Source organism: Martes martes (genome assembly GCF_963455335.1).
Source record: "Martes martes genome assembly, chromosome: 8".
Classification (NCBI taxonomy): Eukaryota; Metazoa; Chordata; class Mammalia; order Carnivora; family Mustelidae; genus Martes; species Martes martes.
In genome coordinates, this window is record NC_137895.1 from 96,453,912 (window position 1) to 96,598,090 (window position 144,179).

The 144,179-nt window shown below is 36.9% G+C and overlaps 1 protein-coding gene and 1 pseudogene across 2 annotated transcripts; both read right to left on the reverse strand.

The window, feature by feature from the left end:
* Positions 1-9,741: 9,741 nt before the first annotated feature.
* Positions 9,742-115,045, reverse strand: TAFA2 (TAFA chemokine like family member 2; the record flags this gene model as incomplete). The annotated part of the gene is given in 4 exon segments (XM_080811607.1): positions 9,742-9,762; positions 9,764-9,915; positions 11,018-11,170; positions 114,940-115,045. Coding segments are annotated over 4 exon segments (432 nt in total).
* Positions 72,006-72,443, reverse strand: LOC308348290 (ubiquitin-ribosomal protein eL40 fusion protein-like; annotated as a pseudogene). The gene has a single exon. The product of its transcript is annotated as a ubiquitin-ribosomal protein eL40 fusion protein-like (transcript).
* Positions 115,046-144,179: the final 29,134 nt, after the last annotated feature.

A 144,179-nucleotide genomic window follows, 5' to 3' on the forward strand; every position in this document is an offset into this window, starting at 1 on the left:
GAGCTTGTTAATTCTACTATATTCTTGGTTTATTTTATTTAAAGATTTATTTTAGAGTGAGAGAGAACAAAAGCAAGGGGGGCAGAGGGAGAGAGAATCTGAAGCAGACTCCCTATTGAGCACAGAGCCCCACACAGGGCTTGATCTCAGGACCCTAAGATCACCACCTAAGCCAAAACCAAGAGTCAGAAGCTTAAATGACTGAGCTGCTCAGGCATTCTATTCTTATTTTTTAAATGTCTCTTATACTGCATTTTACTTTAAAGAGATGCACATTGTACAGTATTTTCAATGTGTTACCAATGACACCATCCAACAAGGAGGCAAGTTTTAAGACTGTGAAAGTAAATCATATTCAACTAATGGATTGTGAACTTCTAATATTTCTTACAAATGTCATGCTCAGAAAGAAGTTAAAGTCCACTTTATCTGGTAGGTTCTATGTACTTGTTATATCAATCAATAGCCCTAGGTCCTTGGAACTCTCTCTGCGTTTGCTCAAACTCTGCATTCTGTTAGTTTTCCAGTCGCTCTGCCCACACCTCTTGTTCCTCAGCCCGCACCTTCTTCTACATTACCTGCTAAATGTATTTGATCCTCTTCTCTTTCAACACATTCCTTCTAAGACAGCCTTCTCAATCATTTCCCCATCACCTAGGGGATAACGATTCCCAAACTTCAGTCTTCATCTCTAGGACTGTGTATTAAACTGTCCACTAGATATCTTTATCTCATTGTGTCCTTATCTATTAATATCACCATAAAGGCTAGGCCAAAAGTAGAAGTCTTTGTGAAATTTTCCCTTTTACAGAATTCTTATATTTAATTAATTACCAAACCCTATTGATTCCACTTTCATGGTGTCACTTTCCTATCTTAGTTCAGGCCTGTTTTCTCACATCCTCTCAATTCCTTGCAGTTGACACATGGCAGACAAATAGATTTTCTAAAGTGTGAATCAGACCCTTCTCTCTCAAGGTTCTTCTGTGGTTTATAATTTCTTAGAGAATAACATCCAAATCTTTTAGCATGGCATTTAGAAGACTGTTAAACTCAGTCGGCCATGACTCCCCTCATATACATGTTTACCCTATGAACTGATTTCTGTTCCATGAGCCAAGACAGGCTCTTCTATACCTCCATGCCTTTGTACAAGCTGTTGTTTTGTTACGGTAAAGTGAACTTGCCAACTCTGAATTTCTGCACATCCTTTAAGTCATAAATTGAGAACTTCCACAAATGAGGAATGTACTATTTCCCAAGGCAACCCATTTAACATCACCTACAGCTGACGCCACAGGAGTTGCCCTTAATTGTATTCCTTGTGGCCACAAAGAACAAGTCTAATTTTTTCTTTCATATGATAGATCTTCAAATAATTTAAAACATGTTACTCCTAGTGCTTCTATTCTTTGAGGTAAATATCCACAAAGTTCTTTAGATTGGCCTCTTATTTTTTCCTAGCCCACTAAAAGTTGGCATCAAGAACTTTACTGAGTACCCCAGATGAGGTCTGACCATGAAAGAGTGAAGCTTGACTCTGCCTTTTGTATTACACACACCTCACAACCAACTCTCCATTATTCAGCAGTGGATTGCACAGCAAGGAGGTGGGATTCACTCTCATCATAGAGAGAGCTGGGAATTAGGCCGCAGCTTTGTTTTCCTATACAATCTCAGCACCATTCATAAAGTATTTGGAATTCTGAGTCTGTGGGAAAATTGCCTTTTATTTCTCAGCTATACTTTCATCCTGTAGTCTATAGTAAGAAAATGAAATTGGATCTGAAATCAGTATGAGTTTTAGATTCCATAGAAAATGTATGAAGGGTAGAGGAGAGAAAGAGCCATGAGGGAATGTATACAGAGAAGGTTACTGATAGTTCTTCATAGGGCTGTCACTCACCATAGGAAGAGGAGAAGGCATAGAACCGCCACCAGCTAGGGTTCCTTGAACTTTCCATTATCCTCTCCAAACCATAGGAAGAGGAGAAGACATAGACCCTCCACCAGCTAAGGTTCCTTGAACTCTCCATTATCCTTTTCAAGTCCCATGAGGTACTGTCCCTTTATTAAGGCACTCCAGATGACCAAAAACAGATGATAGTATTGTTGCTCCCAAGAATAGTTACCTCTGAACAAATATCAAGCTCTGCGGGGTTAAAAATAAATCCCTAACATAATTTTAATCCTCAGCCCTCAGATAAAAGAAAGAGATATTGCCTCCCCACTTAATTCCCAGGACATAAGCAAGAGCCTAAAGATGTACCTCATAGTTGCTAATGAAGTTCTGCCATCCCCAAACTAGATTCTATTACAACGTGTGAACATTCACAATTAATTAGAAGATTATAATCACAATATTCATAAAAACGCCTAGAAATAAACACCTGGCTCAAAATCTATGGAGGCACTTAAAGGAACTTCAAAGTACTTGTATGTTGCCCATTTTTCATTTTAATTGTAAAACTATAGGCCAGGTTTTGGAAATATAGCCTTGTTGATATATTTTTTTAAGTCTTCACTTTAATTTCAAATAACTCTCTAAAGAAATACCAAGGGAGACACTCCTGGCCCCATTAAATTATTAAGCAGCTCTTACATTTGAAACACCAGGTTTAAATGTTACTTTTACTAGTGCTACTGCATGAAAACCTAATTTGTTCTACCTACCTACCTATGGACTCATTACGTAGTTGAGAAAAAAAGAACCCTTCCATATTTTAATTCATTTCTGTCCACATCTCTTTAAAAAAATCTTGATGTTATCATAGTAATTATATAGTGCCTTAAATACTTTTCCAAGTGTCCCTACCATTTGAGATTTTTAAATGTTTTCTAATATCAGTGTCACTCAAATCTACCTTTGTTACTACAGTAAAAACTTTTTACCTACTCTTAATAAATATGAAGTTCAAGACATTTTACTGTATTTAATTTTCCATTAAAGGACCTAGACTTGGGGTGCCTGGGTGGCTCAGTGGGTTAGGCCTCTGCCTCGGGCTCAGGTCATGATCTCAGGGTCCTGGGATCGAGCCCTGCATCGGGCTCTCTGCTCACCAGGGCCCCTCTCTCTGTCTGCCTCTCTGGCTACTTGTGATCTCTGTCTGTCAAATAAATAAATAAAATCTTTAAAAAGAAAAAAAAGGACCTAGACTTAGTGGATGTCAATGTAATACATAAGACATACTTTTCCCACGGTTGTCTCCATTTCACCTACTGGAAACTTCATCCTTCTATGTACTCAGTACAAAAATTTAAGTCAGTTGTGATATGCCTCCTCTGACCCTTCCAATTCTAAATTCAACTAGTTGCCCTTGCTCACTCCACTCCAGCCACACCAGCATCATTGCTGTCCCGTGAAGGTGCTATTCCTACAGCAGCTCCCGGGGAGGTCCTTTGTATCTATTCTTCCCTTTATCTGGAAAGCCTGTCCTCTAGGTGGCCATGTGCCTCATCCCCTGACCTCCTGCAAAACCTCAGGCAAATATGCAAGCTCCCTTGCTCAGCACTCTCCATTTCCCTCTGCCTTTCCTTTCTTCTATAGCACCTATCACCATCTACCATACTATCTACTTCACCCACTTATTTTTGTCTCCCTCTGTGTGATAGGTAGCATTCTAGAGACTTCTGTTCCATTACTGAAATAAACACTAATCTCAATACTGCTGTGAAGGGACTTTGCAAAGTCATTAAAGTTGCTCGTTGGCTGACCTTCACATAAGAAGATCACCTGGCCCTCAGAAGCAGAGGAGTAAGGCAGAAGAGAGAGGGTACAAGGGCAGAGAGATCCAAGGCATGGGAAAGACTCCACATGTCATGGCTGGCTTGAAAAGGAATGAGTGTGAACAGGAGAGCAGACATTTTCACGGAGGTGAGAGAGGCTCCTGGATGATAGCTACTAGAGAAACAGAAATCTCACTTCTGTTCTTACAAGGGGTGGAATTCTGTCAACACCCTGAATGAGTTTAGAAGCATATTCTCCCCATACAACCTCCAGCAAGAAACACAGTCCTGCTGTGAAAAGATGAAATACCCCATATTTTCAACCTTGTGAAACCCAGAGTTGAGAGACATGGAGCCGGGCTGGGGCCCAGTCTTACCTACAGAGAATCAATGAATGTTATGGTAAATCCCAGAATTTGCAAAGGCAGCAAGCAAAAACTAATACACACTATGAGGATATATAATCGATGAGAGCATGGATCCCCATCTTGGAGTTTTCTTCATGCTGTGTGGTAGAACCTAGAATAGCACCTCACAACACAACAGACAATAAATACTTGTTGAATGAATAAATGTACACAGTATATTCATTCTTTCCAATGAAATCTATATTTTACAAAATGATAGAATTTTTTTATCCCAAAACATAGAAAAAAATATTAAAAATGTAAGAGGTAAATTGATTTGAAAACGGTGTAATCAGTAGATTTTATCTCTGCAAGCTAGTGGCGGCTGGCTACCACTGCCTAAAGTACTGGTTTTCAAAATGCACATTGTAACACAGAGGCAGGTCATAAAATCAGTTTATGGGGTTGAGATAGGTAAGAAGGAAGAAAATAAAACAAAAAAAATTAGAATTTTAATTTTAGTGAGGGATGTATATGCATCTATGTATGCACATTGGATCACACTATAAGATGTATTTCTTACTGCAAGTACCGTCAAAATAATTGGAAAACAAGGGTCAAAAAGGTCACTGTACTCTGTGCTGTGGACCAGGAGGCAATTTAGGGCCTGACCAGAGGTGAGATGAAGACAAATGAATGGTGAATGTGTCTGTTAAGAAAGGGCTGATCAGGAAAGAACTATACTATCCTGAGTCTGTGATTAAATTTACAAGGCAAGAGAGAGCACTATGGTTAAAGAATTCACACAAACTGCACCATCTTAAGGTGAGGAAATGAACTTTTTCCTCTTGCTCTGTGTTTTTTGTTGTTTGTTTTATTTTGGGCCTTTTTTTTTTTGCCTTGGGGTTGGAATAGTGCCCCTGGACAGTGTTCAGATCCACCCTCCGCCCCATCACAGAACAGTCACTGAGTTTTAGTATAAAATCCAGCAGCAACTGGAAGAGGATGACTTGAGGCTTTAATCAGCAAAGCATCCTAAAATGCTATTTCTTTTCTCCCTTACAGGGAAAGGATTAAAAACCCAAATACTTAATCTATCTTCTAAGATTAGCCAGTTATTAGTGTCATATAAATTTAGCTGGAAAGGAAGTTAAAAATGTCCTTGGCACATGGAACCAAAAAATAAATCCTGGTTAAAGGAACCCAAAATTGAATCTAACTCAATCTCCTCATTTATTTTGCAGATGAGGAGGCTGAGCTAAAGGTTTATACTATCCCCATTATTATAACAATGTTACTCTTATACTTATCCATGATTCCAGTGTTGTCAGTGGACTGCATACGGATAACAAGAATAATGCAACTGTACAGTATTCATTCCCCCACTCTAGGGCATATGCCTGCTTGGCAGGGACCATGCCATACATCTTTGTACTCTCATTAGTGCCTACTGTGGTTTTGGAAATTAAATAAGATAATACCTGCAATACACTTACAGTGCCACGCACATTCTAAGAGCTAAGTAAATGCCTTCATATATGCTTTTGTCGCTTTGATTATAATAAGAGCACTGTTATTACAGGATGTTTATGCATAAGAAATTCTTAATACCTGTTGATTTTCTTTGCATTAGTCACCAAAATGAAATCATATTTTATGCACTTAGACTTGAAGAGACTTTAGAAAAATAGAGTTCTAATCTGCTTGAGGCCCTTTAAGTAAATTAGTAAAGATGAAAGACTTCCAATTAGTTAAAAATTACCCAGAAAATGTCTTAAGTATATGAAAAGTAAAAAGACCTAATCACATCTCTATGTAATTCATAGAGATGAAATTTCTAATGAAAATACAGACTCTTGCATACTCTGAAGGTCATCTTTCTTTGGGGAAGAACCAGACCATTAGTATTTAGAACCCAAAGCCATGGCCACAGGCTGTGAATTCTAAAATCAAAATGTGACTTCCTTTAGGAGATGTTTCACAGAGAAAGAATATCAAAACATTAAAAGAAATGAATCAGAGTCTACTTTTGCTAAGGATCCAACAATGTTATCAAAGTTTTTTTTCCTCAAATCTTACAAGCTCTATAGCACCTTTCCCCCCGGTACTTTCATATTATATAATTAGCATATAATTATGTGCTCTTTCACACTGGAAAGAGTATTCTTTTATTAATGACTCTTTGAAAAGTTCTTTATTATTTATCTTTGAAAGTGAGTTTGAAATCAAAGGGCTTTCATGACTTTAACTTTGGAGTTCTTAAAAGTAATACAATAGGTGGTTACAGAGGTCATAAGCAGTACTAAGTTCCCACCTTTAAGGTAAGAATAAGGTTCAGGAAACAAATGTTGCATCCTTCTTTCCCTCCCGATTAAATGTTTGGGACACTGAAGAACATGAGTGCAAAATACTGATATTCCAGCAAGGGGTCTTTGCCTTTTCTCCCTTGTTGGGAGAAATAGAAAATGGGATCAGAATAATAAGCTTCTTGAATCTGGTACAAAGACAGAAAGGGGATATAATTCACATTTATAGTAGGAAGTACAATGTAAATTCCAAATTAGTCTTAAATGAGGAATTCACCCAGCCCATAATCTGTAGTCAATTCTGGAAAGTACCACCACATCTCTGCTGAGGCTAAGCAAGTCTCATTGCTGTTTTTGGCTGACTGCTCTTTTTCTAACATTCGGCTTACTGGAGCACTCCAGATTGAATATGGGCAATTAAAAGGAAGGGTGTACATTATTGCAAATTTTAATCATTTCTCGAGCCATTTTGCTTGCAGTGATAATCCCACAAGACCAACATATCTTGCATAAGAAACTCAGATGGCTTTTGGCTTCGAGCAGCTCTTTGGTTACTTTGTAACCTATTCATGCTTAACTTCTGGACTTTTCCCATTTGTGACTGGAACCTGCCAAATCAGGGCTGCAGTGGCTGCTCGGCTTCCCACAACCATGGCTAACTTATTTAAGGCTGGCAAAGGAACAATAATGCCAATGAATCGAGTAATGATCAGAATTCTTCTCGATTATTCTGCTGCTATTTGTGTGCGGCAGGAGCTACCTCTATCCAACACTTCCACAGTGCACAAAGTAATACTGGCCAGAGCTATTTCAAAAATTTGTATCTCCTATACTTTTTGTACTATTTCAGTGGAGAAAGCAGAAAAGTAATAACCTGATGACCTTGGAGACTTTGTTTTTTGAGGCCTCAGGGAAATTGCTTATCATTCTGAAACACTCAAAACACTCAAAATTGCTTATCATTTTGCCTAGCCATTTGGAATACCATGATGTCCCTTCAGTTGGAAAGGTCTATATACCTTCCTTCTCACCAGCAATCTTTTACTTGTAAAGAAAACAAGAGATAATAATTTACTTTGTACTCAAGAAACTCTACCTTCGAGGATCACTGGTCTTATATATGATGATTTTTCCTTATTCTAAATGAGAATCACAGACTCCGAGTTGGAAGGAATCTTAAAAGTGATTTAATAAATACCTCTGGTGGGGGGTAGGAAGAGGGTGGTTGGGTTATGGACCTTGGGGAGGGTATGTGCTATGGTGAGTGCTCTGAAATGTGTAAACCTGACCAGTCACAGACCTGTACCCCTGGGGCTAATAATACATTATATGTTAAATAAAATAAAATAAAAAAAAAAACCTTTGGTGGCATGAGCCCTTTCTACATTATCTTCAGGGAGGCCCTTCTTTAAAAGCTCTTCTTCAGGGCAAAAGAGAAATAAAAAGAGGAAGTACAATCTACTTTGTGTGGCCTAACACTTTATAACGAAAACGAACTGGACGAACTAGATGATGGTCTTCCTCACTCACAAGTTCTCAGCCTCTCATCCATCTTGTTTAATTACATGATGAAAACTGCTTAAATGTGAAGCATTGTGGAGACTGAATTTTAAGTTTGGACCCTGAGAATATGGCACAGCAGGGAGGGAAGCAGCACGTCTTACACAATTTACTGTGGGAATTTAGATCACATGGTCTTGACCTTTTCATTTCAATGATCCAGAAAGTTAAAGATAACTTTAAAGGTCTACCTAATATGAATAGAATGATAGGAAGCTTTCCTCACTATTACTTAAGAATAAGTTAAATTATCTAGTTTAAACTACAGGTTAAGAGATTGGGTTCTGGAATGAGACTGCTCGGTTTGAACCCTGGCTTCCTTGTTCATTGGTTGTACGACCTTGGAAAGTCACTAAAGGTTTTGAAACTTTGGTTTACTCATCTGTAAAAAGGAGATAATAATATTATCTTCCTCACTGGGCTGTTAAGAGGATTAAATGAGCTCATTCACATGAAGTACTTTGCTCAGTTTATGGCACATGTTTTAAGAATCCAATAAATGTTAGCTTCCTCATGCCCATTGAAGTAATAAAAAACAGAGTTTAAAGTGCAATTTTTGTTTTTTAATTTGCTTCAGAATCTCAGATCTTCAGTGAATTTTCATGAGTGCTATTTTGGACTAAGAATTTATAGTGTTAGGGAAGGAAATATATTCATGCTATAAATAAGTTATAAGGAAATTTTATATTGCCAAGGATGTTTTTAATAAATCAATATGGTTTATATCATGTGCTAACAGAATAATACAATTATTCTAATTAACTGATCATGCACTCTGTGGGTTTTGGAAAAGTATGTCAGCATTTAGCCAACAAAGAGAGTCATGAATAATAGGATAAAATATAAAGTTATTATTTCTGCTATTAGAAACTTAGTTGCTTTTGTGTATGTCTGAATAGCCAATGCGATCAACATGTTATTCAACAGACTGAATTATATATCTGATAGGATTCAAAAATAATTCTCTTGAATATGTCCAGAGAGGTTTAAAAAAAAAACTGCCATTATGAAACAGTATGGTAGGTTAACCAGTCTCTGGTCTTATGTTACTTTTTATAAAATAAAATCTTATATCATTATTCTGTTCTAGTCCCCAATTATCCAGTTCTAATCAATAGTCTGCTTTCCCCTCAAAGCAAATAGCAAAACAAGAGAGAACTTTCATTTGCTGATTCTACAGAAAATTTAAATGCTGCCTGTCCAGAATATCCACGGAGCTAATTAGGAAATCAAAATTTAAAGCTCACCATTTTCACTTCTCTCCCATGTCCCAGAAGTCAATCATCGCAAGCTGAAATATATCATTGTCTGAAGAGTATTCTTCTCATATTGACCCTGAGATTTAGAAACTCCTCTTCATAACTCAATACAAACTTAACCATTAGAAAACCATTTATTGACCCAGAAATCAGGAAGATCAAAATAATTACTTTCATAAAAATGAAAGCCTCTTAGTTGGGAGATTGTATTGAGTCATGTATAAAATAAATTTTTCCCCCCAGAATATATTCAAATTATTGTCTGTTAGAAAAATAAGGGATTGGGGTCACCTTCTCAACATTTAACATGCATCTTCAGGGGGTTTCTCTTCACTGTCAGTATCTCATGAAGGGGAACACACAACATTAATTCATTAAATAACATGACAGTTGATGGCAATCTATAGAAGATGCTATTCTGAGTAAAATTAAAATGTGCTATGAAAAAATGAATTAGGAAGAAAATGGGAGGGTGTAGTATGGAAAACTATACTCTTCATTGTACAACCATCACTTAACAATGTTACTGCGCATGTCCACACTCTATGAATTCAGAGACATTTTCGCTTTCCCAAGCTAGCTGTCCACTTACCCTAGTTGTTTTCACTTTATTCCCAGAGGAACAGCTCCATCCTTTCCGATCTGGAAGAACTTTACATTCCTCTCCCTCAAGACATGGTTGCATATGGCACCACCATTTCTGTTCCACTATTGAAGCTACAGGAGATTAAAAAAAAAAAAAATCAATGTTTTCTATTTGGGCTAGTTAATTCTCTGGGTGCACATTTAAAGAAGAACAAAGGACACCGATTTTTCCCAACAGTGGTTAAGACTGGGTTTTGAAGCATGCTTCTCTTTTTGTCCACAGGGGCTAAATCCTTCTAGATTTTCTGACTAAAAGAATTTTTATTTTAAATTTTCATTTATTGTGGTAAGAACACTGAACATGAGCTCCAGCCTCTTAACAAATAATATTGTTAATTAGAAGCACATTATTGAAGGATATTTTCATGTGAAAATATCATGTACAGACTTCATGAAAACTAATAGAGTGGGAAGAAACTTATGTAGACATATGCATGCAATGATTTACCTAAATATACAAGAAAATGAACCTACTACCAGTTTAGAATCAATGTTTTAGAGTTAATGTAATACTTCCCACAAGTAAGCTAAAATTAGAATATTAGAGTTAATGTAATTTTTTTTAATTGTGGGCAGTAACCATCATCACAAGGAATGAGCCATGCTAATAGGAATACTTAAATTATTTTTTATGGTAACAGTAATTAAGTAGACCCATACAAAGATGTATGTCCTACTGTAATTAGGTGAACCCTCCAATAAAGAAATTAATATTTTGATGGATCTCCATAAAAATCAATATTTCATGTTAAGTCAACCACAAATTCGCTCATCAGTATGGTGCTTATATTTTTATTCTTAAGAACCACCTGTGGGTTTACATCATAATACTGTTTAAGCCTCTATTTCCTCTTCCCAATTAATTTACACACACACACACACACTCCCTTCACTGGTAAATCAGTATTTGATGGTATCAAAGTAGGAAGCACATGGACTTGTTGGAACCTCCCTAGAATGCCTTTCGTTATAAAACTGCATAAGGTCTTAGACCTCCTTCCAGAGGATTTTAGATTTCAGAATGCTCCTCCCCCTGATTAATAATCTCTCATCAACCACATGATTTATGGTATGATCCCTCAGGATTGACCACAGTCAACAGCATTATAGTGGATTTCCAGGTCTAACCAGTCCCCAGCTATATGACCACCATGAGCAATGGAAGAAGTCGTACCATCCACACAAGACGGAGCTGCTCGCGTGGTGCCTGCCACCTGCCCTGGGAAGCAGGAGCACTTGACTGTCTGTGATCGCTCTTCTATCTTGTTCTTATTACAGCATCTGTGGAGTGCCACCACTTCGCAAGTGCCCGTTTTAACATGATGAGCTGCACAAACAAAAATAAGAGATAAGACAACATTGAGAAAGCTTTGGCTTCCCCCCCCTTTATAATTAGATGTACATTAAATATAGCTCTATAACAGATTCCCCCATGCATGAAACTAGAAATACAATGATGCTGACTCCATAATGCAGATTTGATTTCTTTTCTAAATGTGCAAGGACCATTTCTGTCAGTAAATGCTTGGTGAAGCAGGAACAATTAGTGACCAGATTAGAATGAGCTGTAAGAACAGTCTGAAATATAGAGACAATATGTGGCACCATCAAAAACATACTTATTTGCATATGACTTTTTTGTCCAACATGTTAATCAAAGAAAGGCAAACCCTTTGACAAGGTGCCCTGCAATGGTGCAAAGAGCAGACCTATTCTCAAAGTGGTGGGTTGGGGGAGGGTTAAGGTTATGTTGTTCTTCTAGGGGTAAGCACAGAAGCCAGACAGGGAACCTCTTTTCAGGAAGCAAGGAGTTAAAGGGTGGAACCCATCTCAGTATTCCTCTGCCCAGTTTCCCTGGGAATGAACTAACTGAGAATTCTTGAAATTGCTGCCATTTTCCTAGAAGTCCCAGCCAGTTTCAGCCCCAAAAATCTTTTCTTCCCATCTTGCCACCAATAACCATAGCCAGAATGTGGATGGTTTTATATCTAGCCTGGAGCCCCATCCAATAAGCTGCAAGGCTTCCCCCACCCAGCCCCTTAACCTGGCAGTAAGGCTCCTGAATGGTTGGGTACTTGGGACTTATGGACCTCACTTATCACATTAGGGCAAGGTTCTAGTTTGCCTTCTTTTTCTTTCTTTTTTTGGGGGTGGGGGGTAGCATTTCATCTTTAAAGTATTAACCCTACTTTGGAACAATAAAGCAGAAGTTTTATGTGCTAAAAATAAGTTTAAAATCAAATATCTGTTAAAACACAATCCTTTCAGAAACTTTTAAAAATGTGATATAAAAACCAGATCTGAAATTATTTAATGATACAAACATATCGAGGCCCATTTTGTAGAGATGAATACATCTATATTTATATTAATCTTCCCCTTGGGGATGAGTATTACTGTGCAAACAGGTTAGACATCTTGCTTAGATCTTGTAAGACAGAAAAAATCACACATATTGTCCATTCCTCCATGCAAGACCAAGAAACTTGGGTGTGACATATGGCTTTGACATGGGATCCTTGAAAGAACTGTCAAGAAAGAGATACCATTTCCAATGCCGCAAACATTTTCCTGCCACTGTAGATACAAATGGGGATTTCTCTGTGTTTGATTCAAACACAAGTCTATCTCTGTGAAAGTTAAAAACTTGAAAGTCAGACTCTTGTGCTCTAGAAAATATTTAGCTAAGGATGATTCAGTTTGGTTTAATTTATTGAGTGTTTTGCATTATATTGTAAAAGTCATTATGCTGACTCTTTGTACCATACTTAATCACATTTTAATTGAGTCAATACCACACCTCAGGTATGGTTCTGAGTACTGGGGATTTAACCATGAAAAGGAGGGACACAGAGCCTGCCCTCAGAGAGGTCATATTCCTGTGTAGAAAACAAATTATAAACCCCTGTTAATGATTAAGACAAAACTAGATTTTTAAGCTTCTGGAAGGAACTGCAGTAAAGAGAGAGTAAGCAAACAGGGAAGGAGAGTGTATTTTATGAGTGCCAGAGAGGACCTCTGTGAGGTAATCTGAATGATGACCTGAGAGATGAGAGGGAAGCATCCATTATGAGGATCTAAGAAAGGAAGAGTATTCCAAAGAGAAGGAGCAGCAAATGACAGGGAACTGAAATGGGGAAATGTGTGGTGTGTTCCTAGGACAGCATTGGTCATCCGTGTGGCAACGGCGTGGTTGAACAATTGCGAGGTCTAGGGAACTGTGTTCAGAAATGTGGGAAGGCGGAGTAGGGACTGGTAGGCTATAATAAAGGAACTGGATTTTACTCATGTCACAAGGAAATATTCTGGGTAGATATGATACCTCATTAAATGTTTAGAAATTTGCACAGACTGCCTTTAAAGAATGGGTTGAAGAAGCAATAGCGAGATGAGGAAGACCAGTCGTGAAGAGGCTGCAAGAGCCTAGGGGACAAAGGATGACTGAGGCTATACTAACAACAGCAGAGCTGGGGAGAAGTAGCAGAGTAGGATAGTCCTCTGTAGAGCCGGTTTGACTTGCTATTAGCCTGAACATGAGCTCTGTGGGAAGGAGGAATTGGGGTCACTCCTCAGTTTGTCCTGAGCAATTAGAAGTGGGTGGTTCTGCAAACTGGTGTTTGCCAAAGGGGAGGTGAATGGGGATGGATAAAAAAGGTGAAAAACACGTTGATCATGATGAGCACTGATTAATGGGTAGAACTGTTGAATCATGATATTGTATACCTGAAACTAATATCACATTGTATGTTATTTGTACATGAACTGTGTGTGTGTGTGTGTGTTGGTGGCGGTGGTTCTGGCAGATAGAAAAGACCTGGGAACAGGGAGTTTGGCAAAAGCTGGGTTGGGTTAAAATACCTGTAGTTCTGTGCTGTCAGTGTTAAATTTGAGACTATTAAAAGGCACCCAAGTAGTGATATAAATCGGGCAGCAACATTTATGAAATGGAGCTTAGGGAAGAGACTTCGGGTGCAGATACACACTTAAGAAATTCAGGCTGATAGGTGATCACAGACTGAACCATAGACTGAACCAAATAACCTTGAAAGGTTGCCAAAAGAGAAGAAGAGAAACAGTCCCTTCAAACCTCAGTCTGAAATGGGGAGCCAACAGTAGAGACCAGCAAGGAGCAGCACATGAGGAAATACAAAGAGAACATGGGATGAAAGCATGGAAAACCAAAAAACAAAAAGTTTCAAGAAGGAGGGATCCATCAGCTGTGGGGAGTCCTGCTGAAAGGTTCAATAAACAAAGAGAAGTCCCTATCCATTAAAAAAGTTAGACCACGTACTAATTAAGAGCACAGTCTTTAAAACCAGAGTAGCTGGATTCAAATCTGAACTCCTCCTAACAGCTGTGTGACCTTGGGAAAGTTATTTAGTATCTCTGAGTAGCATTTTTCTTTTCCTTTCTAAAAGGGGGATATTAATAGCACCATCTTGACAGGGTTGGTTTGAGGATGAAAGGAGTTAATAGGCCTCAAGTAGCTAGAGCCCTGCCTGCCTCATAGTAGGCCCTCGGTGTTAGCTATTGTTAGCATTTGATCGCAGTAAAAATCATGTCAGTGGCGTGATGAAAATAAAAGCATGATTAAAGTAAGTTTCTTGGAGAATGGGATGTAAAACTGTGCAATTATACAAATGTCCTCCAAGAAGCTTTTCTGTTAAGGGAAGAAGGAAGCAAGCAATAGCCAGAACGAAGCATGGTGTCAAGGGAATCTGTTTTAATGAATGCCATAACGGCGTGCTTGCTTGCTGGAATGATCTGGTAGAGAAATGCACAATATAGGAAAGAAAATAGGTAATTACAAAAGAATGTTCTTGAGAAGGAAAAAGGAATTGAGATTCAGGGCACTTGGGGGGTTGACAATAAACTGATGTGGAAATAATCCATTTTAACAAGAGTTAAGGTGGGACGTGTAGCTACACAAGCAGGTAGGTGTGAATGGATTAGGTGGTGAGGAGATGAGGCAGTTTCTTATCTGATTTCACCTATTTTTTTCTATGAAATATGAGAGATGACTGAAAAGAGAAAAGCAGATATAAAACAGGTCTCTCAGAAAGAGGCAAAGTAAATTTCCTGGGAAGGAGTAGTAGGATCGCCTGCAGGGAGTTGGCTGGAACACACTAAATAGCACAGGATGGAAAAGGGTGTGGGATTTCAGAGAAGCATGGAGATGAACATCTCTTTGACGATTATTGGGGATACTTGGAATTCTGATAGTGATTTAGGGAAAGAAAGCTGTAGGTCACGAGGTCAGTCCTACTAATCTTTGGAGAGAATCCAGGCTGAAGACGAGATTTCTAGGGCTTCTTGAGATACTGATCTGCTCAGCCCAGCACTTAGGTGAGACAGCTCTGGGGACAGCCTGAGGTGGGGAGTTCTGTTCCCTTTCACGGTATGACAGCACCCGGGAGGACACAGTGACATTCCACTGACCTCTCCCCTGGGAGGAGAGGCACTGTTTCAGCACCCACAAAGGCCATTTCACTACTTGTTATAAGGAGGTTTTATCATACATTGGAAAGGAATGGACAGGTGAAAACTCTGCATCTGGTTTCCCCTTGCCAATGCCAGTATCAAAATTAATTTCTACCTTTCTTGACAAGAAGTATAGAAGAATAAAGCAGTTGTAGTAACCACTGATAAACATTAGTGCTGTTCACCAAATATTTCTGGCTCTCTCCCTTCTGGATACATGGTAATATTGTACTTCTTCACTCCGTTGATCTTCGATGTGGTCACGTGACTTGCTTTGGCCCAGGAAATGAAAGCTAAAGTAACAAAGTCACTTACGAGCAATAGCAAAGGATATCAGTTTGTGTGGCTGCTTAAGAGAGAGTGTGTGATTCACTATATCGACCTGAGTCTTCAAGTGAAGAGACATGAAGTAGAGTTCCCACCAACCATGATGGACCTATGAATGAGAAATAAGCCTTAAGCTGTTATAAACCTCTAAAATTTTGAGGTGGTTTTTGTTACTGTTTCAAAACTTAGCTCACCTGAGGACATAGTAATACTTTCTACTGCTTCCTAGCTTGTTTAGTGGGATATATTTTTCCCAAATGCATTAAGTAGAGGATAAGCCAGTGAAGCATGGTATCTCAAAATATATCATTCTAGCTGGTGTGAGTCAATGCAAAATGAATATTTAAAGAAAATGTTTGGGATGTCTGGGTGGCTCAGTTGGTTAAGCACCTGCCTTGGGCTTGGGTCATGATCCCAGGATCGAGCCCCACAGGGACCCCTTGCTCAGCAGAAAACCTGCTTCTCCCTCTGTTTGCTGCTCCCCCTGCCTGTGCTTTCCCTTTCTCTCTGACAAATAAATAAAATCTTTAAAAAAAAATAAAGGAAAATGTTTTTATTGTTTAAAGAATTGCAAAGAGTCATTCCACAATTGGATAACTACTTTGGCTAAGTTTGGTTTGTGAGGACTCTTGTGAAGGAAGTATGCTCTCTTGTTTGAGGAGAAAGGGGGTAAGAATGATGTCCGTAAGGTATAATGAAGAGGAGGGTAAAGTAGGAGCTGCACGGGGAAAACTGACAGACATGTCCTCCCCCTCAGAGCACATGATACTAAACGTGAACAGATTAATAATGAAGCTGACCAGGAAGAGCAAGCCTGACAGACACAGGCTTTGCTGCCCTGACCTTTCCCTTCATTGAAGAAAGAAAAGAAAATGTATAGGCATACGGGTAGAATTCCTGGTGAAAATGGGACTTAGTTAAAAAAAAAAAAATCTCAGACTCTGTTATTTTTTTTTTTAAGATTTTATTTTATTATTTATTTGACAGAGAGAGAGATCACTAGTAGGCAGAGAGGCAGGCAGAGAGAGAGGGGGAAGCAGGCTCCCTGTTGAGCAGAGAGCCCAATGCGGGGCTTGATCCCAGGACACTGGGATCATGATCTGAGCCAAAGGCAGAGTCTTTAACCCACTGAACCACCCAGGCGCCCCAGCCTCTGTTCTTATTAAAACTGAAGTTGTAAAGCTTTTTTGTGGAGGAACGAGAGAGGGATAATTAACCTTTTTAAAATAGAACAGATGATAGGTAAGTAGATGGATGGGTAATATTATCCTCAAAGAGTTTGAAGGCATGGGTAGGAAGAATATTGACTTCGGTATGTTTTAATATATGCCAAGTGAAACAAGATACCTCAAAACAGAGAGCTGAACCTTCTAGCAGAATTTAGTTCACCTGAGCAAGGCATATGTGTACCTATGTAGAGTGTTCTTACTTGTCTACGTATCTCAACTTCTTAGGATAACCAGATTCTTGTAGATAAAGACTAATTTTTCATGTAAACTGTTCAGCATGTGGTATGTGTTTAATAAATGGTAAACAAGCAATTTAAGAAGGTAAAACTAATTCCTGCGGTTTTCCTTTAAAAGGTTAATGAGACTGTAGGAAATTCCAGCAGTTACTGCAATTCTCTATACAGATTCAGACAGAGCTTATGATAAACTAAACTAATCAAATATTAGGGCTTTCCAAATTAACAGAATAGGTTTCACAGACAGTTAGCATCATATTAAAATGATGCAAGAACCCCTGGAGAAGATTTAAATGAAAAAAGAACAAACAATTTTCTTCATGTCACAATTCCCAAGTCATTAACAAACAAACAAAAACCACCTTTCTTGTCTTCTATTTCGTCGCCTGGATGTGATGCATGAACACCAAGGGTTGCCTCCTACGTTTTTGTGAAAGGACGGGAGAGACGCAGAGGTTTAATTCTTATAAAAATGGGGATACTGAATTTTACCCAGCTCTAATTGTGGCCTTCCAGAATTATTACCCTATGTCTCATTTCAACAATAAGATCATTAGCCTTTGAGTGCCCCCAGAAATGTCGCCTTAAGATACTGCCTCTTAAAACATGTCTCAAGATTTCTGAAAGTTTTCTAAAGTTATTGTGATTGGTATACTCTGCCTGTAAGGCATCTTAGCAAAAACGTTTGTTGTTTTCAACTGCTTTTTCACTGACTGAAAGGAACTTCTACAGAGGGAAAAGTCTGAATTAATTAAGATTTTGTTCATATGCTTACATAGATTTTTAAAAACTATATGCCCACATACATAATTATAATTACATATACCCATGTATATATTTTTTAAAGATTTTATTTATTTATTTGACAGACAGATCACAAGTAGGCAGAGAGGCAGGCAGAGAGAGAAGGGAAGAAGGAGAAAGCAGGCTCCCTGCTGAGCAGAGAGCCCGACGCCATGCGGGGCTCGATCCCAGGATGGTGGGATCATGACCTGAGCTGAAGGCAGCAGCTTTAACCCACTGAGCCACCCAGGTGCCCCATCCATGTATATTTATACATGTGTTACTATGATCATATTTTATTCATCACCTATGAACTACAAATGCATAGGTATGAAAAATTGGTACTTAGTAGAATATTATTTATGCAGATCATTTCACCTTGAGTAGTGGTTACTGGCCTTCGTTAATAACAGCACAAAACTGCATATCACATTCTGTACATATGAATCATTCATTCACTCTAGAAACGATGTATAAGATGATGACAGTTGCTACCATTTATTGAATATTCACTGTATGCCAAGCATATGAAACTGCTTTTAAATTGTATAGCATTACTTAAATATTAATTCTCTTTGTTTTTTACTATTAATGTAATTAGTGAATACACAATGATGGAACATATAAGTTACAAAGACATAGCTGCTAGGGAAAATTTTCTACATTTTCTAAAAGTTCTGATCTCATATTTAAAAAAATCTATAAACATACTTAATTGCGTTGACATGAGATGCATGTAAAAAAATATTTAATTTGACACTTAAACTACAGAAAAGAGTAAATTCAGCATCAAGTTGTGAATTTGTTCCTGCTTGGTTTCCTTTCCATTAGATTTCAGTTCTTATTTGTATTCTGATTTGTCTCATTGATTCTAAAATTTTGTTTGTCTCCGTACACTCCTATTTAATAGTTTTACCCAGCTTGACTAGCTCCCTAGAGAGTCTGCATTACACCTTCTAAGCAGAAATAAAGCATCACCTACATGCACCAATAGACATTTGAAATGCAGGCTAGTTAGTGGAGTTAGGTTGCTGTAAATCACTTTGAATGGAAAAAATGTGCTGAAACAAAAACTTTTTGAGACAGCTAATTTCTCACTTTAATTCATTAGAATGAGAAAATAGGGCACATTTTTAGACTTTCATGCTGAAGCAATCTAATTAAAAGAAATGGTTATTTAAAGAGCTCAATGAAATTTCAAAAGTTCACATAATTTATGAAGTCAAAATGATCAGGGAGGAAATAGCAAAGTGCTGATGACATTTTTACAGAGCCTGTTTTCTAAAACTGCTCCATTTTTATATGAAAAAAATAAAGTCAATGGGGGGGGGAGATTGTCACTAAAGGATAATAACCGTAATAATGAATGGGAAGTCTCTATTAACAAAAGCAAGCTCTCAACCAGACGATGTCCCCCAGTCTGTTTTAAGAGAAAGAGGCAGAACAGAAGATTCACTCGAGAGAATTTTAGACTCATTGCCTCTCAGCTCAATCATGAACGTCTTCTACATCCTCTTCTAAATGAGAACTGGTGTTGAAGAAGGCAAGTCTCACAGAATAGTGGTCTCTTTATAAACTACCAGAACTTCTGCTTGTAATTCCTGTCTCAAAAACAGGAACTGGACAAATCAAATACATCCGTCTGGAAATTTGAACCTAAAGTTACAGAATTGATATGAGGAAAGAGTACGTTGCATTAGAAGTGAGGTGACTCAGGGAAAGTTGGGTCTATATCCCATGGTGATGGGACTCCAAGGAAGCAGACGGAAGAAGGAACTAAGCACAGATACAAAAAGATGTCAGAGGTAAGACAGTAGGGAGTCCCGTAAGCTGCCCTGGTGTTTGCCCTTCCTCAGGGCTTTCTGAAGTTTTCCAGAATTCCTGAAATATTTTATACAGTAGGTTTCAATGAACCTCTTTTTTCATGAGGTAATTCGATGAGATCTCTGTACTTTGACCCCCCAAAATCTGCTGACTGGGGTAGTTCTCCTTTTTTAAATGAAAGTTATTAATTAACAAAAGCTAATTATCTCTGTCACCATTTTTAAGAGCAGGGGACAAGTTTCTACCTTCAAAGTAGGATCGAGGAAATGCACAACCCAACAGTCGCACTTTCTATATTTCCTTCAGTGTGAAAAGTGACATTTCCAGAGATGACCCCAAAGCTATCGCAGATTACTCAGACAGGAAAATCTCCATTGTGCTTTTTAAAATGTTTCTAATGTCAAAGGTTTAAAAGCAGATTTTCTGCTTAATTCCAAATTACATATACAGGAAAAATGTGAAGAATCAGAACATCCCCAGTTCCTATAAACTGTAAGAGTCATGCTGCTCTTTTATGATTAATCAGATTCCTGTAAGTGTCCCTTAAAGGGAGGGCAGTGCAGCCCAAGTGCTTCTTGAGGAAAATCACATGTTGAGTGGAAAAAGCAGTAAAAAGAAAGATGGGGTATTTGGGCTCTCCTGCATAGTTCTCTGAGCCTGAAGAGTGTACTATGGAGTAGGTCATTAAGGTCTCTGGGTATCTTTCCTCCTCTGCAAAATGAAGAAATCAGACTAGTTTTAGCATTAGCATTCCAAGTTCCTTCCAATCCTAAAATTCTGTAAATTTCTGAAATGATTAAGTTGCATTATAAGGGGTACAATACATTAGACCTATCAAAAAAGGAGAGTCAAAGTAAAAGATTTTGAACTGCTTCAAAGTAATGTAAATTAACTTGATTAAGTCACTAAACTTAATGAGAAACAGAGAAGGGAGTTTGTATGAAGTCACAAATCTTAACTACACAGAAATAATATGCACTATAAAGTCAACCTGCATCCTAAAGCTAACCTGCTTTATGTAAAAAACCGTTTAATTAGTGCCAATTCCATGAGAGCGATCAAGTCCAAAAAGTAATAGAGCATAGTGGTTTGGGTGAGGATTCTGATGCCAAATGGTCGAGGCTTAAATCCTAACTCCCAAAGTGAGTGCCTAACTATTCACCAAGCCTCCTTTTTCTTTTCTTCTGGGCATACAACTGGACTACTCTTTCTTGTATGTGACACATAGAAGGTAGGCAGAAGTAAGTTATATTTCTTCAGGACCAGGCCTATGAAAACCTCCTAGTGTGTCAGCCACTCTCCCTCTTCCTCTTTCAGACATCAGTGCCAAAGGTGACCCAGAAGAGCCACCATCAGCCTGGATTCCTGAATAACAATGTCAAAGATCTAGCCTCTGACACTAACTGGCTTCACATGCACAAGAAAGAAGCTATGTTGAGTCAATGAGATTTAGAAAGATATCTGTTACAATAGCAAGTATTAATGAATATGCAATAATATTCCTATTAATGGACCTAGGAAGGAGTCAGGTATAGTCCAGATGCTTCTTAAGGGAATTTATACAGTGAATAAAAAGAGCAGTGCCATGGTCTGAATGTGTATGTTCCCACGAAATTCAAATAAATGTTAAAAACCTAATGCCCAAGGTGATGGTATTAAGAGACAGCACCTCTGAAAGGTGACTATGTTCACTGCTGATACAAAAGAGGTCCCTAAGAGCTTGCTGACCCCTTCTGCAGTGTGAGGATACAACATGAAATCAGCCACTTAAAGGAGGGCCCTCACTGTACCACACTGCCACCCTGACCTTGGACTTCCAGCCTCTGGGACTATGAGAAATACATTTCTCTTGTTGTAAGGCACCCAGTCTCTGGTATTTTATTATAGCAGGCTGAATGGACTAATAAAGAGAGAACAAAAAGATAGCATCTGAAGAAATTATTTCAACTCTCTACACGTCAATTCCCCACCTATAAAATGATAATTATAATATCATCTACCATAAAGGGTTGCGATGAGGATCAACTGAATCAACATTCCCAGCGATGCTTATATTTGATCAAGAATAAATGTTAGGTATAATTAGTATGGAGGCTCTAAGACAACCTTCCTTAGACCCTTGAATCTACTTATGTAATGTAGGGATCTAAGAGACAATCATCAATTTGTAGAAACTTAAAGAATAATAGAGATAAAATCCTACCTTGCCATTTTACATTACAAAGAGGAAATTGATGGTTAGAAAACATCTACAATTTTCACTGATTCCAGATCACACAGCTATAGAGTGGAAGATCCATAATTAGAACTCAGCTCTCTTAATTTCCAAGTTCAATGTCACTTCGATTATCTAACCCCCACATCTTGTTCACCACATTCCTCCCATTCTACCTCCATGTGCCTCCTCAATTTCCATACCCTCCACAACTTCACTTCTGCTGACTTGCCTTAAGCATCTTTAGCATCTTTTCCTTGCACAACCATAAGGGGCCTGAACTGGTATCCCTATTTGCTAGCATGTTCCCTTACACACACATAAACATATGCATTCTACTATAGTAGATCTTCATAGAATTAAGCCCAGGGTATAAACAAGTCCTGGCTCTTCATTTTTTGTAGGATAAATTCATACTCTTGGCAAACCACAAGCATCCTTTCATGGGCCCATTTCTGACATTTCCAGCCTCAATTTCCTAGGCACTCTAGCAGCACACCCCACTAAGATCCTATCTTTAGAATCTGATTATATCCTTGCTTAGGCTACCTGTCACTCTTCAATCCCAGCCCACTGTTTACCTCCAGGAAACATCTACCCCATCTTTCAAATTCAGAACATCACAACACTTACTCCATGAATCTGTTAATCAACGCTCAGGTAGACTGAACCACTCTGTCCTCTGATTAACATTTTCTTACTTATTCTGCAATATCTGTAACAGTTTTCTCTATTTACTTTTTATATCTCTGTTTCCCTCTACTAAATTGTGAGACACAAATTCATGATTATTCATCTCTGAATCCCCAGCTTGAGGCACAGTTTGAGAGCCATAATAGAAAAATCAATATGCTTGATGAATAAATGAATAAATAAATGGTTTACTACAAGGGTTCTCAAAAGAGGGGGAAAAACAGTAAATTTAATCATTTTTCCAAGTCCAGGCTTAGATGAACTTACTAGAAATTGTAAAAACATTTGACCTTGCTATTTTGTGGCTGTGTGTGTTTATGTGCTTAATTTGTTATACAGGAGAGCCAAGTCAGGTTTTAGGAGGAGAGATACAGTCAATGAGCCCTGGATTAGGAAGGTGGAAAGCCTTAGCTTCTATTTATAGTACTGCCATGAACTATTTAATCTTTGGTAAATCAGTTAATCTCCCTAAGTCACAATTTATCATCTACAAAATAAGGAAGTTAGCCATATATGACAGAAGATGTAATATCATGTAGTAAAGAACAAAAGTGTGATGTCAGCTAAAAGTATCTCAGCCAGTAGCATTTGTACATAATAGAAGAAACTTCCAACATAGTCAATGAAAGCTTATTCATCTGAGTAGTAGGACATTGTTCCCTGCCACCAGAAGACCTTGGTTTTAGTCCCAAATTGGTCAGGACAATTCTTCGAAAAACCACTTTACTTATCCTCAACTACAAAATTCGAAGGATCTCTAAGTATTTTTTCCTCTCTAAAAATGTATTCTCTCGTGTGCTACGTACAAATCTAGAGGGATAGAGGGACTAAAGTCATTTAATTTTAGGAGATGATTATCCCCTAAGACAAGGATAACCTTTACTGTTTCCTATATCTAATTTTGCAGATTCATAATTCCATACCCTCCTGTATCCTAAGAGGTTTTCTATATCTGGGGTACTCTTTAAAGCCAGCAAGACACCCACAAACAGAAGAAATCAGTATTGTTCAAGAACGAAAAAAATCTTTGCCTTCCAACAATATCTTTCTCACACATGGAAGATTTGCTTTGTTCCCGGTGATTGACATGAAAAGCAAATTTAGATTATCTTTCCTCTACACTTCAGCAATTTCAATATGGAACATCCAGGTTCTGAGTGTCACTCTAGATCAAAAGGATATAAATCTTCAGTGAAATCATTAAGGAAGACTAGGCGAGACTTTCTTTTTGTTTTTAGAAGATGCTAGTAACTCTTCGAGAAATTACATACCATACTACCCCTTCACTGGATAAGGATTATACGTTGTCCCATCAATTAAGCTTTTTGTTGTTGTTGATAGCTTCTGAAAAATGTCCTCTTAAAAAACAGCTTGAGAATTCATTAATGATGCAAAATATAAATTAGAATAGAGAAGTCACAAAGTATAATGAGAGGATCACTGGTAGATGTGTTGGAATATCCACACCTTCATTTGTGCTCCATTACTAATGAACCAAGAGAGCTTTGCCAACTCATTCACACACTGAAGCTTCGTCTGGTGCTGACTCAGTGCCAGGCATTGCGTTGTCTCCCCAGAATATAAAACCAAAGGAAAAACCCTTCCTGCTTTCGGGGAGCTTAGAAAGCTGTAGAGGAGGGCACCGAGTATGCAAAAAGGAAACAAAGTGATAAAAGAGGCCATGACGAAAAGAGCCACGGAATGTACGTTTTTAAATAAAAAAGTCAGCTCCACCCAGTGAGGGGCATGCAGGAAATAATTTATAAAGAACAGTAAGAAATAATTTGTAAAGAAGATGATGCTTCATGTGCATTTTGCAAGATGCCTGAAAATTGACAAGTGAAGTCAGCAGTATTGGCCTCACTCAGTTTCCTGATCTAGACTCATGTCTCCAAGTTACATGTGGTTTTAAATTTATGTAACTTTATGTACGTCCTTAATAACAGCACAGAAAGGTGTATATTTGTATTTTGTTTCCATAGGTATACATTTAACCATAGCACATATATCACCCCAAACCCGACTGTTTTGTTTACATAGGTGTATATTTAACCATAGGACATACACCATCCAGAACCCTATATTGAAATATTTCTAATATAAAACGTTCTAAAATACTTATCTTGCTTTTGTAAACCGTATCTTCTAAATATCATTTAACTCTTCAAGCTTAATCTTGGCCATGATTATAAGCATCCAGTCCTCAGGTGTGTTGAAGTGTAGCTTTATAAAGATTTGGAGGGAAAAAGCCTCTAAAACATAGTGTGAAATGTAGCACTAAGTGGATACTGACCAAGTGGCATGCCAGGAGTTTATTTTCTTGAAAGGGTCTCTGCTGTTCTTTTATTCTTTTGGTAATTTGGCCTTTTTCTCCTGAGGGTGAAGTGAGCATATACAGCAACATGTCCTCCTGGGCAGCGTACAAGGGCCACCCCCTACCCCAGCAAAACCAATTAATGAATCAGAAGCTAAAGCAGCCCTCTGTGGGAGGCAGCAGAGCCTCTGGTGCTTTCATGGGGAAAACCCAACAGATGCCAGCTTCTACACAGCTGTGACTGACTTTGTGACTGAGCAAATTAACATTCAAGCTTCAGTTTCCTCATCTGCAAACCGAGAATAATAATCCTACTTCACATTATTGTTGGGAAGATTAAATCAGAAAGAGCAGCATGGGTCCAGCATGGAGACAGTGCTCAGTGATACTGGCTGTTCTTACCATCACTGCTATTACTAATCCAGAGACTCCTATCATCCTTGTGAGAACAGTCATCAGGATGAGAGGTACAATAGGTGGCAATGGCTTTAAGCGTAGCTAAGTTAAGGATTTAGTCCTCAGCAAGTTACCTTCTTTTAAGAGTCAGTAGGTAACAGATAGTTGCATAATAGTTGAAAACACAAATTCTAGACTATTAGGATTCAAGTGCAGGCTCTGCTGTTTACTTCCTGCAGAACCTTTGACAAGTTCTGTGATCTCATCTCAGTTTCCTCGTCTGTAGAATACGGCAGAACAATAATGCCTGCCTCACAGCACTGTTTTAAGGATTTAATTAATTAATATACCTAAAACATTGCGACAGCATCTGGCCACTGTAACTATTCTGTAAATGTTTGCTACGGATAAGAAATGACATTTTGCTTAACGATGTTTGGAGAGGTAGGATTGAATGGGACACTGCCATTGGTGGTTAACTTCTTACCTCAGGGGTTACAACATTTTCATGAAGATCCCCCTGAGGAAAAAGACGATGGAGAGAGCTCATTCTCTAGGGTCAGACAGACCCAAACTGGAAAACTGACTTATCGTGCATGGTTTTGCTCAAGTTATTTCACTCCAAAGTCTCAGGTGACTCCAGCATAAAAAAGGACTAGCACTATCTACCTCATGAAACTGTTGTGAGGATGAAATGGGATCCTGAATGTAAAATAGTTACCTGTCTACTGGGCTTGGGGAGATATTTTAAAGGGCTCAACCTTAGGTTTAACTGAATTTGAAGCTCATACCTTGACCACTGCCCTGCGTTGTTTCTAAGGGGCAAGGAAACTATTCAGAAAAATTATCAAACTGTTCTACCAGCAAACCCCATTATAGAACCTCACTACCTCATTACATCCATCCCTCACTGCTGAACTGGTTCTCACCCAGGGCTCTTAGTGAGTGTCCTCCTGATGCTTTGTGAACCTACACTGACACGTGCCACCATCTTCGACCTTGTCTTTCACATCCAACACTGTGCCCACTGAACTCCAGCTTTCATTCTTCCTTCCTTCCTTCTCATGCAGTACTTCAATCATTCATATATTTATCAAACACCTGTGGTATGCTAAACACAGGGAAGTCAAGGTCTCTGCCCTCCTGGAGAAGATAAACATTAAACAAGCCATGATTGTGAACAGTAGTATAGGGAGGGGACTGGTTCAGGACACAGGCTGTGGAATTAGATCAAGCTGGATTTGAGCTCCAGTACTCTTGCTTCTTAGCTGGGAGTAGAACCAATTAGGTAATTGGTCTAAGCTTTAATTCCTACTTTTGGGAAATGTGAATACTAAAGTGCACTTGTAACTAGAAGAATAACCCTCCTGTATCACCATCCATGCCCTATCTGCTCTGGGAATTTGCTGCTGACCAAGAAAGAAAAATAAATGATCTTACCAGTTACCCTTTGCTTACAGAAACTGATGGGAGAGGATAACTGGCTTTAAAATGTGATCAGTTAAAAAGGGGGGGGGGGGGGAAGTCATGTTTTCAAAGCTTTGGCCAATTTTTCTGTAATAAAAGGTCACCACCACATCTCTGTTTATGGAGAACACAATGCAGTGAACCCCACTGGAGAATGAACTGTGCCTCACATCTTAATGTAAGGCTCTGTGTTCACAGTGAACAGGGACCTTTACACATCATGTTGTATTTAAGATAACATTTTTCTTCTTAAATTATGCTTAAAAGGTAGTCAGTCGAACAAGCACATTTTTCCCTTGGAGTAGCGGTGTGCACATGTGGGGGTATGTGTGTATGTGTGTGAGAGACAGACACACACAGAATGAGATAATTTAATCCAACAGCACATCTGAAAGCTAGACTGAATAAGGAGGCACACCTTCACTGCACATTGGCAGAGGACCCTCAGAAGGGATCAGTCCTCAGAGTGACGAAGCTCAAGTGACCATATAATTTATTATCCAAATCAGGACCCCTTTGAAAGTAAGTGGATTTGCTATTAATGATTATGTTGGAATAATAGGTGTTACCTGAAGCTGTCTGGATGCAAACTGGAACATAAAACCTGGAACATAAAATCACTGCCAACGTTCACCCTGAACTGCTCTGCCGAAGCCTGCCCTTGTTAACTATGGCCTTATTCTAGGCTACATACCCAAGCTTTTGAAAATGTGCTGCTGTGCATCTTTATGTCCTATGAACTCTCCCACTGGGGATAAGGGGGAGACTAAAATCCTAGGAGAGACTAAAATCAATTGGTATGGAACAGGTTTTCCTACAGGGACACAGGGGTCTTGCACTCTGAAAAACCAGCCACACACTTTCTCTGAAAAGCCTGTAACGTATCTGCTGGGCTTGATGCTTCCCAGATACAACACAAGTGGTTTCCTCTTACTCTGCATCTCTCAGGTCCCATTTTCCTTTATTTTGTGACTATAGATATTAATCCCCAATATGGCAACATCTCTATTAATGAAGGGAATGCAGCCCAATATTATGTTGATTTGAGACAAAACCTTATGACCAGAGGAATAAATACCATTGTGCTCAAAGGTGTGTTTGAGGACATCAAATACAGAAAGTTACAATATGTCAAATCATTAAATGCAAATGAAAACAATGTCAAGTATCCCAGAACAGAATGTATGTGATTCCAAGCCAGAGGGCATATGGAACAGATGGCAGAGATTAGATTAAAATCAGGAAAGAAGGCACAGAAGGTTCTGAGGTAGGATAAATGCCAACAGGCACACCTCTGCTAGGGCAAGACATGTATCCCAAAGGGAAGAAGCTAATAATGCAGGGATATCAGGTCAACTTCAGTCAAATTCAGTAAGAACCAGACACTTCACGAGGTTCTTCAGTGCGCTAGAGATCTTGGAGGTGGGGTTCGAAAGGGGAAGAGTGTGGAAAGTGATGACCAAGACAGACTTAACGTTCTCCTCAGCTTGACTAAACTTGAGACAGGCTTTGCCCAGACTATATGCCTCTGACCTCCCTTTTCTTATAGCACTTATTTTAGAAAACACAGGATCGTAGATTCTTCTTTCTCTGCCCCTTTGAGTTACAAATCTTCTCCCAGACTCTTGCGGGTTTAACAACCCTAGAATATCTTCCTCAAGGACTCCCCCCTTTGAAATGCAATCATCAAGGAAGATAGAGCCTCTGTCTCCCAGTCTCTCTGAGAGGGTAGGAGCCTAACTTTGATCTTCACCAATGAGCCAACACAGGTAACCACAGGTAATCACACTGACCAATCTCCCCACAATGTCCTCTAATACTTTTCCATTAATTCACCCCAGTGTTTAAAAATCCTCCTGTCTTTAATTTCAGTATTCAGTCTTTCCACCCTTTGCCATAGTCTTGAATAAAGTCTTCCTTGCCTTTTTTACCAAGTGTCCACTGCAATTTTTCTTCTACGGGGCTTAATGTAGAGCATCTGCTAGGACAACTGAAAACATCATAAACTGTAAATTAAATCTGCTTGACTACGACAACAGTGATTTCAGGAGCTCCAAAGGGCCTCCTCCTATCTTACTCCAAAAACAATCTCTTCACCATTCTCAAAGGAAAACAAAATTTTTCTAACAAGGAATCAGCCTCTCCTACAATCCGAGATAAAGGGCTGGTTGAGGTCATGCTTCAATGTGAAGGCATTTTAGTCGTGGTGTAATCAGCCAGTCAACAGGTATAAATGGGTCATTATGAGAGTCTTTCCTGTTTGGATTGAGGAGCAGGAAGCCTGAGAAGAATAGAAAGACAAGGGTGATGGGGGGGGGTGCAGAGGAGGAAAAAAGGCAGAAAAATGAGGGCAAAGACATTTCACAGGATTTACAGCTTTGCCTAGCATCTGCCTCATCTACCTCCAACTGGGTTAGGATAAAAAGAAGTTGGGGTCTGAGGTATTTTTGTCGTGCAGCTGCAAACACAAGCAGCCACACTTAGCTTGATTAATGAAGACGTTCAGGGTTTGTTTTATTAAACGCTTCTGACTTCTTAAAAAGTAGCTTAGATTTTAGAATATCACTGTACTTGAAATCTGACATTATTTTTCTGTTTTTCTTTCTACGGCATGCGTCAAATTAGTATGTGTCTGTGTCTGTGTGCGTATGCACTCATGAACACCTCCTAGCCTCAGGCAAAGCAAGAATTAACAATTCCCCTCCATTCTATATATTGTTATTTTGAAAAAATAAATAAATAAAAAGCCTTCAGTGATACAAATATTAGAAATAAACCACAAATGTGTATTTTCAAGTCTTTAATACAACTTTTAGAAAAATACTGTAACACAATTATATATTGCTACCCCCAAAAAATCTTAGATTATGCTAAATAACCTACAATCAAAAAATAATTGAGCTACAATTAATTAACTACAATTAATTAATTACAATTAAAAGTCAGTAAGACTGGCAATTTTTACTTTTGCATAGGTATAGTTGCTAATAAAAGAAGTAAAAATGGAAATTTGAGATTTCATGCCATTCACCAACCAGTAAAGCTCATAAAATTCTTCTGTGTTTGGATTTTTTTTTTCTCATACCTCTTGAACTGGGGTGGGATATCCCTTAGGAAACAGGGAATTTGAGACCAAGAGAAATTCTGTGTTATACATAGTGGTGTAAATGATTGCTAAAAATGTCTACATTTCCATGTAAATATTTGAGCCCAAAGATATAAGCTTAAATTCTAGGCATAAAAAAAAATAAGCTTGCAAAGATTTCTCCACCCTTTTTTATTTAATCAGGTTTCAAGCTCCTCTGTAATTCAGAAACTCTTTAGAAGAAGTTTTAACTTAAGTTGCCATTGTATGTGGTGCAATATTTATGAGCTTAGATGGAGTAAATGTGTTTATTTCCTATTTATTTAAGATATTTAGCAAAGGCTTGAAACCTGCTTCCCCTAGGAACATTCCAAAGGGTTCTTTCATTTTCTCATAATGAAGAGCACAGCTGACATATGATTTTTTTCTAGGAAGTTTAAGAATTTAATCTTAAATAAGTGAAACCATATGATACTTGACTCTCTCTGTTTGACTTATTTCACTCAGCATAATCTCTTCCAGTCCTGTCCATGTTGCTACAAAAGTTGGGTATTCGTCCTTTCTGATGGAGGCATAATACTCCATAGTGTATATGGACCACATCTTCCACATCTCACTTATTTGTGGAGCATAACAAATAATATAGAGGACAAGGGTAGATGGAGAGGAGAAGGGAGTTGAGGGAAATTGGAAGGGGAGGTGAACCATGAGAGACTATGGACTCTGAAAAACAACCTGAGGGTTTTGAAGGGGCGGGGGGGGGGGAGGTTGGGGGAACCAGGTGGTGGGTATTAGGGAGGGCACGGATTGCATGGAGCACTGGGTGTGGTGAAAAAACAATGAATACTGTTATGCTGAAAATAAATAAAATAAAAAAAAATTTAATCTTAAAGCTTGAGGAAAGCATTAATTTTTGAAGAATTTATGTCAAAATACTTTACATATTTAGTTTTCAATATAATTCTACATCAAGGGGTCAATAGTTGTTTGAAAAATACTTACATAAAATACTCCTTACAGAACATTGACTACCTGATGGACAGCCCCAGGCAAGGCAGTCTGAAGCTCTTGGAGCCCACAAAAGATCAATCAGAAATGTGAAAACAAAGCCAGAAAGGGATATTGTAAGGAATAAAGAAATTAGTATTCACTTTACAGAGGATTGTCGAATAGTGCCTCCCTATTTTGATTAAGACAAGTTCATGTGAATAGACTTTGATTTCACATGTCTAATTATACATGACAGAATCAAGTTTATTTCTGGTAATAAAATTAAGAACTTGTGACAACTCCTCTTCTGTCCCACCCATGTGCTCAGGCAGAAAGCAAACTGTATTATAAGAACTCACTTCCTCTAAGACGGAGATTTCTTGAATTTGGCACAGAATAGGTGTTCAATAAACATCTACTGAACTAAAATTAATGAACACTAAAGCATATGCCAGACAGGAAATCAACAATGTTTTTCTTCACTTCCTTATCCCAGTCATGATATTGTATAATTCATTAACAGAAAATGACTTCAGAAAGGGGAAGTTGTCAGGAGGATCTGCTTTTTAAACTAGTAAAGCAATAGGTGGCTAGTATTTCAAATCCTTTTAAATCTAACTCACTGGGGCTTCAGTCCCAAGACAAAAGGAACAAGACCTCATTTTAAAACTGCAGAATTCAACACCCTATATTTATATTTTTTAGAGAAAACTCAGTGCCATTAAGGAGGGAAAGAAGCATGTCCTTTACATATTTATATAGCTTAATGTTCCATTTCAAGGCTTGTATTAACAGTTCATTTAGTCAGAGGAGATTAATAAACTGGTAAATTTACTCAAATGACCCAAGACAATCAACTTCAGATCACATAGAAGTGGAAAACTAAATGGAAGTCAGAGACATACAAACAGCATGGCTCCCTTATGAAACCAGGTTTGTTTGGGTGGTCATGCTTTCTCCTGTGAGACTGAGTCTTTCTCTGGAAAAGAGAGGGAAAATAGGAGAAGGAAAGGTCATAATCTAATTCTCTTAGATAGTCTGGAAATAAGCACACCCAATAGAGAAAGATATGATAGTGGGGAGGGAAAAGGATATTGAGTAAGAGCCCCAGGAGGATGTCTTACTTTGGTGTCCTATAGCAGGAAGATAATAGACTAGCTGACCTAAGCAACAATTACTTCTCGCACTTCTAGAGGCAGGTTCCCTCTTTTTAGACAGCTCACTTCTCACTGTGTCCTCACATGGCTGAGAGAGGTCCTCTGTCTCATGTCTCTTATAATAGGAGCACTGATCCCATTCATCAGGGCTCTGAATTCATGATCTAACACCTCCCAAAGGCCCCATCACCTAATACCGCCACACTGGGGACTAGGAGCTTCAATATATGAATTTGCAGGAGGAAGGAAGGGAGGACACAAGCATTCAGTGCTTAGAAGAAACTGCCTCCCACTTGAAGTCATGAAGCTTAGGTGACTGGAGAAGGTCTCAGAAGTTCTTTCTCTTGCTCAAAGAGTGATCAGCATAACAAAGAACTGCCAAGTGCATTAAGAGCTAGAAAAGAAGCCTCCTCAGAAGGGGATGAGGCATGACTCATCTCTGGTCCTCACAGTGTCTCAGATCAGAAGTAAGAAGAACCCTCTCTAGCTTCAGGTTTTAACTGCCGAGTTTCACTACCGCAATGTTAACCTTTGTGGAAGTGGTTCCAAACCACAGTTTGGGAAGAGAATTTATGGAGAGAATTTCTTACAGTCTAGTACAGGGAGAGAGGATATGCTAGAGATGAAAGTTTGGAGTGTTCAAGAACTTTGTGTCATCAAAAGACAACAAAGTTAGGTATGAGTGTATCACTAACTCTAATTAAACTAAGTGGGAGGTTCAGTATGTCTTGCAATATCTCCTCCCTTTTTCAAAAATTGTATTTCAAATTTATGTTGCATAAAAAGGAAGCTTTACATATTTCGTCTTAAATTCTGTCATTTTTAATTATTTGATTTGATCATTCCTTTTTAAATTTCACTTTCTGACTCTTAAGGAAAGAATCAAAGAAGTGAACATTTACTGTAGTGCAGTTTTTCTATGATACCGAAGCCCACATGATTTCTATTTGTTGGCATAAAAAAAACCCTGTAAATATAAAAGGTACGCCTCTCATACCATTTTGCAGTCCATAAAGTACTAATCATGCCTCGAACTTTCTGTAAGAATTTGGAGTATAATATCTCTGCACTTTTAGTATATAAGCAAATTTGCATTATATTGTTTATTGACTCACAGGTGAATAATGAATCCCTTATATATACATATGTGGTTTCTCTCAAAATCCTATGTAAGAAATATTGGAAATAGGAAAATATCAATTGAAAAGAGATATCAGACATGTGAGAAAATTAAAAACTGAGTACAAAAGAGAAAAATGCTTTATCAAAATATATTGTTTATAAAAGGATTGAAGTCTTAAAGATACTTTTTCAAGTTACAAGAGATATAGGTCATATTATCAAGACTTGCTGTTCTAGCGCAGAGATAAAAAGCACACATAAGGGTAACTTTCATCTTTAAGTCTCTGCAATAGTCACACATATATAATTTATTTGTAATGATTGAGTACTTATTCATATTGTGATCTAAATAAGATCCTTTTCCTCAACTGATACACTAAAGTCAATACCTAAGTATTGACTTTACAAAGAGTCCAGAATAGCAAAATACATTTGTTCTCTTATTTCTATTATCTCGTATAAACTTCATAACTACATAAAGGCATAGGCAAGGAAAGACTGGCACACTTTATACTTTTAGAAACTGAGGCTCAGAGAGGTTTAGTAACTTGTTCAAAGTCCTATCGTTTATAAGTCATAGAGCCAGGACTGAAACTCAGGTCTTCAGGTGCCAAATCCTAGTTTTACACAACTGAAAAGGATTCATTTAAACTAAATGGCCAGATATTTGTTATAAGCCCAATGCTAATTGTGGCATATTTTAAGTTACTTAAAAATTTTTAGGTGACCAAAGAACTAAAGTTTCATTCTTTCTTCAAAGGAACTAATTCCCATCCTAAGAATAGTTTGATCCCTATGAGAATCTCGTTCAGAATGAAGTATTAAATTTAAAAACAAAAAATACAAAGACCCAAACTAAGGAGGAGAAACCCTGAAGGGACCTGGCTGATGCCCTGAGTTGAGGAGATGGAGTTGTGAGAAAAAAGCAGCTAGAATTCACAGAGCAGTTTAGCAAGGAGTGTGAGCTGGAAGGGGAGAGAACTTGAGTATTCAGCAGATCACCACAAGCTTCTGAGGAAACTCTCTCAGGCAAGGGAAAGAAACACCCAAAAGGATTAAAGGAAACAGTAGGCAGAGATCACACAAGACTAGGAATAGTGTCTGGTTTCAATTGCCAGATTAGAAAACATTGTAATTCTCGAAGCACTGAATAGAGTACAGCGTCTTGCCTCAGTAGTAGGGACTAATTAGTTCTAGATTAAATACTGTTCTGGTCCTGCCTTCCTAATCTTAAAAGCAAGACCCAGAAAGAACAAAACTATTTCCAAGCAATTTAACCGTGTCGCCAAATAATATTTATGATAATAACTTAAAAATACAGTTCTGAAAAGAGGTAAAATTCACAAGACTTTTATCTAGTCAAAAATTACCATTTCAAAGAAACAGCAAAATATGATCTATGATAAAAAAATTAAAACTGAAGCTGATCCAAAATTGACACAGATATTAGAATAAGCAGATAAACCATAAATCACCCATTATTACCTCCATTCCATATGTTCAAGAGGTTAGGAAAAAAAAATTGAACATGTTAAGTAGAGAAAAAAAATATAAAACAATCTAAATTGAACTCTGAGATAAGAAACCTACAAAGTCTGAGATGAAACAATACATTGGATAGGATTAATGGTGATTTACACATTGTAGAAAAAAAAAATCAGTAATCAGGAATAGTAACTAAAGATATCCAAAATAAAACAGAGAAAAAAAGGACTAAAAAGATAAATAAAAGGTCAGTGACTTGTGGGTGTAAAGTGTGTGTAATTCAAGTTTCTGAAAGAAGGGAGAGAGACTGGGGGAAGGAAAAAAATATCTATTTACAATATTTATTAAGAGCTAATGGACAAAAATCTCCCAAAGTTGATAAAAATATATATAAACTCACAGATCCAAAAAAAATCATCAAATTCCAAACATAAAAAATATGAAAAAACTGCATTAAGAAATATTATAAATATATTATTCTTATAAACAGAAAAATCTTAAAAATTGCCAGAGAAAAAAGACCTATTAGGTACAAAGGAACAAAGACAAGATGATAGCCCATTACACACTGGAAACAATGCAAGTGAGAAAAAGTGGCATAACATCTTTTCAAGGTTAAAAGATAAAGACTGTAAAACATAATTCTATACATAGCAAAAATAGCTTTTAAAACTGAAGGCAAAATAAAGACATCTTTAGACATAAAATTTGTTGAGATAATTCATCACCAGCAGAGCTTTACCGCAAGAAATCTTAAATGAAGTCCTTTAGACATAAGGAAAGTGATACCCAGTGGAAATATGGATCTATACAAAGGAACAAGAATCCCGGATGTGGTCCCATGTGGAAAATATGTAAGTTTTTCTGATAATTAAATTATCTTCAAAATATAGCTGGCTTCTTTTTTTTTCTTTCTTTTTTCTTTTTTTTATTCATTTGAGAGAGAGAGCATGAGTGGAGAAAGGTCAGTGGGAGAAGCAGACTCCCTGTCAAGCAGGGAGTCCTATGTGGGACTCAATCCAGGGACTCCAGGATCATGACCTGAGATGAAGGCAGTTGCTCAACCAACTGAGCCACCCAGGCACCCTGATAGCTGGCTTCTTAAACCAAAATAACAACAGTGAGGTTTGAGATATATGCAACAAATGAAGAGGTAAAATGTATAACAGCCATAGCACAGAGACCAGGAAGGAGAAACAGAAGTATGTTATTGTAAGATTTTAACCTGTACATAAAGCATGATGATATTACTGAAAGATGGAGTGCCAAAGATGTGTATGGTATGCTCTAAAGCATTCACTAAAATAACAGCAACGACAAAAGAAGTTACAGTTAACAAGCCAAATAAGATACGAGGGAATCATAAAAATTAATTCAAGAGAAGTCAGAAAACAAAAGGAATAAAGAACAGGTAGAACAAAGAAAACAAAGAGCCAGATCAGTGATTTAAACTTAACCATATAAATAATAACATTAAACTGTTTCAGTGCTCTAACTGAAAGGCAGAGATGATGAGATTAGTTAAAACCACAAGACACAACTATTTTCAGCCTATAAGAAATCAACCATAAATATGAAGACACGAACAGGTCAAAATAAAAGGATGGAAAAAGATACACTGTGCAAACACTATGCAAAAAGGCTGGTGTGAGTGTTAGTTTTACAGGGTTGCCTTCAGTGCAAAGAATATTAACAGGAATTAAAAAATTACAGACAGGGATATAGAAGTCAGTTCATCAATAGGATATAACAATCAAGTTATACAAAGCACATTATTTGGCATGAATTTGGCATGGAATTGAATTAGAAGGCAACAGCAGAGCTATCTAGAAATTGCCCAAATATTTAGAAACAAAGTAACACACTTTTAAATAACTCATGCATTAAGGGAGATATCAAAAGGGAAAACGAAAATTGTTTTTAACTAAAAATATAACAAACATATGTCATATATTTGTCCAAACTCAGAAAACATACAAAACAAAGAGTGAACCCTACTGTGAACTATGGACTTTGGGTGATTATGATGTGTCAATGAAGGTTTAACCATGGTAGAAAAGATACCATTCAAGGGAATGTTGATAATGGGCAAGGCTATGCAAGTGTGAGGGCAGTAAGTATATGGAAATCTCTGTATCTCCCTCTCAATTAGTTGTAAACATAAACTCTGGAATAAACTGATTTAAACACACACACACACACACACACACACACACACACACACACACACCCCAATCTGTTCTCTGTATATATGAACTTGGTTTTTGTTTTTGTTTTTAGATTCCACATATGAATGAGATCATATGGAGTTGTCTTTCTCTGACTTAATTAATTCACTTAGAATAATACCCTTGGGACACCTGGTGGCTCAGTTAAGCCTCTGCCTTCAGCTCAGGTCATGATCTCAGGGTCCTGGGATCAAGCCCCACATCCTGCTTCTTGCTCAGCAGGGAGCCTGCTTCTCTCTCTGCCTGTGGTTCTCCCTACTTGGGCATGCTCTCTGTCTCTTTCTTTCTTTCTCTCTCTCTCTGTCAAATAATTTAAAAATCTTTTTAAAAAAAAAGAAGAAGAAGAATACCCTTAAGATCCATCCACATTGTCACAAATGCCAAGATTTCATTCCCTTTTTTTATGACTAAATATTGCATTTTTCTATGTATATACCACATTTTATCTGTTCACCCATTCATGAAAACATAGGTTATTTCCAAATCTTGGCTATTGTAGATAATGTTGCAATAAATGTGGGGTACATATATATTTTTGAGTTAGCGTTTTCATTTTCTTCATGTAAATACCCAGAAGTGGAACTGCTGGATATGATCATTCTATATTTTTTTAAAACTATTTATTTACTTATCTGACACAGAGACACAGCAAGAGAGGGAACACAAACAGAAGGATTGGGAGGGGGAGAAGCAGGCTTCCCACTGAGCTCGGAGCCCAGTGCAGAGCTCGATCCCAGGACCCTGGGATCATGACCTGAGCTGAAGGCAGACACATAACAACTGAGCCACCCAGGTGCCCCAATAGTTCTATTTTAAAAAATTTTTGAGGAACCTCCATACTGTTTTCCAGAGTGGCTGTACCAGTTTACATTCCCACCAACGTACACAGGGGTTCCCCCATTCTCTCTACATCCTCTCCAATATTTGTTATGTCTTATCTTTTTGATAATTGCCACTCTAACACATGTGAGGTGATATCTCATTGTGGTCTTGATGTGCATTTCCCTGATGATTAGTGATGTTGAGCATCTTTTTAAGTACCTGTTGGCTTTCTGTATATCTTGGGAAAATGTCTATTCAGATCCTCTGCTCACTTTTTAATCAATTTGTTTCACTATAGCTAGTAATACTGTATTGCATATCTGAAAGTACTAAGAAAGTAAATCTTAAAGTTCTCATCCCCAAAAAACAACTGTAACTATATAGAGATTAAGGTTAACTGGACTCTTGGTAGTGATCACTGCACAACATATAAATATCAGATCATTATGTTGTATATCTGCAACTAAAATAATGTTATATGACAATTATGTCTCAGCAAAAATTTTTTTTCAATTAGAAAAATCAAGTCATACAATGCATATTTTTTGGCCACCACTGAATTAAATGAGAAGTCTACAGTAGAGAACTAACTAGAAATTGCCCAAATATTTGGAGAAAAAAAATACATTTCTAAATAACTCATGGGCCAAAGAAAATATCAAAAAAGAAAATAAAACTTGTTTTCAACTGAATTTTAAATTAAAATGAAAATATAACCTATCAAAATTTATAACTTTTAATGCTCTAGCTACAGTGTAGGATTCAGAGGACAGAAAGCTTCCGCTGTATCTTATTTTGATCCATCCCCAATGTCATTAGTGTCTAATGACAGCAAGAAATGAATAAATATTTGTTGAATAAATTTAAAAAAAAAATTAAGCACCCATAGTATAGAAGAGTAAGCCTCTCAAATCAATGACCTCAGCTTCCATTTCAAGGAATTATAAAAAGAAAGGGAAATTAAGACCAAAGGAAGCAGAAAAGGGGAAATAATAAAGATGAGAATTAAAACTAGTGAGCCAGAATATATAAAAACAATAGAAAATATCAACAAAACCAAGAGCTAATTCTCTAAGCAGTTCAGTAAGATTTATAAACCTCTATGCTGGGTTATCAGAAACAAATATGAGGGGGGAAATTATCCAAAACAAAATGAGAAAATTGATATCACTATTGTTTTTATAGATATTAAAAGGGAAAAAGTAAAGATAATAACTTTGTGCCAATAATTTTAACAATGTACATGAAATGGAAAGCAATCCTTGAAAAATATAAACTGCCAAACCTCACTCAAGAAAAATTGGGTAACCCGAATAGCCCATATCTATCAAAGAAATTGAATTTTTAGTGAATAACCTTCCCACAATGAGAACTTTAGGCCTAGATGATTTCACTTATTAATTCTACAAAACATTTAGGGGAGAAATAATACCAATTCTACCAAAACTCTCTGAGAAAACTAAGGATGGGAGACTACTTCTCAACTCATTCTATGAGGCCCTGCCCTCATTATCCTGGTAACAAGGGCCAGCAAACACATTATAAAAAAGAAAACCATAAAAAAACAGTTCTTCATGAACGTAGATACAAGAATTCTAAACAAAAACTTAGTAAAACAAATCTAACCATACATAAAAATGATAATACAGAATGAACAAGTGGGGTTTATTTTGGGAGTTCAGGGTTCAGCATTTGAAAAATCAATGTAATCTGCCATTTTTATAAACTAAAAAATGATTTCACTTAATAGAGAACAAGCATCTAACCTATTCATGACAAAACCTTACAGCGAATTAGTAATAGAACACAACTTCCTAACCTTGATAAAGAATATTTATAGAAAACCTACAACCACCATAGGTAACTGTGAGAGACGAAATATTTTCTCCCTAAAATCAGTAGCAAGACAAAGATGTCCCATTTCACCACTTCTACTGAACATTTTACTTAGAAGTTCTGGATAGTTCAATCAGACAAGATAAAGAAATAAAAGGCAACCAGAATGAAAGAAATAAGTAAAACTGTATTTGCTGACAACATGATCACTTATGTAAAAAATCCTATTAAATCTACAAAGAAGATTCTAGAACTGAGTGAGTTTAGCCAGGTTACAGAATTCAACATTAACATAAAAAAATAAACTGAGTTTCTATTTATAAGCAATAAGCAATTAGAAACTGAAAATACTTTAAACAGCATTTAAAATAGCATTGAATTATGATATACTTTAGGGATAACACTGAGAAAAAAATTTGTAAGACCTAAACCTTGAAAATTTTAAGACATTTCTGCAAGAATATATAAATCAATGGAGAGATATATCTTATTCAAGTGTCAAAACACTTAATATTGTTAAGATGTCAGTTTCCCCCCACAGCGATATTTAGATTCATTGCAATCCTAATTAATACTAAAATCCTAGCAGGAGATTTTGTAGAAATTTACAAGTAGCTTCTAAAATTACTACAGAAATGAAAGGACCTAGAATATTCAGAACAACTTGGAAAAAGAAAAGCAAAGTTGGAGAACTAGTATTTCCTGATCTCAACGTTTCCTATAAAGCTACATTAATCAAGACTGTATAGAATTGTTAAGACAAATAGGTGAGTGAAACAAATAAAGAGTCCACAAATAGATCCCCATATATATGATCAATTGATTTTTAACAAAAAATGCAAAGGCAATTCAGTGGGAAAGGACAGTTTTTTAACAAATGGTGTTGGAAAATATGGCCATCCATCCTCAACATAGACACTTCAAGAACAAAAAAAATATGAGTGGTGGCTATGTGTATGAAAGGATCTTCAACTAAACCACAAATGAAATATAAAACTAAATAAATATGCAAACTAAGCCACAATGAAATATCATTACCCACTCTGAGAACTGCTAAAATGATTGCTTTTGGTGATGATTTGGATGATGATTTGGATGGTATTGGTGGTAATGTGAACAAAATGGAAGACACTGATGTCTTACACACACCCAGTAGGAATGTTAGAACAACCACTCTGAAAAGTAGTTTGACAATTTCTTAGAACGCTAAACATACAATATGACCCAGTCATTCTACTCAGAGTATTTTCCTGAAATAAATAAAAGCGTGTGTCTTTATAAAGCTTGTAAATAAAATGTCTACAGCAGATCCACACATACATTGATCACAAGTGGCCATCAACAGGGGAATAAATAAATCATGGTGTAACCATGTAGTATAATACTACTGAGTAATGAAAAAGAAATGGACTACTAATACAAACGACAATATGGATGCTTCTCAAATCATTATGCTGAAAAAAAGAAGCCAGATATAAAGAGTATATATAATTCCATTTATAAGAAGTTATAGAAAAATTCCAACTAATTTATAATTACAGAAAGTAGATCACTGGTTCCTTGGAGCTGGGAGCTAGAGCAACATGGGGAGAGGCAGTAAGGAGAGATTTTTTAAAAGAAAACAAAGAATTATAATATTATTCTTATAATCTGAGAAAGGAATTTCTTAAACAGAAAAAAAAAAGAAAATCAAGAAATGAGATCTGAAAGCTACTATTATTACAAGCGTGCTTTGACTTGAAAAGTCATGAGTGTTTAGTAGTTTTAAATCCAGCGGCTTGTGTTCTAATGATTAGATGAGAAAATGGCAGCTTCATTCACCTTGTCTTAACTTCAGTAAACAATTCTGTCAAACTACCTTCTTGTTCCCAAATTATGGGAAGTGGCAGGGAATTTTTGCGAATCTGAAATTTACTGACTTCACAGTTTAACATAAATAAGAATGCAGAAACCTATCTAACAACTAGCAAGAAATACAGGTAAAGAGGACATACTTTATCATACCTTTTTCAATTAGCTGTTACAGAACTCTGTCAATCAAACTTCTAATTCCAGGGAGAACAATTATGAATTCAAAGAATTCTTGGTAAGTGTTTACTGTACAGATGTTAGGTCAGTTACATCAGAAGAGCTGATTCCATTGAGCAATTAACCTACTTAGTACAATTGGGTGTAGAATGTTGAGCAGAATTCACACAGAATCACGCACCAACAGCCATCTCTAGTAGCCTTTAAAAGCGAAGCTAATAAATGGTTTGCCAGACCCACATTGCCAAGTGCTCTCCACTGCACAATGCCAAAGGAGGAAATTCTCATCCACCAGCTTGCCTGCCAGCCACCAGTAATAGCCATCTGTCAAGGAAGACTTTCCCTCTTTGGAAAAAATCAAGGAAAACTCAGATGTGAGCAATTCTCTAAGGAGTTTACACACTAATGACCTATGAAATTAAGCTGCAAATATTCCCAGGACCCTGTCCACAAGCTGCAATACAAGTGGGATGGATTTATAGCTGCTGAGTCAGGAAAAGGTTTATACAAATTACAATGGCAAACTGGACAAGACCCAGCTGGGCACAAAAGTCTGTTTAAAAAAAAAAAAAAAACCCAAAAAGCAAAAAACATAAAGTCACAGATGGAGTACTCCATGAAGAAACCCTAGGACCTGGCCAGTTTTCAGCCATCTGACTTCAGCCTCCTGGCTTTACAAGGACTCATTTTATTCAATCAGTTCTTCAGCACTGGGGAAAGCATGTTTCTCTGAATAGGTGATCTCATCTTGCACGAAATCAAGACCCCTCCAGGGCCACAGGGACAGATAAAGCTTTATTGCCAATGCTGTAATTAAAGGTGCAGGCACGGGCTGACAGTGATTCCTGATACAAGAGTTTGCTGCCAATTAGACTTTCTCTAGTCTAGAATTTTTGTCTTTCAACTTTTGGACTCTCAGCCACAATAAGGAATATATTTTATATCATGATCCGGTACACAATATATACAGAGGTGATTTCTAACTATATAATAATCAGTGTGTTATAGGCATCGATCTATCAGAGTAGGGCATTAACTAAAGAGACCAAAACATCAGCCGTACACAACCTATTATCATCATACCAGTGTCGACAGGTAAATTGTCATGTAATGGAAGTTTGTGCAATACTTACTCTACGAGCAATGCGTTTATAGGTTATTTGTGTTTTGTTTTCACTCTACTCTTGTTCAAACGCCAATCATGACCTTCTAAATTGCTGTCAGAATCAACTGATCAGTCATGGCTCACAATTCAAAAAATACTGCTCTCGACAATGGGTTTCTTTTTTTTTTTTATTGTGGTAAAATACATGTGAAATTTACTTTTTTTTTTTTTTTACTGTGGCAAAATACATGTGAAATTTACTGTTTTAGTGTGTACAGTTCAGTGGCACGAAGTGTGCAACCAGCAACATACACTTCTGGAACTTCATCTTCCCAAACTAAAACTCTGTGCCCGTTTAATACTAAGTCCCTCCCCCTCTCTTCCCCTACCCCTGGTGAACACCATTCTGCTTGTGTCTCTTTGACTTTGACCACTTGAGGTACATGTGGTCCATTTTTAAGGCATAATGATTCTATGAAGTAGGAAACTGGAATATCTGTGCAGTGAGGAAAAGGTGAAACTGAACAACGAGTGAGCGTGTAACAGAACCACCATCAAAATGCAAAGTTCTATCATACTTACATACTGTATAGTTAAATGTCTTACACAAAGATACGAATGATCAGTGACAGAGACCTACTAGGATACATGAGATATTTAAAATGTTCTAGAAAAGCTGTCTAAGATAAAGGACTGTATGATCTTTGAGGAGAGATGCCCAGCACCAACAGTGTTCATTCTCCGTTTTTCCTTACACGACCAAGTGCCAAGAGTTTGAACCCAACAAGCAGCAGCATATCCTAGGACAGCTTTCAGCCAAGAAACAAGCAGACAGAAAACACAGCTCCCTTCATTTCAACTACTGGGTCTCAATACAACTGGCACCAAATTTGCACATTTGCTTTATTACCAAATGTGTAAGATCCACTTTTCACTTTTAAACTCATGTGACAGATAATAATATTTTGTGGATAGAGAACAGCATCATAGCGTCCATCTGTGATTCTAACAGCATGTGTTTGTTCCCCTTTTCTCTTCTTATAACAAATTAATATTTTGTTTCTAGTTCACTGTTTAGCAGTGCGTTATTATTTTTACTTTTGGGAAGAAGTCACATAATGGGTGTTATCAAGCATTTAGACTCTGTCGTCTTTGTCATTAAAGACATTGGTCCTATCTTTGGACCATGTTTTGATATGTGTGATGAGAGGGGCTTGTATGAGAACTGAGGGAAAGGACAGAGCCCTCCACGGGCCCAGAACCAAGGATCTCTTGGGGTAGGACCCCTGTCTGAGGCTCATCAGACCTCTGTGAGGCCAAGAGTCAAAAAATATTTTTCTATCTCTAATTCAGTAGTGAAAAGTTAAAAATCCAGAGGGTAAAGTGATTCACCCAAGTGTTGGAATCTGAACAAATGCAGAGATTTGGGCTTCTAGAGCAGTTCTCTTTCCCTCTGGAAAAGAATCGTTCTATTCCTTCTAGATTAAGGTTACATAAAACCAAGGGCTTTATCTAAACATACTGAATTAGTGGTAACAGCCGATGCTGGGGCAGAAATTCAGGCACTTAGAGGGGGTGGCAAATATTCAGGAATGTAGTTGGCCTGAGAAATGAGATGGGAAGACATTTGCTACAAAGGTGCAATCTATGACGTTTTAGGAATACAGAAGTCATGAGCAATGATAAGGGTGCAGAAGGCAGAATTTCAGAAAGGGAGGAGAAGGAACAGCAAAAGAGAAGAAATGTTTAGAGATAAGAAGAAACAGGATAATGCCAGGTAGAGAAAAATGGAAGACAGATTCAAGAAGGAGACTGTGGGGACAGTGTGTCAAATGCTTCATAAAGGCCAAGGAGATGCTTATGGAGAGAGTCCTCTGCTGATCCACAAGAGAACACTTACAAGTTATAGGATCAGAACTAGATTCCACATGGAGCAAAAAGATAAAAGTTAATGAGATGCCATTTATCGTCCTCTTACTGTAAGGTAACAAGGGTCACTGTAGTACATGTCCGTTATGGAAAATGCCTCACAAGAGTCCAGGGGGCTGCCTATTTTCAGTGACAGAGACCTCTGTGTGTGTGTTACTCTATCCTGCAAGCAATTATAATGAACCTTGAAACTTGAATCCCTTTACAGCAGTTTTTGAACTTAAAAAAAAAAATATATATATATATATATATATTCCATTTTTTAAGGATGGATAGCATATGAAATCGAAGAACAAAAACAAATGAATAAACAACAACAAAAAACCAAAAAGCTGAATCAGATATGTAAACACAGAGAACAAACTGATGGTTGCCAAGGGGAGGGGAACATGGGAATGGGCAAAATGGGTAAAGGAAAGGGGGAGATACAGGCTTCCCATTACAGAATGGCAATTCAGAATGAGTAATTACTCAATTTTCTAATGCATAACTATCATTTGTCAACTTATTCAAGTTAATATTTTTATTAATTTTTAAAACATGAAACAAAACTTCTTTCATGGCTAGCTAAATGAGTTCTCAAGGGATTTGCTATTAGAAACCACAGAAACAACAAAGAGCACATACTCCAGAATAATGAAAAAAACAACAGCTAAGATTTATATATTACTCTCTAAATGCCAAGTGTAATATAATGCATCCTACATATATTAACTCTTTCAATACTTATAATAAGCCTACAAGAAAAGTATTATTATTAAATATTATTATTCACTCAGTAAACTTGAGGAAGAAAGATAGTACCAAACTCAGTGCATTTGTTCACAGTTTCCTACTCAAATACTCAACATCTTCAAATGACAATGTGAAGACTTCTTAGACCTGGAGTACCAGTCCAAAGTTTTCCATCCAAGTCAAGACTAGAATATAATAACCTTGCATAATTTAAATGTAAAAATGTAAAAATGTGTAACTCATATTTCTCTTTCATGAGCCTTCAATAATTTTAACAAGCAACAGACACAAATGCTCCATTCACTATTAATGTTGCTAACATATAAGACATTATGTCCATCTTCAAAAACATTTGTCACTAATTCCAAACATTTATAAGCATATTTGTCAAGAATTTGCTTTATAAACAAAGCCATATGGTTTATGCTGCCCTCTTCTCACCACGTCAAATTCAAAGAGACTTGAATTAGCTCAGCAGGCACACTCCTTGGTCTTCTCTGAGAAAGACAAGAATAGTACTTCAACTACTTCCTACATTTTTAAATTACTGAAGTAGAGTTGACATACAATGTTATATTAGTTTCAGGTGTGCAATACAGTGATTGGACAATTCTATATATTCTGCAATGCTCACCATGACAAGTATAGTTACCATCTTTCACAATACAAAGTTATTACGGTATAATTAATTAATATTCCCTAGGCTATGATTTTGTCCCCTTTTTCATTATTTGTAACTGAAAGTTTGTGCCTCTAAATCCCCTTCACCTGTTTTATACATCCCCCTAACCCTACCCTCAGGAACCACCAGTTTGTTCTCTGTATTTATGGGTCTTTTTCTGTTTTTTTATTTGTTCATTTGTTTTGTTTTTCTAGATTCTAAATATAAGTGAAATCATACGGTACCTGTTCTTCTCTTTCTGACTTATTTCACTTAGCCTAATATCCTCTAGTTTTGCCATGTTGTCATGAATGGCAAGACTTCTTTTTTATAGCTAATATTCCTCTGTGTGTGTGTGTGTGTGTGTGTGTGTGTGTGTGTGTGTATCTCACATCTTCCCTATCCATTTGTCTATTGATGGACACTTAGGTTGCTTCTATATCTTCACTATTGTAAATAATGCTGCAGTAAACACAGGGGTACATTTATCTTTTTGAATTAGTTTTTGTTTGTTTCTTTCGGTGAATACCCAGTAAGTGGAATTACTGGATAGTATGATTTTTTTTTATTTTTAATTTTTTGAGTAACCTCCATACTGTTATCCAAAGTGGCTTCACCAATTTACATTCCCACCAACAGAGCATGAGGATTCTCTTTTCTCCACATCCTTGTCAACACTTATTTCTCATCTTCTTGATACTAGCCATTCTGACTCAAGTGAGGTGATATTTTATTGTGGTTTTGATTTGCATTTCCCTGATGGTAAGTGTTGACGAGCATATATTCATGTATCTGTTGGCCATCTATATGTCTTCTTTGGAAAAATGTCTAGTCAAGTCCTTTGCCCATTTTTCTAATCAAATTATTTGTTTTTTAGGCATTGAATTGTAGGAATTCTTTATGTTTTTTTATTATTAACCCCTTGTTGGATATATCACTTGTAAATCTCTTCACGCATTTGGTAAGTTGCTTTTTCATTTTATTGATGATTTCCTTTACTGTGTAAAAGCTTTTTAGTTTGATGCAGTCCCATTAGTTTGGTTTTTGTTTCCTTTGCCTGATAAGATATACCCAGAAAAATGTTGCTAAGGCTCATGTCCTAAGTTATATTTTAGGAATTTTATGGTTTGGGGGCTCACATTTAGGTCTTTAATCAAATTTGAGTTTATTTTTGTATAGTGAAAGAAAGTGGTCCAGTTTTATTCTTTTGCATGTAGCTTCCCAGTTTTCCAAACACTACTGAAGAGAATGCCTTCCCCATGGTATATATATAAATATAATATATATATAAATAAATATATATAAGTATATATATTTATATATTATAATCCCATTGTAAGCATGGGTTTCTGGGCTCTCTATTCTGTTTCATTGATCTATGTGTTCATTTTTGTGCTAATATTACACCGTTTTGATTACTAGAGCTTTGTATTATCAGTTGAAATCTAGATAGTGCTACCTCCAGCTTTGCTCTTCTTTAAGACTCCTTTGGCTATTCAGGGTCTTTCATAGTTACAAACAAATTTTAAGATTTTTTATTCTAGGGACGCCTGGGTGGCTCAGTGGGTTAAGCCTCTGCCTTCGGCTCAGGTCATGATCTCAGGGTCCTGGGATCGAGCCCCACATTGGGCTCTCTGCTCAGCGGGGAGCCTACTTCTCCCTCTGTCTCTGCCTGCCTCTCTGCCTACTTGTGATGTCTGTCAAATAAATAAATAAAATCTTTAAAAAAATTTTTTTATTCTAGTTCTGTGAAAAAAAATACTGGTATTTTGATAAGGATTGCACTGAATTTCTAGATTGCTTTGGGAAGTATGAACATTTTAACAATGTTAGTTCTTTCAATCCATGAGCATATTAGATCTTTGCAACTGTTTGTGTTTTCTTCAATTTCTTTCATCAGTGTCTTACAGTTTCAGACTACAGGTCTTTCACTTCCTTGGTTAAATTTATTCCTAGATATTCTATTCATTTTGATGTAATTATAAATAGGATTATTTTCTTAATTTCTCTTTCTGCTACTTCATTATTAGTGTATAGAAACACTTTTTGTATATTAGATTTATATCTTGCAAATTCACTGAATTCATTTATTATTTCTCAAACTTTTGGTGGTGTTCTTAGAGTTTTCTATATATATTAACATGTCATCTGAAAATCGTCCCTGGTTATAAATTTGTGCTAATGCCATCCTGGAAATGGATTAGGTCAAGTTTGGAGCAGAGAATCAAGTCAGGGACTGCATTTTATATTACAATGATTCTGAGTGCCATTTATAGAATATATGTGGGCCAAAATTGTTTCACTAAGTTAAGTTTCTTTGAAACAAGCTTTACAATAAGTGCCTCATAGAATCATTATTCCTGGAAGCCTTTTAATAATTAATCAACTCTAATAACTGAATCACTTCCTAGGTCCCATTCTTTTAAGTATTTTATACCTATTATCTCATTTAAACCTACAGTAACCTTTCACATCTATACCTATTATTTTTCCTTTTTTTAAAAAAAGTTGTATCTACTTAGAGAGAGAGTGTGCACGAGCAGGGGGAGGGGCAGAGGGAGAGGGAGAGAGAGAATCTCAAGCAGACTCAGCACTAAGTGCAGAGCCCAATGTGGGGCACAGTCCCACAACCCTGAGATCATGACCTGAGCCAAAATCAAGAGTTGGACACTCAACCAAGTGAGCCACACAGGCGCCCCATTATCCCCACTTTTCAAATGAGGAAATTGATACACGAAGAAATTAAGTAACTCACCTAAGATCATACAGTTCATATTTGGAAGAACGAAGACCCAAATTAACAAAATTTAAAAATTCCAATGGTATTTAGAAAGTTACTTATACCATTCTTATTTCTACAATTCTTATCTGACATTGTAAACCAGATGCTAGAACAAACTTGACTATGCACTTTCACATGTGACCAATTAAGCCTAAAAGCAAAATTAGCATACAGCATGAATGCTAAGATTATTACTTGTGCAAAATTAATACTTTTATTTTTCTCTATCCATAAAAGGGTATATATCCTGAATTTATAAGTGATAACAATTTTATTTTAAAGATGATTCAGTAACTTAATTTAAAATAGTGTCCCAAGAAGTAAAATGGATAGAATAAAGGCAAAATTCTTTCTAATATATAAGATTTGACCACAGTATTTAGCCACTAAATAGTCATTTGTCAAAACACACCAGCAGTTGGCATTTCTAATGATTATTACCTTATAGTAACAGAGACCTATAGTACAATACCAGTGCTAGAAGAGATTCTATCCCTTACCTCATTCGTGATTATATATGGACACATCTAATTTTATTTATTTTTTTAAGATTTTACACACAAGTAGGCAGAGAGGCAGACACAGAGAGAAGCAGTTAAGCAGGCTCCCTGCTGAGCAGAGCGCCCAATGCAGGGCTCCATCCCAGGACCCTGAGACCACGAGCTGAGCCAAAGGCAGAGGCTCAACCCACTGAGCCACCCAGATGCCCTGGAACATCTAATTTTAATTCAGAAGCTCAAATTTCAGTGAATATTAAGACTGCATATTGCAAGATTTAGAATATTTTTTTTAAAAATGCTTTACAGTGCATTTTAATTTTTGCCAATAGTTTTTTAAAGTTTACTGCTCAAGTGTTAAACACTTTATTTAATATTGTGATAGAGATTATTACAGCAACTTCATGACCATGTTAAGTAATTCTTTTGTTCAGGATATGTCCATCAAGATGCCCTAGGCAAAACTTTCTTAACTTTCCAGAATGAATTCATACCTTCAGAAATCAGAAACCATATTCACTAGAATGTGGAAAGAGCAACTTCCTTAACTTTACCTCTTAAAAGTACAGAAATACTAATAAGCAGAACTCATTAATATGTTTTTAATAGGACAATAATCTACTTACAGACCCTAAAGTGGGGATGGGCTTTTACCCTAAATTGCTGATGGTTTCATCGTGGTGGAATTAACAAATTAATAGATTAAATTGTTTGCTATGATGTACTACAGTGCTAAAACAAGATTCCTTAAGATATAGTCCTTCTAATCAAAACACATGGAGAAGAAGAAAGAAGGGAATAACAAACTATTAACATTGGTTACCTAGGTTTGAAGGATGGAGAGGGTGAAGAAGACATCTGGTTTCTCCCACATTGTGTTACATTTTTTCAGGGAACATGTATGGTTTTTATTGTTCTATTTAATATTTTTTGTATAAATATACATCAGTCAGAAAATAGTGTATAATTATATATGTGTGCATTGCCTATTTCATGGGGAATAGCAACCTCATGGGAAAACTTTAAAAGATGATTAGGATTTGGTTAAGCTGAAGAGTGGAGCAACTATGAAGCCATAGATATAGGAGAGAGAGGAAAGGACATGTCATTTAGCGCCTAATTAAGATTGAATCAATACTTTAAAAACACACTAAGTTTAACCAGAAAAGCTTGAATTTCCAGAATGAAAGTGACATTGAAAGACTGTTGATCTGGAAGGACTAATGCTAGATGGGTTCTAGGAGGGAGAGATTGGAATCAATGAATCAGCGTTTTTCATGGTAGCCTCACATCCCTACGGCATGCCTGCAGCACAATAGGCAATCAGTAAATGTATACTGAATGATGGCATAAATGAATGAACTATGATGTCAAGATGGAGAATCTGATAAAGACATCTAGAAATGGTGGTTACAGGAAATTGATGAATCACAGACCCTCGAGTCTGAAAGCATGTGCACACAAGACCACACCTACAGAAAGGCAGAGAGCACAGTGTTCGGTGAGCAACTCCCAAGTTAGGCTTCCTGTATATCATATTGGAGCCCTGATACATACATGTTAGCTAATATTGGGCAAGTTATTTACCACTGTGAGCTTCAGTTTCCTCATATTTAAAATGCTGATAATGATAGTAACCTCCTTATCTTGAAAATGGCATTAAAATAATATTTATAAGATCAGTTGGGATAATAAAAGTACTTATCAAACTGTCTTACACATAGTAAGCATCAACATTAGTTACTATTCTTGGTATTTTTTCTTTTTTCAAAAAGCTATATTCATGGGAAGATTTTTCTTTCAGGTGCACTTCAAGTATTGTTGATTGGGTCTCAGAGCATTTGTCATAATAAAACTAAGCTTTTTTTTTTCTTTTTTAAAGTAGCACATGCACTGACATGCACACATTATTCTCTAACCTATGAAACTAGCAAGAATCAGGATAAGAACATTTTTTAATTGAAAAAAATTACTCTTACAAGATTTCTACCGATTGTATTCCTGGATTTTCTTCTACTTCTCCATCTTAGTTTTTTACACTGAGGGAAACCTAACTTTTACCTACGGTTGAATGAGGAAAGTCTATTGAGGATAAGTGTGTGAACCTACTTCACCTGTCATCAGCACAAAGTACCAAGCTCTTCTAAGCCTTCACAGCCACCCTGCCACAGAAAGGAAAATTGCAATACCTCTAAGCACAGGTGACTTAAGCTTGACGAGTTCCAATATTTCCAGGTGGTAATTTCCATACAATTTCCCATTCCCACAGTGTTCTCTGTACATATAATGGGCCAACCCTCCCTGCATCTGCAAGGGAGTCATAGGGAATGTTAGGGTCCTCCTGTGAGCTGCATTTCTTCAATCATTTTTGCCATCTGATCAAAAATTTCCCTTCTATAAAAAATAGATAGATAGGGGCGCCTGGGGGGCTCAGTGGGTTAAGCCTCTGCCTTCAGCTCAGGTCATGATCTCAGGGTCCTGGGATCAAGCCCCACATCGGGTTCTCTGCTCAGCAGGGAGCCTGCTTCCCCTCCTCTCTCTCTGCCTGCCTCTCTGCCAACTTGTGATCTCTGTCTGTCAAAGAAATAAATAAAATCTTTTAAAATTTTTCATTAAAAAAGAGAAATTTATTGAGATATAAATCACATGCCAAAAGTTTCTCCCTTTAAAAGCATATAATTCGGGGCACCTGGTTGGCCCTGCCCAATATTTTAAGAACTCTGCCTCTGATTTTCAGTGTATCAAACTTAAACCTAATTTCCTAAGATAAGTTCTGCTTTAAAAGAGCCATCACCATTATTTTGATTTTCTCTTTTTTAAGACATATAACTTTAGATCATGACTCCTGTCGTTTTAAAATGTAGCTATTTCTAGTTAAGTATATTTAAGATTAAATGTAGTCTCGGATAAAATTATATGATTAGGGAGGCAGTACTTGCAATCAAGAACAGATTAGAATTTTTGTTTCACATAATATGGATTACTATTATTTTAAGGTGACTTCTAATAACATCTAAATATTAGTGATGTTTAAATAATATGACAGAAATAGCTAGTTATCTCCCTTGTATTCCCTTCCTCATCCCAAGGGTTGTTGCTGGAAAGTTGAAAGTTGCTGCCTAACTAGACACTACATTTCCCAACTTCCCTTGTGTCTTGGCAGGATAGGTTGTAGTTAGTGGAATCAGGGTAGAAATTAAGTTTGCTACTTCCAGTCTGGGGCATTACAAGCTCCTGTACAATCCTCAATGATCTTATTCTTTTCCATCATCAGCCAGAGAGAAGTATCTGTCTAAGGTGACCTTGTAAACCAGGTACTGCAAAAGGCAGTCAACTCAACCTGGGTTTCTGAAAGACTGGGTAGGAATTAAGACCAACCTACCACTATTCCTGCCACTGGGAGGAAAGGCAGTGGATAAACTTTTATTGTACTAATCTATTGATATTTGTAGTTAGTTTTTTATAGCAGCTAGAGTAACCCTAAGTAGACCATGTATTCAAATGACTAAATGTGAAAGAAAACTATATTAATGCTATAGAAGTAAAAATAAATATTTTTTCTCAAAGGGAGATTTCTAAGTGGTAATGTCAACAGATTACCAAACAATTACTATTTGTATTTAATTACACAATTAAATAGCACATAATGGAAATCATTATAATTTGCCTAACATGTATTGATTGCTTAAAATGTGCCACTATACATATATTACCATGTTTAGTTCTGAAAATCCCTACCATTGAAAAACATAAAGCATAGAGACGTTAAGTGACTTGCCAAAGATTATATTGGTATTAGTTGGTAAGAGAGGGGATTTAAAACACCCATCAAGTGGAAATAATCATGTGGCTAGTGAATGAAGAGAATATTGAGAAACCCAAACCAAAAGAATAAAACAAATTTGTAAGCTCATTGTTCATTCAATTAGGAAGTTTTTATGTACAGGGCATGATAGTATTCAAGGACTATGGGAAATAAGAATATGTAAAGGACATGAACCATGACATGAGGCATATTAAAAACTAGTTGGGAACATAAACCATGTACAAAAATAACTGCAATAAAATGTAGTATATAGTAAATGTCATAATAATACTGCAGAATATTATCAGAGTTCAGATGAGAAAGGTCATTTTTAGCAAAGTATCAGATCACACTATAGAAAAAAATACTTAATCTGGCCCTTCATGAATAGGTAGAATTCAGTAAGTAGAGATAGGAAAAAGAACTTTCAACTGGACAAGTATATGGCATGATGGAAAAGAGGAAATGAATGGGCAAAAAAGCTAGAAAAACAGTTGAGATCAGTTCATAGTGGACCTTTAATATCAAGCTAAGATTTTACTTTATTATAAGCACATAACAGAAACCATTAATAAAGTTCAATAGTAGCTACATAAATCTAATGATCTAGTATGGATTGAACTAGAGGATTAGAATCTGAAAGAGCCTCATCTCTCATCTTTTTCTTCCTTTGTTAGTGTAATGGCTATTTTGTCTTATGTTTTACCTTTCTTTTTCATAGATATGTACTGAAGACAGTTCAGAAAATTCAGATGAATAAAAACCAAAAATAGTCTCCTAACTTGTTTGCCAAATCTCCTTCCCTAATTTTCCCTTAAAAATATACAGAAAAAAATGTTTTACAAAAATAGCATCAAACAACACATACTGCTATGTAACCTTCTTCTAAAACTTCATGATTGCATAGCATCCCATCAGTTGACTAAATCATAATGTTTTAAACACCCAATTAAATACCCAACTAATAAAAATTAGTTTTTACTCATTAACTATCATTGATAACCATGATAAACAGCAGAGGAATTCCTCTTCTCCACAAAGATGTCCCCATCCTAATCTGCAGGACCTGTCAGTATGTTACCTTACATGGCAATGGGGACTTTGAGATGGGACTATTATCCTGGATTATCTAGGTTGACTCGATGTAATCACAAGGGTCCTGTGAAGAGGGAGATAAGGAGTCAGCATCAGAAAAGGCAGTATGATCATGGAAATACAGGAAAGGAGATTGGAAGATGCTATTCAGCTGGGCTTTAAAGATACAGAATGGGACGAACAACCAAGGAATGAGAATGGCTTTCAGAAGCTAGGAAATGGAAGGAAATGGACTTTCCCCTAGATCCTCCTGAAGGATCATAGCTCTGCCAACACCCTGACTTTAGCCCAGCAAGACCCATTTTATACTTCTGACCTCCAGAATTATAAGAATATCAATGTGTGCTGTTGCAAGTCACTTAACATATGGTTATATGTTAGAGCAACAAGAAGAAAAATAATACGTAAGACTTTTGCAGTAAGTAATTATTGTGGGAGATGACAGTGTCCTAGAGTAGAGTGGTAGTGACAGAAATAGTAGAGAAGTAGATAAGGCCTGATTTTTTTTTTTTTCTAGGCAGATCTGATAGAACAGGCATTGGATTAGATCTATGAGATTTGACTCATACAAGTAACTAGATAATGAAGATAGGAGTTCAGTTGGGAAAATTGTAGAGGAAACGGGTTGAGCGGAGGAAGAAATGCTGTTTCATTTTGCAAGTGTTAAGTTTCTGATGCCTATTAGATACTCAAGAGAGGATAAGAAGTAGGCAATTGGATATATTCATTTGGGGCTCAGTGCAGAAGTAGGGAGTGGAGATTTAAATTTTACTTAGGGGCACCAAGGTGGCTCAGTCAGTTAAGCCTCTGACTCTTGATTTCAGTTCAGGCATTGATCTCAGGGTTGTGAGTTCAAGCCCTGCATTGGGCTCTATGTGGGGCATGAGGTGTACTTTAAAAATAAAAATAAATAAATAAATTTTACTTAGAATTTGGAATTCATCACTATTTAGGTGGTATTTAAAGCTATGAGGCTCGCTAAAATCACTCCTTCAAGCACTAAATATTTATTAAGCAACTGCTTGTCTAAGATCAGGACATACAGTAGTGAGCAAAATTGTCCCTACTCTGAGGCTTTTATTTCAGTAAAATGAGCCATATAATAAATAAACCACCTGAATAAAGAATTATATAAGGATAAATAAGTGTTATAATAAAAATAAAGCAAGCTGGTGGAGGTCTCGAGACCCTACTAAATTAAGCAGTTGGAAAAGGTTATTTTCAGGAATTGGTAAAATACATTAGCACATGGAAGAGCAGAGCCTCCTTAGAAGACCAGCAACTTCTTCACTGAGAAAGCATTTAACCTGAGACTTGAATGACAGTAAGCAGACGTACTTATTGTCTTCTCCCAGGTGACTGAGCACTTGGAGAACATACGTATCACCTTTTCTTTTTTTGTATGCAGTCTGGCACCAAAGTAGCTATTATTATGATGTATATTATGTAGAGCTTTGAAAAATTATGAACAAATAATAAGTATTTACTGTCTATAAGGTCTGGGAGACCAAAAGAAAGAAAAAGACTGTGTTGCCATTTCCAGTAGCTCACAATCTATGTGAAGAGACTACGGAAACACAGGGATCCAAATGGCAAGACATGAAGCAGCATCATGTGCCCCTGCTACAGTGTGTGTTACATGAAGACAGCCTGATAAAGTGAATGAAAAGTGGGCTTGTATTAAGAAGACAAGATTCTCAAACCTGACCTTGCACATAAGAGGACTGGGGACCCTGACAAGTAATTTAATTTCTGAGGCTTAAGTTTCTAGTCTGTAAATAGCAGTAAACCTATCTTCCTGCCCTACCTGTGTGTGACAGGACCAAGTCAGTCACCAAGTGAAAATAGTAATTATTATCATAGTAAAAATAATTCTTATTACGATAATCATTAGGATAACACCATTAAGAACCCAAAGTGCCAAAAAAATGCCCTAGAGATGGAGACTGTATGATGAATCTATATTATATGGTTTTGATTTACTAGAGATCTTAAGCATACACAATCAATTCCTAGACACAATTTTTCCCCCCAACACAGAGGGGTTTTTTTTATTTTTTCCTACTCAAAAGGTTATCTTAAAGTTAGTGCTTTAAAGATGGCTTTTTTGTGTGGTAAGTGGCAAGTAGGTATGCCCTGGGTCTTTAAAGACCGATTCCTTGGCTCTTTCCAGTTCTGATGCAGATTAGTGCAGCACAGAGCAGCCATAAAAAGGCCACAATGAGTGAATTTTAGCAGAAAGCAATAACAGTGATATATAAAAATGGCTAAAATAAACATAAATCAGCTACCTCTAAATGACATATTGACACAATTCTGTGGTCTACTGAACCAACCTCTATCTTCCTCTAGGCATTTTTTCCTCCTAGTGCTCTAAACTTCATTCTCAGAAACTTTAAATCACAATGACGGCTCTGGGGAGCCTCTGCTATTCAGTTACCTTCACTTCTTGCTTCCATCATTCTTCAGCAACACCCAAGACTGCCCAGTAGCCAAAACAGGCTCTCCTGAGTGCCCAACATCAGCTACATCATTCCTCCTCCTGAGTCAGCAGCAGGATGCCTGCCATCCTCACCACAAAAGTGGAATCCACATCTTTATCCACTGGAACTTTCAGCCAAGTGACTCTGATCACTTTTTCTGAAGCACCAACTTTCTCTATCCTTCTTACCTGTCATTAAATCTTCAACTCATTCTCTCTGTTCTATATTGTCACATCTCTCTTTTCCTTTACCAAACAGAATCTGCCTAAGCCCATTCCAAGTACATAAAAATTGTACATTTCAGTGCTCATGTTCTTTTCTTACGTTTAATAGGTCATGTGCCAACACAGTTGTTCAATTTGGATAAGTAATATAACATCCCTGGTCCTTCTCATCAGTAAAATTGGGGTGAAGTGGACTAAAATATACTGGATTTCACACTTACATTAAGTAGTGAGGTTTTTTTTTTAAGATTTTATTTTATTTATTTGACAGACATAAATCACAAGTAGGCAGAGAAGCAACCAGAGAGAGAGGGGGAAGCAGGCTCCCCACTGAGCAGAGAGCCCGATGCGGGGCTCGATCCCAGGACCCTGAGATCATGACCTGAGCCGAAGGCAGAGGCTTAACCCACTGAGCTACCCAGGTGCCCCAAATAGTGAGGTTTTTTCTTGAAATGCTATTGTATACCTATGTATATATATATGTAAAAAAAAAAAAATCAGTCAAATAGAGCACCACCTGATACAGGTTGGAATGGGATTCCAGGGCCCTGTCCCCTTGGTGTATCATTCCCCTTTGTTATGGTGCCCCTGAGATACTTCCAAACCATAAGACTCCAAGGAGCCCATGGTCATCTTTGAACTAAGGGATCAATAAGTTGTTTCCTAGCCCTACTATCCAAAGATGCTATTCAACATAGCTATATAGCAAGAAAAATTGAGTGGTAAAGAAACCATAATGTTGCCAAGTGCTAACTTTTGCTTTATCGAAATGCTCCTTAAGCAGTATCTCATTTAACTCCAATAATGAATGGTATCATACTCACTTTAACCAATGAAAGGACAGATTAAGAAAGAGATTGTAACTTGTTTAAATTTATGTGTTTTGTAAGAAGGCTGGGATTGGATTCAAACCTTTGCTTCTTCCACTATGGTACATTACCTCTAAACCCAATCACCTCTTTCTAATCTAGTCCTCATCCAACAATAATCACTAATTACATTCTCTAACATATTGTGTTGTGAAGGTGTTCAGCATATCTGATCCATGGTGGATGTTTATATTTACTTATTCTAGTAAAAAATAAAGCAGCATCAAGGAGTAGTTTTACAGAGATCACTAAGAAATAGTTTTGAATGAAAGAAATGGGGAGGAGAGTATTGATACATTTACAGTTAAATGTTCTTAAACCTAACATTGCTTTTTTTCCCCAAAAACTAAGACTTTTAAATAAACTAGAAAAATTGTGATTACCTGAGCATATTACTTCAAAGAATAAATTTTTAATTCATATTAACCCATCCAGTACCATGGAGTCCAGAGCACACATTGGATTTCTAACACTTGTTAAATTTTCCAACAACAAAATGTAGAAATAATCAGATTTCTTCTCATAATTCTGTGCCCTTAGAACACCTCTTCTGCAAATCCAAATCCCTTTGGATAATTACAGAAATAGCATAGCTGTGGAAAACATACTAGGGATCTGAACTCAAAAACTTGCTAGATACTGCATTATCATTCCCTATCAGCTTATATCTTTCCTCAGATTCTATGTTTTCTTTGCTCTTTTTCCTCTGGCAGATGTTCAGGGGTGAATTATGCAATTTAGAATCCAAAATTCCACTCCATCCAGATGCCTAATTTGCTAACTATTCACTTGTCAAAAACATATGTTCACTGTCTATTACGTAATGACGAAAGCTCAGAACAGCTTCTGGTTTCCACTTCATGAATCGATACAGAGAATCTGACAAATGTCCCGGAAGGCATTTTTCACTGCACATTTCCATGAAACCTTTTATTAAATTTCATAAATGCAGCAACATCTGGGATAGAAAAACTTTCTTCCCAAAAGTTCTAAGATTCAAAATCATTGTACATTTTTCTTTTCAAAAATCCATGGACAAATGTGTGGGATAATGGTAAAATTTCACGGGGTCTCCAAGTTTTGTTAAAAGTTTAGTTGATCTTGAAAAGAGCCACTCTACCCTACTTTGAAAACATGGGGGAAAAAGTTTGTACAAGTCTTATTGACCCTTGTTGAATTTTTAAAGAGAAGTGCATTTGTATTAGTTTCTCCTACTCCAATAGTTGCTAACATCCTTCATAGTGTCAAGGTCAACATTACTCTGTGGATTAGTAATGACATCATGATAGAGCATCTGTGTCATTTACTTTAATATGAAAAATTTATGAAACAGTTGCATGGAGATGGATAGTAGAAATAACTAGACCCCAACAGATAATACCATATTGTATTCTCACCTTACATCTGTTTCAATATATCGAAATAATATGGGAAACAAGCTTTTGTTGACTATAACATCCACATTTATTCCCTCATTGATTTTAACTAAACTCTAATAAGCACTAATATAAATAAGCACTAATATAAGTAATGTAAGAATAACAATATTCTATCTACCTAGCTACCTACCTACTTGGCTTTCTCCAACTCTACCTAACTGTGAGTCTTAGGAACTCTCAATACCCAGAATAATGTCAGTTAGAGTAGTACAAAGAGATGAAGAGAAGTTGGAAGGAGGGAGACAAGGAAGGAGAAATAGCAAGCTTTATTATACCACCTTTTCTGTCCTACTAAATAAGGTATTCACCAATTATTTGGTGACCCTGTGAATAAATGAATATGAAAATACAGTGAAAAGAATTCTACTTGGGAAAGGAGATGGATTTTAATCCAAGGTTTTTTCTCTAGCAAGAATAGAAACTCATTGGCCTCTCTGGATCTTATACACAACATGAAGGACTGAGACTATGTGACTTGTAATTCTAACATTAACATTCTATGAGGGAGTATATATATATAGGGATATATGCATATATGGAAACTCTTGTTCTTTGTTTAAAAATATTATGCAATCACTGGGTATATCTAGATACTAAACCTTGGGAAGACGTCTGTATCTTTGCTAATTTGTTGGTGGAAGAGACAACTTTTCTTATTGCCTGCACACATTAGGCATTCATCCAATGATTAGTTAGTTCCTTTTTCCCCTCAAGAATTACTACCTATTTGATAGAGCTTTACACACACACATACACACACACACACACACATCATACATCAAACAACTAAATGAGCTCACTAAAACATCTCATTGCAATTTGAACTAATTGCTACATGTCAGATGAACATCTCTCTTACCTTACTTTAACTAAAGGGTAAAATGTTGACATAGTCATATTAATGATTAAGTATTCTAATATAAGTGAAAGGCTTGAAGATTCTCAAATTTTTATTAGGTGGAATCTGCTTTTATTGGTTCTTTTTAATATCCAATTTAGGATGTAGTTATGAAATAAAAAGAAATCAAAATACATCTGCAGTTAAATAAGAGTACCACTTCAGAACTGAAATTGGAGTTTTTACGTTGAGATAGCCTACTGAGGGTTATCTCTTAATAAAGTGGATTCCAAGAAAGAAAGGGAAGAAGAAAAAGGAAGAAGGAAGACAGGGAGGGAGGGAGTAGAGACAGGGAAAGAGAGACCCTTAGATACAAGTGTTATTTCAGAGCTGTTCTAGGAAACTGTGTGTCATTTGGACTGTGACTCATATTAACATAAATTTGCAAGTAAGAACTCTAATAAGAACATATTTATCCTCCATCCTTAAAATTCCACCAGCACCTCTCCAAGAGAATGTTAATTATAACAATGTATAACTGACTTTATGGGATTTAAATTTAGAGAAATTTTTTTTAATTAACTCATTTTCTGCCATGCTTCAAAACTTGTTCTTAAAACTTAAGAAATGAAAAGTCTGAATTCATATTTCTAAATTTTGAATGAGCTTTTAATCTATAGGGAATTTTTCCAGCCATGATCTTCTTTGAGTTTCACAATCCGCCTACAGGTAAATCAGAATTGTTAGCCCCATTTTACAGATAATCACAGTTATAAGTGATTAAATGAATTAATTTAAAAATTAGCTACAATTTTATACTTGAAATCAGTTATAAAGTCACAAATACAAGAAATTTTATAGATTTTTATGAACAACCTCCCTTTTGAGTGTATTTTGGAAATTTAATCTCATTCATTCTTAGGGAGTCTTTTGCACTAATTTAGTCTGTGACTCTGCCATGCGTAAAAATGTGCATCTTATTCTTCACTGATGATGAGAAGAACATGAATTCAAGATATCAAGAAATGGTTCTCTCCCCTCTAAATCTCATAACTTGAACACCATAGATCTGAAATAAATCATCTCTTTATTAGGCACATCCGTGTATATACCCATTTGCTGTGAGGTGATGAATAGTATTACGATGGAAGCAGTATCAAGGTGTAAGGGTAATGAAATGGTGCTTTCCTCCCTGCCCTCCAACTCTAATCCATTACAACTTTAGTGCCACCTACATATTCTAAATCAGGATAAATATGCAACTGTAAAGAGGCAAAATGCAGTTAAAGTAAAACGGATAGAAAACTTAGAAACCAGTAGGGAGGACAAAATACTTGTTCACCATGCACCTTCCTGATGTTAAATGCCACTTCTCTAAAGGTCTCTAATTCTTCAGACACAGAAGATTTGCCTATGGATTTGCACCAGGTTTAGTTCATAATACCACACTCTGAGCATACTGTATAATAATTTTGTTTACGCTTCCTTCTTCCCCACTAGACTATGAAATACTCAAAAGGACTGAGTCTTGACCTTTGTATTCCTAGGGCCAGCATAATGTCTAGGACGTAGTATATCCTAAGCTGTATGAATATGTAATAAAGCAAATGAGCTGGTGATTCACATTGTGGGAATCACAAACACATTCTCTAAGGAGTAGAGCCTACCCAGGATCAGAAAAAGAACCAGGAGTATAATCAAGATTCAGATCCAGGTATTTCATGGGTTTGTGATTCATAATTTTGACCATTCATTCTATATATTTCTCTATAGCATTATAGCTAATTTTTAGGAAATAACATGGTAGTTATATTTTTTGCTCTATAAATAAGCTAACAGCATATGCATAAAATATTATTTAAAATTGGTGTCAAAGAGTCTTTTAATTTTATTCTTTGTGTACCAAAATAAGCATAGTATGTGTATAATTTTTACTTTATTACACCATTTTAAAAAATGTTTATGAAAAATGTTCCAAAATCTGTTTCTTTGGGTCAAAGCCAATCTCCATAAACTATATTTAACTGAATTAATTTCAGTGCAGGTGCTCATTAACTTTGCTATCTAAGAGCTCGGGGTCCCTAGGTAGGTCACATTTTCAGCTTCAATCCTAGATAAACCACTCAACCTCTGAGTACTTCTGCTTGCAAGTCAGTAAAGTGAGTAGTTGTATCAGAAAACCTCACAGGTTCTGTCCTGCTCACAGCATTCTATATTGACATATCATTTTCAGGAATCTTAGTATGAACTCTATACTAGTTCTAGTTCTTAAGCTACCAGCAAATAAAGATTGTCTTCCTCTCTCCTCCAAATCAATTGGGTCCTTTAATTTTTATATCCTTTTGGTGTAAATCCACACATAAAATTTTTAAAAATGAGGTGGGGAGAGTTTTTAGAATAAAATTGCAACAGAACTTGAAGCAGGACTTAAGCATGAACAAACAGGAGCCACATGCCAAAGCCATTATAGTGGTGAAAGACTTGAAGTTGGCCCCAAAGATAGCCAACTATTGGTGTTCCCAACCTGATAGATTTCTCTCCCTTTGAATGTGGGTGAGACCTGTGATTTGCTTATAACCAGAAGAAGATGGCAGAAGTAATGGGCTGTCACTTCATGCCTGTGTTATATAAGACTGTCTTGTTAGCAAAGCAGCTGCACAGTCTCTCTTGCCAGCTGTGAAAGAAGCAAGCTGCCATAAAGGAGAAGCTCATGCTGCAAGGAACTGCTAGTAGTCTCTAGGAGCGGATGGTAGCCTCAGCCCTAGGCTGCAAGGAAATGAATTGCGAGTAACCCAAGTGAGCTAGGAAATAAGTTCCTACTCAGTTGAGCCTCTGATGAGACTGAGACTCAGCCAACATCTGGACTGCAGCCTAGTGAGACCCTGAAGCACAGACCCCAGTTATACCATGTCTGGACTCCTGACTCACAAAAAGCATGAGATAATAAAATGTGTGTTGTTTGAAGCTTCTAATTTTGTGTTAATTTTTCATGGTACAATAGGTAACGAATATAAACTATGAAGGTAACTTCAGTCTCTTCATGCTAGCATTTTGCGTAGGGTGCTCCATACACTTAGGAAGTAAAAAGCATAGTGACCCATTTCATCTCCTCTAGAAAAACCAATAGACATAGCTATTTTGTTTCTTAAAAATGTATTACATTTTATTCTCTCAGAAAACTGAAATAAAACACACCTCAGAAAATGAAAGACAAACTTATTCTCAAAGTAACAGTGAAGTCTCCGGCCATCGTTTGTGTTTAGGGTCCAAAAATACTGATAGTAACAAGTCTTACTTAAATTCATTCAGTCATTCATTTATCAAGTCTTGAAGCATTTCTATTTGGTGGAAATCATAAAAGGTGCTCTGGGGAATACAGATATGAATAAGACATGACTAGTGCCCTAAGAGAAATTACAACTTGTTATGCTAAGTTTTGAGACTATGTTGTCAATATAAAAAAGTTTAAATTGTTTGTAATAGCATGTATCTTAAAGGATCACAGCTTCAGAACAGCAGAAAATAAATTCATTACAGGAAAGCAAAACTGATAAAAAGAAAAAAAAAGAAAAGCAAAACTGTTTATATGAACTGATCTATACCATCTTTGTGGGGAAAAAATTGGCTTTAGTTAAATGACCATAAGTCTTATGAATGGATGGGTAATATTTTAATAACCAGATATATGAAAGAAAACATTCTATTTCCCATAGAAAACAATGTATAAAGGTACTTAGAGGTAACAATGAGAGGCATGTTCAGAGAATAAGTGATTTTGGCTTGAAAGGCATCATGGTTTATTGGAAACTGCAAGAGCATAGGACATAGCATCAATTAAATCATGAAGGTATCTCCCTTTGGCTCAGGTCATGATCCCAAAGTGCTGGGATCGAGTCCCACATTGGGCTCCTTGCTTAGCAGGGAGCCTGCTTCTTCCTCTGCCTGCTGTTCTCCCTGATTGTGCTCACTCTCTTATTCTCTCTCTCTGACAAATAAATAAATAACATCTTTAAAAAATTAAATAAATAAAAATAAAAAATAAATCATGAAGGCTTGAACCAGGCTGGAATGGAAGAGAAGATCCCAACAGAAAAGAAGGACATTGTGGACCTAGACCCTGCAAGAAACAGGCAACTGTTTGCATGAGGTAGTTGATAGAGAGACAGAAATTGAAAATGACTTTGAAGTTTCAAACCTGCATGAAAGGGAACAGAAGCATCATTGGAAGCTGTTGGAGAGATAAGAGGCAGTACAGGTTTGTAGGAGGGAGCTGGTGGATCTGGTACGTGATGGACTTAAAGGGAGAAGTGAGTGAGAAGAGAGGTGAGGACAAGGAGGTCAAGGAGGTGTGGCAATGAGGAAGCCTGTTAAAGTGCAGTCTCACTTGAGTATTGAGTGCAGAGTGAGTAAAGACACAAGTTCAGAGAGAATGTGGACACTTACTGGCCACATATAAGACACTTTTAAGACAGCAAAGCAAAAAGGATCTTGAATAAGAACATGGAAAAAGTAAAAGAAGGTTAGAGTTACTTGAATGCTTTTCAGGGTATGTCTTCCTATAAGTCAAAAGGATAGTTCTGGTCTGAATATTTTCCAAAAAATGAGAAGTATTATATCTGAAAGAACCCACTGAAATACACATAGCAAAAATCTTAAATATAATTTGGTTACTGTTGACACACATGCCCTTTGGTACACAGCAGCTCTCCTGTCTGTTAGGGAAAATTAAAGGAAAAAAATAGAACTTCTGTCCTAATTTTGAATGTAGTATAAGACAGACACATCTATAAAAATGGAATATATGCATAGCCGTGATGAGTGTAAAAGAATTGGTGAAAGTTCAGAGAAATGTGGAGTTATTTTATATCTATCTTCTTTGGGCAATTTTCTGACACGCCTTCCATTTCTTAATACAGCACCCAGAATTGAAGCAATGACAGCTAGATGTAAGATTATAACACCTATGTTTTCAGTTATGAAAAGCAAGTTATTTCTTGATGATGAGTGTTAGGTCCAGACAAGCAGATAACACCATGCTTACTAGTCCTGTAATTTGCATTTTGTTTTAGAAATTTTGTTTTCTACGTTTTCTCTTTTTAGATTATGTGTGGCACACAACCTAACAGTAACTGAGTGCTAAACTTTTTTCACATATTCCATAGCATTTGGCACAATCCTATATAGAGAAGGTGCTTATAACTACTTATTAGTTTACGTATATTAGTTTATATAGAGTTTGTATATATATTAGTTTGTATATAAACATGTATAGCTTTATATATAGCTTATATATATTATTTATGTATTTTAGTATACATATAGTTATAAGGTTGCTTATAACCACTTATTAACTTATGTATAATATATAATGTGCATATATATACAAATGTGCATATATTTATAAATTTGAAATTGTGTGTTCAGTGATGAAATGGATGTCAAATAACAGGCAAAGTAATTGTTCATTAAATACTTAGAAGAAACATACAATCTTAAAAATAGTGAATGACAAAAAGCTTTGAAATTTATAAAAAAAATTAGGGAATAGTCCCAAGCTTAGATCTATGCTATGTATAAAACAAAGTATTAACAACAATCATAAAGAAAATAATTTGTGAATATTTGAGTGGCTGTGAGTCAGACAGCACATGTGGCCTTTTGAAACAGAACATAGAATTTTCCAGTGGCCAGGGCCTCTCACCCTTTATGGAAAATGTTACTTTCAGCTTTGACTCACAGCAAGATGCATTATGCCTGGGCTCCCCTTATTCATTCATAATTTCATTCATTCATTTCCTCTCTTGTGTGTTTGCACATTCTCTCTCTCTCAGATCTATTATTAATGTTTCATATTTTGCTAGATTGTCTTGGACTTTAGATGTACACTTAAGGGAATAACAGAAGATCCATAAAGGAATACAGTTTTAATTTCTAGAAGCAATGTTTCCTTACAAATATTATGAAATCAAGATGGCCAACAGACACATGAGAAGATGCTCAACATCACTCATCAACAGGGAAATAGAAATGAAAACCACAATGAGATACAACCCCACACCTGTCAGAATGACTAAAATCAAAAACACAAGAAATAACAAGTGTCAGCGAGGGTTGGGAGAAAAAGGAACTCTTCTTACACTGTTAGTGGGAATGCAAACTGGTGCAGCTACGGTGGGAAAGAGTACAGAGTTTCCTCAAAAAATTAAAAATAGAACTGCCCTACAATCCAGTATTTGCACTATTGGGTGTTTACCCAAAAAATACAAAACACTAATTCAAAGGGATACATGCACCCCTATGTTTATTACAGCATTATTTATAATAGCCAAACTATGGAAGCAGTCCAAATGCCCACAAATAAATGAATGGATATAAAAAAAGATGCAGTGTATAGATAGAGTGGAATATGGTTCAGCCATAAAAAAAAGAATGTAGTCTTGCCATTCGCAACAACACGGATGGAGCTAGAGAGTATAATGCTAAGTGAAATGAATCAGTCAGAGAAAGACAAATCCCATATGATCTCACTCATAGGTGGAACGTAAGCAACAAAACAAAAAGCAAAGGACAAAGAGAGAGAAACCAAGAAAGAGACTCTTAACTATAAAGAACAAACTGATGGTAACCAGAGTGGAGGGGTGTGGGGAGATGGTGAAATAGGTGACGGAGATTAAAGAATATATGTATCATGATGAAAAAAATTTTTTTAATTTAAAAAACAATAAATGTTATGTTATCAGAAGGAACAGCACTGACAAATATGGCTCGTTCAGCAGAGACTGCGGGTTGTTCTCCAATATCCATGTTCTCCTACTTTTATAGTAAGAGAATGTCTCAATCCTTAGCTGGGGATATTAACCCCCCCCCCCAGAATAAACCAGGTCCAGCCCATTGCAGGTGGCCATAAGTTTCAGTTGTAACCAAAGGGATGCCGGGAGAAGTATTATGTGCAATTTGTAAGTTGTGCCCACAAAAGAAACTGGCTTATCCACTCCTTCCCCTTTTCTGCCAGCATAGACCACAGAGATGAAGGGATGGTGGTAGGAGGCTGGAGTAACAAGGCAAAAGTATCCTCAAGCTTAATAAATTCTTGCAGCCAATCTCCAATGCCATTTCAGAATTTTATGAAATAGCCTTCTCTCTTGTTTAAAGCAGCATTATTTTGGATCTTGTTATGTCGTTGAATGTCTATCCTTTTCATTCTAAAAAGGATATTACTAAGGAAATAGGAGGTTCTCCATCATTATTTGTTCTTAGACATCATGTTCATTTTATTTTCCCTCCAAATTCACAGTTCCATTTAAAAAAAAAAAAACTATCCTATTCAAATAATCTTAGAGCTGTAAGGAGCTTTACGTAACATGCAGTCTCGTGTTTCCTGATGTGTATTTAATTGAATAGGCAGTAGCCTCATGAGAGAGGAATAAAAGGCATCAAAGTCAAAAAAGGTTTGGAAAACACTTAAAATTAATTCCCTTCTTTAAGATTCACAAAGCATATTAGCATATCAAAAATATGAGCATTCTTGAAATAAAGGAACATGTTTAGCTTTTTTCCCCTAACAATGGAACATGGAAACATTTTAAACACAAAATGTATTAATATCTTGTAACTGCTATTCTGCTTATATTCTTCGGGGAATTTTTTTTAAATTATTTTTATTAAAATGTAATATATTATTTGCCCCAGGCGTACAGGTCTGTGAATCATCAGGCTTACACATTTCACAGCACTCACCATAACAGATACCCTCCCCAATGCCAATAACCCAACCCTATCCCTACCCCCCATCATCTCCCAGCAACCCTCGGTTTGTTTTGTGAGATTAAGAGTCTCTTATGGTTTGTCTCCCTCCCGATCTCTTTGGGGAATTTTTAATGACTAGATAATGCATAAGTTCCTTCATGTCAACAAATAGTTCTTCAAGTCTTGCTAAGATATATTCCAATAATGGAAAACTCGCTACTTCACAGGATGGTCCACTTCGCCCACTTTTCACTTCTCAAAATAAAGACATGAATTAAGATAAATATTAATTGGTTCTGTTAAATGTGTCCATATCTACCTTCCTTTGGCCACAATGTAGTAAAGTTGATTTGCTAGTTCAGTAATGGCATCCAAAAGTTCAATGAAGGCACTTGAAGCAACTAGCACCTAAGCCCTCTAATATTCCCATCCCCCTGCAGCAGTGTTTAATCAATTCTCTTCAGGTTCATGAGCACCCTACAAGCCACATAGAAAGGAGTAAATTGAGGAAATTTTGCTTCCACTCAATCATCAAATAACATAGCAAATATCACTGAATAAAAGTCATTATTTTCTGATAACCAACATGACCAGTTTCATTACTTGCCATTTGACTAGAAACTCAAGAATTGCAAAATGAATTATATAACTGAAATGCATTTAGTCTTCCACATCCATTCTCCTAATCAATAATTGTTGCCTCAGTACGCAGTCATAAATTCATATGTGTATGAGCCCCATTAATATTTCATTAGTCATGTCAATAAAGTATTGTCTATTAGAATTTTTAAAACAACATAGATCTACCAAAGTGATAGGATTTACAGTGTAACTAACTTTATTTATGTAAGTCTACATAGTAATAATATGTGTAGCAGTAGTAACTAACTATGAAATTAAAAAATGCTTTACCAAAATAACCAATTTTGAAAAACAAGTATCTAAATTATTTGTTGTGACCAACAACAAATAATGGCTAATTTGTGTGTGACCAAGTTGCTTTCGGTCAGATCACATGCTACCGTTTCATGGATTAACCAAATACACAGTTCTTAAAAGAATTTTTTTTAAACTGCATTCACTAAGTTTAAGTAATCAAATTGATTTCAATCAAATCTTGGACCTCACTAATAGTAGCTCTCAACATTAAATGTCAGAAGTTTAATTAAAGAGAATTAATAGTGATTCCTCTGAGCTCTGAGTAATATGCAAACTTTTGAATAGCTGTCTAATGACTCCACATGGACAGTGTGATTCTGAATATGAATATATTCTTGAATAAATTAATATTGTTCTTGTTTCTTTTCCCGATTATAATTTTAAATTAAACTTATTCAAATGTCTTGTTACATCAGTAAGATATTTGTGAATATTAATTAATTCTATTTAAAAGAAAAAATGGTCTCATGATACATTTCTTTCCTGAGCTGATTGTTTGGTACCTAATGTTTTTACAAGGAGATGGGAACTTAACAGGGATGGACTAAAGTTTAGCATCATCCTTACCCAAATCTGTATTATACCCAAATCTGCCATTAGTTTGGCTTGAGACATGACCTTGCAATGCCAAGGAGTCAAAAGTCTACTTCAATGCCATTTCTGACCTCACTGAACTTGTATGTGATCAATGATCATGTAATGGGTAGATTACTATTTCTAATCACAATATTAGTATAAATCAAAGACAAATCATTTCAATCCACTGTTACTATGTGAATATATAACTCGGAGGAAGTCTCCTTTTGTGTTTCTTATTTAAAGTAATTTCAGTCACTAATGCAAATGTATTTTTCTAAGAGTAAAATGCTGTAACAATTTATATTGAATAATGAAAGCTGCTAATTTTATGTTGAAAATGTTTTTAAAAATCCAAAGAGTTAAACAAACAGGGAAATATATATGATTAACAAATATCAAGGAAAAATACATTAGCTAGATAATTTTAGAAAGAACTTATCTTCTTGATCCAAAAGTTTTTATGAAATGTAAATCATCATCATCATCATCATCATCTGAGTAATAATGTAGAATAGTATGGATGATATCATCATTCTAATCTCTCTAGAATTATTTAGCATATAAACATTGATACCATTAAAAAACTGTAATTACATCAAGTCATCTTCTATCCAAACATAAATAACACAATGTACAAAAAAGAAGAAAGTCTGAGAGGAAAATGTAGTACTCTAAAATACCTTGTTCCTCCACTCTACTTCGGTTCATGTTCTAACAGAAATAGAGTTCAAAAACTTTCACAAGCACAATTTTGAAAAAAAAATCAAAACAAACATAACCCAACCATGTATTTATTGCAACTGATTGCTATGAATAAAATACTTGCTTAGCTGTAAAAATAAAGTTTAGCTGAATAAAAATTTGTTTTTATGTCCAGTAGAAGTACACTGGATACGTATTTGGCCCACAGAAGCCAAGGCCAAAGTCATATTTCACAATCACAGAGTTAAATTCTGAGGTGTGTTCATAAATCTAAAGTTTTATATTGCATAAAACAGTTGACACACTTATTATAAAGTTAAGATCCTTCTACTGCATGTGAAGTGGACCATGCAGATTTCTGTATGGTCTCAGTATGCATCACTGGATAATGAAGTCTTTTGTGAACAAAGAAGGAGAAAAAAAAAGAACGCTATCTTTGTAGACGAACTGATTTAGTTTTGAATCATTGAGTGACACTAGACAAGCGATCTGAATTATTTGAGCCCTTTGGATAATAACATGTACTTTGCAGGAGTGAAAGGATTTGAATGGATCACATCTGTAAAGACCCTAACTCAGTGCTTGGTCTGTACAGATTGGCAACAACTGGTACTTTCCACTTTCTTCTTCCCCTGGCCTGTCCTCAATGTTTGGAATTGCTGTCAATGTCAGTTTATGAACCATATAGAAAAATAGGAACATAGAAATTTGGAAATGAAGGGAATTTTTAGAACATCTACTTTGTTGTTCTCAATTGTTTTTAGCAGCAAAATATAATCCCAAACGGGGCCCCAGTATAAAACTGATCAACTCAGAGCTGCTGTGGTTGAAGCAGAGATGGAAGGCTCTGAATCCACATTTACCCTGACCAGAGCAGATTCTGGATCCCACCATCCTACAGAATTCCAGACTATTGCAATGGAATGGGAAATCAGAAAGCCAGGGGGCTTCAGAGTAGTGTTTGCTGGCAACTGGTTTTCTTCCAAATTGTGTGCCCTTGCTCAGGTCACTTAATCTCTTTGGTTCAACTCTTTGGGTTATTATTATTATTATTATTATTATTATTATTTGAAAATAAGAAGTTTGAAATATTCCAGGTAAGTCTAATCCAGTCCATCTCTTCTCTTTCTTTTAGTACCAAACTTAGAGGAATCTATATAAATAGTTTTATCAAATTTGTCAGTTGTGGCAAATTGTATTTTCAAAGATGGTAGTCATGAAATCTCCCTTCCCACATGCCCTTTTGCACTGTGGTCTTGCCACTTGCCAGTAAAGAGATGGAATCACCTACCCCTACCCCCCACTTTTGAGTCTAATTATCCTCCCTCATCTGGACTGGTCATAGTTAATTGCTTGTACCCAACACCATGTAACAACACAATGACACTATGATTTCCCAAGCTGGATCAGAAAGGCTATGCAATTTATATCTTCTTCTCTTGGAAAGCTCACCTACCAGATGTTCCCACTCTGGACACTTCCTCTCAGAGACAACCCAAGCACCAACCTGGATTAGCCTATAGGTCCCCTGGTCAATAGTCCCAGCCAAGTCCCATCTCCAAACTATGTAAGACCAGGCACTAGATATGTGAACAAAACCTCCAGATGATTCCAGCCCCAGTCCTTAAGTCACTTGAAGTCATTGGAGTGTTCCCAACCAAAAACCCAAGTAAGCTATCCCCATTGTGCCATGTCCAAATTCCTAATCCAAAGAATTCATGAGCATATTGAAATTATCTTTTTGCCACTAAGTTTGAGATGGCTGATTATGCAGCAACAGATAACCAGAACATACATAGCTTTATTATTTACTGAACCTAATGTCTTCTGCACATTTTTCATATCCTTAAATCTTGCAAGCACACAGTCTTTAAACCTCTGTCCTACCTTCACATTCCTGACATATTGCATTCTTTTTTTTTTTTTTCCAGTCAATGAAGGGGAACTTTTATTGAGGACCCAGACCCTTGGGGCTTGGCCAGGAGGCCACCCTGCAGAAGAGGCGGTGAAGGAGCCTTATTTAACCTTCTTTTTGGGGCACAGGTTGTTGGTGTGGCCGCACTTCTTTTTGGGGCAGTTGACAGCGTGGGGGTGCAGGCGAGCACAACACTTGCAGGAGATCATCTTGTCACAGTTGTATTTCTGGGCCAGCGCATGGAGGGAAGGCTCAATAATGCCACCCCAGAGCCAAGACACCAAGTGCAGGGTAGACTCTTTCTGGATATTGTAGTCTGACAGAGTGTGGCCATCTTCCAGCTGTTTGCCCACAAAAATCAGACGCTGCAGTTCAGGTGGGATGCCTTCCTTGTCTTGGATTTTGACTTTGACATTCTCAGTGGTGTCACTGGGCTTAACCTAGAGGGTGATGGTCTTGCCCATCAGGGTCTTCACAAAAATCTGCATCTCTGTGTCTGTTGGCATGAATTCGCAAGGCTACCACCACCAAACCCCTCGGCCACCTTGTTGCAGAGAAAGTGAAATACTGCATTCTGATTCTCTCCCTACCTCATCTTTTTCATGGTTCATTTCCTCTAACAAATTCTTTAAAGAAGGCAGTCTTAGAGGTCATTTCTTTAGTCCTCTTCCCTACTATCTCCTCTTGATTAGTTCATCCACTACTAGGGTTTAAATTATCACTTCATTTATTCATTAATCATTCAATAAATATTTATTGCATACCTAGAAGGTGTGTCAGACACTGTTCTTAAACTGAACATATATAGCTGAACACCAAACAGATCATATCCTTCCTCTGATGATACATAAGTTCTAGTAAAAATAGAAAATAAATTGGCATACAATAACATAATAGTCCAAGTAGAAACAAGTGATATGAAGAAATATAAAGCAGGTTGAAAAGGACAGAGAGGTACTATTTTTATATAGAGTGGTAATGGAAGACATTTTTTAATAGGATGTATTTAATCACAGACCTACATAAAATGAGGGATCCAGTCTTGTTCATATTGAGAGATCATTCCAGGAAGAGGTCTATGACCAGAGTGTTCAAAAATAACAAGAAGGCAGGAATAGCTGGAGTAGAGTGAGGAAGTAGGACAGCAGAAGATGTAACTAGAGTTATCCAGGAAGCAGACTATATGAGATCTTTTGGCTATCACAAAGGCTTTAGATTTTATTCTGAGTAAGATGATGTGTAAAACATTAAATATGTTCATGAATCTCCAGCTTCTCTCTCCTTTTTGAGTCACAGAAAATATTCTTCTCAGTTGGGCAAGACCTTTTGACTAGGTGTGGCCAATGAAATATGAGTGAGAGCAACAGGTTATATTTCAGCTGAGACAAGAAAAACATCATGCAGGATCCTTGAGCCTCTCTTTTCACCTGCCTAAGCCACCAAGGTGGCTACAAGTTCCAGGTGGTTGAACTACAAGGTAAAGTCTCTATTAGCTTGGGTCCCTGAGGAACTATTGGGAAAAGAGATCACCATTCCAGTCGCCAGCCATACAGAGGACATGGTATATGAGTGACAAAATACATCATTACTGGGATGTATTTCTGTAGTATAATCTGGCCTACCCTATGGATGGAAGGTGCAGGAGGGCTTGAGGGGTACCTTGATGGTTTACACTCCAAAAAGCTCATATCAGCCACTGTGTGGAGAACAGACTATAGGGCAAAAGAATGAAATCCGAGAGACTAGTGAGAGTCCATGGCTATAGTCTGGGAGAGAGATGATAGTGATGTGGATTAAGGTGGTAACTAAGATGACTGTTGTCCAAATTAGGTCACCTTTGAGAGGAAAAGGGAATGCTATTAACCATCATGAACTAAGAATGCCTTGGGAAAATCAAATGGTAGCTGTACAGGTAATGAAAACTTAAGAATATAAGAATATATTTTGAAGATATCAACAGGACATGCTGATGAATTGAAAGTTGAATGTGAAGGAAAGAGAAGTGTCAAGGATCATTCCAAGAATCTTAGCAACTAGAGAATGGAGACAGGGAAGACTGAGAAAAGAGTAGATTTGGGGCAAGAGTTGGGAAGTCAAACTATGATATTAGAAAAATTAGGTTTGAGATGCATGTTAGATATAAATGGGAGGTGTCACTTAAAGAGTTAAGATCTATGACTATGTAAATAAGGGGAAAAGTTGGGGCTAGATAAAAAATTCTTTGGAAGTCATGAGTATATAAATACTATTCAAAGCCATGGGACAGGCTGACCACATTGTAGGAGTCTAGACAAACAAAAGAGGAGATCCAAGTACTGAGTGAGAAAGATGAGGAGGATTCTTCAAGGAAATGGAGAAAAGATGGCAAAGGAAGTTAGAGGAGAACCAAGAAAGAAAGGGTATCCAAGAAAAATAAAGAAAGAAACATGTTCGTAGAACATGTGCTCTGTGTCAATATCTGCTGTAATGTCCAATAAAGTGAGTGCTGGGAATATACTATCAGTTTTAGCAACACAAAGATCCTTGGTGACCTTGACAAGAGCAGATTTAAAAGACTGATGGGAACCAAGATCTGAATGAAGTGGTTAAAAGAGAAAACAGAAAGATAAAAGGTAGAGCCAGCACATTCAAACTCCTTGAAGGAATTTTGCTCTAATTTGGAGCGAATAAATGAAGCAGCAAGTGAACGCAGGATGTGGAGAAATAAATGTGTTTTTATGTTAATAAGAATGATCCAATAGAGAGGAAATAGTTGATGATGCAGGGGGGAAAAATAAAAAATAACAAAGAAGACCTTGAGTTAGTAAAAGAGGATTTATCTAGTACTTATACGCAGAGAGTTAGAGACTCTCTGGGCCATGGATATTCATCTGCTCTAGCAGAAGAGAAAAAATTGTTTTTATTTTCTGGAGAAAAAAAAAAAAAGAACAAAGTCAACACCTAAAGATCATGAGGTAAGAAGATGAAGACCATTCAGAGAGAAAGAGAAATTGTGAAATGCTTGTATTAGTAGAGAGGTGAATTAACTATGGCAGCCTGGTTGCACAGTAGAATCACTTGGGGGAATCTTTACTTCCTATCAACACCGACACTCCACCCCAGAACAATTATATCAGATCTTCTGGGATTGGGACCAGGGCATAGTTGATGTTTATGAGACAACAATGAGATTAATTACAACTATGTCTTAATTAATTTGATAACCATGAATTTAAAGGCAGCATGGTTCTTCCTACCCACCCTCCAGAGGTGTTCAAATTTATATTCCTGATTCTCAGGCAAGAACATCACTCTTAATCTCTCCTCAATCTTCAGTGAATCTCTATCACCTATCCAGTAAAGTCACATCTCTCTGGCATAGCACAAGATCCTTTATATAATAACCCAAACTACCTTTTTTGAATTTGTCTTCATCTATAGAGTTCCAGAACTCTCTTCCTCAAATAAACTGGGGTGACTCACTACAAACACTGCACAATCCTCCACACTTCCTTGGATTTCATTATGCTGTTGTTCTCCACCCACAGCTCCAACTTCAATGATCTCAAACTGGGCTGTGCATAGAATAATTGGGAGAGGTCTAAAATACACATGATATAGCCGTGTTGCAAGATCTAGGGTCAAGCCTAGAGATTCTCCATTATTAGTAAATTTCCCATGTGATTCTTACACAGCCAAGGTTGGTCCCTACACCAAGGATGGAAATCACTGCATCTACTAAACCCATTAAAATTCTGCTTATCCTTCAAGACCCAGAGATATCCCTTTACCATAATCCCTTCTCGCTGAAATTTATTGCTCCCTTTTCTCACGTACACTGTTTATTTCACATGCCAAACACAGATCTAAATACTTTCATACACATTATCTCACTTGATTCTCACAAGCACCATGAATCAACATAGCTTAGATATGGCTTTTGCCCTATTTCATCATTTTGCTCCTGGTTCCAACTGGAGACATGTGTCTATATTCCAGAGATCTGCTGCTTCTTCCTACTCAAGGGAAATGAGAATTTGGCCGCATGAGCAGGAAATCAGTAAGATCAATAGCATCGGGCTGTCTGGTGCTGTGGGCTGCTACTGGATTCCTTACCTGCACATTAGCTCTTATTTCTGCTATGAATAAACCCTCTGATTCACAATGTTGACCTCAGCCTGACCCAATGACATTGGCTTCTGCAGAGGGAAATCTGGCAAACTGACAGAGCCTTCAGACCAGTCTGCAACTCCATTTGCAACAGAGCACACCCGCAGGGGATAAGTCTCTCTATGGTTGTGTACTGACCCAGTATACAGGGATTTGTACAATGTTTTGCCAAGAGGTCAGTACATGTTTTTCCATGTCCCTTCCTGGGAAGACATCAACTCATGGGGGACTGTCCTAATTAGATCACTTCAAACCATGCACAAACCCTGCAGATAAAAATAAGTGGGAAAGGGGTGCCTGCATGGCTCAGTGAGTTAAGCCTCTGCCTTCAGCCCAGGTCACGATCTCAGGATCCTGGGATCGAGCCCTGCATCAGGATCTCTGCTTGATGGGGAGCCTGCTTCCCCCTCTCTCTCTCTGCCTACTTGTCATCTCTCTCTCTCTATCAAATAAATAAATAAAATATTTTAAAAACGTAAGTGGAAAAAACTGCAAGAACTATCTAGCTTTAAAACCGTACCAACAGTTGATTTTATCATTTGACTGTTCTTTCTGGATGAAATGACAGCCATTTCTCTTTATTATCATTCTCTATTCAATAAAATCAATACTATGTAACTTATTGAAGCCACAGCAATTATTCCTTGCGTCAAATCATGTAATTTATTTCTGTCATGGTTCTAGTCACTCCAAACTTAATTTTTGGAACACAATCTTTTTTTTTTTTTCCTGTCACTTTGTTAATTTTTCTTTCTCTGTGACTGTGATCCTCCATAATTGCTTTTGTTGTCTCAGCTGCTCTGTTTTGACTGTTTTCTGCATTTCTAACTAAATGCTAACCCATTTCCTCCCTTTGCCTGAGGAAAAAAAATCAGTTCTACCCCCAAACTACTTTCTTCTTCTGACTATAAAGTAATACATAAAACCTGTGAACAGGTCTCAAAAAGAACACTAAAATTACACACAATCTAGATGAGCCACTGTTAACAGTAATGTTTTTCATTCTAGGCTTTGATATATACAGATTTAAATAACTGTCAGAATTAGAATAATGTTATATATAGTTTTCACTGTAATTTAAAATATATACATATGATCATTTTCCATGTTCTTTGGAAAAAAGGCTTTAATAAATTAAAAAACAAATTATTTTCAATGACGGTATAATATTTTACCAGATGCTACCATAATTAATTTGTGTTTATTGCATATTTAGGATATTTTCCATCTTTTACAAACAGTGCTTCAGTGAGTAAGCCTATAGCTATTTTTAAACTGTCAAAAAAACTTTCAATAAACATTTTTAAACACAGATCTCTGCCACAGGTCTGAATTTCTCCTAATAGATCTCTGCCAGAGGTCTGAATTTTTCCTAAGACAGATTTACAGGAGTGAAATATTACTGAATGAAAGAGCACAAACATTCCGTTTCCTTTCTTCATTCAGCCTAAAACAGGTAAACACCTATTATGTGCCAGACCCTGTAACAGGCTCAAGAAATAGAGCTATGGATGAGATAAGGCTCCCCTCCTGAAGGGGTCCACAGTTCAGTAGGAGACAGAGTCAACTGAAGAACTGCACTTAGCATCTTCAGTACTGAAATAATACTAAGTACAATAGATGTTCCCTTAACTCACTTCCACTTACACAACTCTGGATTATCTGGTGTCATCCATTCCTAGCCTCTGGTAAAGGGGTTCATCAACACCAAGTGTGCAGAGTCTTAGATTATGGCTACTTTCTCCTACTGGTTAAATTGAGTACCTATCAGAAATCACTTGCATGTGTCCCCAAACACATACCAGTCATACATGCCACTGCACTTCTGTCATTTAATTAACTAATATAAAAGCTATGCTATATGAATATGAAAAGCTGTGGTAAGATTCAAGACAAGTTACTAAAAATGTATTTCTGAGGAGTTAGGTGTGAGTGAAAGAAATTTTTCAAAGATTAGTGAAGATGATGTCTAGAAAGATTCCACAGACAGATTATTCTGCAAATGCTTTAGATTCTCGAATCCTGACCTGGAAATTTAGAGGATACACTGTGAGTGTTGTTTACTCAGGGAAGATAAGGGAAAACTCTATTTAGAGAACCCGTCTCAAAGAAAAGGCCTTAGCCCTCTCTAACAGTTGGGTGAATTAATATGTATTTTTGCCAGTTTTAAATTTTATAATTTCCTCCTTAAGCCAGCTGTTGGGCTAACTAACCACTGCTGGGCTCAGTGACACTGAATAAATAAACTATTCCTTAACAAAAATGAAGTGCTTACAAAATAACACCAAATAGCTTCTTGGAAATTTATTCTAATTATATTCCTCAAAACTGGTTTGGAAGTGTCTTTTACCATAATTAACTACCATTAAATATTCAGAATCTTTGCTAACTGTGTATATATAATATATACATATATTATATACTGTATATACATAATATATAATATAATTACAATTATTGTTATATTATTGTATTATATATATCACTGTTATTCTTTTAACAAATTAACAGTTAGTGAAACCAATTTCTGTATATTTATATGTTTACTGGGAATTTGTATTCCATCCTTTGTGAACTTCCTACTAATCCATACAAGTGTATGCAGGGTTTTTTTTTCCCCTTATTGACTTATAAGAGATTCTTAATATATTAAGTTATTACTCCTTAGGTCATAAATATTGTTGAATTCTCTTTCATGTATTTAAAGTTTATTTGTGGGTTTTTTTTACTGACCAAAGTTTTCACTGTTCATGTAGTCAAACCCATTATGCTTTATCTTTCATGTCTAAACTTCCCCTACCTTATCTGTATCTTGTGAGTTATATAACTATGAACAGATTTTATATGAACAAGCAATATATATATTTTTTTAGTTGGGGAGGGACGGGGAAGAGAGAGAAAGAGAATCTTAAGCAGACTCCATGCCCAGCATCAAGCTTGATGTGAGGCTTGATCTCACGATCCTGAGATCATGACCTGAGCCAAAATCAGGAGTCAGACACTTAACCAACTGAGCCATCCAGGTGCCCAGGGATGGCAACCAATATTTCAGAGTCATTTAGTTTTTTTTTTCTTTTATAACTATTTGAGTTTTCAACAATCAAAGATTACGTGGTGTACCTTCTTATGTCCACATGAGATTCCTTCTCCAATCTTTAGCGACCTCCTTTCAAGGATAAAAATGAATGTTGTTCTTCATTCACATCACAGCACATTTATTGGTGCTACCTTAACAGTTGCATAAATTGCAAAGAACTTTGGTACATAGCAATAGTATTTATATATGAGCCATCCTCTTGATATAGACGGTGTGTATATTATGTGAAACCCACTAATATTCCTGCGACTATTTGGAATCTTTGGGCACGTCCTTTCTAATACATCACTTGTATGTGTGATTTGCTAGGCTTGAAATTTTGCGACTCAGTCCAGGAATTCATTCCTATATTCAATAACTCCTAATCAGACATGTACTTTTAGCAAGACTTTGTGCTAATTGCTGAAAATAACACAGAACAAATAGACATGGTTGCTGCATTCCTGAAGCTTGCATTTTAGTGGGAAGGAGAGATGGCAAACAAATTAAACCAATAAAAAAGTAATTATAATTTTAATGGGCGAATGAAAAAGTGAAAAGTGTTTCACGAGCTTGTAATTAGGGTTCTTTGAGGAAATGATATCAGAAACGAGCACTGAAGGATTGGAAATAATTAGCCAGTGGAGTAGACAACACTGGGGTTGTCTAGGTAGCTCACAAAATCTGGAAAAGTACCCTGTGCTGCCACGTCTGTTTTACATGAGTTTAGCTCACAACCTGAGCTGACTAAAGCGGGCACGGACACTTGACCTAAGATAAGCCTATTCTGGGGCCTAAACCTAAGAGAAGAAAATCCATGCCTCACAGCTTGTAGAATAGTCAACACAGGCAGGAGACTCCACACACAGGTGTATGACTGTGTTCTCTCTGTTCTTCACACATAAAGGAAGTTGTGGAAGAAGAAAATACAGTCTGTATCAGAGAGGGAAGGGCAGGCTAGCAGACGGGTCAGACAGGTGAATACAGGCAGCAATTAAATTCTTATGCCAGTTGTTTCCAAGGCCCAATGACCCTGCTCTTCATACAGTCTTGTGAGATACTGTAGCATGCTTCCAATGAATCCTTTTTCCAAAGGCTGTTGCATATGAATTTCTGTAACTTTCAACCCAAAGCATGCTAATTCACATAAGCAGGTAAAAGGGGGCACTATATTCCAGACAGAGAATACAACATCTGCCAAGGCTCAAGGCAGACAGGTGATTGACACATAGAAAAAAGTCCTTCAAGATGGAAATAAAAACCATCTGAGATGAGAGCAGTCAGGTAGGAAGAGCTGGAATCATTTGGGGTCTAATGGGCCACGCACAGGACTTGGGATGTAACTTACAAGCAATTTTTATATTGTTCCTACTGATGCAGAAAGAGAAGCAAACAAACAAACAAAAAGCAACTTAACAATTGAAAATATCTGTTCTTCCCAGACATTTTTTAATAGTTTCAGCATATATTTTTGAGAATCTATTATATAGCAGGTTACAAAATTGCATCAGGGAGCGGGACAACAAGGAGAAGGATAGGCATTGGATTTCCCAGAAAACATTATATAAAAGTACATTTTCCAGTAGTTTAGAGGAAAGAGAAAATTTGTATAGATTAAGAAGAGTAACTTTAGAACAGTGATTCCCATCTGGGAGAAATCCACCTCTCACTCCCCAGGGACACTAGGCAATGTGTGAATACATTTTTTGGTTGTCACAGCTGGGGCAGTGGGCTGCTTGTATTTGAGGGATGGAGATCAGGAACACTGCTAAAATCCTACAGTGCATGGGACAGTTCCCCACAACAAAGAATCATCTACCCTCAATGTCAATAGGGCCAAGGTTGAAAAACCCTGCATTGGAGGGTACAGGTGTTATCAAAGCTATTATATATGAAGACAAAGTAGTAAAGAGTAGAGACTTCATTTAGGCTTGTTGGTGCCAAATGTTAAAACCTGTCTATGCCATTAGGGCCCCGAAGTAGACAATTGTTTGCCCTCTAGAAACTTAGAGTCTAGGGGCACTTGGGTGGCTCAGTACATTGAGCGAATGACTCTTCATTTCAGCTCAATTTGTGATCTTGGGGTTGTGAGATGGAGCCCCGAGTTAGGCTCCACACCAGGCAGTGAAGCCTGCCTAGGATTCTCCCTCTCCCTCTGCCCCTCTCCACCCCACCTCCCTCTCTAGAAAAAATAAAATAAATAAAATATTTTTTAAAAAGGATCCTCTGTCTCACTCTGTCGCTCTCCCACCATGCATGTGTGCTCCCTCTCTCTCTCTCAAAAAAAAGAAAAAAAAGAAGAAAAGAGAAAAGGACATTTACAGTCTAGTGGGGGTCATAGCCCAGAAAGACAGGAAGTGAGCAATTCTGTCAATACTAAGATAGAGGAGCATATGGTCTTATAAAACAGTGAAGTGAATATCTACCCCAGTCTGGGGAGATCAAGGAACACTTTTGTAGAGGAGAGAGGTCTTAGATGCTGCCTAAGATGGTAAGAGAAGAACCAGAGTCAGTATCAGAAGAATGAGGTGGAATTAGCCAGGCAAAGTTGACACTGACATGAAGAAAAGATTTCAAACAGTAAGAGCCTTATATGCAAATATTAGGAGTCATGATTCAAAGATCTGGAGCTGTGAAAGGCTATGAAATGCCCATGGGGCTCAGGTTCTCAGGATCTCTGAAGCAGAGAGCCCCAGAAGTGGCAAGGCTAATAGAGATCATGCTGGAGGGGTAATCATGCTGTACTGGGAGCAGCAGTAATTCCAAACTGAATGCAGGGCTGCACTAGTCGAGTTAACAAAGCAGAGTTCTGACTTGGTATATTGTGAAGTGGGAAGCAGTGGCATTTTGAGGTTAATTCTGACTTAATATGCTTCAAGTCTATTTTTATATATGTGCCTGAAGTGCCTCAGTTCTGTATTTCACTGTGCCTGGATATTTATATCGGGAGTGTGATAAATCAGTGATAATGTTATTTGGCATGTTTCGCAACCAGTCAGTTTGACTGACACAAGGAATCAACCTTGTATATTTTAAAACTGCTTAAATTTACTTTGGTTATAAGGTTGTATATATTAAACATCCACCTCCATTGTTCCTTGACAAATCTTCCTTTAATTTTATATACATGTTAATTAATAATACACACTATTCAACCAAAGAGCAGACAATAAGCCGCTCATATTCTAGGAAGCCTTACTAAAGGCATTGGTTAAGAGATGACAGAACGAATGAGCCAGCTGAAAAATCTCAGGTAGAGAGCAAAACAATTTGCTATCAGTTGCCAAGGAATTATCTATGTTTCCAAGGTAACTCCCAACACAGCTTGTTGTCTACGGTATCTATTATACTTTGGAAAATTTTCAGGCTTATTTCCTTTTCTTAAAGGTCTTTTATTCTTTTGAATATTCAAGATCTTCAGTTAAACAAAGCATTTACTACTTCTCCTAGTAAAGGAGCAAAGGAAAACAATGATGTCTCTTTCCTACAAGGTTTTATTTCGTTTTCTCTTCTGAGAATATCATATCAAGACAGTGGGAAGGTAAGAATGGTGGCAGACAGACCCTTGAGGGATCAGGAGCAAGAGTCATGAGGGAAATTTAGAGTTTAGGTAAGGGCAAGTCCAGCAGTCAGAAGCCAAAAGTTATAGAGGTGCCTGAAACCAATGCTGAGCATGGTCAACCATCGACATCAAAGAGTCAAGAGACCAGATATAAAAAATATCTTATGCTGGCCAAAACCTCTTCCCATTTAATTCAGGAGACTGATAGAGTCCCTAATTCACACAGGGCACTATGCATACCCATGTGTCCTGCTGGAACAAGGATCAACACTAGCGAGAGGTCAACCCACAGTTGGCTTGTACCAGTGGGGGAGCCCCAGGATAAAGGCAGCCCATGAGCCATATGCCAATGGATAGCGTGCAACCATACTGAAAGCAGCTGCTGGCAGAAGAGCAGCATTACCCTACACACTACATCAGAGGTGCTCTCCCTTTATTCAAGATCAGAAGAGTCAACATCGGCCTTCTTTCCCTCCCAAAAAGGGTATTTTAGAAGAGCCTGACTCAAACCAGTACACTTCTTAAGGATGAGGCTGATTGGACAAGTAAGAAGACAGAAAGTTAAAAGTCAACTGGCTGATTCAATTAGGATATCCAAATTGGTCAAGAAAAATGATAGAGAGAGGTGGAAGGGCAAAGGGAGCCCAGGTAAGCCAAGTCATGATTGGAGTTCCTAGGTCAGTGCCAGATAAAGTTTAAGCTTTAAGAAAACTACCAGGAGATTTTAATGGCACAGTCTTGGTTGGGAATCTTTTTTTTCTTTTTGTTCATAATCAAAGGTGTATAGAAAATAATTACACTTAGCAGTAGATTATGAGTCTTCCCAGTCACCTACATGGATTCACTAAGTACACAGGGATAGAAAAAATAAGAGAGAAAGAAGAAAGGAAAATATGGTCTATTTTGTTCAATCAAAGGGCTCCTCAAAGATGGGGCAACTTGCTCTTTATTTTGGGGAGATCAAAATATTGAGTGCAACAAGATGCCTTCATTCTAAAGGCAGATGCTATTTCAGCACAGTGCATTTTTTATTTTTTATTTTCTTTAAGTTGAACTATGTTGTTCTTGAAAATGTCAGGTACAACTCCTCTGAAATGCCTGACCTTTTCAATTTCCAAACAATGGATCACATAAGTCTGTATGAAGAATAATAGGGCAAGTTAGGAACCTGCGTTTATTCAGGTTTGTGAGGTTTTTATAATGAGCCCATTTAAAGGATGCTCACGCCAAGGCCTAATGGACTCAAGTGAAATATTGTCCAGAAGTCAAACTGAAACATACATTCTAGGGCAGGAAAATTTGGAGGATACTCAATTTTCCAAAAACCTCCAAGTATGAGAAGCCCTAATTATAGGAAATTTTAATTTCTTCAAAAATGAAAAATACAAAATAGTAGCAGCCACAGGGTGAATATTGGAGCAAACCAAGAAGCTAGTTAATATTAAGGCAGACACTCTTTCTCTTTGAAATGTCCTACACAAATTATATTAAAACTTCAGTCACAGTTACTTAGGGCATCTTTCTGAGGAATTTTCACTTGATATTGAAATGTACTTTTCTCAGATTCAGTGTGTAGCTGCGTCAGATGTTGTATAAACTTGAAAGCTCATGGGTGGCCATATACACCTGGAGAAGAAAAGTAGGTTCTCAGAAGGAAGAAGGAACCAGACACACAGAGGAGGGCTGACATTAATACCTGTGTGAAAACAGAGACTAAGGGAATGTCTGCCTTTGTACCGTCAGGCCTTGCAGGAGAATGGAGACTAACTTTGGAACAAAATTTACCTCACATGAGGAAAAGAGGGCAATCATAAAAGTTTATTTCTGTGAAATCTCTTCCCTCTGTAACTACAGATCTGAGACACCTGAATCAGATAAAGAAATTATTTCTTTGTTTGATGAATTACTCTACTATACTCTGTTCTTAAAGTTGGTATACTATTTAGGAAGCACTGGGACTCAAGAAAATGGGAAAATTATATTTAAGGAAAGGTGGAAAAGTAGGGTTGACCAAACAATCACAGAAAAAGCAATAGAAAAATATTCAGAGCAATGTATTTCCCATTTATTCTGATTTAAACAGTTCACAGCCCATAATTAACACATTCTGTAATACATAGAGGTAAGTCCTCAAAGGATCATAAAGAAAAGAGTTTGTTTTAAAGATTAGTTGAAAAAGTTGGGGGATGTTAATTCTAAAGGAGACATGATAGATGTCTGAGATATTTAAAGGACCATTACACAGAAGGAATAGTCATGTAATGCCTCGTTATCTGTTTTCAATTGCAATTAGGCAGCAGATGTTTTTACTTCTAATTTTCAAAGTAGATACAGGCATATCACATAAATAGGTAAACAAATGTATACATATATAAAGACATAAGACAGAACATTCAAAGAAATTCAAATAATTTGATGATTCAAGAAACAAAGTAGGTGGGCGCCTGGGTGGCTCAGTGGTTTAAGCCTCCGCCTTCGGCTCGTGTCATGATCCCAGAGTCCTGGGATCGAGCCCCGCATCGGGCTCTGCTCAGCGGGGAGCCTGCTTCCCCCTCTCTCTCTCTGGCTGCTTCTCTGCCTGCTTGTGATCTCTGTCTGTCAAATAAATAAATAAAATCTTAAAAAAAAAAAAAAAACAAAGTAGGTGAACTTTGTGAAGTTGTGAAGCAAGCTGGGATGATACATAGAAAAAGCTGAAGACCGGTCAGGAGTGCTAGAGAAGAGATGGACAGCACTGAATTAGTATTTAGAATATGTGACTTCTACATTTTCGATGCTGGAATTCTGGGTCAATTGTTTACCTGGGAGAAGAAAATAATGTTAATAAACAATATATACATGGCTTTTAAGAGATAATTCCAAAAATATTTAGTAATTTATGCAGAAATGTAGATCATTGAGACAGGTTGTAATTTACAAGATGAGAGTTTTATAAATTTGTACTTTCTCATTATTCATTTAATACTTTCTTCCATGGAACAGCCAAATGAGACTCCATGAGAATTTCATTTTAAATTGCTTTGATGTTTTAGCCAATAAGGAAATACTTTAGCCTTGACTGATCCTGAGTAGCAAACATCTCCAGTTTGAAAAAAGATTTTTATCTAAGTTGTTTTCCACAAAATATTTCAAAGAATTTGCAGCACGACTAAAAACTGGTCAAGTATAGTTTCAATGTTTCAGTATTCAGAACTGAATATGGAGTCATTTGTAGAAACAAAGAAAAGTTTGCTTTCTTGTTACAAGAGTGCCAAACCCCGCCCCCCCAGCATTTTCTCATATTTTCAAATGGCTTTTATTTCTTTGAGATACAGAAATTTACACCAAGTCTTTATTATTTGGGTTAAAATGGATCATTTTTATAGGAACTAGGTTTTAAAGCTCATTATACCCAAAGATTTTCATTATGATCTAATTTGAAATGAAAGTAAACAGAAGTAATAATTTTGTTCTGCTAAAAGCAGTCCTTATGCTTTAATAAAATATCACAAATCACAATTACAGAGAAGTAACAAATTGACTAAAGAGCACGATTCATGAACAATTACCAGCCATGTGAAAATCTATTATTAGTTTCAGAAAATCATTGCTATGAGGAATAACCAGCTATTTTCTCATCCTTAAATTGTATATTTTTGCCTCCCTTAAAAACAATTCACAAAGTCAACTCATCCTGCAGTATCACGAAACTTAGAAATATATACATAGCATACGTTTATATGTTAATATACATACAGACAACCTCAAAGTCAAAGAACATTCCTATCACGCTGAGCTCAGGACCTGCTACAAAATGAGTCAAAGTCATAAGGAATTAAACATAATGAAATGGTCTGTTTGACATGGCAATTATGGGTTCCTGGGGTGGGGGGGGGAAGGAAGGAATAGAGAGCAAAGATATTTCATGAAGAGAAGAAAATCAAATAATAAACTGAGAAGTTTGCTAGGCAATTAGTTGAGTTGGTATTTTAAATCTCTGGTGTCTGAGAGAGCTCCAGTCTGGTCATGTCCACAGCAGCTGTGGCACTAACAAAAATAGAGGAGACTCTTTATGGTGACACAGGCCATCATTCAGCAAGACTACAGAATTCTTTTTTTTTTTTTAAGATTTTATTTATTTATTTGACAGACAGAGATCACAAGTAGGCAGAGGCAGGCAGAGAGAGTGAAGCAGGCTCCCTGCTGAGCAGAGAGTCCGATGTGGGGCTCGATCCCAGGATCCTAAGATCACGACCTGAGCTGAAAGCAGAGGCTTAACCCACTGACCCACCCAGGTGCCCCAAGACTACAGAATTCTTAATATAAATTTGAATTTGCATTATTTATCATTTTTCCCTATGTTCCCTTGTTTACTCAGTCAGAGATACTGTCTCTCAATAAAAGGAAAAGCATATGGAGACACCACATATGCCCAGGAGCTTAATCACCTCCAGATTCTAGATCCTAATTTCCAAACCCAGAACTTCTCATTGCCTTATAGGGTACAAACAAAGGACACAGAGACCTTGCAACATCGCAGCACATGAGACACTGTGGCTCCACAATCAACCTCTGATTTACTAAGAATTTCTTTAGCACAGAAATTTTCTCCATGAGGAGTTGGTATTAGGACGTTGAAAGAAGCCAGATTTGAAACATTAAAGAAAATCCCCTAGAGAACTGAGATAGGTCAGTATCCCCCTGGAAAGATCACCCATTTTCCAAGGACAGTCTCAGCATTTGGAATTAAAACTTCATATTCTAAAGTTCCCCAGTGTGTCTGGAAAGCATAAGCAATCATCTGATAACTCAAAAGTCTAAAGCCCTTTGCCACTAGTACTCATGTAAACGATCCACAAAACAAGATGCTATAAAAATACAAAAAACAGGGGCGCCTGGGTGGCTCAGTGGGTGAAAGCCTCTGCCTTCGGCTCAGGTCATGATCCTAGGGTCCTGGGATCGAGCCCCGCGTAGGGCTCTCTGCTCAGCGGGGAGCCTGCTTCCCCCTCTCTCTCTGCCTGCCTCTCTGCCTACTTGTGATCTCTGTCTGTCAAATAAATAAATAAAATCTTAAAAAAAAAAAAAAACACAACATACCGTATGGATAGAGCCTAGGATGTTCCTATTCACAGAATAAATGCTTGCCTAATCTCATTTTATAAGGCCATAATTCCTTCATTAGCAGTTCAATACAGTGTTTGTGTTGAACTAACCACAGAATTCATTGTATAATATAAGTTTTTGTTCATGTTCATGTTATCGAAAATACTATCAATCAATGTTTTGAAATAAAATAGGGCACTTGGGTGGCTCAGTTGGTTAGGCATCTGCCTTCAGCTCAGGTCATGATCCCAGAGTCCTGGGATCCAAGCCCTGTATCAGGCTCCCTGTTCAGTGGGGAGTCTACTTGTCCCTCCACCTCTGCTTTCCTCACTGTCTCTCTGTCAGTCTCTGTCTCTCTCTCAAATAAATAAAAACTTTTTTAAAGAGGATAAAAATAATACATTTAGAGCCCAGACTGGGAGTCTAGACTCTTTGAAATATGAAACTTTGGCTAAAGAACAACAAAGGGAATCTTGAAAAACAGCAGTTCTTGGCCGGATCAGTAGTAATAGCCTAGCGTATCTTCATAGGTGCTGTCACTGCATGTCTGATATACCGGAGGGAAAGACTTCTTTCTATACATATCAATGTATTACAAATATTGTTGTGGCTTGACATCTCATATTCCTTAGCATACTTTCTTCAAGTTATTAAAATTTGGGACTCAATTTTTCTTTTGATCAAATATACATATTCACTTCCATCAGCATTTTCTAAATGATTAGATCCAAGTTCAAAACAATTCTGAAAGATGAGTGGGAATTATTCTACTACTTCTCCCAAGGTGACAATTTCATAGAAATTCATGACTTATTTGAGAGCTCTGTACTCTGATAAAAGAAAATCTTAACCCCAAAACAAATTCAAGTAAGAAAACCATAAAGGATAACTGTTTTTAATGTTTCCATGATATAAAGGTTGACTTTGTTAGAGCTATAGTCTTTGTTCACATAACCTGAATATTATTTCAGTTAAAACAAAAACTTGGTTTGTGGTTAAATGAGAACTCTAATTGCAACCTAAAACAATCCCCTGACCAGAGACAGGTCCGAGAGTGGCAGTCACATTTTGATAGAGAGAGTTAATGTCCTCCATAAAAATACAGAGATTCCAGCAACCATTAGTCAAAGTGGTAAAAGTTCTACAATTTCAAATTCCAAGCTGTTATTGCAGAAAAACTGAAAACTCCAGTTCATCTCCCAGGGGTGTCTCATGAAACAAGTTGTTTTGTGATCAAAGCTTGCAGCCATCCCTTCCTTCTTACTTCCTACACAGATTTCTCATCCTTCCCTTAGCTGCAGTCTCACCACCTACACTTTGCCTCCCATACAAGTCCTTTACTCATGCATGAACACATCAGCCATCTCCTATTTACATGGACACCTTCAGGTTGACAGATCTGTGCACTTTCTAGTAATTGCGCTTTTTGTTAACATTAATATGAACCTGTCTCTATCATCTCTTCTGCTGTTGTTATTAATACACGTGCACATGCTTTGTCCTTAACTGTCTGTGAATAGATAAGATTTTATTAAATACTCATGGTGTTCCTACTTTCATTACACTAATGTGTTTTTCTTTTAGTTGATGAGTTACTAGAGAGCACAATGATTTAATTCATTGTGATGATCTCCTGGTGCCCAAGTAGTATCTGGCATATAATTAATGCTCAACACATGTTTGTTGAATGACTGAATGATAAATAATTTACTGAGAAACAAAATGTTTGGAAGAAAAAAACAATCAGAATTTGATATTATTTCTGAAACTTAATTGTCTTCAATATTTGATATGTATAAATTACTTAGCAAAAAACCCATTATATATAAAATATGTAAGAGAAATATGTTGGGATATAATTACATGTCAACATGATTGACCTAGAAAGAATGAAATTTCTTCACTGTTTATTTAAATGACCTCATTTACGAAATTCATGTAACAAATTCTAGGAATATATAAATGGCAAAGAAACAGAGTGCTTCACCTGTCTTTGATCTAAATGTCTAGTCGGCACCAGCAGTCTGGAGGAGTATTTCCTACAGTCTTTTGTATCAATGTTAGGGTAGCAAATCTTTGTCAGGAAATAAATACAACAGGGTGATTTTTCTGAAGTAACATTTGAGCTAAGACATTTGCAAAGTTAGAAAATAACACATAAGCTAAATATACTACATAAATAACCTAATAACTTATTAGTATATTTTCTCCGAATAGCAGATTCACTCTATTAGTGAAGCTGCCACTTTTACCTAAAGTTGATTTTCACTTCATTTTTAATGCAGTTTGTTTTGAATCAGGAAAATTTTTTCAACTAATTGTTTTTCTCAACATTAATCTTCCAGTGACTAGTTATAACTTGAAAATACATTATAAAATAACATGTAACATTCTACTAACAGGCAACATTTTCCTCAAAATACTCCCACAGTTATATATTTGTGAAAGCATATTAATTTAATGTATGGGTAAAGAATTAAGGGACTGATCATTTTATGTATCATATTTCAAAAGGGAAAGAAAATGTTCTCTATATGACTCACATTTAATTTTATTTCCCAAGAAATACCTTTCAAAACAATAGTTATAAAAGTGTTATCAGTAAAATTTAAATTTCATACACAGTAAAAACTATAATAACTTATATTTTATGGCACTTTAAAATAAATTTCATACACATTATCATTTTTTATCTCTCTACCAATCCAGTATAGGAAAATATGTATCTATTTTTCCTACTTTATGGTTAAAGAAACTAGAATTTCAGAGATAATATGTTTCATCCAAAGGCATTCAGCTCAAACCCTAAATTCTCCTGACTCAATTTTTTTTCTCTTTTCACCACTCTGATCAGATAAATATATTAAGCACCATTTCAAATTTGTCTTTCAATCTGTTATCCAAACATGCAGTCTCCCATAGTTACTGTGAACTCATAAACAATTTATTTGGAAAAGTAGAGATGTTCATCATGAGTTTTGAGCTAAATAGTCATCTTGTTTGGTAATTTAATACCTAGTGTTTTGTTCTGATTATTTTATTTTGTTAACATCCAAATATCATTACTAGACTTAAATTATTAAGTAAATGACTTCCTATTATAAGGACATCCATTACATTAGTGATACAGACATGGAACTCACAATATGAAAAAATAGAAGCTAGAGAAGATACTAAGAATACTTTCCAGTGGCCTGATAACTTATATTATTATAAAATTTATAAAACAGTATGATTTGGTAATTTGATAAGATAGGTATTTACAGGATTAAGGTCAGGATTTGTTTTATTGTGATTAAACAAATATTTTAGTACTTAGTAGGCCAAAATTGTTTCTTATCACACAAATGAAAAAAATATGATTAAAATAAATCATATATAAATGAAACAACTTTTTCCTCCAATATGTTGTCATATGAACTCATTAAAATGTAGATTATTGATCTATTAGATTATATGAGCTACTCCAACTCCTTAAGGTCCGTTACTGGGGACTTTTAAAAATGATGATTAATGACAGGAGAATAATACTATTAAACAGGTATCACAGTAAGAAAAATTGACTAATTTTGGATCATGCATTTTCAACAGGGATGAAAACCGATTCATGAGAAAAAATCTGTCTAATTATAAACCATAGCCATATATACAACACAGAATAAACAGATATACAGTATATCTGTGATATTAAAATCTCAAAAGAATTGGGATCAACTAGGAAAAAAATCTAAAAAGCTCCTTAGAGGGAAAAAATGAGAAAATGGTTGAGAAACAGTCCTCTAAGTAAACAAGGATTAGCAAATTCTTAAGTTAAATTAATTCAAAATGTCTTTGACTTCCTTTGATTATTACTACATGATGAGGGCCAGTCATATGATACATTAAATAAATTCCCCCAAATAAGTTATGGAATGCTTTCTGATAGATGTACACTGTCCATTGTAGGTCTGAAAATAACTACATATTTTTTAATTAATGAATTGTTCACAATCAAAAGAGAATGAACACTTTATGATTTTCATCTTTTTTAAGCATGCAACTATGCAATAATGATATATAAATTCATTCAGTGACTATTGAACCCTCCAATACCAGAAAAAGTATTATAGTATTTCTTGAAAAAGTAAGATTCATTCTCCTCATAGCATACTGTTCTGCTTTAGGTTTATTACCAAAAAATTATTGAATGCATGAGATAGAGAATGAATACTTGATTCATAGACTAAGTAAATAATGTATTTGAAGTCATACTAGAAATAATAAAGATTATCCATTTTTAACTTTAAATACTCAGAATTTCTCTAATTCTACATCTCCAAATACATCCTAAACCGAAAACATAACCCAGTATCTTAAAATAATGAGAAAATACAGCAAAAAAAGATTTCTTGAATGCAATTTTTAAATTATTTTTTTAAAGTCAACATTACACTTAGTGCTGGAACACTAGACCTACCATTAAAATAAGAAGGAAAAAAAAAAGCCAAAGGTATCTGCTATGCTATTAATTTCTTAAACTCTTTCGTAGTTTTGTAAATTTATCAATTTCTGTTCAATATTTTAAAATATAAAATCTAAATTAAGAGCATATTTAAAATAAGAGACCACGTTATAATTTTAGTTATGCTAGATACTGTTAGGAACAGCCAATGCTGATCTAAGCAATATACTTGAATATACATTCGAAGAGCTTATAGCTAAATGGAAAAGTAAACATTAACAAATAATTGTACAAGTAATTAATTACAATTATGATAAGAGATATAAAGTGTGCAAGGTATTGTATTGCTATATGACAGAGAAGCTAACCTACCAGGATATGAAAAGCTTTCTGGGGGAGATAATAAACATGAATAATGGCTTGTAATTAGCTAGACAAATAAAGCAATAAAATGCAAAAAGCTCACAGAGGCAAAGGTCACATAAAGGAGCCCAGTACCTTCAAGAAACTGCAAAAGATAATGTGTCTGGACCACATAAAAAGGAAAGGTACCCAAAGAAGAAAAGAGACAAATCACATAGGGCTTTATTAATCATGTTAGAAATTTTGGACTTTATCTTAAGGGTTCTAAGTAAAGAAGTAAAATTGCCAAATATTTACTTTTAAAAGCTCGCTTCAGTAGCTGTGTGGATTACAGATCAGAGTCAGGAAATGCTGGATGAGAAGTAAATTGCTATAGCTCAAAGATAAAGACCATGGAGATGCAGAACATTCAGACTTGAAAGGCAGTTAGGAATTAAAACTAACAGGTTTTTACAATTGATTGAATGTGAGTAGAGATGCCAAGAAAGCTGTCAAAGATAATGCTGAAGACTCTGACCTGAACAACTGGGAAGAGAGCAAGAGTGAACTGTGGAGTGGAGAGCATGCTGTTGATAATGCTTTCTAAACTTTCAGGGTTAAACAAATAGTCCTGAGAGGCCAAACAGAAAACCAGAAGGATAACGGTACCCTCCCTTGACTTTACCAGCAGGAGCCTTCAAGAGAAGGTGGGAAAGTTGTGTGTATCTAGCAAGGAAGCTCTACCAATACCAAGTTCCCTATTAGATGCATCTATCTGGTGCCTATCCCAGCACTTTCCACAAATACTAAGAAACGAGGCAGGAACTAAAAGAATTAGCCACAGCTTCAGAATTCTACATTCTAAGAATAGAATTCCAAGAGAATACACATGCGGAGGGAAAATGCAAGGCCCACTCTCCAGTTTGGGACAAATACTAGGAAAGGATGAGACAATACGAAGAAGATGGAAAAAAAGGCCTGCAGAATGGTATTTTTTTTTTTTTAAAGATTTTTATTTATTTATTTGACAGACAGAGATCACAAGCAGGCAGAGAGGCAGGCAGAGAGAGAAGGAGGGGAAGCAGGCTCCCTGCTGAGCAGAGAGCCCGATGCGGGGCTCGATCCCAGGACCCTGGGATCATGACCTGAGCCGAAGGCAGAGGCTTTAACCCACTGAGCCACCCAGGCGCCCCCAGAATGGTATTTTTTAATGAAAAGAAGATATAGTAACTCTAAAAGCAATATCATACCATCATATAAAAATACACAAGAAATTCAAAAAGTTTATAAAACTCTTGCTTTGTACTCTCATATAATTCAAGAAAAACACACTTGATCAAAGCAAGGATGAAAAATGAGCAACAACAACAGAATGTGGAGCAAAAGTGTAAAATTGGAAAAGAGGTATGTGGAAATAAAATAGAGCCTAATAAGAAAAAGTGTAAGAAAACAAAAAAGAAAATTTATAGCATGATTAGTGTTCTGATTAAAGATGGTAGACTGAAAAATGCATTTAAATCGGAGGCAACAGCAACAAAATTTTAGAATTAACTTACTGTCTCAGGAAAGAAAATCTCTAGGTGGCAGTGCAGAATTATCAGAAAATGGGGGACTGAAAGCAGCAGATAGGTCTGGAAAGGGGGTGGGACTGAGGGCAATAGGGAGGAGTATTGGTGAAAGCTGTCTGAGAAGCAATTAAGTCCCCAGTTATTCTCCATCATTCTTTGTCACCAGACAGCTGTCCACCTGCCAACCTGGCAAAAGCTTGCAGGTTTATTACTTGGAAAGAGACAGAAAGGTAGTCTCTGGACTGGGGATCATAAGACAGAGTAGAGGTTGTAGGCACCATATAGAATGAACTACAGAACTGAAGTGAGACATAACTCCTCACCCCACCTGCTTTGCCTTTCAACTCTCTGACATTCTCAGCCAAGAGATTAAAGGATTCTTTTCTAAGAACTCTGGCCAGTCCAAAAGGGAAAACTCAAATGTAGTGACATCACCGCTCCTCCAACAGCAGTTCTGACACATCATCTTACATTGAATCTCAAACTCTACAAGCTTCACTGACATGCTCAGAGCTTCCAGAGAAGACAGTTCGGGATTAGCTATTAGCTTTCTGAGAAAAGCTTTTAGCATGGAAGACAGAAACTAAAATAATAAAGGAGGGGAAAAAATATAAGAAGCAAAACTATGCAAGAAGGAATATGTATAAATGGGGGGCAAGAAAACATTCAACAAACAAAATGGAGAGCACATAGAAATCAAAAGCATGAAAGAAGATAAAAAATTTTACATAGGTTTAGGCAATGAAGGTAAACATATCTAACCACACACACACCCCCCACAAAAAACAAACAAACAAACAAACAAGCAAAAACATAAAGCAAAAAGACAGAAAATCTGAGACTATAAGAAGACAAGTCCAGGAGGCCAAACAGCCAATTAAGGATCCAGAAACAGAGGAGAGAAAAAATAAAATAGAAAAAAAGAAAAAAGTGTTACTAAATACAGAATAAAAGAAAAGTTTTCTTTGAAAACTGAAATCTAAGCTTGAAAAGATTTACTCCATAATTAAAAGAAACCAAACTTAGACATGTATTGGCAATATATTTTTTTCAATTTAAGGTAAAGGAAATGATCTTGAAAGTATCCAGATATTCTACCCCCCAACTAAAAAAGAAAAACAATATCACCTACAGTTAGTAAAAGAAGCCTGGATTAAAACAGACTGGGGCTCTGAGCTGTGCTCATGCACAATACATACTAATCCAGAGACTAGGCAAAATATAAGCCACTGGTAACATGACACCAAGCATCAGCTCCTTACAAAGTGCTTTCATAAAGCCATAAAGAAAAACAGGGTCATCTAATAAAAACAATAGACAGGGTGCCTGGGGTACTCAATTAATGAAGCGAATGCCTTCACCCCATGTCATGATCCCAGGGTCCTGGGATCAAGTCTGACATTAGGCTCCCTGTTCAGTGGGGAGCCTGCTTCTCCCTCTCCTTCTCTCTGCCACTCCTCCTGCTTGTTCTCTCTGTCAAATAAATAAATAAAATCTTTTAAAAAGAAAACAATAGACAAAATAGATGCAAAGATAATTAATAAAAATACTATTGGTCAATAAATCAGTGAAGATATATATCATTTCAGTAACTAAAAATTGCAAATTAGAACAGGATAAAGCTGACAAAGATCAAATAGAATAATAAATCCCAGTGTTGATAAGAATGTATAAATTCCATACTCATGGGAATATAAATTGGGATGTCTGCAACATGACTGTATATATATATATATATACACATATATATGTATATATATATATGCATACATTGAACTTAAAAATATATTACACACACAACCTGTGAGTATATTAGATCATTTTTATCTGTGCTTCTTTTATATTTTCCAAATATTATAAAATGAACACAAATTATTTTTATAGTTAAAAATATCATTGTCGTTTTTTGGGGACCAAGATGCTGGAGGAATAGGAGACCTAAATATCATCAGGTCCCAGGAGTTCAGCTAGATAGTTCTCAAACCATTCTAAACACCTACAAACTCAACAGGAAAGAGACAAGAAGAAGAGCAGCAATTACAGGAACAGAAAATCGACCATTTTCCAGAAGGTAGGACGTGCAGAGAAGTGAATCCAAGGCAACATTGGGGAAGATAGACAATGGGGGGAGGGGCTGGCTCCTGGGAAATGAGAGAGGAGCGGAGCACAAAAGAGGAACTTTCAGAAGTCTCTGCTGAGGGACTCCCCTCCAGAGGCTAAGCGGGGGGTGGAACCCTCGTAGGGACAGTGTGGTCTCAGGACCCGTGGGGAAACAAAAAGGTCAGGGATACCTGAGTGTGAGAGAGCTCCCAGGTGTCAGAGTGGGGAAGCCAGCTGCAGAGACAGAGCCAAGCAGTGGGCTCTCAGCTCCAGATTACCTTCAACTGTGATCTAAGGCACAGTCGGACAACTGCTCCTCAAGCAAGGACCCCACGAGTGGCAGATCCAGAAGACCCCATCCTTCCTCCTCCAGGAGGAGTGGTACAGGAGCGTTCTGCAGAAATATGTTAGGTTTGGAGACTCCAAATGGGGCTGTGCACCAGAGATAGAAACACTCATTCACAGGCTAGGTGAGCTCAGAGTACAGCTAGAGACCAGGGAGACAGGAGGAATTGACTGCTTCTCTCTGAGAGCACATTGAGGAGTAGGGCCTGAGCTCTCAGCTCCTACTGGGTGGAGATTGGGAGGCTGTCATTTTCATTCTCCTCCTCCAAATCTGTATGGAAAGCATTTAGGGAACAAAAGCAACCGAGACCAAAATCGAGAAGATTACTTAGCCTAGCCCCTGAAAGGGCAGAGCAATTCCACCCCAGGCAAAGACATTTGAGAATCACTGCAACAGGCCCCTCCCCTCAAAGATCAGCAAGAACATCCAACAGAGACCAAGTTCACCAATCGAAGAAAATGACAGCACTCCAGAGCTAGAGAAAAGCAACACATAGAATTCATATCTTTTTTCCCATGATCTTTTAGTCTTTCAAAGTTAAAATTTTTTACTTTTTTTTCTTATTCTATTTTTTTTAATTTTGCCTCTTTCCTATTTTAACGTTTTTAACTATTTTATCTTATCAATACCTTTTTAAAAATCTTTTTAAATTTTCATTGTATAGTCTAGACTATTCACCACCATACTATATATCACATTTTTTTCTTTTTTTCCCCCTTTCTTCTCCCCTGGTTTCAGATCTCTTCTGATTTGATTCGTGTATATTTTTCTGGAGTTGTTGCTACACTTTTAACATTTTGTTCTCTCATTCATCTATTCTTATCTGGATAAAATGACAAGACAGAAAAACTCTCCACAAAAAAATAAAATAAAATAAAATAAAAAGAAAAGAAAAGAATAAGAGGCAGTACTAACAGCTATGGACATAATCAGATTAATATGGACATTAGCAATATGTCAGAACTAGAGTTCAGAATGACAATTATCAAGGTGCTAGCTGGGCTCAAAAAAAAGAATGGAAGATATTAGAGAATCCCTTTCTGGAGAAATAAAAGAACTAAAATCTAACCAAGTTGAAATCAAAAAAGCTAAGAATGATGTGCAATCAAAAATGGAGGCTCTACTGCTAGGATAAATGAGGCAGAAGACAGAATTAGTGATTTAGAAGACCAAATGATGGAGAATAAAGAAGTTGAGCAAAAGAGAGACAAACAACTACTAGACTATGAGGGGAGAACTCAAGAGATAATTAATGCCATAAGATGAAACAATATTAGAATAATTGGGATTCCAGAAGAAGAAGAAAGAGAGAGGGGGGCAAAATATATATTGGAGTGAATTATTGTAGAGAATTTCCCTAATATGGCAAAGGGAACAAGCATCAAAATCCAGAAGGTATAGAGAACCCCCCTTAAAATCAATAAAAATAGGTCCATACCCAGCATCAAATAGTAAAACTTACAAGTTTTAGTGACAAAGAGAAAATTCTGAAAGCAGCTCAGGAAAAGAGGTCTGTAACATACAATAGTGGATATATTAGATTGGCAGCAGACCTATCCACAGAGACCTGGCAGGCCAGAAAGGACTGGCATGACATATTCAAGAGCACTAAATAAGAAAAATACGCAGCCAAGAATATTATATCCAGTTAGGCTGTCATTGAAAACAGAAGGAGAAATAAAAAGCTTCCAGGACAAACAAAAATTGAAACAATTTGCAAACACCAGACCAGCTATACAGGAAATATTTAAAGGGGTCCCCTAAGCAAAGAGAGACCCCAAAAGTAATAGACCAGAAAGGAATAGAAACACTATGGAGTAACAGACACCTTACAGGCAATACAATGGCACTAATTCATATCTTTCAGTAGTTACCCTGAATGTAAATGGGCTAAATGCCCCAATCAAAAGACACAGGGTATCAGACTAGATTAAAAAAAAATAATAATAAGACCCATCAATATGCTGTCTACAAGAAACTCATTTTAGACCCAAAGACACCCCCAGATTTAAAATGAGGGAATGGGAAACAATTTACCATGCTAATGGACATCAAAAGAAAGCTGAGGCAGCAATTCTTATATCAGATAAATTAGATTTTAAGCCAAAGACCATAATAAGAGATGAGGAGGGACACTATATCATACTTAAAGGGTCTATCCAACAAGAAGATCTAACAATTTTAAATATCTATGTCCCTAACATGGGAGCAGTCAATTATATAAATAAATTAACAACTAAATCAAAGAAACATATCAAAAATAAAACAATAATAGTAGGGGACTTTAACACCTCCCACACTGAAATGGACAGACCATCTATGCAAAATATAAAAAAGGAAATAAAGGCTTTAAATGATGCACTGGACCTGATGGACATCACAGATGTATTTAGAACATTCCATCCCAAAACAACAGAACAGACATCCTTCTCTACTGCACATGAAACATTCTTCAGAATAGATCACATCCTGGGTCACAAATCAGGTCTCAACTGGTACCAAAAGACTGGGATCATTCCCTGCATATTTTCAGACCACAATGCACTGAAACTAGAACTCAATCACAAAAGGAAAGTTGGAAAGAACTCAAATACATGGAGGCTAAAGAGCATCCTACTAAAGACTGAATGGGTCAACCAGTAAATAAAAGAAGAATTTAAAAAATTCATGGAAACAAATGAAAATGAAAACACAACTGTCCAAAATCTTTGGGACACAACAACGGTGGTCCTGAGAAGAAATATATAGCAATACAAGCCTTTCTCAATAAACAAGAAAGGTGTCAAGTACACAACCTAACCCTACACCTAAAGGAGCTGGAGAAAGAACAGCAAAAAGACCCTAAACCCAGTAGGAGAAGAGAGATAATAAAGATCAGAGCAGAAATCAAGGAAATAGAAACCAAAAGAACAGCAGAACAAATCAATGAAACTAGGAGCTGGTTCTTTGAAAGAATTAATAAGCTTGATAAACCCTGGCCAGACTTATCAAAAAGAAAAGAGAAAGGACCCTAATTAATAAAATCATGAATGAAAGAGGAGTGATCACAACCAACACCAAAGAAATACAAACAATTATAAGAACATATTATGAGCAACAACACGCCAGCAAATTTGACAATCTGGAAAAAATGGATGCATTCCTAGAGACATATAAACTACCAAAACAGAGCCAGGAAGAAATAGAAAACCTGAACAGACTGATAGCCAGTAAGGAGATTGACGCAGTCATCAAAAATCTCCCAACAAACAAGAGCCTAGGGCCAGATGGCTTCCCAGGGGAATTCTACCAAACATTTAAAAAAAGAATTAATTCTCCTGAAACTGTTCCAAAAAAATAGAAATGGAGGGAAAACTTCCAAACTCATTTTATGAGGCCAGCATTACCTTGATGACAAAACCAGACAAAGACTCCATCAAAAAGGAGAATTACAGACCAATAATCTTGGTGAATATGGATGCAAAAATTCTCACCAAAATACTAACCAGTAAGATCCAACAATATGTTAAAAGGATACTTCACTATGACCAAGTGGGATTTATTCCTGGGCTGCAAGTTTGGTTCAACATCTGCAAATCAATCAATGTGATATAATATGCTAATAAAAGAAAGAAAAAGAACCATATGATACTCTCAATAGATGCAGAGAAAGCATTTGACAAAGTACAGCATCCTTTCTTGATCAAAACTCTTCACACCCAAACTACTAGAATTCATACAACAATTCAGTAATGTGGCAGGATACAAAGTCAATGTACAAAATCAGTGACTTTCTTATACACTAAAAATGAGAACACAGAAAGGGAAATTAGAGAATCAATTCCAGTTACTATAGCACCAAGAACCATAAGATACCTGGGAATAAACCTAACCAAAGAGGTAAAGGATCTGTACTCAAGAAACTACAGAACACTCATGAAAGAAATCAAAGAAGACACAAAAAGATTGAAGACCATTCCATGCTCTTGGATCAGAAGAATAAACATTGTTAAAATGTCTATACTGCCTAGAGCAATCTATACTTTTAATGCCATTCCAATCAAAATTCCACCAGCATTTTTCAAAGAGCTGGAGCAAATAATCCTAAAATTTGTATGGAATCAGAAGAGACCCTGAATTGCTAAGGAAATGTTGAAAAAGAAAAACAAAACTGGCGACATCACATTGCCTGATTTCAAGCTTTACTACAAAGCTGTGATCACCAAGACAGCATAAAAACAGACACATAGACGAGTGGAACAGAGTAGAGAGCCCAGATATGGACCCTCAACTCTATGGTCAAATAATCTTTGACAAAGCAGGAAAAAATATACAGTGGAAAAAAGACAGTCTCTTCAATAAATGGTGCTGGGAAAATTGGACAGCTATATGTAGAAGAATGAAACTCGACCATTCTCTTACACCGTACACAAAGATAAACTCGAAATGGATAAAAGACCTCAATGTGAGACAGGAATCCATCAGAATCCTAGAGGAGAACATAGGCAGTAACCTCTTCAATATCAGCCACAGCAACTTCTTTCAAGATTTATCTCCAAAAGCAAAGGAAACAAAAGCAAAAATGAACTTTTGGGACTTCATCAAGATCAAAAGCTTCTGTACAGCAAAGGAAACAGTCAACAAAACAAAGAGGCAAACCACAGAATGGGAGAAGATATTTGCAAATGACAGTACAGGCAAAAGGTTGATATCCAGGATCTATAAAGAACTTCTCAAACTCAACACACACAAAACAGATAATCACATCAAAAAATGGGCAGAAGACATGAACAGACACTTCTCCAATGAAAACATACAAATGGCTATCAGACACATGAAAAAATGTTCATCATCACTAGCCATCAGGGAGATTCAAATTAAAACCACACTGAGATACCACATTACACCAGTTATAGTGGCCAAAATTAGCAAGACAGGAAACAATGTGTGTTGGAGAGGATGTGGAGAAAGGGGAACCCTCTTACACTGTTGGTGGGAATGCAAGTTGGCGCAGCCACTTTGGAGAACAGTGTGGAGATTCCTTAAGAAATTAAAAATAGAGCTTCCCTATGACCCTGCAATTGCACTACTGGGTATTTACCCCAAAGATACAGATGTAGTGAAAAGAAGGGCCATCTGTACCCCGATGTTCATAGCAGCAATGGCCACGGTCGCCAAACTGTGGAAAGAACCAAGATGCCCTTCAACGGACAAATGGATAAGGAAGATGTGGTCCATATACACTATGGAGTATTATGCCTCCATCAGAAAGGATGAATACCCAACTTTTGTATCAACATGGACGGGATGGGAAGAGATTATGCTGAGTAAAATAAGTCAAGCAGAAAGAGTCAGTTATCATATGGTTTCACTTATTTATGGAGCATAAGAAATAACACAGAGGACATGGGGAGATGGAGAGGAGAAGGGAGTTGAAGGAAATTAGAGGGAGAGATGAATCATGAGGAACTATGGACTCTGAAAAACAATCTGAGGGCTATGAAGAGGCAGGGGTGGGAGGTTGGGGGAGCCTGGTTTGTGGATATTATGGAGGGCACATATTGCATGGAGCACTGGGTGTGGTGCATAAACAATGAATTCTGTTACACTGAAAAGAAATTAAATAAATAATAAATTTAAAAACCTCTTCACGGTGTATGGATAGAGGGTACCTAACCTCAATATCATCAAAGCCAACTATGAAAAACATACAGCAAATATCATCCTCAATGTGGAAAAACTGAGAGCGTTTCCCTTAAGGTCAGGAACATGGCAGGGATCTCCACTATCACCACTGCTATTCAACATAGTACTAGAAGTCCTAGCCTCAGCAATCAGACAACAAAAAGAAATAAAAACATCTGAATCAGCAAAGAAGTCAAATTCTTACTCTCTACAGATGATAGGATACTTTATGTGGAAAACTCCAAAGACTTCACTCCAAATTTTCTAGAATTTGTACAGGAATTCAGTAAAGTGTCAGGATATAAAATCAATGCACGAAAATCAGTTGCATTTCTATACACCAACAGCAAGACAGAGGAAAGAGAAATTAAGGAGTCAATCCCATTTACAATTGCACCCAAAACCATAAGATACCTAGGAATAAATCTAACCAAAAAGGCAAAGAATCTATACTCAGAAAACTATAAAGTACTCATAAAAGTAATTGAGGAAGACACAAAGAAATGGAAAATCATTCCATGCTCATGGATTGGAAGAACAAATATTGTGAAAATGTCTATTCTAACTAAAGCAATCTACATTTAATGCAATCCCTATCAAAATCCCACCCATTTTTTTCAAGGAAATGGAACAAATAATCCTAAAATTTATATGAACATGAGAAGACCCCGAATAGCCAGAGGAATTTTGAAAAAGAAAGCCAAAGTTGGTGGCATTACAACTCCAGACTTCATGCTCTATTACAAAGCTGTAATCATCAATACAGTATGGTACTGACACAAAAACAGACACATAGATCAATGGAACAGAATAGAGAGCCCAGAAATGGACCCTCAACTCTATGGTCAACTAATCTTCAACAAAGCAGGAAAGAATGTTCAATGGAGAAAAGACAGTCTCTTCAGCAAATGGTGTTGGGAAAATTGGACAGCCACATTTAGAAGAAGGAAACTGGACCATTTCCTTACACCATACACAAAATAGACGCAAAATGGATGAAAGACCTCAATGTGAGACAGGAATCTATCAAAACCCTTGAGGAGAACACAGGCAGCAACCTCTTCGACCTCAGCTGCAGCAACTCCTTCCTAGAAATATCGCCAAAGGAAGGGAAGCAAGGGCAAAAATGAACTATTGGGACTTCATCCAGATCAAAAGCTTCTATACAGCAGAGGAAACAGTGGAAAAAAAAAAAAAAAGACAATGGACAGAATGAGAGAAGATATTTGTAAATGACATAACAGATAAAGGGCTAATAGCCAAAATCTATAAAGAACTTATCAAACTCAACACCCAAAAAACAAATAACCCAATCAGGAAATGGGCAGAAGACATGAATAGACATTTCCGTAAAAAAGACATCCAAATGGCCAACAGACACATGAAAAAGTGCTCCACATTACTCAGCATCAGGGAAATACAAATCAAAACCACAGTGAGATACCACCTCACACCAGTCAGAATGGCTAAAATTAACAAGTCAGGAAACAACAGATGTTGGCAAGGATGTGGAGAAGGGGGAACCCTCCTACACTGTCGGTGGGAGTGTAGCCACTCTGGAAAACAGTATGGAGGTTCCTGAAAAAGTTGAAAATAGAGCTACCCTACAACCCAGCAATCACACTACTGGGTAATTACCCTAAAGATACCAATGTAGTAATCCAAAGGGGCACATGCACCCCAATGTTTATAGCAGCAATGTCCACAATAGCCAAACTATGGAAAGAACCTAGATGTCCATCAACAGATAAATGGATAAAGAAGATGTGGGATATATAAATACAATGGAATACTATGCAGCCATCAAAAAACCCCCAAATCTTGCCATTTGCAACAACGTGGATGGAACTAGATGGTATTTTGCTAAGCAAAATAAGTCAACCAGAGAAAGACAATTATTATATGATCTCACTAATATGAGGAATTTGAGAAACAAGACAGAGAATCACATGGGGAGGGAGGGAAAAATGAAATAAGACAAACCAGTGAGGGAGAAAAACCATAAGAGACTCTTAATCTCAGGAAACAAACTGAGGGTTGCTGGAGGTGAGGGGGTGGGAGGAATGAGGTGACTAGCTGACGGACATCAGGGAAGGTATGTGCTATGGTGAGAAGAAAATGAATAAATAATAGGAAAAAATCATTGTCAAATCACAAAAATATTTTAAAATTTAAGTTATTTGACTTAGTAATTCCATCACTAAAAATCTAACCTAATAAATAGATATGGGGAAAAACAATTGCACATACAAATATTTATTACAAGATTATTCTTACTAGAGAAAAATAAACAGTTCAAATACCCAATATTATAGTATTGTTAAGTATTTTCACAGGAAACATGAACATCTGCTTGCAATATAAGTAAGAAAGGAGAAAAATCTATGGATATATTCTTTTTTTTTTTTTAAGATTTTATTTATTCATTTGACAGAGAGAGAGACAGCAAGGGAGGGAACATAAGCAGGGGCAGTGGGAGAAGGAGAAGCAGGCTTCCTGCCAAGGAAAGAGACTGATGTGGGGCTCGATCTCAAGACCCTGCGATCATGACCTGAGCTGAAGGCAGTCACTGGGTAACTGAGCCCCCCGGGTGCCCTACTGATATATTCTTGATATTATGTGAATAATATTCAAGAGTAAATAGTGATTTATATAGAGGATTACAGGTATTTTAAAGTTTTCAAATATTTTTATGTATTTTCTAAACTTTCTCAACAGTGTAGGAATGCTTTGTGTTCTGAGAAATATAAAAATTATTTTAAACCATTAAACTTGAAATTCAGTGTATATACAGTGTATATTCAGTGTATCTAAAGATATACAATGGATATGATCAAGCTGTAAGAGTTACATAAGCTTTTCAAACAGATCAGAAGAACAAAACATTGAATTGTCAAAGGAATTGATGAATAATTCAAATAATAGAAAATGAATAGTTCAAAAATTCATTCATTAATACTCAAAAATATTAATTAAAACTTGAATGAGAGCCTATGTCAGGACCTTTTGATTTAACAAAGTTTTTTTTTTTAAATTAGTAGCCAATATTTTCAGACTGGTGAGATGTGAAGTTTTATATACCTCTGTGAGGAAATAAAGAACAATTTGATAATATAAATATTCCTGTATAAATAATATAAATTCCTGTACAAATATTTCTCTGATAGATACTTGTCATTTTCTTCCCCAACATTTTTCTTCTTTATTAAGATTTTATTTATTTATTTGAGAGAGAAAGACCATAAGCAGGGGGTGCAGCAGAAGGAGATGGAGGGAGAAGCAGGCTCCCCTTGAGGGGGGAGCCCCATGTAGGGCTCTATCCCAGGATCCTGGGATCATGACCTAAGCCAAAGGCGATGCTTAAGCAACTGAGCCACCCAGGTACCCCTTCTCCAACACTTTTCTGTTTTCATTCTTCTCTGTGTTCAAGGAGGCTAGAAGCTTAGATACTAGATTTCTCAGATTGCCCTGTGGCTTAGATTTTGCCCATCAAGGTATAACAGCCATAAAAGTGGGTTTCAATCTCCCTCAAAAGAACCCATCATAAAGAACATAGTTGGCCTATGGCCTCCATCTGCCCCACCTGAAGATCCATTATAGCCTCCCACCAAGGCCACACATTCCCTGAGCTTCTACCAGTCAATGACTGAGCATGACAGGAGAACTCCAGCCCATTATGGGACACTCTCCAAAGGGTATCCTTTGCTCAAGGATGCCACATTAGTTTAGATAAGACCTTTTCAAAACTAGGCTCAAGCTTGAGGCTGTTCCTACTCAATCTTCCTTCCTTGTCTTCTTCACAGGGATCAGACCTTCTTCATGGTCTGAAGGCTCACCCCATCTACTCCTGCTCCTGCCCTCTTTGTACTTCAAAAGTGTTTCCTTCAATAAATTTCTTACACACTGAATTCCATCATGGAGCCTGTTTCTAGGAAGAAGGCTCTCATAAGAAAGGGAGACTGAAGGGAGTAAGAGTCATCTATTTTTTGCCTGCTTCTGGCTTCAGAAGTACTAAGGGAGGATAACGCTGATGCCTCAGCAGCACTGACAGCATTCAGCTTCCCAGGCCCTGCAATATCATGAGGGAATTGGTTCAGGCTTCCTCCTCAGTGGCAATGGAAGTGATTCCTGTATCAGGGGCAGTGCTTTAAGGACCTCAACAGCAAACCTATTCAGCTCTGGGTAACACTGCTTTCTTATGCTCTTCCACCTCTAGGGGGAGGAATGGCTTTCTGTAACCACTGTCTGGGTAGTACTATGATCCTTCTTTGTTTCCTTCTCCTCCCCTTTCAACACTTTTGTAACCAAGTCCCTATTTTAAACCATTTTAGTATGATTTCCCCATTCCCGAGCAAGTGTAAAATGATACAAATCTGTTTTATTCTTTTTGACCTCAGAAATTCTCAATAGTGTTAACTTTGTAAAGAAATTAATATGAACAAAATTAATAAACCCAATGCACAATTATTAAATATTAAATGTAAACAATTATTGCACAAAAATTTTAGATTAGCACTAATAAAAAAGTCCCAAAGAAATCTAACAGTAGGGTACCTGGGTGGCTCAGTCAGTTAATTGTCTGCCTTTGGCTCAGGTCATGATCTCAGGGTCCTGGGACTGAGTCCCACATTGGGCTCCCTGGTCAGCTTGGAGCCTGCTTCCCCCTCTCCCTCTGCCTGCCACTCCTCCTGATTGCACTCTCTCTCTCTTTCAAATAAATAAATAAAATCTTTTTAAAAAATTTTTAAAAAGAAATCTAACACTAGAGGTAAGTAATTTACCAAAGAAATTTAGAGTACAGTATTATGTTTTCTTATGCCCCAGTTAAAGATATGTGTTTATGAATAGTTTTTAGATATATAAGTAAATACACATCATTTACTGTTAACTATATGAAGTGGGGAAAAAATGAAGTTAAATATGTGATTATGACTCATAAATTTCCTACCTGAGAAATATATCCTGGGGAAATTTTATACATGTAAATCAAAATACATGTACAATAATGTCCACAACTGCACTGTCAAAAACAACCAACAACTTGAAAGACCCAAATGTCTGTCAACAGTAAAAGAAATAAGCACATCAGAATATTTCATATAGTAGAATCCTATGTCACAGCATAGATGAATCTCTGGAGAAAATCTTCAGGGTAAGCAGCAAATCACACTAAAAAAAGCTATAACAGGATTCCATTTTTACAGAATTAAAAACCACGTAAAATTATATTCTATTGTTTAGGGGTAGAAAGTTGGGAAAAGAGTACCGTATGACTGTGGGAGGAGGGGTTGTAGTCAGGGTTAGGCATGAAGGGTAGTAAGGGGCTGACATTCTATTTCTTGTCCTGGTTGGTAGTTGCCCAGTTGTTTGCTTTATAATTACTCTTTCATGTGTACATATATGTTTTATGCACTAATCCGTAAGCATGAGATATCTTAAAATAAAGGAGAGAAGAAAAAGGTCAGGATATAGTAGGGTAAACTCTAGGACAACAACACCTCTACCTGCATGGTTTAAAACAGAATCACCAGCTCAAGGCGGCTTAGTCTTTCACACCTAAGTCCATGTCAATAAATGTGTGAATACATAAATGAATGAACATCAAGCTCCCAGGTACTTTAATAAGTTCATAAATTAAACCAGAAGAAAATACACCCAAATGCCATCTAGTAACTACTATGTGGAAAAATTATGGGCATCCCTATTTGTCTTCTTGATATTTTTCTTTGTTACCAAAATTTCTCAAATAAACATGTATTACCCTGAAAGTTAAATAATTAAATGTGTTGTTCAAAGTTCAGAATAGGACCAGTTTACGTGTAAGCTTCATATCACATGGGCATGCCTATTTTGTTCACTTTTATTTTTACTGAAATATAGTTAAAACACAATATTACGGGACGCCTGGGTGGCTCAGTTGGTTAAGCGGCTGCCTTCGGCTCAGGTCATGATCCCAGGGTCCTGGGATCGAGTCCCACATCGGGCTCCTTGCTCAGCGGGGAGCCTGCTTCTCCCTCTGCCTCTGCCTGCCTCTCTGTCTGCCTGTGCTCACTCTGACAAATAAATAAATAAAATCTTAAAAAAAAAAAAAACCCACAATGTTACATTAGTTTCAGGTGTATGACACAGTAATTTGATAAGTTTATACATTATGCCGTGCTCACCACAAGTGTAGCTGCCATCTGTCATCATATAATGCTATTACAATACCATGGGCTATATTCCCTATGCTGTACCATATCTCCAGAACTTGATCTAAAACTCAACCCTCAAAATAGATTAGCGATCTCTATATATTAACAGACCCTCAAAATAGATTCTGTTTACTGGGTAGTTGGTTGGATAATTGAATAAACTATCAAACCAACAGACAAGTAAAAAAAAATTTTTTTTCGGTTAAAAAAAATTAAATGACTGCTCTGTCATCCAAGCTTTGAACGGAAAATCATCTCAATTGTTTTTTCCTTTGAAAAAATTCCCTGTAACCAAAAGTCCCAAATCAGATGAATAATTACTTTGTATGACAATGAGGATAGTATATACTCAATCTTAGCTAATGAATTTTATTTTTCTTTTTTGTCTGTAACTCACCCGTGTGTACTTCTTTAACACAAAAAGTAGACCCTTTACCAACCCAAATATCCAAGGATGACTCATTTTCTTTAAATTTAGTTTGGACGTGATGGGTAGAGGAAGAAAAGGCAAGAAAACATATTAGCCTTCTAAGATTAATGACTATATTTTTCTGTTAGGAACTTGGAGTCCTAAACTGAAATGTTTCCTCTCTGATCCCTAATATCTGAAGCTGGACCTAATGTAATTGCTTCCAAGGGGGAAATACTGCTTATGCTTTCTAACTGGCTGTCACAATGCCCGAGTTCATCACCACCCCCTCCCAAAATGCCCAGCCCAGTACAACCATGAGAATTCCGAATTGAATCTCTGTGGCAGTTTGAGCAATAAACTTATTTATCTGTGTGTGAGGGACTGTTAGTTCCCAAAGCTAAAAATATTTTATTAAGCTGGTGACATTTTCTGATTTTTAGATATCTCATTTTTCAAATCCAAATGCTCTGGATTTCTAGTGTTTCTACATCATGTTCAGAAAACAGAGTACCACAATTCTCCATTTGGTTGCTCTTGAGAGCACAATGCTATGACACTGATATTTTTGAGTTATTTATTCCATTCTTTCATCTTCTACATATACGTGTTCTGTAATGACCTAATCTCCTATCACTGTCTTTCTGACATACTCTACTCTATGAATACATCCTTCTTGCTATACCTCGCTGTTTCCAGGCATGCTCCTACTTGAAAGCATTGATACTTACTGTTGCTTTGCCTGGAACATCTTTTCCCTAGATATTTCTGTGGCTGGCTCCACTGGAAACTTTAGGTCTTGCCCAAAGGCCTTATTTAAAATTACAGCCCCTCTTGAACACTTCTTATAGCTCTTCTTTTATTTTTTTCGTACCATTTATATGATAAAAATATTTTATTTTTCTTTTTATTGTCTGTTTTCCTACCTCTAGGACAAAAACCCCATAAAGACAAAGGTTTTTGCCTCTTCTATGGACTGCTATATTCTCGGGCCTTATTGCAGGTACTTGAAAATTATTGAGTAAAACAAATTTGCCATCAGAATTACCCAATCTTAATATTCCTATGAAAACTACCAAGATACTCTAGGAATCTAGGAGTACTGATTTCCAGAAAGGGGATGCCTTTACCAAGGGAAACACTAAGAGTCCTGCTAAACATAAAGCTACAGCTGCTGCGTGGTCAATCCCAAAGACCAGCAAGAAGGAAAGGAGTTAATACTGATGCAGTAAATGACTTTGATGACCCTGAGGAAGAGGGTAGCTGCTGTGTATGGGAGGAGGGAGTACAGAGAAGAGTATGGTGGGTTCTCAGAAGATAACTGGGCCATTTTTTGGCATCCCCATACTCAGTTATAACTCTAAATTTTTAAGTACAACCATAGCAGTAAGAACATGATAATCCATGGCTCGGAACTCTCAGGTATGATGTATGGGTAAAACATCAAACAAGCCTCCCAGATGAGCAGAAGTGCTGACTGAAAGAAAGGGAAATCTAAAATGGCTACGGGAGGGGGCAGATATGAATATCAATAATGGCTTTGGTACCAACTGCATTATCAACTTGGGGGGGGGCATCATTCCTTCTCAAGTACATTTCCTTGGAAATTGCAACCAACCATGACCAATTTGATCAGTTTGCCTGGATGAAGTGAACTTATCTAAGCAGCAAATGGATCTGAGGGTTATGAGAAATGGAGTAACAGAATGTGGATACTGATACATTACCAAGATTCTTTTTTCATCAGCTATGTACCTCTCCTCCATTTGCTGTGCATGTTAGCAGATTACAGTTCATAGCTCTTCCCTTCCTTAGAGGTTCTCCCTCTGCAAAAGAGGAGCCCCTTTCCCAGGAAGGCTATTCCCTGCCATGGGGAATAGATCAACAGCCAATGACTAATGAACACAGGGTAGAAGAGGCCATCTATCTTCTCTCAAAGAGAGGCCAACTCTATGGAGCACTGCATGCTTCAGAGCCCCTCCATAGGATCCAACCAGTCTGTCCGACCAGACTCTACTTGTGCTTAGCTTCCATTTCCTGTTCTACCTTGCTGCCCTCACTCTCCTCCTGAGAGCACTCTTTCAATAAATCACAGAAACAAGAATTCCTGACGTGGCTCTGCTTTTGAAGAACCTTACCTCAGACATTCGATAGGATGCAAATCATCTGAAAGAAAGCATCCTAAGCATAGGCCTTAAAAATTCTCACAAATACGATTCCAGTGAATATTATTAGCTCACAATTTTTTGTTAAATCACCAAACTTTAAAATACATATCATGAATGAGACTCACCAGGAAGAAAACACAAAAATTTCATTAAATAGAATCAACTCAAACATAAAACATATATATAATATATATAAAACATGTATTATGCATACAAAATGTATATACAATATGTAATATAATAATTTTAATAAACTACATATAATTGTTTTAAGATATTTGCATAATATATATTATATGACATATATGACATATATATGACATACATACAATATAGCATATATAGTGTATATTATATACTATATTATATTATACTATATAATATAGTATATATTATATATAATGTAATATATATTATATATAATTTTATCTATATTATATGTTGCATATATATTTATATATATATAAAATATACATGATATATAATTTTAAAATACATCATATAATAATTATATATAATATTTAAAGACCTATATAATATATATAAAAGACCTATATATATATAAAGACCTATATAATATATATAAAACATATGTAATACATATTAAGTATATAAAAAGAGGAAATACAAACATAAATGATAGCAAAAATGTATCAGTATCAAAAGCCAATTCACCAAAAAACAAAAATTGTGAATAGCATATAATAGATGAAATGAAAACTCAATATATGGATGAAAGGCAGATTAGACTGAAGAGAACACAGAACTAATGTGGTAGGAAGATATGAATAAATATCCCAGAATTCGCTGACTTGAAGGTAGAAAATATAGACGTTGAAACAAACAGAGGACACTGTGAGAAAGCTGACATCCACATAAGCAGAGTTCTAGATAGTAATGACAAAGGTGTAGAAGAAATATTTGATGAGACAATGCCTGAAATTTTTTCAAAGTTCATGAAAGACACCAATCTATAGATTCAGGAAATCAACTAAACCACAAATAGTGTAAAAAGAAATTCACTGCTAGCTAATATCATGGTTGCATGGAGCCAGACTGCCTAAATTTGAATCCTGCTTTCTGGTTACTAACTAGCCAATCAAGGACAAATTATTTAATCTTTCCTTGCCGTAGTTCCAGATCCATAAAGTGGGTTTAATGATAGTACATACTTCAGAGATCGTTGTGAAGATTAAATGAACTGATATCTGTAAAGCTCTGAGAATAGTGCTGTTGAGTTTTTAATATTCATCTTTATTATTTTGATCTTGAATGCTTATATAAGGTACTCTGAATCAAAGATTTCTTATGATTATCTCATAATAAATAAGTACATTGGCCTGCTTTGGCCTATGCCTTCCTCAGAAGGAAGGCCAGGTCATATGTCCTACATAAGTAGCTAAAAACTCTACAGGTGAGTAACAGAGTAGAATGGGGTTTTTTTCCACTTTAAAACAGGAGAGACAGTCATCTTCTCCCAATCTGAAAGGGAAAAAAATATCTTTTGCTGCTTTGAGATAGACTGGAAAGGATCCTAGGTTCTCACTCTAATCTTTCGAATGTAAATACATCTTTCTAAGGACAAAATAAACCCTAGGTGTCTCTAAGATCGGAGTTTCACACCCAGCGAGGTGGTGCCCCAATCTTTCAGGCACTCGAGACCTTAACCTAGGGACCTAATCAAAGCTGTAACATTTAGCTCATTTAAGGAGTTAAGAGGAGTCTTAATGTCATTTTCAATCAAAGAAACGAACTACACAAATAACAAGAGGTATGAAAAGTTTCAGGAGGCTATGGCTTTTTGTAGCACTGAGAAATTCAAGCAAGTTTCACTTCCCCACAAATACCTGGCATACACTGAGTTTGTGTTGTTATATAAATAAAAATAAACACAACTGATGAAATTATAAAGATAAAAGCAAAAAGTAATGACATACAAGAAGAGACACAAGAAAGAGGATCAACAAAGGCAAAAGCTGATTCTTAGAAATCTTGACCAATTCTGGTGAGACTAATCAAGAAAACAGATAAGACACACTGAGCACTATTCACCCAGAAAGGAGAGAGATCTACACATACAGCAGATTACAAATATGGTAAGAAAATACCTTGAAAGACTCTATTAGCACTACCACTTTGGAAAACCATTTGGCATTATCTGGTAAGACTAAAGATATGCACGCCCCAAGACCCAGCAATTTTGCTCCTCCGAATGTGTTCTCAAGAAACTCTTGTAGATGTGCACCAGGGGAAAAGTGCAAGAATATTTATAGAAGCATTGTTCATAATGGCAGGAACATAGAATACCAAGTGTTCATGTACAAGAATATAAAAATATTAATTGTGGTGACTTCATACAATAAAATGTGGAATAACAGTAAAAATGAATTAACTATAGCTATATGCCATCAACCCTAATGAATGCCGCAAGTACCTGTTGGGCAAAGTAGGAAACTTGTATATACATTATACTTATTATTTTAAACGTAAAATCGTTTAAAACAAAAGGGGCATTTTGCATGAATTGTATTACTTGGCTTTGGAGTTGAGAAAGCATCTTTACCATTAACCCTTGCATTCCCACTGTTCCCATAAATCTCCCCACTTCTCTCGGTTCTTTTATAGGCTGGGAAAGGGCACTGGAGTGGCCACCCATCACAGAGGGATGGTATGTCTTCTCTTGTTAAACCCAAGTAGTTTGTAAGTCTCACTAAAAGGTGAGTATTTAACAGTACTTTGTCCTTAGATTTGGTCCATTGCTGCCAATTTAGAGGCATGGGGAATAATGTCCTCCTCGACATTTTTTTATTTTTCCATAAATAACAAGTAGCAAAGAGGATTTGTGGATCAGTATGCTGTATTAAAGAAAAGAAAATTCCAGAATAGACCTATGACATAATTAATATTATATGTATACACAGGCACACACACACACTGTGGGATGAAAACAGGAATATGAAATATGAAAGGCCACTTCATAAAATTCTCTTACTTAGAAAGATGTCTCTTTTTGGTTTTAAACACAGGGGAAAAGCTTTTACCTCAGAGCCATCTCTTCCTCACACCATGTCTTCCCTCTCCCTGGTGTTAATGTTCCATGTAATGCTAATTAAATGCACGTGTGTAACTAATTTAAGTATAACAAAATTCAAGGCACTCTAAACTCCCTCTTCCCCCAAAAATAAAATTTAAAAGTTGCTTATCTGTAGACTTTACAGAGGACGGAAAATTGAATTGTAAAATCATATTTCACATAAAAATCTAAATTGACTAGTCAGGCTATGAATACTTGATTGTGGTAGGAACAGTTCGGAAATAGCCCCATTTTAATTCATTTGGAAAAGGTGGCTATTCATTATACAGAGTCGTTGGCTCAGGAAAGAGAACAGAAAGGGCTGAACTGTCAGGCTTAACACATATGTGTAAAACAAATATTCTCACTCTGTTCTGAATTGAGCCTGCTGAATATCACATTAGGGATAGAGTCCAAAAGGTGGTCAGAGACGTACTCTAGCATGAAGAAATCAGATCCACAAAAAGCACAGAGGGGAAATTTTCATAGATACATATTATTAAGACACAGATCATTAAAGATACTTTCATTCCCAGGTTGTTAGCAATTTGAAACTCATGTTTATTACATGTCAACCAAACATTTTAGCATCAATATCTTAAAAATGGAAGTGACAGGGAAAGGCAGAGTCTTTGAACACTATTTTCAGAAATGGCAGTAATCCTGGAAACAATCATGCTTCCCCCATCAAAGCCATATAAAGGATAACTCTCTGCATTTTTACTTAAAGAGAATTACTGGGGGGAACCCGTACCTAGTAAAACTAACAGACCAGTGAAGATAGAACATGATAGTCTGTGTTAAAGGAGATCTTACACTTTCCACAGAGAGATAAAGGGGGAAAAAAGCAGAAGAGCTTACCTTTATGATGGTTTGCACTGGATACAACTTTCCCCCACAAGGTTACAATAAATATTATTATTAGCAGCTTTCCTTTTGTTGCTTTCTGTAAGTATCTCTTACTCATCCTGCAAATAAAATAAAAATAATAAAAATCCTAAGTATATGAAACCACTGCTTTTCCTTTATAATTGTGCTACATTTAGAGCTTTCATAACACCTGAACATCTGAAAATGGCATTTATTGTATTTGAAATGCTGTTTACTGTATAAATTCCGAAGAGAAAAAATAAAAGTATTCCAAACAAAGTGCCTTGATATGATGCAGGAGATAAGAGAGGCCCTACCTCAGTCAGTCTTCATTCACTTAACAATAGCCTAAATCACCTGGGAAACATTACCATTTTTCTCCATATAAATATAGATTTAACTTATTCACAAAATCCAAGGCACAGTTGTTTGAATAATCTTTAAATAAGTGACTTTATCTTACTCTTTTCTTCTAGAAGTTTCCTTCTTCAATGCCAAGTCAAAAGGTCAGAGTAAACAGTTTAGATAAAATGTGTTAAATGAATTCCTGTCCAGAATAAACTCATTTCAAATCTATTATTCCTAATGTGCTTTAAAAAAAAAAATAAAGTCACCTGGTACAACTGCTTCTTACAATGCTGCTACTAGAGACACACAGATGTTTTAATATTGTTGGAATCCACTGTTCTGTACTTTATCAGAAGTAGGAGAAAAATGGAAAAGCAGAATGAAAAATACAAAGTAAACCTTTTCAAGTTGAACTCACAAAACTTGGGAAAACAAAGAAATGTTCCAATATAATAATAGTTACCTATAATAAAAGCACAACACCTACTTTCTCTAGCATTTTACATGACAATATTTATATTATTCTTCACAACAAATGGGGTGTATTTTTATGTCCATCCCCTTTCAAAGATCAAATTTGGAAATTTGCCTAAGGTCATGTTTAATGATAGGCAATTCAGGGTTTGAATTTTTACTATAATTCTAAATTCCTCATATTAACTACCACTTTGCTAAGGGGTAAGTGAAACTAATATAAAATATAATTCATCTGTATTTATTTACGAGGTATATAAAACATATGCCCATCACTTAGTGTCTTCTCAGATTATAATCCTATACTAAACTCTGTCGTTGTTTGACCTCGAGATTCCTGCCTTACCTCTAAGGCAGGTTCACGAGGTCACTTTCTGACCTAGTCTGATTCCTCTTCCTCTTGAATTCTCTAAATAAGCTTTCTTCTCACACTGTTGCTTCCAAAATTCCATCTCTAAAAATATGACTCAGTGATAGCAATGATGGCTATAATTTGTATAATTCTGATGAGGAGTTTTTCATATGGATAACTGCATTAAAAATGAATTCTATATTTTAATATAGATATATGCAAGCATTCCTTGGCCTGGAGAAGCTGTGTGCACCAATTCAGATTTTGAGGAGACATTGTCACATGATTAAGAAAATGACTAATTCTTGAGTCTGACTGTTTGGATTTGAGTCCAGTCTACACTGATTTCTGAATCTCCGACTTCAGTTTCCTCTACTATAATAGGGGATAATGCATGTGAAATGACTGATCTATTGACTGGCATGCATAAGGGCTCAATGACTATGAGATTAGAAAACATTCCAGTCATTTGGATGTTTCTTTGGTCCCTGAGAAAGGTCAGTCCCATTCATGAGAAGACTGGAAGGAGTTTTGGTCATCCCAACAATGACCAAGTCCTCTATGGAGGACTAAAGTCTTATGACATGTCAAGACAATGTACAAAGGGATGAGTGTTTGATCTTTTAGATTAGACTGTTTGGTTTAAAATCCAGTTTCTTGCCTACGGACTATATTACTTTAGACTAACTACTTCATAACTTAGAGTACTTTTGTTGTCACTAAAATGAGGATGATAATAAATATCTACACCTGCTAGTGTTGTCAGTATGAAGACTAAGAGAGTACACATAAAGAGTTTAACACTATGCACAGAAGACGATAAGCACTCAATAAACATTAACTGTTACTACAGTCATCACTTGGTTAGTCCAGCACTTCCCTCGGAGCATTCTGTGAGGCTTCAATTCCACAGCATGTTAATACAGTATTAGTGAACAACATGACGGGAGGGGCGAATGTATTTGTATAACTCTAGCTTCAATAAACATAACCAGATCCTCTTCTAACAACAGGCATATTTGAGTGTGCAGCATTTTCCAGAAATCTTTCTCCGCAGATTAACACATGATACTAGTGTTTTCAGGAAGCCTCTGAGGGAAATAATCTGGTTTTGTACTCTCTCTCAGAAAACTACTCATTTTACATAATCCATTATATAGCCTTTGTTTCCTCTCAGCACTCTTAGTACTAGTTTTGTTCTGAGATTCTACTTTTTCTAACATTTCTTTTTTTTTAGCTATCCTGTCTCCCCACTCTACATTCGATCCCTGCAAACTTATTGTACTGCATATCATATAGCAAAATGAACAGTTTAGCAAAACTCATCTGACAAGAAGAACTGCTTAACATAATTCTTGATAATAGCTTTTCCATAGTGAATGGCCTCTGCTACAAGGTCAATGACCCATTGTATTTTCCATATCACTGTGCACCCACCAAATGGGATGACAGAACTGACAGCCGGTCATACTGATAACTAGACATCTGCAAATGGAAACACCCACAAAGTCACCAGACTGTCAAACTGAGAGAGGAAGGGGAATACAGTTCAACATGTGGAAATGTGTAGAGACCCCCTCTCCCATCCCCTCCAATCAATTACCATCTTCCTTCAGCACTATTTCCTGAATATCTCTTAAACATATACACTTGCTTTCATCCCTACTGAAATACTTCAGTTCAGACCACGAAAATTTCTCCTGGGCCACAGCCTCTTAGCTGGACTTCCTACAGTCGGTATTGTCAGCCTCTAGAACTGAAGACAAGGTCTGGGTCTGCCTTTTTTTATGACTACATTTGTAGTATTGAGTATTCAAAAAGTGCCTAATACTGTTGACTGAATAGGATACAGTGTAGCCAAATATGTAACTATGATCATGAGACATCCTTTATATGATTAACACCTTCACAAGTTTCCCCTCTATGTTCAGAAAGAGAGACCCTTAACCTCAGCAAGATATAAAAAAAGAAACACCTGAATCAAAGTTAAACATTTTTTTTATTATCTCTAGTCCTATTTTCTGCCTCTCCTCCCCATCTCCCTCTCCATACATACTCACAGTCTGTGTTTTAAACTCACTACGCTTCCTCAATGTCATCCAGCTTAATCTCACTTCCATGTCACTTGAAACATATCAGCCATCCCCTCCATCCCCCAATCCACTCTCATTAATGCTAAGTTCTATTCACTGTTCAGGATGCAGGCCAGAAGTCCCTCCATAAGATTTGTTTAGGACCAGGTTGAGCGCCCTTCTTTATGCACACCAGCCACTTGCCACACTACTATAATTTCCATTTACTTATCTCCAACTCTCACTGTCATCTAAGATTCCTGAAGAGGGACTGTGCTCCATACATTTGTGAATATCTAGGGCCTGACCCAAGGGTCAGTTTTAGTAACTGGAAAATGATTATTTGCTGAATTTTAGTGGAACCTTAGAGCCAAACATACTGTGTAGTTGTCAACGTGAGGAGGAAACAAGTATGTTTCATTTCTTTAGGATAAAATTAGGGAAGGACAAACAAAAAGAAGAATTTGAGAAAGTGGTAGGGTAGAGGGAGACAAGAAAGGAAGAAAAAGGGAGGAATCCAGTCTGAAGTGTGTTTTATTCTAATTGATTTTTAAATAACAATATAGTTTGAGCAAACTGAAGTGTAATGGAGTGAAGGAGGGCTTTCAACAAAGGCACATTATCAAAAAGGAGAAAAGCTGAATGGTCCATTTCTTGTTAGCCCTCTATGAGAGCACAGAGGAGGGGGCATTTACTCATTATTCAGTGTGTAACCAACAGACCCCATTTAAATATGTCTACCACAGTGAAGGGCCAAGAGCACTATCAGAATTGTCCCATTCGTCTGTAAAAAATGACAAAATGTAAGTGACTTCTTTAACAACAAAATCTGGGAAAGAAGAAATAGGAAACTGAAGGATAAATAACACACAGAGGACAAAACCTTGAAATTGCTCCTCAAGCAGCCACATTGCAAGGAGCAAGGCAAACAGGATAACTGAGCAATGGTAACCTTGGCATGGAAGGATGTTGAAAAGTCATCAACGTAGAAGACTGACAATTAAACTTTCAGACTTTCTCCTACTCCTTTCTTTTGTGTAATGTATTTCAGTTATATTCTCTGAGATTCAGTCTTCTGAATGATTACAAAACCCTGTGCCTCCCCACCGATGCGAAGCGTGCATTTAACTGTAAATAAGGACTGAAAAACAATGATACTATTAGATCAATCATTTCCCCATAAAAACAGAAAGTAAGTTTAGCTGAGCTAAACAGGAGAAGATGGGAGGAAAGGGGGAGTGATGGGGGCACCTAGAATCCAACCACTCTTGAGCAAAGCTCTTAGGCATAAGACACTTCTGTGGAAATAAAAGCCACACAAGACAATATATATAAAGGTCTCTTTAGGAGTCTTCTCTACATGGATCTAATAATTATAGCAATACAGTGTTGGCACAGGCTTTAACACCCCACCCTAGTGCAGGAATTTACCCTTGAGGTGAAATGCTGCAATTGATAACACAATTTTCTCCTCACAGGGACCAGAATGATGTTACAAAATTTAAATCAGATTTTATTACTGCACCCCACTCCTTGCTTTAAATCCCAGAATTTACTTACCTATTAAAACAAGAGTAAAATCTAAATTTCTTACTGAAAAGAAAGCTCAACATCATTTGCCCTCCCCCACCCAACCTTGGCCTCTCTGACCTCACTTCACATTCCTGTTTCCTTCCTTCCCTACACTGCAGCCACACTGGCCTTCCCTCTGTCCCTCTGTGGGGAGAGGTCATTGAGAGGATCCTACTTATCATTGACCTATGAACTGGATTCAGACAACCACAGGCCCCTCATCCCTCCCCTATCTTTGGAATATACATTCTGTCCACCATTTATATAGTGGGAGCTGTTTCAAGGATAAACTCTTGAGAGCGCAAGGTGCTGTTGAGGTCATCTGGAATGGTATACATGACTGAACCCCATTAAGGACTCTCTGTATCCTTTTAAGAGTCTGGTGGGTGGGTACAGAGACCTACTCTGCTTGTGGCCACCCAAGACAAGCCTCATATATAAGTTCCCTTGTTTATTAAAACTGCCACCTGCCAATATGAAACAGCCTCCCTCTTTCTTCAGTTTCTCCTCACCCTCCGAGAATGGGAGCCAGTTATAGATTTCACCCAAGCAACTCCCAAGGGTGCAAACTAACACCCTCATGCCAAGCTTGTTCTACACCTTACACTAACTGCTAGCTCTGCTTTAGAGTCTCCACTTTGCACCGTGAGCTTCTGTTTATGATTACCTGCACAGAGTGCCTCCTGACCTGCTGGCCCTTGGGAGTCTGGAGAAACCTACCCCACAGTTTCTCTTGCTCCCACTCTCCTATAGAATTTGCTCCATTTGTTATAATCTGAAGTTATCTTATTCACTTATTTATACGTGGTGAGGGTTTATTTTCTTCTTTGTCCCATTAAAATGTAATTTCCATGAGGGCAGGTCCTGTCTATTAATCACTGCTCCACCACAAAGAATACCTACATCATAGAACATCAATACATGTTCAATGAAGGAAGAAAAGTGCATTGATTTTATAATCAGAACAAAAGAAATGAATCCTTTTAATGAAGAACTTTCATTACTTCTAGGTTAAACAATTAAATTTCTATCATATTCAGCAACTAGGAATGCCAATGGCAAGAACAGTGTACACAGTAGTGGAGTGAGAGGAGATGAGGAAAGAAGCAGACTGAGCGGGAGACAAGGAAAGGGAATCAGAGACCAGACGGCTCTCTCAAGAAACATGCAGAGATGAGAAGTAAAGATAGAGTGGTAGCCAGAGAGATTTGAACAAGGCAATTGGAAGGAGTGAGAAGGAAGAGAAAAAGTAAATAATAAGTGAGAGCAGAGTGTGAAGTAAAGTTTTTCTACACTTGCACGTTCTACAAGTATAAGTTATTATTACAATATTGTTATCGGAATGTTACTATTTTTATTTATTATTACTTTTAATTTTCTTATTTTATACGGAAATAAGTGTGTCTTCCAAAACTATTCTTTTTTTGCTGATAGGTGATTAGAAAAACCCTACTGTATTATGCTTAGTGAAATAAGTCAATCAGAGAAAGACAATTATCATATAATCTCCCTGATATGAGGAAGTTGAGAGACAACATGGGGGCGTTGGGGGGTAGGAAAAGAATAAATGAAACAAGATGGGATGGGGAGGGAGACAAACCATAAGGGACCCTTAATCTCACAAAACAACAAAACAAACTGAGTGTTGCCAAGGGGAGGGGGGTAGGGAGAGGGTAGTTGGGTTATGGACATTGGGGAGGGTATGTGCTATGGTGAGTGCTGTGAAGTGTGTAAACCTGGTGATTCACAGACCTGTACCCCTGGGGCTAATAATACATTATATGTTAATAAAAAAAATTTTTTTAAGTATTACTTAATTACTTGGGAAGATTTGTCAGTTAGGTAATAAATTGTAGTACTTAAAAATGTTATAAAAAAAAGGGGGGGGGCACCTGGGTGGCTCAGTGGGTTAAGCCTCTGCCTTCAGCTCAGGTCGTGGTCTCAGGGTCCTGGAATCGAGCCCCACATCAGGCTCTCTGCTCAGCAGGGAGCCTGCTTCCCCCCCACCCCCGCCTGCCTCTCTGCCTACTTGTGATCTCTCTCTCTCTCTCTCTGCCAAATAAATAAATAATTTTTTTTTAATTTAAAAAAGGAAAAAAATTTTTAAAAAGAAAAACCCTACTAAATAGAATGTCTAGAACCACAATTTTACAACATTGTTGGTTTTATGCAAAAATCACATCAAACTTGACTAGCATTTTATGACAAATGTTCTCACTCTATCTAGTAAGTTATTTACTGAAATAGCAATTATATTTAGAAATACCAATATTGAGGTTAAAGATTAAAGTACTTTGCATATACAAGAATGTATAGTAACCAATTTAAGAGACAATCATATATCTCTATCAATATTCCTATACTATGTGTTTTATCATCCAGAAGTAGGGGTGGTTGATTCTAGACATTTTCATTATTCCTATATATTTTGTTTTCATTTTACGTCTTATATCCAATATCATCACAATATAGCACTTAGGCCACACATACCAAATATGTTTAAATTAAAATACCCCTGCTGACCAACTAGAATCTGGACTTCCCATCTTATAAACTATAATCACAAGTTTAGAGAGTTGCATTGTCATATGCCAGTCATTTGACATATGGTTAGCTTCTATTTCCTTAGGTGACTTCAAAACAAAAATTTTGTAATCTTAATCAGTTTCTTAACTCTTTCTGAATTAAAACAATTGCTTTAAAATTTTCATTTTCTTGGATACATCAGTGTTTCATGATGAATCTACATTTGGGATTTTATCCAGTTAACTCAACCCTGGAGATTTAGCCAAAGAAAGCTCCAGAGGTTTCTTCCCAAGGCTTGCCTGGTAGCAAATACAAGCTTCATTTAAGAACCACAACTGCTTTCCTCCTTCACCCAAATTTTATATTTCCGTTCATTTTGTCAAAATACTGCAATTTGGGTTGATATAAAAACCTAGAGAGTACTTCTGCTTTATGCTTAGCAATGTAAAGCCAAAGTGTTTATTTTTTCCAAATGCCTTTGCCAACTATGGACCATAATGACAGGAAACAGAAATTTAATGATTAGGCTCCAATCTCTAATAGCCCGAACAGACAAAAAGCTGTAAAACAAAATACATCAATCATCTGAGATGTCTAAGAGCACCAGAAAGACACTTGCACTGTTTTGCATCTGTTATTACAACAGAATCACTTATTCTCCTTTTCTATCTATAAAATGGGAATGTCCCTATTTTCTCAAGCAGCAACACCACTATAACAAACAAGAAATCATGTGAGTTTGAACTTAATAAAAGATACATGATAAGTCAGAGGTGTTACTCTTCCTTCTAAGGTCCTTCTCTCAGAGCATGGGCTTAGAAGTCAGAAATGCCTGCCTGAGTACCACACTGGCTCTAACACACAACTAAACTTGATAAATCCACTTATCTGAGTCTTAATGCCCAGATAGGGAATGCAAGAATGCTACGACATATTGGCGGGATTGTTGTAAGAAATAAAAACAATGTATATAAAGCATCTTTCACAAACCAGAAAAGAGTAGACATCAAAACTGTAGCTATTATATTATTAATAATTGGAGCATGGCCTCCTGGCTAGGAATGAGTGGGAAATAAAAAATGTCTTTGAGCAACAAATAAAAGACCCCATATGTTTTAATCATAGGTGAGAAGTGAACCTACTTTTAAGAATTTATCCTAAATCTACAGAATTAAAACCTGAGAATATTAAACTACATCCTAAATACGGAAGCAGGCTAATGAACAGAGACTTCGCATGGTTCTGCAAAATGAATAGTGATGCAGGAATAACATAGAATAGACATCAGATCTATAAATACACAGCATTCTCGGATCATTAGGTGTAAGGACAAATATTCCTCAAATGCCCATAGAGACAGGGAGAGCACAGCATGCTAACTGAAGTTACTAATATTACTATATATATTTTTACAGTTTTAAATGTACTGGCTTAAAATATATTGGCTTCTTTAATGTATCATTGACTCCTCCCAGTAAGTCTTTGAACTAAGCTCTGCATGCATTAATGTCCCCAGAGTTCACATTAGAATCTGAAAGAATAATTTGAAGACAAGACCTAAGCGGCCATGGAGTCTTGAATCCAGATCTGCCCACTGGCTCAGTCCTCATTGAGACAGTGGTCAAACAATGCTCCACACTCTGTGATGGGTCCCACAAGTACATGATGCCTTTTAAACAGGTGTGCCTTGAAAAAGACTAAAATGAAGTGCCAGCTCTTGGTTATCTGGAAATTTTTTTTAATCACCTAAGTGCCAGGATACTAGATAAAGGAAATACTATTATATCTCATTACTGTGGGCTATAAAAAAAATGACCAATCTTTACACGACATACCTTTATTATTTATACACAATGCACTGTCTGATGAAAGGTGAGTTTGTACTTCCAGAATTAACTGTCCAGTATCTACCAGACACTAGTCTATTGAGATTAGACCTAATGGAATTGCTACACCAGGAAAGGCAACCTTAGTTATTGTTGTCATATAAAATATAAAATGCCAATTTAAATTAGAATTTATCTTTTTTACAGGTTGAAATATTTATGATATATAAAAATACTGCACATATTTAGTGTATACAATTTGATGCATTTGGACAAGGAAACGCACGGGATACCATCACCATTATCAAAGTATACACGTATTCATCACCCCCAAAAGTTTCCTTGTGTCCCTTTGCTGGGTGTGTGTGTGTGTGTGTGTGTGTGTGTGTTAAGAATATTTACCATGAGATCTACCCTCTTGATAAATTTTGAAGCGCACAACACCATATTGTTAACTACATGCACTGTGTTGTACAGCAGATGTCTACAACTTCTCTTCCATAACTGAATTTTATAATCACTGAACAACAACTCCCTCATTTCTTCCTCCCCCTGCCCCTGGCAACCAGGATTGCATTTTCTGCTTCTATAAATTTGACTATTTTAGATACCTCATATAAATAGAATGCAATATTTGTCTTCGTGTAACTTATTTGACTTAGCAGAATGTCTTTCAGGCCCATCCATGTTGTTGCAAATGGCAGGATTTCCTTCCTTCCTACAGTTGAAGAATATTCCATTGTATGTGTAAACTATAATTACTTTATCCATTCACCTGTCAGTGGATATTTGGGTAGTTCTCATATTGTGGCTATTGTGAATAATTCTGTAATGAACATGGGAATACAGATACCTCTTTTGATCCTGATCTCAGTTCATTTGAATATTTTTCCAGAAGAGCTGAATCTTTTGGTAGTTCTATTTTTGACTTGAGGGACTGCCATACCATTACCTGTCATGGTTGCACTATTTTACATTCCCACCAAAAGTATACAGGGGTTCTGATATCTCCACATTATTACTTATTGTTCTTTACGATAGCCATCCTAACATATGGGAGGTGATATCTCATTGTGGTTTTGATTTGTATTTCCTTGATGATGAGAGATATTGAACACCAGTTCATGTATCTAGTGGCCATTTGTTTGTCTCCTTTGGAAAAATATCTAGGGGCACCTGGGTGGCTCAGTGGGTTAAAGCCTCTGCCTTCGGCTCAGGTCGTGATCCCAGGGTCCTGGGATCGGGCCCCGTGTCGGGCTCTCTGCTCTGTGGAGAGCCTGCTTTCTCCTCTCTCTCTGCCTGCTTGTGATCTCTGTCTGTCAAATAAATAAATAAAATCTTTAAAAAAAAAAAAAGGAAAAATATCTATTGAGATCCTCTATCCATTTTTTAATCTTTTTTTTTTCTGCTCATGGTTGTAGAAGTTCTATATATTTTGGAAATTAACCCCAATCAGTTTTATCTGAAATTCACATTTAACTAGCTGTCCTCTAATACTAGTTGTCAAACTTGTTGACTCTACCCTAGTTTTCAGTTCACTTAAAATATTACTTTAAGAAACAAGCATTCACTTCTAAATGGAAACATGCTTGTCTAAAGAAAAAAAAACAAGATTAGAATTTTAGAGACGATGGCAGACACTAAAATAATGAAACTTTTATTTGCTTTCTAACTATTCCTTACATACAGACTCGAGTAGAAGTGACTAAAAACGATTTCTTCAATTCAGCTGCAGTTCTGCTAGCCAATTTTGAAGATTCTCAATTGCTTATATGGTTAAAAATGTAGCATATTTAGTATAGTATGGCAATTAAGACCATGTTTGAAGTCAGACATGGAGGTCAAGAATTGGCTACCTACTAGCTCTTAGAGACATTCTGTTTAATTCCACAAAGCCTCCATTTCCTCTTCCATAGTATGTGGATAATAATAATAACTGCCTCAAAGAGCTGTTGGGAAGGTAAATGAGTTCATTTATGTAAAGTATTAAGCACAGATACTGACACATACCAAGCAGTCTATAAATGCTTGCTACAATATAGTAGTCATTTAAAAGTCTTCTTGATTAACTCTTCATTAAATAAGAAAAAGCCAGTTGGCTGATCTCCATATCCGGATGATTGGGACCACAAGACCATGAAGAGGCCAGTACTAAAGATGTGTCCTTCATTTTTACATGTCTTGATGAAGGATTTACTCCTTTCTCAGTGGTTTTAGACACTCTGAGGGTAGTGTGTCCGTCAAACCTAAATTTCACGGGTCTTTGCACATTACCATATTAATCTTAAGCTACATCCTTTCTCTGCATTTCTGTTTGATATTCAGTGGCCCTATTGTTACCATTTGTTTACTGATTTTTTTAAATTATGGACTATTGTTTTTGGGATCCAAATCTGTTTTTCCTAAATTAAAAATAAACAAAAGGCAGTATAGTTATATGGCAAGATCAAAGTGAGATTTCATACTGAACCACCTGTAACAAGCAGTATATGATATCAAACAATAAGCCATAAGTCAATTTGAGGGTAATTGAGCTAAAACTTAAAATGTAATAAAGCCATTTATTTGTAAATAAACCTAGCTTATACCATTTAATGTAAAATGTATGTATACCACCAAATGATGGTGCACTGATGATGTTTATAAGGAAGAGGCTGGATAAATGAAATCTAGACAGCACAAAGCTTCATTTCACATTCAATATCTTCTCCTATAAAAACTTCGGGGAAAAATGTCAACAACCAGGACAATTTAGATTTGCCTCCTCCTGCCCTCTTAGAGCAATGACTCTATGCTACACGATGGCTAGGAACAAGTAGCAGGAGACAGGCAATATGTAGACAACTCACAAAGCATCCGCTCCTGAATGATACAGAGATGGCTACATCTCATAATTGTTGGGCAGAGTATCACCAAATAGAATAAGAAAGAAAACTTCCAATCATATGTGGCTAAATCACAAGCCTACCATTTAATTTTGTGGGTATGTATGGTAAAAACAGAGCCAGCTCTGCATATACATCTTAAGGTCCACATACAGGGTTCATAATAAAGTATTTCCTTTGCTTATTTAATAAAACTTATGTAATTAATAAAGCAAATAATTTATAGTCATGAAATCAGTTCTAATTTTTTGTCTACTCTATGATCCCTAGGATTACTTAAGAATTTTTTTCCTTGAATAAATGAAACAAGTTGGGATCAGGAGGGAGACAAACCATAAGAGACTCTTAATGTCACAAAACAAACTGATGGGGGCCAGGGGGGAGGGGAATAGGGAGAGGGTGATGGGGTTGGGGACATTGGGGGGTGTGTGTGCTGTGGTGAGTGAAGTGTGTAAACCTGGCGATTCACAGACCTGTACCCCTGGGGCTAAATATACATAATATGTTTATTTAAAAAATTAAAAAATTTTTTTAAAAAAGAATTTTTCTTTTTACTCTAGTGGACTTGTTCTCTTGGGAAATGAGGCCACAGAAAAAAACCTACTCCACCTCAGTTCCTTCTCCCTTATGCTAGCAAAGGAGTGCAAGAGTGAGAATACTGAAAAAAAATTAAACTTTAAGGTTTTTTTTAAAGATTTTGTTTATTTATTTGACAGAGAGAGAAGGAGAACATGAACACAGCAGGGGGAGCAGCAGGCAGAAAGAGAAGCAGACCCCCACTGAGCAAGGAGCGCAATGCTGGGCTCCATCACAGGACCCCGGGATTATAACCTGAGCAGAAGACAGATGTTTAACCAACTGAACCACCAGGCGTCCCAAGGGTTTCTTGTTAAGATAAAGTTCGTGGTCCAAGAAGGACACATATTCTCACATTCAGAAGAATGACACACCTTTACCAAAAAGCCATTACAACACAGACCTTCCTTTCAACATAAAACCTTCTGTGAGGTAAGGGAACTGAAAGGCTAAAATTGTATCAGTGAGGGCCTCTCCTCATATAACCATCCCCGCAAGAGCCCCAATATTAACACATTTCCACCTTATCAACAAAATTATAAAAGCAAACAAACCATGAAAGAGACAATCACAGCTATGTGTTGAAAGGCATGCCACTCTACGTCCTCAAAAGAAACAAACAGGAAGAGGTCCAAGAAAAGGATGTTTAATCAAGAGCTCACCAGAATCCACCCTTTGCTCTAGGAATAATTCTTTAGCCAAGATTTTTGGACAACCATGTATGTAAACTCCAAGCACATCAACTTTACAATGTATGATGAAAAAGATGATGATACTGGGATGCATGCGTTTTTCTAACTGCATTTTCTAGACACCCCTTGTGTTCAGTATTTGTATAAAACTTCATGTATCTTAATGAGCTCCTTCTGAGGGAAGAGTGGAACATTATCAGATTTTAATATAGCAAAGCACCATGCTCAGTTTTCAGTTAATAGCTTAAACACCTGTGAACTCAATTGATTAGGAATCAAAGCAGCAACCACCATGTTCTATAAACCTCTGTCTCCACAGTAAGCTCTACAATGTATTGCTTTCCGGTTTGTTCCTTTTACAACAAGATTTCAGCCCTTTCTTAAATCTTATGTTTTTACACTTCCCAGTATTTGGGGCTTCCTTTTCTGAATAACATCAATCATTTACCAGGCTCTAACTCTACTTTACCGGACATCAATTGTTTCTAACTGTCCCTAACGTTTTCCTTATGGAAGAGTTTGGTTTTCTCAGTCACCGAGCTGGTATGTTTCCAGCAGGATGCAATCACACTACAAAACAGAAGTCAGGGGTTAAATGTTCATCTTGAGAAATTCTCCCAACAGTGAGACTTACTAGATTGTCAAATCATGTCCCAAGGTGGAAGTAGAAGCTGATTACCTGAATCTATTTTCAAAAAATACTCCAAATACACTGAGTAAAGTCCTACATTAGGGGAGTCAGACCGATCTGAACTACAGCCATTGTCATTTTGTACCTGTTGAAAACTACTGACCTAACTTCCTCCCAATTTACATACCCTCACTTCATTTTTCGGAACCGGAATTCAAGACACATCAGATAGAATATTTCACGAACAAAATGTGCTAGATACCACAATGATCTTACAACAATTTAACCAATAATACCTAAATTAACACTCTTCTTGCCATGTATAATGGATATTAAAGTGCTTTGTGAAGTATTCTGCAAATTAGACCTATAACCAAATCATGTCAAGATAGGGAATATTGTCAAAGGACAAACGTTGTGGTGTATATATTCAGTGGACTATTATCTGTCCTTAAAGAGGAATGGAATTCTGAGACATACTACAGTATGGATGTAAAAACATGCTAAGTAGAATAAGTCAGACGCCAACATACAAATATTATTCCACTAATGTGAGATATCTAGAATAGGCAAAATCATAAACACAGAAAGTAGAAGAGAGGTTTCCAGGATCAGAGGTGGGGGGAGAAATTGAGGGTTATTATTTAATGGGTATAGAGTTTCTGTTTGGGATGATGAAAAAGTTCTAGAAATAGATAGTGGTCATAGTTGTACAATGTTGTGAATGTACTTAATTCTACTGAATTATATACTTAAAATGATTAAAATTAATAAAAATTAAGTTATGTGTGTCTTATCACAGTGAAAATAAAGAAAAAAGGTAATATAGCAAGAGTCATAATCAGAATAGTTTTGCTCATCAGCTCTAGCATATATCTACACTTATTTTCTTCATGGCACTTAACAGTATTTGAAATCATAATGTTTATCTATTTACTTTTTATTTTCCCTCTCCCCCCTACTAGAACACAAACTCTACAAGAGCAGGAATCTAGGCTTTTTCTATTTCACTGCTTTATCTGCAACACTTATGATGCTTCTGGTCACAGAATTGGTACAGAATAAATATTTATGGCATAAATAAATCAATAAATTGAAGAAATACTATAAATGTCCTTTTAATTTTAAGTTTGGTTATCCCACATGATCATGCACTTTTTCTTATGTCTGATAACATTTAATAGCTCTACCCTTGTAGACAGTAGGATACTTTTAATTGTTATTTTATCCTGTGTTTAAGTCCTGTCTCTAACACTAGATTCCAAGTTTTGAGAAACCATATGTTAGCTCTGCTTCCCCATAAAATATCTCACCCTTACATAGTGCCATATGGTGTATTAAGAACTTTCACATCCATGATCACATTTGATACACATGACCATGAGGCTGGCAGAAATAATCACCCAGCAGAGATGAGGAAGCAAACTCAGAGAAGTTAAATGACTTGTTCAAGGTCGAAGTTAGTAAATGGCAGAGCCAAAACTCAAAATCAGATCTTCCAGGTCGAAAATTGTTTCCATTAAAAGAATGACAATGAAAACATATTTTCCATGCTTTAAAATAAAATACTTTAAGCTAAGTCCTACTATATTTCTTTTGGGGGCTTCTACAAAAGGTGCCCTGACCATAGTTTTTGTTTTTTTTTTTTAATCCTCAAATAGATGCAAATTATCCATGTCTGGAAATAAATTAAGTGAGCTAATTGCCAAAATAATACTGGGGGGAGGGAGGAAGGGCCTGTGGGGGTGCAGGGAAGAAAGGGTGAGGGAAAAGGAAGGAAGAAGGAAGGAAACACAAAGCCGTATATAGATCTATGATGGGGCCAGTAAGAGCAGTAAAGTAATGAAGTGAAATGTTGGATCAATCTCACTAACTCACCTCTGTAAACCACCTCCTGTCCATTGGTGATGTACAGAAATGCAAGCTTTGTTGAGTCATACACTCTTATTTCTAAAGAAGATCCAGAAATCCAGAACCATATATGAAATCCCTCAATTTTTAAATGTTCTCAATTAATTCCACTTTAAGAACACTCTGTATGCCAAATACAGCCCTTGAGCAGCCAGTATATAGCTTCTGATCTAAGACATCATTTTTCTGAGTAGGTTATAGAACAGAAAGCACTTTGTAGTCATCTGCTATATAAATTTTGTTTGACAAAACAGGAAGGTGGCATATAAAGACAAAAATAACCTTAAACCAATTAGTTACTTTCCCTGTACTTCTTATTTATCCCCAATTTAAAATTGTGCCTAGACTTACAGACTTCAAATGAATGCTTTTTCATCAAAAACTGGGCTTATAGGACTACTTTAAAGTCCTTAGATTTGAACATGTTTCATTGGGAATGCATCTTAAAACTCAGTTTTCATTCCATGCAAGAATCCAGAGGCTAAAAACAGAGCATTCATGCAAGGACAAGATCTGACTCTATACTTTAGCAGTGGCACATAAAGATTATAATCGGGAATGAAAGAAAGAAAAGGACCTACTGAAAAGCAGATGTCTTGAGCTAGAAGTAGCAATCACAGCATCTGCACTTTGGCATCGGGCAGAAAACACTGGAGGAAAACAATAAAGCGCAAGGTATAAAAATACCAAAGAAGTCAGCTGGTTCTTTTCAGCTGGTAGGAACAAAAACTACAGAGTACAAAAGGGTATTTAGAAGATTTTGGTAAAAATATGAAGCCTTAAATAGCTTATGGCTCACACAAGCTGGAAAATAGAGGCCAAGGAAGTAAATGGAAAATAAAGTGGCTGTACTTAGTTTCCTTCCTAGTCTAAGGCTCAAAGGATAATTCAGAACTACCTCAAATTCAGACCCTTTCACCAAGATCAGTAACACTGTGTCCTCGGTGTCCATCTTTCAGATGCCAAAGTCACTTCAATTTATTATGTATACGTTTCCAGAAAACACCTTAAAAGGCTATCTAATGTGGTTACCCTCGTCAACATTCCATTCTAATTGAAAATGTAGAAAGAATGCAGGATTTGCAGTAAGAGTACTTGGATTCAAGCGCTGGTCACTGCCTACTGTTAGGTAGATGATGTCTGGAGTTATTTAATCTCTTTGAGCCTCAGCTGACTTTTTTGTTAAATGAAGATAATATTTGCCTTAACTATCTCATTCAGTTGCCATGAAGATCAAAAGAGATAAGCTATGGAAAGTGCCTTACAACCTAAATAATATATTATCCAAAGAGTAAAAGGTTCATTGTCCACTGAAAACTATAACTTCACCCACCATTCAATAGACATTTTTAAACATCTACTGGTAATATAGCTGTGAAAACGATAGGCAAGATCTTTGCACATGTGGAGCCTACATTCTGACTAAAGTTGTAAATTCTTAATTTAAGTTTTGACAATAAAATAGTAAACACAGTAATTCATCCTTCAGCTAATAAAGGATTACAAATAAGTTTATGATAATGTTTTGCTTATTTTCCATTAATTTTCATAAACAGAAGAATGTAAGAGCACATCTTAATTAAATTCAGACACAACCTAAAATCACATAGTCAAAGTACTGTTTACTATACATGCGTCATCAGTACATAGTAATTATTAAGCAGTCAGCACAAACATACTTGCTATCAGGCAAACTTAAGGGAAATGCAGCTGCTTACTCAAATTTTGGCTTTGGGAAATACCCCGTATTCATCAAAACAGCTATTATTAAATGCTTATTTTATGCAAGGCCCTATGGGGGACAATTGTAAGTGATACGAAGATCAGCAAGTCCTGGTGTTGTCCATCCTTCAAAGACTCATATTAGAGGAGAAATAAGATTTGTAAGATCATGTAAGTAGAAAATGATTCACGGAGTAGTAAATGAAGGATTATAATGGTTTAGAGAGGTACACCCAACTTAGGGGGTCAAAGGTACCTTCAGAACATTTTGACAAATAGGACAAAGTACCAGACCAGTAGCCAAAATTCTGAGTTAGATTCTGATTATGTCTTCACCCAAGTCTAGTATATGAACAAAAGCAAATTATTTCAACCTAGTTTTCCCATCTAAAAAATAAAATGATAAAACATTACTAACTTTCTGGCCTTCTCAAATTCTTTTGGGAAAAAAAAAACTTAGGATAGAATAAACAGATTTATCTGAATAACAGTCACTTCATAATTTTGGTAGTTACATTAGGTAATAAAGTGAAGTACCCTCACTACTTCTGACAGAGAACGTCCTCAATATATGTTAAACCTGGCTCTGAAGTAGGAAATAATTGGACTAAACCTTGAGGGATGGGTAAGAGTTTAACAAGCAGAGATAAGAATGGTGTGTCAAGTCAAGGGAACAGTCCAGGAAAAGACATGGAATTAGAAACACGCAAGGAGTACGTAAGGCAAGCAGTCTCATTTGGCTACACCCCAAAGTCTATGGAATGGAATAGGGTTAAGAGTTAAATCTCTAGATGGAGACTAGAAGTGAGTTGGGGAAAGTCAGAGGGGGAGACAAACCATGAGAGACCGTGGACTCTGAGAAACAAACAGGGTTTTGGAGGGGAGGGGAGTGGGGGGTTGGGTGAGTCCGGTGGTGGATATTAACAAGGGCACATATTGCATGGAGCACTGGGTGTGGTGCATAAACAATGAATTTTGGATCACTGAAAAAAAAATTAAATTGAATTTTTTAAAAAAACATAATTTACCAATGCACACTGAGGAAATAGAAAAACTGAAGAGACATCTCACAACTAAAGATATTCAATCTATAGATAAGGATTTATGTCTCCACAACAGCAAAAAACTCAATAAAAACATTATAGTTCCCCCCCAAAAAAGAGTTAAATCTCTAACAAGCTATTTTAGAAATAAGAAAACCAAGAAAGATGGAGTGACTCTTAATAGAGACATTCCCAGAAGGCATAGCTTTAGGACCCACATCCAGGTCCTCTGACTAGAAGGTTCCTGTTCCTTCTACCACATTGCCCTAAAGCAATGTTAGTGGACACAGATGAAGAGTATTGAAAGAGTTGCTGGGTTTCACCTTAGTGCCTGTTGGCACAAAGGAGGAACAATGACATGATGCCAGGGTGAAGGGCAGCACTGCTCCTTTCCTCCTCTTTTTTAGTTCTGTACCAAGAAGTGTATAATAATAACACATTCACATAACCCCAATACCCTCTGCTGACACCACACTGTTCAAATATCAAACGAAGATGATAACGCAATTAAGTGTTTACCTACTGGGGGACATTTCCCAATTTGTGAATTATTTGGGGAGCACCTATCCTCCACCTAGTTCACCCTCGCTATTTACCTGATTCTGGATTAACTCTTTCTGTCACCAGGTATGAAGAATAAAAATTGATCACTATATTAAATGTATTTAAGAAGGTGATTATATGCAGACAACTACACAATAATAAAGAGCAGTAATTTTTGATCTCTGTTTGGCCTTCAGACATCACTCTTCTCCTCCATCCATACCAGTGACTTGACCACTGACATTATGCCATGCCTAAGTGGGCTTAATTCCCACCTTCTGTCAAAGGATAAATATTGATATAAAGAATTATTCCCTCCTTTCAGAATGTTTATTCCTGTGGAAGGAAGACAATATGTCTAGAAATACTATCTTCACTCTCTCAAGAACCAGTTAGAAAGGAACCTAGTAAGTACAACCAACGGAATGCACCTAAATCTAGAAACAACCCCTATCGTTTTGACAAATAATTGGTTAACATTTGAGAGAAGATATGGGTAAGGCCTTCCTTTGATATTTTGGATCACTGAAGAAAGATCACTGAGAAAGCATTTTTCCAAAGCCAGAACCTGCCTCCCCATCTCCTTTATGCTCAGACCTTCCTCTAGTAATTAGGATTATCAACCCTAGAATCTGGAATAAGAAATTTAAGGAGATATGACCCAATACCATGGGATTCACATCACATTGGTCTCATTCTGGCTATCTCATTGTGCCACAGTTCTGGAAACTGAACTTCTACCATTTTCCCAAGCCTGACTTCTTCTCTCAGTTACCTATATAGGATCTCGCTTTACTCTTGCTAACTACCTTGAATGCTATCCCTGAAATTCAGCCCTAGTCCTTGCTCCATTCTGATAGTCTTCCCTGACACTTATCTGTCTGCTTATACCCTCCAGACCTCCCCAAGATTTCTTGGGATTCATTGCCCCTGCCTTATCAATTAGATACCATGCCTTGCTTACCAGAAAGGATCATCCCCGGAGACCCAAGCTAGACTTGATTTCATTAACAGGTTTTATAATGGCAAGATCTAGCTCTGGACTCCAGCTGTCCTCATCTGTGTCAACTTGTTGATATTTATCACTCAGGGTTTATAAACTAATTGAAAGAGATGTATATAAAAAGAAAAGTTTGGTTCTTAACTTTGTTAGTTCTCAAAAGACATTAAAAATATCAAAGGATAAAATAGTATGATTCATGAACTGGTAAGCTTTGGGGCATTATTCAGCTATAATTATGACTACCTTATTTGACACTGATGGTATAATGGCTCTACTGAATGGTGGATATGTAACTGAGGAGCCACTTCTGGAATCAAACCATAGATTTGATATTGACCAACTTTGGGTCATTGGACAGAATCAGCAAGAGCTTTCATTTCTTCAACTATGAAATGGGAGGAAATAATGATGCCTTTCTTAAAGACTTGTGAGGATTGGATGTGTTAACACATATTGAATGCTTAAAGTAGGGTCTTGCTCATAACAAAGGCTCAACAAGTAAGTATTATCTTGGGGGAAAGGGGTGTGCTGCCATAGCTAACAAATAATTAGCAGAGTCATAGAGAAGACCCAGTGGAAAAATCAGTGCCATGTTGACTCAAGTCTTCCAAGAAGGCATCTCTGGCCCTCTCCAGGACAAGTTGGATTTGCCTCCTATACATCAGTCACTGTTTAGCAGGGAGGTTTGGAGTGCTAGGTCTGCCGTGGCAGCTTCCTACCTGTGTGAAAGTCCTTTATCTGTTAAATGTGGAACATAATTCTTGTCGCTTACTAGGGTTAGCCTTATTGTTAAATTAGTTAAGACACCTAAAACACTTAGCTTGGCACCTGACATACAGAAAATACTTAAGTGTTAGCTACTCTTATTATTAATATAGCTCACTCAATAGGCAGGGAGATGAAATGATGGAACCAGAATGTCCGTAAGCCATTAAAGCCAGGAGGTATCCATGTTTCTGACAAACAGGCAGTATACCACAAGCTCTGGCCCTAAACAGGACTCTTCCCACCAAAAACAAACTGCAAGATTAATTGCAGCCTAAAAAAGAACACACCCCATGGAAAAGATCACCCAAATCAGAAGGAAGCAATCATTGCCACATCCTCCTACAAAGAAAGCAGGCAAAGTGAGCACAACAAGTATATATAACAACTTGCATTTTTCAAGGCTTTTAAAGGATGCAATCTTTGTTAGAATTTCAGTGAGAGACTTTTCTTTAAAAGATCAAGTGGATAAAAGGACCCTTAGAATAAAAAATTAGGGGCCCTAAGCAAGAATGCAGCAATCCAACACACAATGGCATGAGGCAAGAATCGTGTGAACACAGAGAGGATCAAAAGAGCCAAAAGGAAGAGAATTTCGCAGGGAACCAAGGTATATTACCAGATTCTTAGTGACTACGTCCAAGAAATGAATACCGAGTTCCAGCCTACACCACTTGGAGATGGACATAAACATGTCTTAGTCATAAGGTAAATTTCAAAGAACATTTCTTATTCTAAAATGTAGATTTAGTTAGTGTATGTAAACATGTCTTAGTTATGTGGTGAATTTTAGAATGTATTTCTTATTCCAAAATGTAGATTCAGTAGGTTAAACTCCCTTGGAGTCATGGGATGTTACACAGCAGAGGTGTCAACAGCACTTCAGCCTTGACCTCTAACAGCCTGTATGACCCTTGCAAAGTTATTTCATCTCATGTTCATCTGCTCTCATCTGTAACCTAGTAGGAGCAGCAGCATTATTAAGTAAATGAAACATTTAGGATGGTACATGATACATAAAAAACATATACACATTCTGTTGTGCCATAAGGTATCAAGTTGAAGGATGTCACCATTTGTTGTTTCTGAATATCTAGACTAACTGGACCCCACTGAATATTCCAGTCTCTACTCTGGACCCCAGAGCGGGGAAAAGCAGGTAAGAAACATTTCTTTTAGAATGTTGTGTTCTGCCCTGTTCCCAGGATACAGTCTGCACAACTAGGCTTACCAAGGTTCATATTCTCTAGATTTATTTTACATTACAACCTGATATCCTGGGAATGTGCTGCTTGAGAAGCCAGATGATGCCTTTGATAGCACCAGGCACAAACCAGGGTCTCAAAATATAATGATCAACACATGAGTATCAAATAAGAAAAAATTATTATAAATCGGGGACTACTTGCTAAAATCAGCAAACTTTTAAATTCACTAACAAAATTATTGTCATCTTAATGGTCTTTTAATAATTTACAGCTAAAAGCATTCGCAGTGCTTTTTAAAGTGAATTGTGTAAACCCATATGTTGGATATCTTGAAATGTTTACCATGCATATTACCACCATTTCCTTCTGTCACTTAAAGACTTTTTACATTTTTTTGTCTGCCTCGAATGTTCTGAGAAGCTTTGTGCTCTCTATGTATTGGAGTGCCTAAACATAGAAAAATTATCTTCTTCCCCATCAACGACTGATTTTTTTCCATTACCAAATGAGAGTTTCTGAGGGCCCACAATGACTAGGATAAATCACTCCATTTCTTTGACTCTATTAAAGTAGATATTTTATGTCCCACTGCCACAAAATCCAAGATGAACACCAGAAATAGCCCGTGAGTTGAAGACTCTCATTTTAAAATGGCACCACAATTTATCCTATCTCTTCCTGTACCATGAGCATTACATTATTCATTAGAAGTATTTGTTTTATAAGCAGCCATTACTCAGCTTTTGCTGAGCAGAGCCTTCCCAGTGTAAGGTGGTGATTTTGAGGGATATCTTCCAGCGATAAGGTCACTTTGTGGAATTCCCACCTACGTGACCCTAATGTGTTTGCATAAATATAAATTCGCTCTATGACATTCCTGTCATGTTTGCTCAGTGAGCAAGTAATTTGCCATTCTCATTACTCCAGGTACAAGGTACCTTGTAGAAAATCAATCTTCTTTCTGCTTCATACATCACAGCTTCCCCCAGACATCCAGTGCAGCCTGACTCTGAAATGAAGCTGTGAGATAGAAACAAGTCTGTTTCAGCCACCGCATTGTCCAAAAGGGGCTAATGAATGTTACACCTCACTGGGAAACCCCCTCTTGGGGCAGGGGAAATGTTTACACACAAAGCAAAGATGCTGTTTTGTGCAAAGCATTTCCTATACCAGAGGGAGGAAGGTCTTAATAGTGGAACAAACAAGTAGCTATGGGGGGTTTAGTGCACAGTTTCTCAAAAATATTAATCTACCATCTCTTCGGGTCACAAATCATTTTCTCCACCTCTTGGCAGGCTGAAATTTGACTTTGAAAGACAATACATTGCAAGATCCTGACTGGCTGTAATATGTCAGGCTTCTCCCCAGGGACAGAGCCAGCTCATACCAGCAGATGAAACCATTTTCAGTGTTTTCGCTGGTGCTGATTGCTGTTTTTTTCACCAGCATATCCAATTCAACATCATAGCATAAGTGCCAGTGAGGGGAAAAACAGACTGGAAATATTTTTTATTCTACACCTATCTTCAAATCCATGGAGGGTAATATGCTGGAATTTTCATGATACATTGTGACTCGCATTTAGTGCAGAAAACCCACTAATTCAAATGTCAATGAATACTTACTGAGTACCTATGATGTTCTAACGTGGAAACTGTAGATAAAATAATCAACAAAAAAACCAAGGTCCTTCTCCTCATGGAATTTAAGTTCCAGGAAAGAGAAAATGAATGAACACTTAAGTAAACCAACATGACAATTTCAAGTGCTGATCATTGGAGAAAAGAAGACAGAATCATGTGATAAATACTGATGGAAAGGTGGAGGTTATAAAGCAATATTAGGTAAGATAGTGACAATGATACTAGTGATGATATTAACCAAAAGAACAAGCCATGAGAAAAAAGAAAAAATATATATATTCTGGGAAAAATAAAGGAACACAAATAGTGAAATGGAGAGAAGGAAGTGTGGCTGGAGGAGTTTAGCATAAGTCAAAAGAATGGTATCAGGCACTGTCAGATCAGGGAGGCCTTGCTGGCTATGATAAAGAATCTGGGTTTATTCAAAGTGAAGTGAGAAGTTATTGTCAAGTGGAAGTAGGTGTTTTGAAACAACAGGGCAAATGACATGATCTGAATGACACTTTTTAGGTATCACTTTAAAAAGCATTTTGGCAGGGATAAAGAGTTGTCAGAGGTAGGGGTATCTAGGTGGCTCAGTCTGTTAAATGTCCAACTCTTGATTTTCGCTCAGGTCATGATCTCAGGGTCTTAAGACTGAGTCTCATGCTGGGCTCCACTTAAGATTCTCTCTCCCTCTGCCCCTCTCCTCCTCCACCTCTCCCCCCCCCCACTTTCCTCTCTCCCCCTCTCTTAGGAAAAAGCAGAGAGAAAGAGAGAGAGAAAGAGAGACGTAGGCAGTAGATGTAGTAGAAGCAGAAGGAACAGTTAGGAACCTGGGGCCATGGCCCAGGCTTGACCTAAGAAGGTATCAGTGAAGATAAACAGAAGTACATATAGCTGTTTTGGATATATACATCTTGGGAATTATCCAAAGGTTTGATGAGAGGATGCTGAAAAGAATATCAGTGTCATTAGTAAGATGGAGAGGGGGTAGAAATGAATAATTCTCTTTGGGACATACTGAGACAATAGATATTCAGGATGTTACTTATGACACTGAGAGCACAAAACTGGAACTCGGGGAGAGGTAAATTCTGGGGCATACAGATCCTATTTAACACCAATAACCAGATAAGCTCACCCAGCATAGCCTTACAGATAAAATACAAGATACTAGTTAAATTTGAGTTTCAGATACAATGAATAATTTATCAGTATAATAATTTATTAGTATAAGCATGTCTGAAACATTGCATGGAACATTGCATGGAATATTTTAGTTATACTAAAATATATCCCTATAGTTTATGGGATGGATGGATGGATGGATAGATGATAGAGGTGTGTGTATATTACATGGGAAAAAAACTTACACTAAAAAGAGTTACCTGAAACTCACTTTTAACTGGGCATCCTATATTTTTATTTGCCAAATATGCAACTAAATAGTTGCTAAATGTGGTACCCCTAACTCAGGATGAGAGTGTACATACAGAAGTCCAAGACCTGGTATACCCTGTGCTTGAGAGGTGGATCGGGGGAAGAACAGTTAATGAAGTGTTTGTAAGGAGCCTCAGAAGGAGGATTCAATAAGCAGAGTGTGGGGTCCCAGGCACTAAGAGAAAAAAGATGGCCCGAGAAGAAGGAGATGCTCAACTGAGCCTAAAGTTTTGGCTGTTTCTCAGGAGTTAAATAACATAGACCCAACTAGTAACCGTGACATTTGGCAGCATGGAAGCAAGCCTGGGGAACCTTGCAAACTGCAACTATAGTGAAGTAGAAGAACAAGAGACCCACTGCTGTGGGATAAGAGGTGAAGAAACGGAAACAATAAATACAGAAAGAGGGCAGTAGCCATGGGGTTGACCCAGGGTAGGGGAGATACAGGAGGATGAGTGTCTGTTGATAGTAATGATCTAGTGGTGGGGAGAAGTGAATGATTCAGAGGTGAGATGGGGAAATGGTGGGACCAAAGCCCTTGACAGGAAATGAGATCCAAACCGTGATGGACAGGCTGACTTTTAACAGTAGTAGAAACAATCCTTCAATTTTAACAGAAAACAAGGCAGCATATTTGTGTGTGAGTTCTGTTGGTTTCAAATTTTATAAAATCACTCCATTTATAAACATGTACACAAAAATATCTCCTATAAAATAAATTTCCTACATTTTAGTTTGTCCAAAATTACCCAGCTATTATGTATTCATATAAACAGAGACATACTCAAAATTAGTTGCATATTTCAAGATGTTTTGAAAGCTAAATGAATTACTTTTAGATAGCTCTTTAGGAAAAAAAAAAGTGTTCACTTTTACGTTCCCATGGTTGCCTTTATTTTTCAAGAATCTGGGAAGTATAAAATAGCCTCTAAACTGTTGTAACATCAAAACTGAAGTTTTTCTAAATGGAAACCAGAAATTCCTAAATAACATTTCCCATAACAACTGCACCATACCACACATCATTAAACAGAAAAGTTTTGCTAATACAAAGTGAAAGCAAAGACTGCCAAGCTCCAGAGAAACAAAGGTCAGTTGCTGTGGGACCCATCCTCTGGACCTCCTGACCTTTGCATGTGTTGCATTAATGTGGATATTTGCATTGGATCTCCTCCAAAATAAAAATCAGATATTCAGTGATATAGCTATAAATGCACCTCAGCAGCCAAGAGACAGTGTGGCACTTCGAGGAGCACAAAGAGAAACAATAAAGATGTTTAAAAACTAGATATAATACTTTTACAACATTTCTCTAAGTATCATGCAGTCATTTGTCAGTTACCCGAGTTCCTGATGATATTGGTAAATGTACATGATTATTTGCCTGTAACACTTCATGTTCTTATTAACAAAAGAGTGGTATTATGGCAAAAAAAATTCCCTGATTACTAAAGTTTCAGAATAAGGATTATCTGCATGGTTTCTGGGGAGTTTTTTGTTTGGTTTTGTGGGGGTGGTTTTTTTTTTTTTTTTTTTTTTTTGGTTTCTGTTATTTTTAACGCAAAGCTCACAGCTAAAACAATCCTGTACTCTTTTGAATATTTAAGGGAATGTTTCTCTTACCCATATCCTGAATTTGAAGTCAAACTGATATTACTTTTAGAACTGATAAAATATGGGTCCAGAAAAAAAATCCTGGTTATTAAACAACTAACATATGATTATCTATTGATAACATTTTCCAAATAGGCTTCTTTTGTGGCATGTTTACTACATTTAAAATTTCCACCTTCACTATCTTTGGAGATAGTTTATCTTAGTTTCCCTGTATGAACACAAGAAGCATAGACAGTGCAAAATCTACATTCCATAAAGACGGAGGCCTTTTATGCACTGCAATTGCAATGTCTGTTATCCAAAAGGCAGGCAATAAAGATGAATGAATGGATGGGTGGATGGATGGATGGAAGGATGGACAGATGGATGGATGGCCAGACCACCAGAGGATTAGGGGGAGGTGAAATTATGAATTTAGTGAGATTGAAAGTTATCATAAATCTATTTTTTAATCGGATAAGGAAAATAAGACATATCAGAGATTCTCAGTGACTTGGTACCAGCCCTAAAGCAGCAAGTTAGTATATATATTTTAATTCCATTTTAAAAACCCAGTCCTTCTACATCCTTCCACCCTTCCTGCAAAACACATACTTGCCCTCCTATAATCTACCCATTCACACACTTGAAAAATAAAACAGATCTCATAAAAATTAATCCAATGACTTCCTTGGCTTTTGTGGCCAGATTTTTACTTCAGCCTCCCTGAGATATAATTGATACATAACACTGTGTAAGCTAAAGTGTACAATGTGATGATTTGATACACAAATACCAAGTTTTGCTAATACAAACTGAAAGCAAGTACCGAGAATATTGAGAAATGATTACCACAGTTGTAAGGACCTATTTAGCCAGAGCAGCTCCATCTTGGTTGAACAGCCATTTTGTTGTTTATGCAGTAAAACTCAAACTGACCCTGCACCCCCCCCCCCCACAAGAGGAACTTGCTTAGAAGCAAGTCTGGGAAACCAGTAAAATGTGGTCGACCAGTCCCTGATAACAGAGCCCAAATACAGGGATGAGTCAGGCCAGGTGGAGACATCCAATCAGTGGAGCACACATACTGTCTCCCTAGCTACCAAGGAGTGTGGGCCCTGCCTTTTGGGCGCCAATTCTGACCAAGGTGATAGGATAGTTCAAATAGCTACTACAGGGTGAATTGTAATTCAATTGGCCACCCGTGTGTGACCTAGCATGACCGTGCAGCTTTCTCTGTGTGTTGCAATCTCATTGGCCACCTGTGTGTGGCCAGGCTCAACCACATGGCCTTTGCTCTATAAAAGTTAGTCTGTGGGGCTGGGAGGGGTCGCCCTCTCTGTAAGAGGCAGCCCCAAACGGTCGGTTTGATTCTCGATGCTTGGCACGAAATAAAGCTTTGCTTGACCTTCGCTTTGTATCAGTCTCATTCCTTTGACCACGGACCTAACACAGTAAGGTTAGTTAACACATCTACCACTTCATATAATTACTTTTTCTTGTGTGTGTGGTGAGAACATTGAAGATTTACTCTCTTGGCATTTTTCACATAAGCAATACAGTACTGTTAAGTACAGTCACTAAGCCGTACATCACGTCCCTCAACTTATCTTACACAACTGGAAGTTTGTTCACTTTGACCAGCATCTCCTCATTTCCCTCACCCCCAGCTCCTAGAAACCACCAATCCACTCTTTTTTCTTTGACTTCCACTTTTTTAGATTCCACATGTGAGATCACAGAACATTTGTTTTTCTCTGACTTACTCATTTAGCATAATCCCTTCAGAGTTCACCCATGTGGTTGCAAAAGGTAGGATTCCCTTCTTTTTGTGGCTGAATAATATTCCATTGTGTATATATATCCATTTTATGCAACAGATCTTTATCCATTCTTTATTCATTCATCCATTGACAGACACTTATGTTGTTTCCCTGTCTTGGCTATTTCAAATAAATGCTGCAATACATTTAAGAACTGATTCCTGGGATTTTTCTCAAGGGTTCCAAAGCCATCTCAAATACAGTGTAGTACAGAATTAGAGAGGAAATCACAAAGGCCGATATCCCCAAGAAAAACAACCACGTTTATTTTAAATAACCCCAACAGTTCAGATATTTGACAGCTCATACTTCTAAATCATAAATTGAGGTAATCCCTTCATTAAAAAAAAAGAAAAAAAAAAAAACTTTGCCAGAGGCTGGGACTGTGTTACTCTCAACACTGTATTCTAGACGATCACCAGAGCACTATCATAGAGCAGGTACTCAATAATATGCATACTGGATTAATGAGTGAATGAAAGCATGCATGCCCAGGCACTCTAGTAAGAAGTAGAATGCAACGTGGTAATGAATGTGTTAAAAAACAGTTTATGCAAATTCCTCAAGTGTTTAGTTTTATGGAGAAGTTACCTCCCCC